At 45.7% G+C, this 144,179-nt stretch overlaps 2 long non-coding RNA genes across 4 annotated transcripts in view; one reads left to right on the forward strand and one right to left on the reverse strand.

Moving 5' to 3' along the window:
- The first annotated feature begins 48,588 nt into the window (after positions 1 to 48,588).
- LOC147121397 (uncharacterized) lies at positions 48,589 to 118,014 on the forward strand. The gene is made up of 3 exons (XR_015075395.1): positions 48,589 to 48,731; positions 105,489 to 105,644; positions 117,837 to 118,014. It is a non-coding gene; the product is annotated as an uncharacterized LOC147121397 (long non-coding RNA).
- Positions 118,015 to 139,233: 21,219 nt separating this feature from the next.
- The window catches only part of LOC147121398 (uncharacterized), a 5,583-nt gene continuing 637 nt past the window's right edge, over positions 139,234 to 144,179 (reverse strand). Inside the window, exons 1-2 of one of the 3 annotated variants that reach the window (XR_015077535.1) lie at positions 143,146 to 144,179; positions 139,234 to 140,300 (exon numbers count right to left, since the gene is read on the reverse strand). The exon at positions 143,146 to 144,179 is cut by the window's right edge and continues 637 nt beyond it. This is a non-coding gene — a long non-coding RNA (uncharacterized LOC147121398). The other 2 variants (XR_015077534.1, XR_015077536.1) reach the window with 2 other exon arrangements.

Below are 144,179 nucleotides of genomic sequence, written 5' to 3' on the forward strand. Positions count from 1 at the left end.
TATTTTCCAATGTGGGCTCAATGCGGCAGTCAAAGCTGAGCACTTGTGAACAAAAACACCAATTGAGCCTGTTATTACAAGGTGGACCCAATCCAGTTGAGGAAGTGTGTTGTTTTTCACTATTACAAAAATGATATAACATCTGTTCTGTGGAGTAGAATTTCTGTGATGTTCACAGAGGTGGCTGGATCAGCGCAATACTCGATTGGTGCAACGTCTGAATTAGGCACACGGCAATGATCCGTACAAAGGGACCTGGGGGTCCTGGTGCACAAAACTCAAAAGGTTAGTATGCAGGTGCAGCAAGTGATTAAGAAGGCCAATGGAATGTTGGCTTTCATTGCTAGGGGGATAGAATATAAAAATAGGGAGGTATTGCTTCAGTTGTACAAGGTATTGGTGAGACCGCACCTGGAATACTGCGTACAGTTTTGGTGTCCATACTTAAGAAAAGACATACTTGCTCTCGAGTCAGTACAAAGAAGGTTCACTCGGTTAATCCCGGGGATGAGGGGATGGACATATGAGGAGAGATTGAGTAGATTGGGACTCTACTCATTGGAGTTCAGAAGAATGAGAGGCGATCTTATTGAAACATATAAGATTGTGAAGGGGTTGGATCGGGTGGATGCGGGGAGGATGTTCCCGATGATGGGTGAAATTAGAACTAGGGGGCATAGTCTTAGAATAAGGGGCTGCTCTTTCAAAGCTGAGATGAGGAGGAACTACTTCACTCAGAGGGTGGTAGGTCCATGGAATATGCTGCCCCAAAAAGCTGTAGAAGCTACATCATTACATAATTTTAAAACAGAAATAGACAGTTTCCTAGAAGTAAAGGGAATTAAGGGTTACGGGGAGCGGGCAGGAATTTGGACATGAGTCTAGGTTCGGATCGGACATGGCCCTGTGAGTAGCGGAGCGGGCCCAGGGGCCATGTAGCCTGATCCTGCTCCTATTTCGTGTGTCTAATTCTGTTAGATTCAGGAGATGGTTCTGTGATAGTAGATTGGCGGTTAGGATCAGATCAGCCATGATCTTATTGAATGGCGGAGCAGGCTCGAGGGGCCAATTGGCCTACTCCTGCTCCTATTTCTTATGTTCTTATGTTCTAACATCCGAGTCACGAATCATTAGCTATTCACTGTAAACTCCCAGAATGAGTTGAGCTAACTGCTGAGAACTTACACAGTCAGAGAAGGCAGGATGTCCAGCAGAGGTGCAGATCCGTACCACGATTTTTACCAGCTGCAGAATTAAAGAGGGTTAAGGCTTAAGCTGCGACGGAGTTGCACCAATCCAAAAGTGCAATTTCTGGAAGCAGAACTGCAGCTGCAATGATGCAAGAGGTTTAAGTCATTTGAAACTTCAGGTAACCCTTTCCCTCACAAGTGAGGAAGGCAAGAGTGTCTGGAAATACATGATAGTCATTGTGAACGCCCACAGCACCACATAACGCAAATGGAAGCAGAGGGGCCAAATATTCTTGGGCATCAAAAATGTGTCAACTTAAGGCTACCCAACATTACCCCTATAATAAGATTATAGGCAAAGTATGCATGCAATAAAGTATTTTCTCTTGACCTATTACATATTGCTTATAGTTGATCAAAAAATATTGAGCTAACCGTATATCTCTATCGTTGTTTAACGTGCATGGCCATACTACGCATGCTTTGCACTTGCAAATTACTGCTGGAAATGTTCTTAATGCACTAACTTCTTTAAAGATATACCCTGTAAAAATTCTTCAAACAAACATGCTGCATGAAAGATACCACACACAAACTGGGATGCATGATGGAGCACTGTATGTACTTCTGAGAGTTCCAGTATCTCAGAACTATCTCTCTGCTTGCATGATGTGGTGAAATAAGTCTTATAAGTATATACCTTATTCTACCTGTGTATAGTTTCCTATTGTAATCTATTGTAACCCTGCTGTTTTCTTGGTTGGCCAGGAATGCTGATGTACTGTATACCACTCTGCTGTGCCATTGATTGTCCTGATACTGTTACTTCGCCCCTGGCTCCGCCTCCTAGTAGTTCTGAGAAGCTGGTCAGTAGGCTAACATGTGTGTTCTGTTCTGTCCAGTTCTAAGCTAATAAAAGCCAACTGTTTGAGTTATAACTACCAGTCTCTGTAGTTATTTAAGGTATATCAATTTTATTAGCTTACTACTTCCAGGGATGGACAGACTCCTGAAGCCGGAGCGTCTAGACAGTGATCCACATTCGGCGGACGCATCGAAGAAATTCGCACACTGGCTCCTGTGTTTCGAACATTTCATTGCATCGCTCGATGATGAGGCCAACAAACTGGGCCTACTGACTAACCTAGTAAGTCATCGGACCTACTCGCTAATCGAGGATGCTCCTACCTACGAGGATGCACTCGCGACTCTCAAGGCCCAATACCTGAAGCCTGTTAACGAGGTGTATGCCAGGCATCTCTTGGCTACCCGCAGGCAACTACCGGAGGAATCGCTGGATGATTTTCTACAGAATCTAAAGGCCCTGGCGAAGGACTGCAACTACAAGGCCGTGACGGCCATTTTGTACCAGGAAGAAGCGGTTCGCGCTTCGTTTATATCGGGCCTTCGATCGAATTACATTCGGCAGAGGTTGCTTGAAAGGGACACTCTGGATCTAAAGACGGCCGTGGCTACAGCTCGATCGCTGGATGTGGCACAGAAGAACTCCGAGACCTATGCATCAGGCCATGCGGCCCTCTCAGCCTCGTGCGCGCCGAGCAAGGAGGCGCCATCCTCTCCGCCTGGGCCTCGGACCAGCCCTACACCACGGGAGTTTCCACCCAGCCCCACCACTGCAGCGATGTCCCGCGGACCAAGATGCTACTTCTGCGGCCAGCTCAAGCACCCCAGACACCGATGTCCTGCGAAAGATGCCACATGTTTCAAGTGCAAGAAACGGGGACATTTCAGCAAGGTATGTAAGGGGAATCCCATACCTGATACAGTCTCCGCGGCCCTACACGTGGTCCCAGAATTTGATACCGTCTCAGCGGCCGCCTACGGATCTACGATAGCCTCAGTCACGGTTGACCAGTCCAGACCGCATCCACTATAAAAGTCTATGATGGACGTTAAGGTAAACGGACACCCGACGAAGTGTTTAATCGATTGCGGGAGTACTGAGAGTTTTATTCACCCTAGCCTCATCAAACCGTACTCACTAAAGGTGTACCCTACCCGGAGCAAAGTCGCGATGGCATCTAAGTCCCTCACTTCGGAGGTAAGCGGTTTCTGTAAAGTAACACTGACTGTTAAGGGCACAGAGTATAAAGATTTTAAACTCCTTGTGTTGCCACAGCTCTGCGTGAAACTAATTCTAGGCCTAGATTTCCAGTGCCACCACGAGAGCGTCACACTTGCATATGGCGGATCTCAGCCCCCGCTCACAGTTTGCGGCCTCTCCACTTTAAAGATAAGCCCGCCATCTCTGTTTGCGAACCTCGCCCCAAACTGTAGACCTATCGCGACCAAAAGTCGACGGTACAGTTCGGAAGATAAAAAATTTATAAAAGAAGAAGTAGGAAGGCTACAGCGGGAGGGTATCATCGAAAATAGTAATAGCCCGTGGCGTGCTCAGGTAGTGGTGGTTAAAACTAACGAAAAGAAACGGCTCGTGGTCGACTACAGCCAGACCATCAACATATATACGCAACTAGACGCTTATCCCTTGCCTCGCATCTCCGAGATGGTGAACCAGATTGCCCAGTATCGTGTGTTTTCCACTATTGACTTAAAGTCTGCCTATCACCAGCTCCCCATAAAAGTAGATGACCGTCCTTATATGGCTTTTGAAGCAAATGGGCGCCTGTACCAATTCCTTAGGGTACCCTTCGGGGTCACAAATGGAGTTTCCGTTTTCCAACGGGAAATGGACCGTATGGTAGATGAGAATGCGTTGGAGGCAACATTTCCGTACCTGGACAATGTTACTATCTGTGGATGCGACCAATAGGAGCATGACCGGGATCTCGCTAAATTTCTAGAGACTGCCCAAAAGCTAAACCTGACCTATAACGAGCACAAATGTACTTTCAACACTACTCGTCTGTGTATTCTCGGCTGTGTGGTAGAGAATGGGGTAATCGGGCCAGACCCTGAACGATTACGCCCGCTTAAAGAACTACCACTGCCACATAACCCTAAGGCCTTAAGAAGGTGTCTGGGATTCTTCTCTTATTATGCTCAGTGGGTGGCCAACTACTCGGACAAAGCCCGAGCCTTTATCAAGTCAACGTCTTTCCCTCTATCAGTAGAAGCGCAGGAGGCATTCACCAACATCATACGGGACGTTGAAAAGGCCGTGGTATGTGCTGTAGATGAGAGGATACCCTTCCAGGTAGAGAGCGATGCTTCTGATTTCGCGTTGGCTGCAACCCTCAACCAGGCCGGGAGACCGGTAGCCTACTTTTCCCATACACTACAGGGTCCTGAAGTCAGGCATTCTTCCGTTGAGAAGGAAGCACAAGCAATTATCGAGGCGGCCAGACATTGGAGACATTATCTCGCTGGCAAACGTTTCACACTCCTCACTGACCAGCGGTCTGTGGCCTTCATGTTTAACACAAAGCAGAGAGGCAAGATAAAAAATGACAAGATCCTAAGATGGCGGATAGAACTGTCCACTTACGACTACGATATTATGTATAGGCCAGGAGCACTCAACGAGCCACCCGATGCCCTATCTTGAGGGGTATGTGCCAGCCTTAGTACTGGCAAGCTCCAAAGTCTCCACGACGCACTCTGCCACCCAGGAATCACCCGATTGAATCACTTCATCAAGTCTCGCAACTTACCCTACTCCATCGAGGAGGTCCAAACGATGACCAGAGCCTGCCGCGTTTGTGCGGAATGCAAACCCCGCTTCTACAGGCCCGAACAAGCTCACCTCATCAAGGCAACTCGGCCATTCGAGCGCCTAAGCCTTGATTTCAAAGGTCCTCTCCCATCGGTTGATCGTAATGTCTATTTCCTCAATGTTATAGACGAATACTCTCATTTCCCCTTTGCCATTCCCTGCCCGGACATGACCAGTGCTACGGTAATCAAAAGCCTCTGCAACTTATTCTGTCTGTTCGGTATGCCCAACTATATCCATAGCGACAGAGGAACGTCGTTTATGAGTGATGAGTTACGCCGGTTCTTACTATCAAAAGGGATTGCTACTAGTAGGACCACTAGCTACAACCCCCAGGGCAATGGGCAGGTTGAGAGGGAGAATGCGACAGTGTGGAAGGCAGTCGTCCTGTCTTTAAAATCGAAAGGCCTACCGACCTCTTGCTGGCAGTAAGTTCTCCCCGATGTTCTGCATTCCATAAGGTCTCTGCTGTGCACCGCAACAAATGCTACTCCTCATGAGAGGATGTTCGGTTTCCCCAGGAAATCTTCCTCAGGTATTTCACTACCCGGGTGGTTGATGTCCCCGGGCACGGTACTGTTACGAAAACATGTGAGAGGTCATAAGACTGATCCCCTAGTGGAGGAAGTACAGCTCCTCCACGCCAATCCTCAGTACGCATATATCCAATACCCTGATGGACGTGAGGATACTGTTTCAATAAAGGACCTGGCTCCAGCAGGAGAAGAGAGAGAGAGCGATGCTGCTAGCGAAGATGCGGGTGTGGAGCACCGTGATGCGCCGCCTGTGGGAGTGGGATGCCCGGAGGTACAAGACGTACAAAACGTCGTTTTGGAAAACACAGCAGACGCCAGGACGGCGGAGGAACCTGAGCAAGTTCCCCAGGAGGTTCCTCGGCCGACGCTACGTCGCTCACTACGAACTGTAAAACCCCCGGTCAGACTTAACTTATAGGAGGGGTGAATGTGGTGAAATAAGTCTTATAAGTATATACCTTATTCTACCTGTGTATAGTTTCCTATTGTAATCTATTGTAACCCTGCTGTTTTCTTGGTTGGCCAGGAATGCTGATGTACTGTATACCACTCTGCTGTGCCATTGATTGTCCTGATACTATTACTTCGCCCCTGGCTCCGCCTCCTAGTAGTTCTGAGAAGCTGGTCAGTAGGCTAACATGTGTGTTCTGTTCTGTCCAGTTCTAAGCTAATAAAAGCCAACTGTTTGAGTTATAACTACCAGTCTCTGTAGTTATTTAAGGTATATCACATGACAAGTTGGTGCACAACCAGAGAGAGAAATGGCGTAAGGGAAAAAAGGACCAGGAGTAGGCCATTCAGCCCCTCAAGTCTGAACAGGAGACCACTCTGGGTTTAATTAGCATGAAGAGCATAGAGGCAGTTGGAGAGGGTGAAATCAAAGGCAGCTCCCCAAACTAGGGCTAGCACCATTCTTCTCATTTTGTCTTCTCCACATACTCACTCAGTCGCTCTCATACAGGCGTACAACAATATGATGCACAGTATATTGATATATAAGCACTGTTTGAGGATAGAGCACTGACTGAACACAAAGCTCGAGCCAAGAGGAACATGTAGTGATGATAGCGGAGGATCCGGAATCTGCTAACCAGATGGCCAGCTCATGTCCTTATTACAGAGCACAGGGATTCAGACCTCACAGGGCACATGGAAAATAATTTTGCTAACTAAACACCATTGTCTTCTGGAATCTTTTGAACTGTGTACAACACCCTGCAAGGTCTGGCAGTGACGTTGGCAGGGTCCACTGGTCGGATCTACGCAGTTATGTACTGCCCATTTATCGTAACTCCAGTCCACCATGGTAACTCCATAGACATTTGCTGCTGAACCTTCAGTGACTGAGGTTCTCCACACAGTGGGAGTTTCCCTCAGGAATGTTCCCACGCTGCTGCCACAGACGCTTTGGGCTAAAATGTACACCTGACTCCTTTTTCTACCCTCAGTACACTTGGGGAACTAGCAATCATTGTTGAACAAGCGGTCTGCTCCCATGAAAATCGTTGGGCGTACTGAGGGAGCATCCAACAGCAAGGGCACGGTTGGAGTTGGAATGGATGTTGTAATTGATAAAATTGCTATCTCTCAGGTCGGCGTCACATTCAGGCCATCTTGCCCCCATCTCAAATGACAGAATATGTACCAGAAAGCAAAAGGGATCAGGCAAACCACTGCACCTCCAAGGGTCACCTCATAACTCAGTACAAGATGCCAGCTACAGTGTCACCTCAATCCCAAGAGACTCCCATGGACTTTAATGGATTGAAAAAAACACCTCCTCCCAGGTCTGTCACCTCATGGGTGATTATATGGGGATTGAGGTATTTCTGGTCATGTTCTCCTCCATCACTTCCATTTTAATCATTTGCCATTCCTGTGGGGTTTTTTTTAATCAAGTAGTGTGGCGGAGACCACATAGGGACAATAACACAATGTATAGCCAATGCTGTTATATGTACCTAAACACAATTCACTTTGTGTAGCAATGTTGTGATATGTACATGCTGGGTTGGGTTATTGGTGCAGGGTCCCTTTAAGAGCGTCGGTAACGTGATGACATCATGACGTCGGTTGCGTGATGATGTCATAGCCTCTGCACAGGGCTGAGCCTTCAGACCTCGTGGAGAGTGATTAAAGTAAGACACGTTTTGTTTCTGCTCAAAGAAAAGTCTCAACCTGTTGATTTCTGTCGACCCCAACATTGGTGACCCCGCTGCTCTTCTGGACGATTCCAAAGACCTCATCTGAAATGGCGACGAACGCCGTTTCCGTCAAATTACCCGAGTTTTGGGAAGAACAGGCTGCCGCTTGGTTCGCCCAGGCCGAGGCTCAATTTGCAGTCCGGGACATCACCGCGGACGACACGAGGTACTATTACGTCGTCTCTGCTCTCGGCAGCTCCACCGCGGCCAGAGTCGTGAACCTGCTCTAAAACCCCCCGGAGCTCAACAAATCCGAAACGCTGAAAGCGCACCTCTTACAAACTTTCGGATTCACCGAAGCCGAACGCGCACGCCGGCTTCTCTCTTTACCCGGGCTTGGCGACTCCAAGCCCTCGGAACTGATGGACCACATGCTGGCCCTCCTGGGCATACACAGGCCGTGCTTCCTCTTCAAGGAACTGTTCTTTTAACAGCTGCCAGGTCAGGTACGGTTGGCGTTAGTCAACTCTTCCACTACCGATTTCCACGACCTGGCCAAGGAGGCCGACAAATTTTTCTCCGCCGGGCAACAGTACTGCGCGGCCACGCGGAGCCCTGCCCCCACTGATACAGCCCAACGGCAGCAACCCTCAAGCCTCTGCTTCTACCATAAGCATTTCGGCCCCAAAGCCAGGAAGTGCCGGCCCCCGTGCAGTTTTCCCACGTCGAAGCAAACTAAAGACCACTCGTCGGCTGCTATGGCTGTCGGCCATTCAGGCAGTTTGTTGTTTATTACAGACACCGACTCCAGACGTTATTTCCTTTGCGACACGGGCATCCTGCCCGCTTCAACCATAGACATTCAAGGGGGGAACCACGGCCCCGTCCTCAAAGCCGCCAACGGCAGTTCCATCCGCACCTTTGGGAAACGGGACATGGTGCTTTGTTTTGGCAGGCAACGGTTCACCTGGGACTTTGTCACAGCAAAAGTGTCCACCCCCCTTCTCGGCGCTGACTTCCTCTGCGCCAATGGCCTTTTGGTGGATGTCAAGAACCGACGTCTCATCAATGGGGAAACCTTCAGCTCGCTCCCATGTTCCCTCAGCAGGTCCAGCACGACGCAGTTGTCCAGCGCACTCTCGGCCTCCGACGAGTTTTCCCGCCTCGTCGCCCAGTTCCCGGACCTTATGAAGCCCACGTTCTCGTCCGCCGCCACCAAACATGGGGTAGAACACCACATTTCAACCACTGGTCCGCCCGTCTACGCCCGCGCTCAGCACCTCGACCCGGGGAAGCTCGCCATCGCCAAAGCCATGTTCGACACTATGGAGCGCCTCGGCATCATCCGCCGGTTGAACAGTCCATGGGCTTCGCCCCTCCACATCGCCCCGAAACCAGGCGGCGGGTGGCGCCCGTGCAGGGACTACCGGCGCCTCAACAACGCGATGACCCCCGACCGCTATCTGATTCCACACATCCAGGGCTGGCCAGGAAAGTGGTATTCTCGAAAGTGGACCTCGTCCGGGGTTAACACCAGGTCCCTGTCCGGCCGCAGGACGTCCCGAAAACCGTGGTGATCACCCCGTTCCGGCTATTCGAATTCCTCCGCATGCCATTCGTCCTCAAAAACGCCGCACAGGCTTTTCAACGCCTAATGGACACCGTGTTACGGGACCTGACATTCCTGTTCATATACCTGGACGACATCCTCATCGCCAGCGCCTCCAGGATGGAGCATGTGTCCCACCTCCGGACTCTTTTCAAACGACTCAGCCAACATGGCCTAATCGTCAACCCGGCCAAGTGCCAGTTCGGGCTGTCCTCAATCGACTTTCTTGGGCACCGTATCACGAAGGACGGGGCGGTGTCACACCCATCGAAAGTGGAGGCCGTGATGGACTTCCCGCGACCCCTCACCATTAAGGCCCTGCAGGAGTTTTTGGGCATGGTGAACTTTTACCATCGTTTCGTCCCCCGAGCAGCCCAGCTTATGTGGCCCCTTTACGAGGCCCTCAAAGGTAAGCCTGACAAACTCACCGTCAACTGGTCTGATGAGATGGCCAATTCTTTCACGGACACGAAAAGGGCCCTGGCTAACGCGACCATGCTGACGCATCCGTTGCCTGATGCGCCGATCGCTCTCACCACCGACGCCTCGGACTATGCGGTCGGCGCCGTCCACGAACAGTGGGCCAACGGCGGCTGGCAGCCGCTCGCCTTCTTCAGCTGGCAGCTCCGCCCCAACGAGCGGAAGTACAGCACCTTTGATCGCGAGCTTCTCGGCCTCTACCTCGCCGTCCGACACTTCCGTTTCCTGCTGGAGGCCCGCCCGTTCACGGCATTTGTGGACCACAAGCCATTGACCTTCGCCATGGCCAAAGCCTCCGAGCCGTGGTCGGCCCGTCAGCAACGCCAGTTGGCCTTCATCTCGGAGTTTACAACGGACATCCAGCATGTGGCTGGGAAAGACAACCCCGTCGCCGACTGTCTCTCCCGAGCCGTCGCCAGCACCGTGCACCTCGGCATCGACTACGCCCACATGGCGGCCAACCAGGCCCCCGACCCGGACGTCCAGGCCTACAGGACGGCGGTCACGGGCCTCCAACTAGCAGATGTCGCGTTCGACGCTGCCGGCACCACACTCCTGTGCGACGTCTCCGTTGGGCAGCCACGTCCCATCGTGCCCAAAGGGTGGAGACGGCAAGTTTTCGACGCCGTCCATAATCTTTCCCACCCGGGCAGGAAGCCGTCACAGAAGCTGGTGGCGGCCAAGTTCATCTGGCACGGGCTAAGGAAAGACGTTCGTGACTGGGCCAGCACCTGCGTGGTATGCCAACACTCGAAAGTACATCACCAAACTAAGGCCCCATTGGCGCCTTTCGCGGTGCCCGAGAGGCAGTTCGACCACGTTAACGTGGACCTGGTGGGGCCCCTGCCGCCCTCCCACGGGTTCACCCACCTCCTCACAATGGTCGACAGAACCACCCGATGGCCGGAAGCCGTCCCGCTGTCTTCAATGATGGCCACCGATGTGGCTCGGGCGTTCATCAGCACTTAGGTCGCCCGGTTTGGCGCCCCATCTGACATTTCCTCCGACCGGGGGCCCCAGTTCACGTCGGAGCTCTGGAACGCTGTCGCCCGAGGCCTCAGGTTGAGACTCCACCGCACCACAGCTTACCACCCTCAGGCTAACGGGCTGTGCGAACGGTTTCATCGCTCCATGAAGGCCGCACTCCGAGCCAGCCTCCGGGATGACGGCTGGATCGACAGACACCCGTGGGTCATGCTGGGACTCAGGACTGCTCCCAAGGAGGACCTCCAGTCCTCGTCCGCCGAGCTCGTCTATGGACAGCCGCTGCGGGTTCCCGGGGATTTCGTCCCCAACACAACGGAACCTTGGTCCGCAGCCCGTCAGCGGTCCGACCTTCTGGACAACACCAAGGTTTTCGCTCCGGTGCCCCCGTCGCAGCACGGCCTCCCGCAGTCCCACGTTCCGCTCGACCTTCGGGCAGCGGAGTACATTTTCGTCCGCCACGACGCCCACCGGGGACCTCTTCAGCCACCCTACAATGGACCATTCCGCGTCCTGGATACCGGGGACAAGACCTTCGTCGTGGATGTCGGCAGTAAGCCGGACTGCATTTCCGTGCACCGTCTTAAGCCGGCCCACCTGGATCTGGACCGACCCGTTGAGCTGGCACAGCCCTCGAGACAGGGCCGACCTCTGGTTTCCACACCCTCAATCCACCACCGAGCGCCTGAGGTCCCTCCGACGAACCCCCCGGTCCCCACCCCGGAATTGAGGAGCCGTTCCGACCGTGTGATCCGGCCCCCCCAACGACTGACATTGCCAGTACTAGTGAATTCTGCGGGGACGTATGTGGCGGAGACCACATAGGGACAATAACACAATGTATAGCCAATGCTGTTATATGTACCTAAACACAATTCACTTTGTATAGCAATGTTGTGATATGTACATGCTGGGTTGGGTTATTGGTGCAGGGTCCCTTTAAGAGTGTCGGTAGCGTCATGACGTCATGACGTCGGTTGCATGATGACGTCATAGCCCCTGCATGGGGCTGAGCCTTCAGACCTCGTGGAGGGTGATTAAAGTAAGATACGTTTTGTTTGTGCTCAAAGAAAAGTCTCGGCCTGTTGATTTCTGTCGACCCCAACAGTAGACTATTTTCTGATCGACTATCCTATTGGTATCACTGGACAATTAGGTATTTAAAGATCAAGGGCCTCATATCTATCTGCTAAAGGGGCTTACTTGTGATTATGTCTGCCCTTCATAACTGAATGCCTCAACTAATCTCCATCAGAAATTGAATAATTCAATGAATGTGAAAACAGAGTGAATTGGCTGGGTGGTAACTGTAATGGGTTTACTGCAAATCAATCTAGCGTTGTAGAGTTGTCTGCTCCTGGGAGTGGGGCCAAGGAAAATCACTAAATAGGTTTTCACTGTGAGTCCGAATCCACGGTTTCAGATGGAACAGTCACTCTACACCTGCATCACTGATCACAAGTCTGAAATTCCTCTGACTCAAGCTAATGGTTACTTCATGACAGCTTCTAAGAACCAACCAGGGAATTCTAAAATTCCTGGCATTTAGATCACAGTTACAAGTGAGAAGCAACTAACATCCCCAAATGAAAGAATTTTCCTACGTTAACTAAATGACAATAACAGTGAAATGGAGAAGGAAAACATGAGACCAAAGAGCTCCAAAGGGCTAAAGAAATTCTTGGAAAGAAATACATCAAATCCAGACGAAAGGACTGAGTAAGGTGTAAATCCTCTCAATCCATCCTTAGTATTACAGCTGGTGGCTATCGAGGAGGCACAAATGAAGTGCGAATGGCCCATATGACACAGGCAGTGGCTCAGGTTCTGAATCTAAAGAGAACAGCTCAGCCAAACTACCACGTAACTGGTAGTAAAAATTTGGTGAAGAAGTTGGAATTAGTAACATACAGAATCGATCTATTATAAAAGGGGCCATTTTTGACTTTACGCTTCAACAAAAACTTGCATTTATATAGTGCCTTTAACATGGTAAAGCATCCCAAGGTGCTTCACAGGAGCGATTATCAAACAACATTTGATACCGAGCCACATAAGGAGATATTGGGCCGTATATTCCAACGCCTACGGGTATGTACGAGCTGTGTACACACCCGTAGGGACATCGGAAATGCCGGTTTCAGGCATGCCAAGCACATGCGCTGAAAACTGGCATTTCCAATCTGTCAAGGATGCTTTTGACACATCAGACACCTGCCCTGGTGAAGGGCCTCTGCGGGCGGATAGTTACGCTTTCTGCAGAACCTCCGCCCGCAGAAAACCCTTAGAAATCTTACGCCCGGTAAAAGCAGATGTGAGGCCTGCTTTTGCCAGCATAAGTTGAAAAAAGTTTTTTTTTAAATTTCACTCATTTATCATTTAAAAATACTTTTAAAAAAGATAAGTTTATTTTTAGCCCCATAAAAAACTTTAATTATTTTTTTCAAAAAATTTAAAATTTTGTTTCAAATATTTTATTTAATTTGGCCCAGAAATTCGGGTCTCCACGGGTGAGTACGCACGGGGTACTCACCCGTAGGCCCAATGGAAGTGTCGGTTTCCTGCATGCGCTGCGCATGTGTGGGAAACTGGCACTTCCGTTCCTCTGAACGAAGAGGTTCAGAGGTTGAACACGTGTGCAGGGGAGGCTGCGCGTGCGCATCGAACTTCGTTTTTTTTTACAGGTTTTCCCAGGAGGGTAAGCCTGAAGAATTTAGAAATATAAAAAGCAGGCGTAAGGCTTGCTTTTTACAAGGTAAGTGTTGAATTAATTAAAATTAAAACATTTTTTCCACAGGTTTATTATTTTTAAATACTTTAAAGCAAGGTAAGTTTATTTTTAGCCCCGTTAGAAAATAAAATTATTTTTTTCAAAAATTTAAATTATTGTTTAAAATAATTATTTCATGTAATTTATAGTTTATTTAAAAAATGTGATGTTTTTTTTAATTTATTTGAAGATTTAGTGCTATTTTGGGGCCGTAGTATTTAGAAGTCTTGACAGCACTTCCTGTCAGACTTATGAATGGAGCATTCCCTGCTCCGATTGGCTGCCCATGGCCCACATGATCCCAGGGGACGCATCGAACTAACTGCGCCCCTGGGATACGTAAGCACTGCGCGCCGGCAGCTGGACCAGGCCCCGGATCGCAATTCCACGCGAGCCCACAGCTCAACGGCCGGCGCACAAGGTAAGTGCAGATCAGGGGCTTGCACCCCCGGGAAGCCACCAACCCGAATTTCTGGGCCATAGTAATTTCAACTCATTTTAAAAATGTGATTTAAAAAAAAAATTATTTAATGTTTTACTGTGTTTTTGGGGTGATCTCCATTCATATATTCGACAGGTCTATCTGTCAAGTGTATGAAGGGAGATTCCCTTCTCCTATTGGCTCCCCATGGCCCACATGATCCCAGGAACACTTGCGAACCACATGCGCCTCTGGGATACGTGGGCCCTGCGCATTTTGAGTTTGGAGAGGCCCAGGAGCGGAAGTATACGCACCTCGAGAGCCCTCAGGTAAGTCCGTAGATTTTTTCCAGATCGGAGGCCTCTGCACGCAGGAAGCCTCCAATTGGAAAATACGGGCCATTAAGACAGGTAACCAAAAGCTTGGTCAAAGAGGTAGGTTTAATGAGCATCTTAAAGGAGGAAAGAGAGGTAGAGAGACGGAGAGGGGTAAGAAAGAAATCCCAGAGCTTAGGGCTGAGGCAGCTGAAGGCACGGCCACCAATGGTGGAGCAATGAAAATTGGGAATGCGCAAGAGGCCATAATTTGCTTCTTGCAATGTTATTCTCAATCTCTGATCTCTCTCCCTGATCGATCTTACTCACTATACCGGGCCGACAGAAGTGATTGCCTGTTCATCCGGTTCAGTGAGATTTTCGGAATTAACCTCCTGCCCTCGCAAGAGGCCGTGATTGCCAACAGCATGTAGTGGAAATTTGGACAGTAGCTGCGCGTGAGTTTCCAATTGTTATTTCAACTATTCGAAAAATTGTTCACAAATGCAACCCAACTTTCGAAACATGGTCATAGTGAAAGAGGAGGTAGTGGAGATACTGGATGAGATAAAAATTAATAAAGAGGAGGTACTAGAAAGGCTGGCTATACTTAAAGCAGATAAGTCTCCAGGAGTGGATGGGATGCATCCTAGGATGCTGAGGGAGGTTAAGGTGGAAATTGCAGAGGTACTGACCATAATCTTCCAATCCTCCTTAGAAAGGGGCTGGTGCCAGAGGACTGGAGAATTGCAAATATTACACCCTTGTTCAAGAAAGGGTGTAAGGATAAACCCAGCAACTACAGGCTAGTCAGTTTAACCTCGGTAGTGGGGAAGCTTTTAGAAACGATAATCAGGGACAAAATTAACAATCACTTGGTCAAGTGTGGATTAATTAAGGAAAGCAGGCATGAATTTGTTAAAGGCAAATCGTGTTTAACTAACTTGATTGAGTTTTTTTAATGAAGTAACAGAGAGGGCTGATGAGGGCAATGTGGTTGACGTGGGGTATATGGACTTCCCAAAGACGTTTGATAAAGTGCCACATAATAGGCTTGCCAGCAAAGTTGAAGCCCATGGAATAAAAGGGACAGTGGCAGAATGGATATGAAATTGGCTAAGTGACAGGAAACAGAGAGTAGTGGTGAATGGTTGTTTTTCGGACTGGAGGAAGATATACAGAGGTATTCCCCAGGGGTCGGCACTAGGACCACTGCTTTTCTTGATACGTATATATTACTGACTTGGACTTGGGTGTACAGGGCACAATTTCAAAATTTGCTGTTGACACAAAACTTGGAAATATAGTGAACGGCGAGGAGGATAGTGATAGACTTCAAGAAGACATAGACAGGCTAGTGAAATGGGCGGACACGTGGCAATGAAATTTAACACAGAAAAGTGCAAAGTGATACATTTTTGTGGGAAGAACGAGGAGAGGCAATATAAACTAAAGGGTGCTATCATAAAGGGGGTGCATGAACAGAGAGACATGGGGTATATGTGCACAAATTGATGAAGGTGGCAGGGCAGGTTGAGAAAGCGGTTTAAAAAGCATTCGGGATCTGGGCTTCATTAATAGAGGCAAAGAGTACAAAAGCAAGGAAATTATGATGAACCTGTATAAAACACTGGTTTGGCCCCAACTGGAGTATTGTGTCCAATTCTGGGCACCGCACTTTAGGAAAGATGTGAAGGCCTTAGAGTGAGTGCAGAAAAGATTTACGAGAATGATTCCAGGGATGAGGGACTTCAGTTACGTCGATAGATTAGAGAAGCTGGAGTTGTTCCCATTAGAGCAGAGAAGGTTGAGAGGAGATTTGATAGAGGTATTCAAAATCATGAGGGGTCTAGACAGATTAGATAGAGAGAAACTGTTCCCATTGGTGGAAGGATCAAGAACCAGAAGACACAGATTCAAGGTGATTGGCAGAAGAATCAAAGGCGACATGAGGAAAAACTTTTTTATGCTGCGAGTGGTTAGGATCTGGAATGCAGTGCCTGAAAGGGTGGTGGAAGCAGACTCAATTGTGGCTTTCAAAAGGGAATTGGATAAGTACCCGAAAGAAAAAAAATTGCAGGGCTACGGGGAAAGGGCGGGGGAGTGGGACTAGCTGAAATGCTCTTGCAGAGAGCCGGCACAGGTTCAATGGGCTGAATGGCCTCCTTCTGTGCTGTAACCATTCTAACCATTCTATGCACAGCCAGTGGGGGAGTTACCCACAGCAGGTCATCTCTAGAACAAAGATGGCGATCTGTAGCCCCCACATTGTCTGGGTGGATACTCACTGCCCGATATTCAAATAGCAACCGGATTTCTGGAGTAGCTTGGACCCCACCAGACACATCCCCAAAAGTGATGTCAATACGGTGAGTTGGGGGTGACAGATGGAAAGAGCACCTCACCCGTTCCCCCTTCTGTCGGAAGTTCCAGGTCCAGGCAATTAAGATGTAAGCATTTAGAAGAGCATGCTAGGAGCAGCACCAGGTGTACCTAACAATGAGCTGCCAACCTGGTGAAGCTACAACACAGGACTACATGCATGCTAAACAGCAGAAGCAGCATGCTATAGACAGAGCTAAGCGATCCCACAACCAACAGATAACATCAAAGCTCTGCAGTCCTACCACATCTAGTTCTGCATGGTGGTGGACCATTAAATAACTAACAGGAGGAGGAGGCTCCATGAATATCCCCATCCTCAATGGTGGTGGAGCCCAGCACGTGAGTGCAAAAGACAAAGCTGAAGCGTTTCCAACAATCTTCAGCGAGAAGTGCCGAGTGGATGATCCATCTCGGCTTCCTCCTGAGGTCTCCACCTCCACAGAAGCCAGCCTTCAGCCAATTCGATTCACTCCACGTGATATCAAGAAACAGCAACAGCTATGTGCCCCGATAACATCCCAGCTGTCGTGGTGAAGACTTGTGCTCCAGAACTAGCCACACCTCTAGCCAAGCTGTTCCAGTACAGCCAAAACACTGGCATGGAAAATTGCCCAGGTATGTCCTGTTCACAGAAAGCAGGATAAATCCAATCCGGCCAATTACCATCCCATCAGTCTGCTCTCAATCATCAGCAAAGTGATGGAAGGTGTCATCGACAGTGCTATCAAGCAGCAATTAATCACCAATAACCTGCTCACTGATGCTCAGTTTGAGCTCTGCCAGGACCACTCGGCTCCATATGTCATTACAGTGTAAGGGGTGGTGTGTGTGGTCAGCTTTGCCTCTGACTCCCTGAGCGGTTCGAATTGCTCCCATTCCCTTGGTTGAAGACTTTGGACTTATTTGGGGGTTGTAATGAAATTGCAACAGACAACTGAGTTGGTCAAAAGAATTGAGATTTTATTTTGAGACAGGAAAATATACAATACTCTAAATACAATACAATCTTATACTCTAAAAGGGGGAACACTTCGGAATATGCGAGGGAAAATGACAGTAGGCAAAATACCTTACCCCTCCCAATCCCACTATACTAACTAGGTTGAATTCCAGAGGACCAGGAAATGCTCACCAAATGACTTTCTTGACAGTTGTAGAGGTTCGCGATTTCGGGGTTCTCTCTAGCTGTGGCGGTTGGGGCCTGCCGTACCCCGGATATGGTGGAAGACTGCACCTGCATTGTGTTTTCAGTCTTCGCGAGTCCCCTGATGCGGTCGGGTGCGTATTTGGATTTATCGGGTAAGTACCCAATTTCCTTTGGTTAGGTAGAGTTTTTAGAGTCTTTTGTGTTAAATCTTACCCAGGGGTAAGTCAGGCTAGCTTGTAGAGTGGAAACAAGTTTGCGAATCTTTGGTTTTTCCCAGGTTGGTTTCCTGATGGTCGCGGTAGCCCAGTATTACCTAGTTGGTGGTAATATTGTTAGTTGCTGATTTCTTGGGGCCTTTGGTTGCCGCGATTCCTTCCATTCTCCTCCTGGTGTCCTTTTGTTGATTGGTCGTCCCGAGGCTGATGTCTTTCGAATGAGATGTGCCTCTTTCTGTGTCTGTCCGACCTGTACTGTACTGTCTTGAACACTCTCTTCTGTGAACTGAACTGAACTGCACTTCTGTGTCAAAGCAGGCCTCAATTATACTGTTTTGAGGCCTGGCTTATCTGACCGCCAAATCTCCTCTGATCCATTGTTAATTTTGGTGGGCTCGTTAATTTTAATAGTTTTAAAATTCTTATCGAGTTTCAGGGCTGGTCCCATCTATTTTTAATTGGCTTTTAACTGGTTTCGGGATTGCTCCGAAATCAGTTTAAGTGTGCAAAGCGGTTTTGGATGTCTCTCTGAGTGGTTTTAAACTGTTGTTCGATTGTCTTCTCCTGCTGGGGCCAGGGTCTCTTTTGTTGATTAGTGGCATGTATTGTATTATTCATGTTCTTGATGGCCCTGTAGGTTTCGGCAGGAACTGTCCTTCCATGGGCCTATTGTCTTTATGTAGAATGACTGGGACAGTCCAGAACATTCTCAGATAATCTGGCCTTTTCCAATACTCAAACTGTCTGTCCCACAGTGCCCAACCTAGTTCCTTTGGTTAGCTTTTCCACAGGCCTGGACATGTCTTTTAAAATAGCCAAATCTTCCTGGGGTTTTGACTTTAAGTCCCTTTTGGCCAAATATTCTTTTAAACAGTCCAAAATCTCTCTTTTTCTTGGTTTGGGGGAATCTGTAGAATTTTGCGAGCCTTACAAGAGCCTTGGTCCAAACATGGACAAAAGAGCTGAATTCCAGAGGTGAGGTGAGAGTGACTGCCCTTGACATCAAGGCAGCATTTAACTGAGTGTGGCATCAAGGAGCCCTAGTAAAATTAAAGTCAATGGAAATCAGGGGGAAAACTCTCCATTGGCTGGAGTCATACCTAGCACAAAGGAAGATGGTTGTGGTTGTTGGAGGCCAATCATCTCAGCAACAGGACATCGCTGCAGGAGTTCCTCAGGGCAGTGTCCTGGGCCCAACAATATTCAGCTGCTTCATCAATGACCTTCCCTCCATCATAAGGTCAGAAGTGGGGATGCTTCCTGATGTCTGCTCAGATAATGAAGCAGTCCGTGAAAGAAGAAAGAAAGAAAGACTTGCATTTATATAGCACCTTTCATGACCACCGGACATCTCAAAGTGCTTTACAGCCAATGAAGTGCTTTTTGAAGTGTAGTCACTGTTGTAATGTAGGAAACACAGCAGCCAATTTGCGCTCAGCAAGGTCCCACAAACAGCAATGTGATAATGACAAGATAATCTGTTTTTGTTATGTTGGTTGAGGGATAAATGTTGGCCAGGACACCGGGGATAACTCATCTGCTCTTCTTTGAAATAGTGCCTTGGGATCTTTTACATCCAGCTCAGAGAGCAGACGGGGCCTCGGTTTAACATCTCATCTGAAAGACAGCACCTCCGACAGTGCAGCACTCCCTCAGCACTGCACTGGAGTGTCAGTCTAGCTTTCTGTGCTCAAGTCTCTGGAGTGGGATTTGAACCGACAACCTTCTGACTCAGAGACAAATGTGCTACCCACTGAGCCACAGCTGACACTGGCCAGATGCAGCAAGACATGGACAACATTCAGACTTGGGATCATATGTGGCAAGCAACATTCGCGTCCCAAGTGCCAGGCAATGACTATCTCCAACAAGGGAGAGTCTAACCACCTCCCCTTGACATTCAATGGCTTTACCATTGTTGAATCCACCACCATCAACATTGTGAGGGTCACTATTGACCAGAAACTTAACTGGACCAGCCAAATAAATACTGTGGCTACAAGAGCAGGTCAGAGGCTGGGTATTCTGGGGTGAGTGTTTCACCTCCTGACTCCCCAGAACCCTTCCACCATCTACAAGGCACAAGTCAAGAGTGTGATGGAATACTCTCCACTTGCCTGGATGAGTGCAGCTCCAACAGCACTCAAGAAGCTTGACACCATCCAGGACAAAGCAGCCCGCTTGATTGGCACCCCATCCAGCACCTTAAACATTCACTCCTTCCACCACTGGGGCACTGTGTCTGCAGTTTGTACCATCTACAAGATGCACTGCAGCAACTCGTCAAGGCTTCTTCGACTGCACCTCCCAAACCCGTGATCTCTACCACCTAGAAGGACAAGGGCAGCAGGCGCATGGGAACACCACTACCTCCAAGTTTCCCTTCAAGTCACACACCATCCTGACTTGGAAATATATCACTGTTCCTTCATTGTCGCTGGGTCAAAATCCAGGAACTCCCTCCCTAACCGCACTGTGGGAGTATCTTCACCACACGGACGGCAGCAGTTCAAGGAGACGGCTCACCACCACCTTCTCAAGGTCAATTAAAGCTGGGCAATAAAGGCTGGCCTTGCCAGTGATGCCCACATCCCATCAATGAATAAACAAAAAGTAGTAACCTTGCAGAAACAAGTTCTGCCCCATTTTATTTTGCTTTGCTGCAAGTCTGATTAATGAACACAATTTCTATACTGTTGTTGTTTTTTGAATTGCCTTTTCAATAGTTTCGTCAACTAATATTTTCCCTTTTATCAGTGCTACATTAAAGGAAGTATTTATCTTTTTACTGTAATTGCAGCAGATAGTTTTTCATTTTTTTAAATGTGCATGCAATATGCCCGCCTGACAGGATTACAGTGACAACTCTGCAGTGGTTCCAGTAGAGAGTTATATTCATCAATCTCATCAATTGGCAAACAAAACACTTGCATTTCAAGGTCAAGTGTTCAACAATAATTCCCCCACTAAATTGATCCCATTAAAAGCATAATAACTGTTATGTTAAGGAGAATATATTAATTGGGGAATCTGAAACAACTGCATAAAATCATGCATTATGTGGCTTATCAATGTGTAGTATTGAGGGGGACTGTGGGGATTAGAAATATCCGAAGTTCTTCTTGGCTATGGATGAATTTGCAGGCTTCCCTGTGTATTTTAATCAAATAGGGGAGCCATGGATGGCCACACTACGGCAGTTTAATCCGACACTGCAGACTGGTGTTCTCAGTCAATTATCTTCAACCTCCTCCACTACTTGCTTAATATAATGGACATGAAGTCAATGCAAAAGAAAATTGGCAGAGGTGTAAAATGAGCTGCCAATTCAATAGCACTTGTAAAATTACCCCCATATAGTACAATGAGTTTATTCTGAGTTTTTCCATAAGGTACTTAGAAAAATATGTCCGAAGCCACAATGAAGTGTGTGAGGATTTTATTCTCTCACATAGTCATAGAGTCATAACGGCACAGAAGGAGGGCATTTGGCCCATCGAGTCCGTGCCAGTTCTCTGTAGAGCAATCCAGTCAGTCCTATTCCCCTTATAGAGTAAATGCATATCGTCGCTTTTTTTTAAGTTACTTTTGAACGATTCTTCATTGAAAATAGCTCTACCAAGGCACAAAGTCTCAACGTTCCAATCAAGAATGATTACCTAGTCAGGATTTTCTGTACTGGGACAAGAACTGGTAATTCTGTGTGTAAATCTCACCATCTGTTGGCAATTCCACCCTGCTCTTGCCACCAAAAATGCCCTCGCAAAAGTCACACATTATGTCCTCTCTCACTCAGTCAAATTGCCATCTATCCCCAATTTTAGGTGGACTTCCCTCCATCCAGTTAACCAGAGCTCCCATTATAAACAGGTGGAAGCTCATACATCTGAGCAAATTGAGGGTAGATGATGAAATTAAGTCCCCAACGCTATTTTCTGAACTCTGCCTGCCCAAATACCACCTGTCCCTACTCCTATGTACAGTACAAGTCGGGAGGTGGCCAACTCCAGTGATAATAAAAAGGGTTTCTCAGCTGCAGTCAGGAAAAGCTGGATGGAGTTTGGGTGACATTTTTATGGTATTCGTTTGTGGGTTTTCAGGCATAAAGACTTCCACATTTAATGCATTTGCTGCTGTCGGTTCTACACACAAAGTGCTTGCTGTTCTTGAGGTGTTTCTTGTTTGTATTCCCAATGCATATAACCCTCCCTTTTAAGGTGCTGCCATCAGCTCTTCATAAAAAACATAACATAAGGAGTAGGATTAGGCCATACAGCCCCTCAAGCCTGCTCCATTCAATAAGATCATGGCTGATCTTTGACCGCAACTCCACTTTCCCACCCGATCCCCATATCCCTTGATTCCCCTAGAGTCCAAAAATCTATCTATCACAGCCTTGAACATACTCAACGACTGAGCATCCACAGCCCTCTGAGGTAGAGAATTCCAAAGATTCACAACCCTCTGAGTGAAGAAATTTCTCCTCATCTCAGTTCTAAATGGCCGACCCCTTATCCTTAGACAATACCCCCTAGTTCTAGACTCTCTAGCCAGGGAAACAGCCTCTCCTGATTGGAGAACTGCCTATCAGGGGAAATGTACTTCACTGTGGCAGCTCATCAACCACATTATAATAAGGCCCCAGGACCATAATGGATCGGGTCCCATGCTGACTCCTCTGGGCAGCCCTGCACACTGCCCACCTGAACAGCACTCAAAATGAAACTCACCCCTTCAGTGTGTTTAGCCCCTACCTTGTATTGCGCTCCCTTGTCTCTGGCTCCAACCCCCACCCCAGCCAATTGTCAGGCTTAAACAGTTCAGGTGAAACTCTAAATCCTGTTCGACCCAGAGCTAATGTTCAAACCCTACCATCACAAAGACTGCTTATTTCCACTTTGGCTATGTTGCCCGCCTCCATGTGTGCCTCATTAGCGTTACCATTGAACCCTCATGCTTACTTCTGTCATCTCTGGATTTGATTTCCCCAATGTCCCCAGACACGATGGGCCAAATGGCTTCCTTATGTGCTGTATCAGTCTATGATTCTATGAAGTTGTTTTTGTTGACAATGCTCTGATTGCAGGTTGATAATGTAGCCAGGTTGTAAAGTACGGGGCTCATCATAGCAAAAAGATGGATTTTTAAAACATTCCATGCATATTTCAATTCCGAAGTTTTCTTAAACCCTACCACCTAACTTTGAAGAGACTATTAAAGGGCATCTGTTGACAGGAATTGCTTTCTTGTAGTAAACACTACCTGTTTCTGAATAGTGTTCATGAGAGAGCTTTCTTTGTTTGTGCTTGAGATGTGCTCTACACTGGCATTGCTGCCCCACCATTGGAACTATGTGCTGACATGGTACAGAAACAGCGATGTGGACTGGTTGGGTCAAATGGTCTGTTTCCATGTTGTAACTTCTCTGTATTTCTGAGAAGCTGGTGGGGGACCTTCTTCTTCAACCTCTACAGTCCATCAAAGATTACAGTAGAAATGAAACCATATGAATGGTCCTGGAACTCAAGAAGAGAGGAAGGTAGGCAAGAGAAAAACTACTGTGGCTTTGATTTGGGGCAGTGCATCAGATTTACTCAATTAGATAACACACCCTTAGACAGTAGCTACATCTTATAAGGTGGTCCTGTAGTATATAAATGATAGATATCATGCCAGCCAGAATACTTTTCAAACTCAGTGCGATATCACATTATAATTTAAATGACCCACTCATTTGAACAAGAAGGGTTTAAGTTCAGATTTAACCAACTGGATGCTTCCCTTATACAACTTACATAGGGTTTGAGGAATTCTGATCAGAAACACTGAAAACTTGGCTTGTTATAGTTACCAAAACTGTAGTGTATGTGCCTTTAAGAGCCCCCTGTGTACTGTAATGCCGGTAATGGCCACTCGGGCTATATAAGCCTGTATATTGTGTTGTATCAGTTAGTTCCCCTCCAGACTTTGTTCAGTAAACACCTGTGAAACCAACTCCTGTCTTCAGTGTCTCTATTAACACACGGACACAACAGTGGCGAGGAATTGGAAACGGACTTACCTGCAATTCGGCAGCACCTCAAGGACATCGATTCCTCTGGCGTCCAAAGTTGAAGAAAATCAAGAAAAAGAAAAAGCTGTGGTTTCACCAGCTAGCCAAGCTGGTGGCAGGTACTGCAATAATCCTTCCTGGGCGTCGGACTGGGGCTCCAGCGGCTGCCTCTGCAGCTAGGCCAAGCAGCGAAGGCGGAGGCAAGCAGTAACAGACGGGGAGGGAGCACTCGGGAGACGGCCGGCGCTGCAAGCAGGTCGGCGTTCAGACCTAGAGAGAGAGTCCGGCGGGAACGAGTCTCCAACTGTAAATAAATAAATAAAAAGAAGGGAAACCCGCGGGAAACAGCGTTGTCATCGGCAGCAGCGGCGGGGAAGTGCGGGAAGCGCCATATCTTTTCTGCAGAAAAGAAAGAAAAGCGCGGGAAGTGCCATTTTTTTTCTAGGATGCCTAAGTCTGGCAATATTGATGCTTTTGATAACGAGATAGAGGATTGGACCACATATGTGGAAAGAGTGGAGGTATATTGCACCGCAAATGGAATAGAAAATGAAAAAAAAGCATCAGTACTTCTAAATCTAATGGGCGCAAAGACATACGGGCTGTTACGAAACTTAATCACTCCAGCCAAACCAAAGGACAAGAATTTTAAAGAAATTGTTGATACCCTACAGGAGCACTTAAACCCAACACCGCTGCTGATAGCGGAACGATTCAAATTCTTCAAGAGGAATCAACACAAGAATGAAAGTAACGCTGATTACCTCACCGAATTAAGAAAGCTATCAAAGCACTGCCAATTCGGGGCAGGACTATCAGGTTATCTTCGAGACAAATTCGTCTGCGGTCTCCTAAGTGAAGGAACACAGAAAAGGCTGCTTTCTGAAAAAGATTTAACACTGGACAAGGCTTTCAGTGTGGCTGTATCATACGAAGCAGCCGCAAGAGGAGCTGCAGAGATACAACAAAAGACACAGGACTTCGGCACCCATGAAATGACACAGGGTTTCGAGAGATGTTATCGCTGCGGCAGATCCACCCATGACCAGAGGGACTGCTGGTTCAAGGACAAAGCATGCAGGCGATGCAGAAAGATTGGACACATTGCACGGGTATGCCGATCTGGACAAAAAAAATCCACGGACAGGAAAAAAAAAATCAATAAAGAAAAGTACAGAAAGGTACAAATGATGACGGACAGTAGCTCCGAAGACCAGAAGAGCGATAGCGACTCCGAAAACAAGAGACTAAGCTGTCTCAAATTACATAATGTAATTGCCAAAGAAGCTTACCAGACCATTTGGGTTACCCTCACGATAGCGGGGTCCCCAGTTAAAATGGAGCTAGATACAGGATCAGCTCTGACCGTCATAAATCGACGGGATTACGAACGGCTATTTCCGCATATACCTTTAAAAGACACATCCATTATCTTGAAAACATATACGGGGCAGAAAGTATACCCCAAAGGAAAAATAAGGGTGCCTGTTTTATACAACGGCAAGGAAATACAAAAGTTGTATTTATACGTTCTACAAGATGGTGGTCCACCGCTGTTGGGACGTGAATGGATCAGGAAAATACGTTTAGACTGGCACTCCATTCAGGCACTGACGGTGACCAGTAAGGGAAAAAATGACGATGACGTCATACCTGAACGATTAAAAGACATCTTGGCCAACGCCAAAGAAGTGTTTCAAGAGAAACTAGGAACCTTGAAAGGCATCACCGCCTCAATAAAAGTGGAAGATGCGGCAACTCCCAAGTTTTTTAAGGCCATACGCAATTCGTCCAGCAGTCGAGGCAGAGCTGGAGAATTTGGAAAAGGCAGGCGTATTATCCAAAATAGATTGGAGCAAGTGGGCAACACCCATCGTCCCAGTCATGAAGAAAGCGTTGAATAAGGATAAATCTGAAGAACAGAGAAAAATTTGCATCTGTGGAGACTTCAAGGTGACTGTAAACCCAATCCTTCACACGGTACAGTATCCTCTTCCGAGGATAGAAGATATTTTCGCCTCACTATCCAGAGGGAAACGTTTCACCAAAATTGACTTGGCACAGGCATATCTACAGATGGAGGTTGAAGAGGCCTCTAAAAGGTATCTCACGATAAATACACACAAAGGTCTGTGCCAGTACAATCGACTGGTTTTCGGAGTAGCATCAGCTCCAGCTATCTGGCAAAGAGCTATGGAGCAAGTCCTCCAAGGGATTCCGGGGACTCAATGCTACCTAGACGACATCCTTGTAACAGGAGAAAACGACAACGAGCACCTTGCCAATTTGGAGCAGGTGCTCACTAGGCTGAGAGAATGGTGCCTACGAGCAAATCGCCCCAAGTGCGAATTTTTCCAGAATCAAATATCATATTGTGGCCACATAATTAATAAGGAAGGGTTGCATAAGTCACCTGAAAAAATTGAAGCGGTCATAAAAGCCCCAGCACCTGAAAATGTTTCACAATTAAGGTCGTTCCTGGGATTAATAAATTATTAGCATAAATTTTTACCGAACTTATCAACTCTTCTGCACCCTCTTAATGAACTGCTACAAACAGGAGTAATTTGGAAATGGAGCGAAGACTGTAAACGTGCCTTCCATAAATGCAAAGACTTAATCACATCCAAAGAAGTTTTGGCTCATAACAACCCATCACTGCCAATCAGACTGGCATGCGATGCATCCCCTTACGGCGTAGGAGCAGTATTATCGCATAAATTCCCTGATGGCTCGGAACGGCCGATAGCTTTTGCGTCACGCTCATTGAACTCAGCTGAGCGTAACTATGCCCAAATCGACAGGGAAGCACTCAGCCTGGTATGGGGAGTGAAGAAATTCAACCATTACCTACACGGACAAAAATTTACCTTGTTGACTGACCATCAACCCCTCATCTCCATATTCAACCCTAAAAAGGGTGTTCCCATTATGACAGCACAAAGGCTACAGAGGTGGTCCCTTTTTCTAGGGGCACACCAATATAACATAGAATACAAAGGATCGAAACAGCATGGGAATGCTGACGGGTTATCGCGCCTACCGTTGCCAACGGTAGAAGAAGCACCTACCGTAGACCCAGTGGAGATTTTCCACTCTGCCATAGTCGAATGTCTGCCAGTAACAAATTCTGCCATTGAAAGGGAAACTAGAAATGACCCGACTCTCTCATGAGTCTACGATTTAACAGTGAAGGAATGGCCAGCACATGGCGAACCACTGTTGCCAGCATTCTCGCAAAGAAGAGAACAGCAGTCAGTGTGCCGAGGAACCTTGATGTGTGGATCCAGATTGGTGATTCCCCCCAAACTCCAGGATAAAGTTCTAAAGGAGCTTCACGAGGGGCATCTGGGTGGAGTGAAAATGAAGAACCTAGCCAGGGCGTTTGTATGGTGGCCAGGTATCGATGGAGACAGCGAAGAAATGACCAAGAGCTGCCTAGGATGCCAGAAGGTCCAAAACGCTCCACCACAAGCCCCTCTACATCCATGGGAGTGGCCCTCATCTCCATGGCAAAGGGTACACATCGACTTTGCTGGTCCATTTATGGACTCAATGTTCTTAATCGCGGTTGATGCACACTCCAAGTGGCCGGAGGTAATAAAGATGTCCTCCACCACCACGGAAAAAACCATCACAGTATTAAGGACCATATTTGCCAGGAATGGGCTGCCTGAACAGATCTGTTCTGATAATGGACCGTAATTTGTGTCCGAAGAATTCAGGAAGTTCTTAAAAAACAATGGGGTTAAGCACTACACGTCCGCCCCATACCATCCCGCCACTAATGGATTGGCTGAAAGGTTTGTCCAGACCTTCAAGAAGGCCATAAAGGCCATGGGTAATGAAGACATAAAACTTCAGCACAAGGTGGATAACTTCTTGTTTGCATACAGGAAGGCAACACATATGGTTACAAACCAAACTCCCACCATGATGTTCTTCAATAGAAGTCTAAGATGCTGGCTGGATTTGATCAAGCCAAACATCAGAAGGGACGTGGAGAACCGGCAATTTCAAGGCATGAATGAAAGGCCAACTAGAACCTTCCAGATAGGTCAACAAGTTTTGGCCCCGGACTACCGCACCGAGAAATGGCAGCCTGGAACTATCTGCACACGACTAGGGCCGCTGATGTATACCGTGGACATCGGAGAAAGCATAATAAGGCGCCATGCTGACCAAATCATAGAGTCATCCGAAAAGGGACAACCTACACCACAACTCTATACGCCTAATGATGAAGTAGAGATACCCATATCTACCTCCGATCCGGTGATACTGGAACCCGATGAACCCGACACTGGCATTCAAGCCGAATCAGCCTTGCCAAAAGAACCTACTACACCACCAGAAACTACTATACCACCGAGGCGTTATCCGGACCGAGTCAGGAAGCCTCCAGAGAGACTGACTTATAATTAATTAACTGCAGCAATGTGTAGATTATTTTTCTTGTAACATGTAATTAATGATTACTTAAAATATTATGCACTGGTTGGCTAAAAGGGGAGGAATTGTAGTGTATGTGCCTTTAAGAGCCCCCTGTGTACTATAATGCCGGTAATGGCCACTCGGGCTATATAAGCCTGTATATTGTGTTGTATCAGTTAGTTCCCCTCCAGACTTTGTTCAGTAAAAACCTGTGAAACCAACTCCTGTCTTCAGTGTCTCTATTAACACACGGACACAACAAAAACTATAGCTGAAAAAATGTTCATTGCAAAATAGGGAAGTGTATCGACCTCCCAACACAAATTATTCACCAGATGGCCTTTGGCTTGTTCCAATATGGTAATTTGCCCATTATAGTCTGCATGAAGGCAAATAAGGGATTGAAATGTAGTCTAGGTTCAGGAAAAAAGCATTGGAAGCCTTTTTGGGAATCATGCTCTTGGTAGATGCTTACTGGCTGGTTAACCCCAAGACTATACACATTGACCTCATTTGACTGTACATTTTGACACTAGGGCTGTTCTGTCAAAATATGCCCCATGTGGACTAATTTGATATTGAACTCAAAGGTTATTGAAGATTGACTGAGTCTGTCTTGTGAGAGGCTTTGGTCACCCAGAATCTGACAATTTGGCGTGAACTATTTCCAGGCAAAGGACACTTTGCTAGTGACCTTCTGGGTTACAGCAAAGAATCATAATTGGTCTTGCCTAAGAATAAAAGAATAACCAGGGTTATCAATTTCATAGAACATTCCCTCATAATGAAACTACCCCCCTTCTACAAACACACAAGCGCACGTACACACACACACACACATGCACACGCATGTGCACACGTATGTGGACACACACACACATGCACACATGTGTACACATGCACACATGTACACATGCACACACCCACATACACGTACACAAGCACACATGTGTACACACGTACAGAAACAATGGTCACTGTGGAAGGAAAAAAGGTTTGCGTTCAATCTCACAATCAAAAATGAAATTGTTTCAGGTTAAATGATGGACGCAAGCCTGGTTATCAGCATGTCAATCAGCTGACTAAGGAGGCAAGTTAAGTGGATATATGATATCCATCTGAGGTCATTACAAGGAAGCAGATGGAAATTAATTCAGCCTTTTTGAGATCTTTATGAACAACTGAATATGTCACAAGGTATTAGAAGGCAGTAAGAGGTTTAAAAACCTTTTGCCCTCTCAAAGTTATCACAGACATGAAAAGACTCCCTGAATAAGCTAATAACTTATTATAAGGTAGATGCCGAAATTGTCGATTTACTTCCACAGGCGGCCCCTCAGGCAGACAGCTACTGCACTGGATTTTGTACAATTTTTTAAGGCGTGCCTTACTTCTGCTGACTCAAGTATTTAATGAGGTGACTAAGTGTTTCCTCCCAGACTCCTTTCATCTAGCAGCCATTCCCATCCACCCTTAACCAGCGACTATGTAATAGTTACAGACCCATCTCTCTCATTAGCATGGACTACAACCCTAGTGGTACACTGGAGCCAAGAACAATCTTCCCAGAATCACAGTCACTTACTTCTCTATATTGGGCCCAAAAAAAGGCATTGGAGGAGACATAGGAGCAGATCACCAGCTGGTAGGATGTGTGTGGCACATGAAGACTGAAGGGGACCAAAAACCTGGACTGTAAGGTTTCTAAAGTCTTAACCAGAAAACTTACCATGATCATAAAATGATTAAAGGATTTGATAGGGTAGATAGGGAGAAACTATTTCCTCTGATGGGGAGTCCAGAACAAATTAGAGCTAGGCCGGTTCAGGGTTGATATCAGGAAGCACTTCTTCACACAAAGGGTAGTGGAAATCTGGAACATTCCCCCTCAAAAAACTGTTGAGGCTGGGGCATCAATTGAAAATGTAAAAACTGAGATAGATTTTTCATAGCAAAGGTATTAATGTTTATGGAACCAAGGCGGGTAAATGGAATGAAGCTACAAATCAGCCTTGATCTAACTGAATAGCGGAAAAGGTTCGAGGGGCAGAATGGCCTCTTCCTGTTCCTATGTTCATTGTGTTTAGTTGGACATAATCAGGTGGGCTTCATAAAAGGGAGTATCGCGTAGGATGACATGCAATACCTTGACATCCATTGGCAAGCAAGAGTCCGTGGAGCAGGTGGCTGTGGTCAGGTTTGCTGCAGAAAAATGATTTGATGGGATACCTGTCCAATACATTGAAGGAATTGAGCTTCAGTGAGAGCTATATTGATGCTTCAATCAGTCTACGAAATCCCACCAGACAAATCGTTCCAGTCACCTTTTGCTTAGCCTGCAATCAGGATGATTGCTTTAACCCCTGCTTTTCATTATAACTTTAGTGTTTTTAGCTTTCCTAGCTCAGCGACCTTCTTCAGCCTTCTGTGTTTGCATGCCCCCTTTGTTCCTCTGACACCAGGCTTGCCCTTCCATCCACTCCCTCTGCTTTCCCATTAGTGGCTTCTCATTCACCCATTATGTTGCTGTCCTCTGGAATGCCCTCCCTAGATTTCTCCACCTTGTAACCCTCTTCCTTGCATTCAAGAACCTTCTCCAAACTCTTCTCTTTGACTGTGCTTTTGGCTCTTTCCTCTAAACTTCTCCGTCTTCCCCTTTATTCCTGCAACTCAGCACGCATTGTGTGCACTCCTCTCCATAAAACTCTTTGAGACATCTTCCTGTACGTGAGAAGCACTAGGAAAATGTAAGAGGTTGTTGCTTTGCACTATCTGCTCACATTTGTTGAAGGACTCTGCACTGGGACCCTTCTCCATGCAATTTTCCTGCGTACTCATTTTTCTGAATGACCTTATGCCTGTCTGGAAGTGATAAATTTGGTCCTGCAATTTTGGATGCAAAATTAATATGTATTGCCCATCTTCCAGAATTATTTCCAAGATATGTATATGGTTCCCTCTTTTCAGGTACTGTCCCTCTCTCTTTCAAAACTGCTGACACCACCCACTCTGCGTAATACCTACCCTCAACTCCTCTGTCCGTGCAAACTACTGCCCATCTCCAACCTTCCCTTCAAGGTGCTGTTGCCTCCCAAATCTGTGCCCACCTTTCCCGCAACTCCATGTTTGAATTGCTCCAGAGTTCCTGCCTTGCCACAATGCCAAAATAGCCCTAACCATTTCCCTATAGAATCATGGTGACACACTTGTTATCGTCTGCAATTTTTAAATTAATTCTCGGGGTGTGGGTGTCGCTGGCAAGGCCGGCATTTATTGCCCATCTCTAGTTGCCCTGAGAAAGTGGCAGTGGACCTTCTTCTTGAACTGCACTTTGTAACGGTTTGATAGAAGTGAGTGGCTTGCTAGGCCAAATCCATAAAGAAATAAGAATCAAAGCAAACAGGAAAAAGGAAGACAAACTTAAAAGGCCCCAAAATAATAACATTCTCTTAAAGATTATAATAGCAAAAGTACCTTTATTTATGTTGCTCTCTGGTTCTCCCATACACATGCACTTAGACACACATAGACACACAAATCAATGCTTTGTCTTTATGCTTATTATGGTTTAATGGTGAAATTAATTTTAACACGATCATCTGTTATAGCAGTAACAGTTTCCAAGATTGTATATTGTTAACTATTGAACCCAAATGGTATTGCTTCATACAACCATCTGTTGGAGATTGCTATTGTTTACACATATTCAGATTGTTAACTAGTTATCTTTGAGAATTCCCTTGATAACTAACTTGCTAACAGAAACAGGCAACCTGCACTTCCTAACATTGTTCTTTTAACAACAGAAACAACAACTTGTTTATATAGCAACTTTAACTTGGTAAAACATCCCAAGGAGCTTCACAGGAGTGTGGTCAAACTGAGCCACAGAAGGAGATATTAGGGCAGATGACCAAAAGCTTGGTTAAAGAGGTAGGTTTCAAGGAGGGTCTTTAAGGAGGAAAGAGAGGTAGAGAGGTGGAGAGGATTAGGCAGGGAATTCCAGAGCTTAGGGCCTAGGCAGCTGAAGGCACAGCCACCAATGGTGGAGCAATTAAAATCGGGGATGCTCAAGAGGCCAGAATTGGAAGAGCGCAGATATCTCGGAGGGTTGTGGGGCTGGAGGAGATTAGAGATAGGGAGGGACGAGGCCATGGAGGGATTTGAGAACAAGGATGAGAATTTTAAAATCAAGGCGTTGCTTAACCAGGAGCCAATGTAGGTCAGCGAGCACAGCGGTGATGGGTGAACGGGACTTGGTGTGAGTTAGGACACGGGTAGCAGAGTTTTGGATGGCCTCAAGTTTACAGAGGGTAGAATATAGGAGGCCAGCCAGGAGTGCATTGGAATAGTCAAGTCTGGAGGTAATGAATGCATGGGCGAGGATTCTTTTAAGGATTTTGCCTTTGTCTTGTTGCTATAAGAAGTAAGTCCTCAATGACTTGCTCGATAAACTAAGATAAAAATGCAGAGGGTTACCTTCTTAAATGATTGGTTTTTTTTCATTTTCTAGCTGTCACCAAAGAGTCTCCCGTTATTCAAAACCGAAGGACAGCAGCTGACGCAGGCTGTGGTCAGTATAGCCACAAGAAAGAATAAAAGCCGCAGAACACCTGGAGGTAAAAGGCAGCTGCTTCATTCTTTTTCCTTCCACACCCACAGGAGTTGATTTTCTGACAACACGACAGACCTCATTAAATCAAATCCCACTGGCTGGGTGAAGGAATGTAAATTAGCCCTTCTTACTGAAGTACATGTACACTCCACAAATTCACAAGTAGGCTCACTGTATGTGGCTTTAAAGCTGGGTGGTAAATGTATTTGTGACCTTAAGGAGCAGGGCTGTTAAATTGACCTTGGTTACTTAACTGAAATTGTATACGTGTAAATTCAGTGTAAATCCCTTCCCTTTTACAACTTCTCTCCCACTGGAATTCAGATCACAGGAAGGTTTACAAGAAGCCATGATTCATTTTTGGATAAAGAGCCCTGACACCAGAAACATATTTCTATTTGAAATTTTGGTAACTTAAGCTTGAAAAAATATGCTTGAAGCGACTTAATGAGGGTGATGTAATCAACATGAACAAACTATGGATAACATCTCAGAGTGACCCAATGCAAGGGTCTAATAACAAAATGTAAATGCTTTACTTTGATGGTTGAGTTCTCGATAACTGTGTTCTGAACTTTTGTGGAATGATATATTAAACAAATATTTGTTGTTTTAAATATGACCACTTCTATTTTACTAAAACATCTATTTATTAAATTAGTATACTAGGCACTCATCTACTTGCTTATTGTTTCTGTTGCAAAGCTCCAAAAAATGTGATAAAGATATAGATGGACTATCAAATTATACAATGTTACAGCATTGTTAAAACGTGACATGTTGTTGTTAATGTTCCCTCTTTAGATTTGAAGCTTCTCTACATGTGATACTTTGCAAGAAAAGTGAGCCATGCTAAGCTTCTTTATTTTCTCCTTTAGATTATTTCTCCACTCTTCCCCCTCCCTCCCCCAGCCTCATTCTGCACACCATTCGATGAAGAGGACTGTTCCCGTTTTCAACCTCTGGTCTGTAGGACCTTTGATGTTGGTCTTCCTTTACGTCAGATGGGAGCTTGGTGTCAGCTGTGGCTCATTCTCACCTCTGAGTCAGAAGGTTGAAGTCCCACTCCAGAGACTTGAGCACAAAAATCTAAGCTGACACTCCCAGTGCTGAGGGAGTGCTGCACTGTCAAAGGTGCTGTCTTTCGGATGAGACATTAAACCAAGGCCTTGTCTGCTCTCTCAGGTGGACGTAAAAGATCCCATAGCACTATTTCAAAAAGCGGTGGAGTTATCCCTGGAGTCCTGGCCAATATTTATCCCTCAATCAACACAACAAAAACAGATTATCTGGTCATTATCACATTGCTGTTTGTGGGAGCGTGCTGTGCGTAAATTGGCTGCCATGTTTCCAACATTAGAACAGTGACTACAATTTTAAAAATGTACTTCATTGGCTGTAAAGCTCTTTGGGACATCCTGAGGTTGTGAAAGGCACTTTATAAATGTTCTTTCTTTCTTTCTTTCTTTCTTTCTTTCTGTTCGTTACCAGTGCTTACACTGTTAGATTTGGTTCCTGTATAACTGGTGAGCAATTTTCAAATTGAGTTTTACCTGGGTCAAGATATCTGCTGCCAGTTTGCAGAAACTGGATTCCACAGCATGAATGGCAGGAACTAATTCACACGCATCAGGATCCTAAACTCTAACCTAAAATGAAGACCAATATAAAAACAGCTGACCATGTTTCAGGCTTGATGGACCAGCTGGTCTTTTCCTACCTGTTAATTTTGTATGATATATTTACCAGAATGAGACCTGGACTCCAAGGGTTAAATTACAAGGCGAGATTACACAAACTAGAGTTGTATTCCCTGGATTTAGAAGGTTAAGGGGTGATTTGATTAAAGTTTTCACAATATTAAGGGAAACCGATAGAGTAAATAGAGAGAAAGTATTTCCATTGGTTGGGGAATCTAGGACTAGGGGACATAGCCTAAAAATTAGAGCCAGGCCTTTCAGGAGTGAAGTTAGGAAACACTTCTACACACAAAGGGTGGTAGAAGTTTGGAACTCTGTTCTGCAAATGATACGAGATCAATTGTTAACTTTAAATCTGAGATTGATAGATTTTTGTTAACCAAAGGTATTAAGGGATATGGGGCAAAGGCTATGGAGTTAGGTCTTCATAACTAATAATAAGAAATTTAATTAATTACACAGATATGGGTGAATGGGTGATGTGTCACTGTTGTGAAATGTGGGAGCTGGTGGACCCCATTGAGGCGCACGGTGATTACATTTGCGATAAGTGTTTGCTGCTAGAAGAACTCAAGCTCCATGTTAAAGAGCTTGAGACTGAGCTTCAGACACTGCGACACATCAGGGAGGGGGAGAAGTTCCTGGATTCTATGTTTCAGGAGGTGGTCACACCTATGAAATTAATTACTGCAGATGTAGTCCGTGGTCAGGGACAGGACGGTGTGACTACGAGTGAGGAAGGTACAGGGATCCAGGATGTATTGTTGAAGGAGCCGCAGCCCTTGCTCTTGTCAAGCAGGATCGAGGTTCTTACTCCCTGTGAGGGCGGGAGCGGGGACTGCAGGGAGGATGAGCAACCTGGCCACAGCACCGTGGTACAGGGGGCCATTCAAGTGGAGGGAGTAAAAAGAAATGTTGTAGTGGTAGGGGATAGATAGGGTTCTCTGCAGTCAAGAGCGGGAGTCCCGAAGGCTGTGTTACCTGCCCGGTGCCAGGGTTAAGGACATGTCTTCTGGGCTGGAAAGAAACTTGGAGTGGGAGGGGGAGGATCCAGTTGTCGTGGTCCATGTTGGTACAAACGACGTAGATAGGACAAGGAAGAAGGTTCTGTTAAAGGAGTATGAGCAGCTAGGGGTCAAATTAAAAAACAGAACCTCAAGGGTAATAATCTCAGGATTACTACCTGAGCCACGAGCGAATTCGGTTTGGATAAATAAAATTAAAGAGTTAAATGCATGGCTCAAAGACTGGTGTGGGAGAAATGGGTTTTGCTTCTTGGGACACTGGCACCAGTACTGGGACAGGAGGGAGCTGTTCCGTTGGGACGGACTCCACTTGGCCAGTGCTGGGACTAGAGTCCTGGCGAATCATATAACTAGGGCTGTAGAGAGGGCTTTAAACCAATTAGTGGGGGGGAGGTTTCTAGAGAGCAAATAACAGAAATGACAACGGAGAAGGTCATAGACTTAGGTAGCAGTGGGGAAATTAAAAAACAGAACGTGTCAGGAAGGGACAGAAGGTATGGAGTAAAAGGTAAAGTAGTAAAAGGGGAAAAAACAGGAACTAAGTGTCACAAAACATATTTGAAAGTTCTTTATCTGAATGCACGTAGCATTTGTAACAAAATGAATGAGTTAACGGCACAAATAACTACATATGGGTATGATCTTGTGGCCATTACAGAAACATGGCTGCAGGGTGACTATGACTGGGAATTAAACATACCAGGTTATTTAACAATCAGGAAGGACAGGCAGGAAGGCAGGGGAGGTGGGGTGGCTATATTAATAAAGGAAGGAATCACTATAATACAGAGAAATGATATTGGGTCAAAGGAGCAGGATAGTGAAACAGTTTGGGTAGAGATAAGGAATAATAAGGGGAAAAAACACTGGTGGGCGTAGTCTATAGGCCTCTGAAAAGTTACAACTCTGTTGGACGGAGAATTAATCAGGAAATAGTTGAGGCTTGTAATAAGGGAACAGCTATCATTATGGGGGATTTTAACTATCATATTAACTGGGCAAATCAAATTGGGCAGAGCAGCCTTGAGGATGAGTTCATTGAGTGTATTCGGGATGGGTTTCTTGAGCAGTATGTAACTGAACCAACCAGGGGGCAAGCAACCTTAGATTTGGTCCTGTGTAATGAGACAGGATTAATTAAAAATGTCCTAGTAAAGGATCCCCTTGGAATGAGTGACCATAACATGGTCGAATTCCATATTCAAGCAGAGGGTGAGAAGGTTGGATCTCAAGCAAGCATGCTAAGCTTGAATAAAGGAGACTATGAAGGTATGAGAGCAGAGTTGATTAGAGTGGACTGAGAAAATAGATTAAAGGGTAAGACGGTACATGATCAGTGGTGTACATTTAAGGAGTTATTTTACAACTTCCAAAAAATATATATTCCACTGAGGAAAAAAGGGTGTTAAAGAAAAGATAGCCATCCGTGGCTAAGTAAAGTAATTAAGGATAGTATCCAACTAAAAACAAGGGCATATAAGGTAGCCAAATCTAGTGGGAGGATAGAAGATAGGGAAGTCTTTAAAAGACAGCAAAAAATAACTGAAAGATTGATTAAGAAAGGGAAGATAGATTATGAAAGTAAATTAGCGAAAAATATAAAAACAGATAGCAAAAGTTTCTATAGTTATATAAAAAGAAAAAGGGTGGCTAAAGTAAATGTTGGTCCCTTGGAGGATGAGACCGGGAAATTAATGGTGGGAAACATGGAGATGGCAAAAACGCTGAACAAATATTTTGTATCAGTCTTTACGGTAGAGGACACTAAGAATATCCCAACACTGGACAAACAGGGGGCTCTAATGGGGGAGGAGCTAAATACGATTAAAATCACTAAGGAAGTGGTACTTGGTAAAATAATGGGACTTAAGCCGGATAAATCCCCAGGACCTGATGGCTTACATCCTAGGGTCTTGAGGGAAGTGGTGGTAGGGATTGTGGATGCATTGGTAATAATTTTCCAAAACTCCCTGGACTCAGCAAAGGTCCTGGCAGATTGGAAAACTGCTAATGTAACACCCTTATTTAAAAAGGGTAGTAGGCAGAAGGCTGGAAACTATAGACCTGTTAGCCTAACATCTGTGGTTGGTAAAATGTTAGAGTCCATTATTAAGGAGACAGTAACGGGACATTTGGATAAACATAATTTAATAGGACAAACTCAGCATGGTTTCATGAAGGGGAAGTCATGTTTGACAAATTTGCTTGAGTTCTTTGAGGAAGTAACATACAGGGTGGATAAAGGAGAACCAGTGGACATAGTGTATTTAGACTTCCAAAAGGCATTTGACAAGGTGCCACACAAAAGATTATTGCTCAAGATAAAAAATCACGGGATTGGGGGTAATATTCTGGCGTGGGTGCAGGATTGGCTCTCTAACAGAAAGCAGAGAGTTGGGATAAATGGTTCATTCTCAAAATGGGTAACTAGTGGTGTTCCGCAGGGGTCAGTGCTGGGTCCCCAACTCTTTACAATCTATATTAACGATTTGGAGGAGGGGACCGAGTGTAACATATCAAAGTTTGCAGATGATACAAAGATGGGACGGAAAGTAGTGAGTGAGGAGGACATAAAAAACCTGCAAAGTGACATAGACAGGCTAAGTAAGTGGGCAGAGATTTGGCAGATGGAATACAGTACTGGAAAGTGTGAGGTTATGCACTTTGGCAGGAAAAATCATAGAGCAAGTTATTATCTTAATGGCAAGAAACTGGAAAGTACTGTAGCACAAAGGGATCTGGGGGTCCTGGTGCACGAAACTCAAAAAGTTAGTATGCAGGTGCAGCAAGTGATCAAGAAGGCCAATGGAATGTTGGCTTTTATAGCTAGGGGGATAGAATATAAAAACAGGGAGGTATTGCTGCAGTTATACAAGGTATTGGTGAGACCGCACCTGGAATACTGCATACAGTTTTGGTGTCCATACTTAAGAAAAGACATACTTGCTCTCGAGTCAGTACAAAGAAGGTTCACTCGGTTAATCCCGGGGATGAGGGGGTGGTCATATGAGGAGAGGTTGATTAGATTGGGACTCTACTCATTGGAGTTCAGAAGAATGAGAGGCGATCTTATTGAAACATATAAGATTGTGAAGGGGCTTGATCGGGTGGATGCGGTGAGGATGTTCCCAATGATGGGTGAAACTAGAACTACGGGGCATAATCTTAAAATAAGGGGCTGCTCTTTCAAAACTGAGATGAGGAGAAAGTTCTTCACTCAGAGGGTGGTAGGTTTGTGGAATTTGCTGCCCCAGAAAGCTGTGGAAGCTACATCATTAAATAAATTTAAAACAGAAATATATAGTTTCCTAGAAGTAAAGGGAATTAAGGGTTACGGGGAGCAGGCAGGAAATTGGACATGAGTCTAGGTTCAGAATGGTCATGGCCCTGTGGGTAGTGGAGCGGGCCCATGGGCCGTGTAGCCTGGTTCTGTTCCTACTTCTTGTGTTCTAATTCTGTGTTAGATTTCAGGAGATGATTTATTCCTGTTCCTGGCTGGGGTGGAGATCGCCTTTACAGAAGGTAAGTACTGTAGAAAATATAGGGACAGTGATCTCCTGGACGAGTTTCGATCGCCTAGATGGGTCGGAGAGGAATTTCCCAGATTTTTTCTCCCAAATTGGCCATTGGGTTTTTTATCTGGTTTTTCGCCTCTCCCGGGAGATCACATGGGTTCGGGTGGGATGGAGAGTGATAGAAGATTTGAGGTTAGGATCAGATCAGCCATGATCTTATTGAATGGTGGAGCAGGCTCGAGGGGCCGATTGGCCTACTCCTGCTCTTATTTCTTATGTTCTTATGTAGAGCACAGATCAGCCATGATCTTATTGAATGACGGAACTGGCTCAAGGAGCTAAGTAGACTACTCCTGTTCCTATGTTCATTGTTACTATGGAATAGGCCACTAAGAATTTCGATGAGAATAGCGTCAAGTTATTTGTTTAAAATAAATAACTTGCATTTATATAGCATTCCATCATGTCTCAAAAACATCCAAAAGTATACAATGAATTACTTTGAACACAGCCACTGTTCTGCCTTAGGTGCCTGCAGCAGTCATTTTGCACACAGCAAGGTCCCACTAAAATAAATGTATTTTTTTGGTGACTTTGGTTTAGGGAGGAATGCTGGCCAGGACAGCTGGAGAACTCCCTGCTTTTCTTTGAATACCACCGCATGATCTTGAATGTCCACCTGAACCACTGGAACTGACCAATGATGTTTGCCTCTCATCTGAAGGACAGCACCTTCTACAATGCAGGAGTCCCTCAGTACTGCATTAAAGTGTCAAGCCTACATTGCAGGGCCTATAACATAAAATAGGACCTCAAAGGTAGTAATCTCAGGATTGCTACCAGTGCCACGTGCTAGTCAGAGTAGAAATAGAAGAATATTTTAGATGAATACGTTGCTAGAGGAATGGTGCCAGGGGGAGGGATTCAAATTCCTGGGACATTGGAACCGGTTCTGGGGGAGGTGGGACCAGTTCAAATCAGACGGTTTGCACCTGGGCAGGGCCGGGACTGATGTCCTAGGGGGAGAGTTTGCTAGTGCTGTGGGGGAGGGTTTAAACTAAAATGGCAGGGGGTTGGGAACCTGAGCAGGGGGACAGAGCAAAGGGAAACGAGGATAAAAGCAAAAGATAGGAAGGAGAAAAACAAAAGTGGCAGTCAGAGAAATCAACGGTTTAAATCAAACATGGCCACAGTAAATAATAAGTCTAATAGGTCTAAGAGCGTTAAAAAAACAAGCCTGAAGGCTTTGGCCTAGAAATTCACTGGGGTGCCAGTCTCGCCAGGGCGCCGGAAGTACTGCCCCGGAAGGAGTCACGGCCGCCCGCCGCAAATTCACTTTCAGCGCCCCAGACGGAAGCGCGGCGCTACTCGAGGTGCCCCGCATCCCTCTTGGGGCGCTGCAACTGAAAATCGCAGCGCAACTTGCCGCAGCGGCACGGCGCGCTGCGGTACTGCAGGCCTTCCTCCCCTTCTTAAAGGGGAGGGGCCTGCTGCAGCGTGCTCGAAGAGCGCGAGTGCCGGCAAAAGAGCCCGGCACCGAGGAGAAGTGCCGGGCTCTTGGGACACAGCCGGCACTCCACAAGGGGGGTGCTCAGGAGGCCAGGGACGGCAGCGCGGTGAGGTGCTGGCGTTAAAGCAGGGGGCGCTACTAAATTTCGCGTTCAGGGCGGTAGCGGGGTGCTGTGCACACCGATGACGTCATCGGTAGCGGCGCAGCGCTAACGGCTAGTGCCGCCATTAGCCTCCCGCTAAATTTAGCGGGAGGCATGACCAGTGGCATAAAACCCACTAAGTGCCCTCTTAGGGCACTAACGGGTGGCGCAGCCCACTGAATTTCTAGGCCTTTGTGTCTTAATGCGAGGAGCATTCATAATAAGGTGGATGAATTAGCTGCGCAAATAGAGGTAAACAAATATGATTTGATTGGGATTACGGAAACATGGCTCCAGGGTGGCCAAGGCTGGGAACTCAACATCCAGGGGTATTCAATATTCAGGAAAGATAGGCAAAAAGGAAAGGGAGGTGGGGTAGCATTACTGGTTAAAGAAGGGATTAACACAATTGTAAGGAAGGATATTACCTCTGATGATGTGGAATCTGTATGGGTAGAATTGAGAAAGACCAAGGGGCAGAAAACGTTAGTGGGATTGGTATATAGACCTCCAAACAGTAATGCGGAGGTTGGGGATGGCATTAAAAGGGAAATTAAAGAAGCGTGCAAAAAGGGCACAGCAGTCATCATGGGTGACTTTAATCTACATATAGATTGGGCTAACCAAATTAGTAACAATACTGTGGAGGAGGAATTCCTGGAGTGTTTACGGGATGGTTTCCTGGACCAATATGTCAAGGAACCAACCAGAGATCAGATCATCTTAGACTGGGTAATATGTAACAAGAAAGGATTAATTAGCAATTTTGTTGTACGAGACCCCTTGGGTCGGAGCGATCATAATATGATTCAATTCTTCATTAAGATGGAGAATGAAGTACTTGACTCAGAGACTAGGGTCCTGAATTTAAATAAAGGAAACTACGATGGTCTGAGGCGCGAATTAGGTAGGATTGATTGGGGAATGTCACTCAAAGGGTTAATGGTGGATAGGCAATGGCAAACATTCAAAGACCGCATGGATGAACTACAGAATTTGTTCATCCCAGTTTGGCACAAAAATAAAACAAAAAAGGTGGCTCAACTGTGGCTAATGAGGGAAATTAGGGATAGCATAAGATCCAAGGAGAGGACATATAAATTGGCCAGAAAAAGCAGTAATCCAGAGGATTGGGAGCAGGTTAGGATTCAACAAAGGAGGACAAAGGGATTAATTAAGAAAGGGAAAATAGAATATGAGAGTAAGCTTGCAGGGAATATAAAAACTGACTGTAAAAGCTTTTATAGATATGTGAAGAGAAAAAGATTGGTGAATTCAAGCGTAGGTCCCTTGCAGTCAGAATCAGGGGAATTTATAATGGGGAACAAAGAAATGGCAGACCAATTAAATACATATTTTGGTTCTGTCTTCACAAAGGAGGACACAAATAACCTCCCAGAAATGTCGGGGAACATAGGGTCTGATGAAAGGGAGGAACTGAAAGAAATCAGTATTTGTAGGGAAATGGTGTTAGAGAAATTGATGGGATTAATGGCCGATAAATCCCCAGGGCCTGATAATCTACATCCTAGGGTACTTAAGGAAGTGGCCCTAGAAATAGTAGGTGTATTGCTGACCATCTTCCAACATTCGATGGAATCTGGAACAGTACCCATGGATTGGAGGGTAGCTAATGTTACCCCACTATTCAAAAAAGGTGGTAGAGAGAAAACGGGGAATTACAGACCGGTAAGCCTGACATCGGTAGTGGGGAAAATGCTAGAGTCCATAAAAGATGTAATAGCAGATCACTTGGAAAACAGTGACCGGATCAGACAAAGTCAACATGGATTTAAAAAAGGTAAATCGTGCTTGACTAATCTACTGGAATTTTTTGAGGATGTAACTAGTAAAATAGATAAGGGAGAACCAGTGGATGTGGTGTATTTGGACTTTCAGAAGGCTTTTGATAAGGTCACACATAAGAGATTAGCGTGTAAAGTTAAGGCACATGGGATTGGGGGCAAAGTATTGACTTGGATAGTGAACTGGTTGGCAGATAGAAAGCAAAGAGTTGGAATAAACGGGTCTTTTTCCGAGTGGCAGGCAGTGACTAGTGGGGTACCGCAGGGATTGGTCCTTGGACCCCAGCTATTCACAATATATATTAATGATCTAGACAAGGGAACTAGATGTAATATCTCCAAATTTGCAGACGACACAAAGCTGGGAGGACGTGTGTGCTGTGAGGAGGATGCCAAGAAAATACAGGTTGATTTGGACAGGTTGGGTGATTGTGCAGAAGCATGGCAGATACAATATAACGTGGATAAATGTGAGGTTATCCGCTTTAGTGTCAAAAACAGGAAGGCAGATTATTATCTGAATGGCAATAGATTGGGAGAAGGGGAAGTGCAATGAGACCTGGGTGTCCTTGTGCACCAGTCGCTGAAGGTAAGCATGCAGGTGCAGCAGGCGGTTAAGAAGGCAAATGGTATGTTGGCCTTCATAGCGAGAGGGTTTGAGTACAGGAACAAGGATGTCTTGCTACAGTTGTACAGGGCCTTGGTGAGACCACATCTTGAGTATTGTGTGCAGTTTTTGTCGCCTTATCTGAGGAAGGATATTCTTGCCATGGAAGGAGTTCAGCGAAGATTCACCAGGCTGATACCTGGGATGGCAGGAATGACGTATGAGGAGAGATTGGGTCGATTGGGCTTGTACTCGCTGGAGTTTAGAAGAATGAGAGGGGATTGTAAGGGGTTTTCGATCGCCGAGGTCTCTCTCTCTCGCTCTAGAGGCCTCGCTCTCTTGCACAGTAATACACCGAGTGGTTCGACCCACTCACCCCTTAGGTCCTATACACTGGACTTTGAGGCAGGAACTACAATGCAGAGAATACTCTATAGACCAAAGTTTAATGAAACAAAATGAAATTTTATTGCACAAAGGAAAAATTGAATATCAGCCAATAAGGTACATGGGAGGGAAAAACAAATCATTATACAGTACTAACCAACATATCTACAGGCATATTATGTTTTACAAGGTTCATCCTGAAATAGGGAAACACATGGAACATCGAGGGACAACAACTCATTGTTAAGTTATACCCAAAATGCCCACCCCCTAAGCCTAGCTAGATTAGATTATGAGGGGCCAGAAACATGCTCACCAATCCCAGTTAGAAACATAGAGGTTTTGAAGTCTGCAGTTTGGTCCTCTCAGGCGTCCTGTCTCCACGTGGTCAGTGGACTGTAGGTGCAGCGGGCTGTCCAGGCTGACGACATCTCGGCCACCTTAAGTCAGCAGGACTCGCCATCCATCGTTTCGCCCACCGGCTGTCTTCTCGGTGCTCCTGTAGACGACGATGGTGGTCACAGCCTTGATTTTTCCGTGCTCCTGCGCTCAACGCTGGCTACCCGATCGTTAGGGCGTTTCGTCTCCTCTTCTTCTCGTCAACGGCCCGGGGTTTTTGTCGGTGATCTCCCGATGACTACCCCGGGTCTCGTCTTCTTCTTCTTCGAACCACCTTCTCCAATGTCAAGCCTTCCCAAGGCTAAGAAGCGTACCGAAAACTGCGAATGCTGCCAAAGCGCTCCACCAAGCTCCAAAAGCTGCAAAAAGCTCCCAAAAGGCTACCGATGGCTACCCCGGGACTCCAGTTATACTTCTCAAAGAGGCCCTTATCTCCCGCCAAATCAAGGTTAGTCTTTGTTTAACTTTTGGCGGGCTTGTAGCACAGCGGGGTAGTCTTTGTTTTTAAAGTATCTTCGGGATGGTCGGTAACTGCCATCTCTGGTCTGGAACGACCCTGTATTGTCTTTAATGTCCCTCTTTGAACTTGAATCTGTTCCCCTTTGTCTGGGTAAACATTTAGATGGCCTTTATCTACAGGCCGATCTGATCGGATCTGCATCCAATCTATATGTATGGGGCTCTGTCTGGTTTCGTTTTCCCTGAAACTGCCTTCCAGAACCTACTGTGGGCTGAATCCACAAAAGCTGTCTGGGGACTGCAGGAACCATTTTAAAGTGTCCCAAAAGCTGGTCACGGGGTCTGGTGGCCATTTTGTGTTCCCCTTTTTCTGGGCTTCTTTTTTAAAACAGTCTTTAAAAGTTAAGGCCTTTTCTGCCAATAGACCCTTATAGGACAATGTTCAATTTTGCGAATTCTACAGGATCACATTGAAACTTATAAAATTCTGGCAGGACTGGACAGACTAGATGCAGGGAGGATGTTCCTGATGGTCGGGGAATCCAGAGCCAGGGGTCACAGTCTAAGGATAAGGGGTAGGCCTTTTAGGACAGAAATGAGGAGGAATTTCTTCACCCAGAGAGTGGTGAACCTGTGGAATTCTCTACCACAGAAGGCAGTAGAGGCCAATTCATTAAATATATTCAAGAAGGAGTTGGATATATTTCTTAAGGCTAAAGAGATCAAGGGGTATGGGGAGAAAGCAGGTACCGGGTACTGAACTTGGATGATCAGCCATGATCGCATTGAATGGCGGAGCAGGCTCGAGGCGCCGAATGGCCTACTCCTGCTCCGATCTTCTATGTTTCTATGTTTCTATGTTCCCTGCACATGGAGCTGCCAGCACCTAGCAGGCATTGCAACGTGCCTGCATGCAATTGGCTGACTTTGGTGGTTAAAGTGAAGTTAACTCTGTAAGATTCGCAAAATTCCCACATTCCCCCAAGGTTATTAATAAAAGGGACCCTGCATGGACATTTTAAAAAGGGTACCCAAAAGATGGCGTCCGTACCTCTTGACCAAAAGCCTGCAAGATTTTTAAAAGCTTGGACTCTGTGGCAGCACAAGCAGCTTTTGGGGAAATCGAAACCTAAAATGCAGTTTCTGTGAAAAAGGACTTTGTATTTTGGAAAGCAGACAGCAAACATTGAATATGCATTAAGCCAGATCGTAGACAGATCAGAACTAGTTAGGCCTAGACTTGAGGCCATCAAGTTGTCTGCATAAATAATCAGAAACAGCTTATGGGAGCCGTCAAGGCTGGACAGGCCAATTAGAATGCACTAATAATACAGCTCGGACATCAGGCCATTAGGTGCGATAAATGGCCATCTAAAATCAGTTAGTTTAGATTGCTATAATCATTTAAACCAGCCCGCCAAAATTGGAACAATGAACTAACCTGATTTGCCGCGCAGATAAGGGGGGCTTCAAAAGGAATATAACTGCAGGCCCCGGGTAGCAATCTCGTGCTTGCTCTCTTGCTCTTGCCCTTGTTCCTGCTCTCGTGGCTCTGGCCTCTTGGGCTGCCGCCGCTCATGCTCGTGCCCTGGCCTCATGGCAGGTTCTCTCCTCGCTCCCTGTGGCAGAGTTTTCAGCAACCAATTACACCATACTAATCGCGGGGAAGGGGAATGAGACCCGAGTCCCTAGCCATCCGGGACGCCCAGGCCGAAAGAGGGGGTGAGACGAAGTTGAGCAGGTAGCCCAGGACTTGCATTGTAGTCCAAAGAGGTGAGACGAATCGAGAAGAAGAGTAAGGTAGCCCCAACGAAGAGCAGAGAAGGGCAGCAGAAGACATATTAATTAAGACCGAGCGCCGAGTTATAAGCTGATGCTCGGGGAAGAAAGTACTTGAGGACGGTGAGGCAAGACATCTTGTTGAACACTGCAATAATGCAGGTGTCTACGCCACAATGAATATACTGGCGTTTGATGCATGGGTAGTAAAATCTAAATGGTAAAGACTGCTAACTGTCCGATAAACATAACATTGCCGCCGACAACCGCCCGAGGGAGAAGAAGAGGAGAACCCATCGAGATGAGACGACGATGGTAGCTGAAGAGAAGAAGGTGTGTCGCAGTAGCAGCTCCAGCACTGCGCCCTGAGACCACGTGGCAACGGGGTACCTAGAAGGACCAAAGACCAAACCTCAAAACCTGCATTTGTCAAACAGTTGGCTTTATTTTGAATTGGGGAGCATGAATTCTGGCCCCTCATAGCTTAATCTAGTTAGGTATAGAGGGTGGGATAAGGATAAGGGGATTGTTAATATAGTTTGTTTTCCCTCGATGTGCCGTGTGTTCCCCATTCCCTGTATAAGTATATATAGTTATTTTGTATTTGCCTGTATTTTTATACTAGTAACTTCTCGTAAGACTGTTTTAATTTCTGTCTTAATAAAATCTTGGTTTCCTTACATCCAAACCACCTGTCTACTGTATTGTACGAGTTTTCTGTATTGCCACCTGTACCTAAGTCCGGTGTCTAGAACCCAGGGGCATGGGAGCAATTCGAAACGCTCACAAACAGTCAGGGGCATAACTGACTGGGCGCACGCGCCACACCCACCACCCCCTACAACTCATCTGCAGAATGTTCCGGTGCCCCAGGCACATTTCTCGTGACCAGGGTTGCAATTTTTGTGTGCTGCGCAATTTTCCAGCAGAGAGCAGAAACACCCAGATGTGGCGGGGGGTGGGGGTGGGGTGTGGGTTGCGGGACGCGGGGGTGTGAGGGGGCAAGTAGCAGGGGGAAGGAGGACTTGGGAACACCAGGTAAGAGTACATGAGGGCGAGGAATAACGGGGGCATTGGACAGTGGTGGCTGGGAATTAAAAATCTAAAACAATGCAGTATCCCCCTTAGCACCCGGTCTAAACTGGGGCCGTGCTCAGGCGCTCCAACCACGTTATGGAATGACCACCTCATTTATACCAAAGTTGGGGGCCTAATGAGCCTAACACACAACTTGTGCACCCACTGCACGCAATTGGGTGCCCTGGGATGTTTCTCACTCACAAGAACATAAGAAATAGGAGCTGGAGTAGGCCATTCGCCCCTTCGAGCCTGCTCCACCATTCAACAAGATCATGGCTGATCATCTACCTCAACTCCACCTTCCTACACTACCCATATCCCTTAATTCCCTTAGTATCTCTGTCTTGAATATACTCAACGACTGAGTATCCACAGCCCTCTGGGATAGAGAATTCTAAAGATTTGCAACCCTCTGTGTGGAGAAATTTCTCCTCATCTCAGTCCTAAGTGGCCGGCCCCTTATTCTGAGACTGTGACCCACTAGTTCTAGACTCCCCAGCCAGGGAAAACATCCTCCCAGCATCTACCCTGTCAAGCCCCTTAAGCATTTTATATGTTTCAATGAGATCATCTCTCATTCTTCTAAACTCCAGGGAATATAAGCCTAGTCTAATCAATCTCTCCTCACAGGACAATCCCCTCATCCAGGAAATCAGTCTAGTGAACCTTTGTTGCGCTCCCACTCATTGTAGCCCCTGGGCCTCCCCATCATATCTACCCATATTGTGTTCAAATCCTGGAGTACATAATATTTGGTGATTTTTTTTCCTCCTTCTGTAGTCTAAGTGGAACCAGCAAGATTACGAACTAAACAAATTCATAAAACAACATCCTACTACACTGCCATAGTCTGTTGGAGAGCCTATGCACCAGACTACGATGGCACTATCCTATCTTCAATTTCAATGTAGCAATAGCGCAAACATGACAAACATATCAACCTCCACTTGGTCAATGTATGTGGAGTGGAACAGCATTGATAAGCACGTGTTATCTCACATTGGTGGAATACCAAATTTATTCCACGAACTTGGGATAACAGTGCGACCAGCGTCACTTCCTTGTGAGCCAGTAACAGTTTAAAAATAAAACACAAGAGTTTTGTCTCATCAACACCGAGCTGTAACCATGACAACTCCCTCATTATGACTAACCCCAAACATTCTGGAGTGTCAGCAATACAAACTTCTGCTACGCAGTTGACCCATTAAACAACACTTCTACAAATCTACAACAAACACCACCTATTTAAAAGTAGAACCAAGAAAAATCTTTCTATTACAGCCATGAACGAAATGACCAGATTTTAACTGAGGCCAGTTTTCAGTGGGTGAGTTTCACATAGAATTAGGCCAATCGGCTCAACAGGTCCATGTCGGTGTTTATACTCCACATAAGCCTCCTCCCACCTTTACTTCATCTCACCTCATCAATGTATCCTTCTATTCCTTTCTCCCTCTTGTGCTTATCTAACTTCCCCTTAAATGTATCTATGTTATTCGCCTCAAATACTCCGTATGGTAGCGAATTCCACATTCTCACCACTCTTTGGGTAAAGAAGTTTCTCCTGAATTCCTTATTGGATTCATTAGGACTACCTTATATTGATGGCCTCTAGTTTTGGTCCTCCCCACAAGTGGAAACATTTTCTCTACATCTACCCTATCAAACCACTTCATAATTTTGAAGACCTCTATCGTGTCACCTCTCAGCCTTCTCTTCTCTAGAGAAAAGAGCCCCAGCCTTTCCTGATAGCTATAACCTCTTATTTCTGGTATCAGTTTTTTTTGTATTTGATGTCAGTTCAGAACTCACACTCGCTGAGAAAAGAGAGAACTTGGGTGTTTTAACTCCCAGACCTCATTTACATGTAAATGGTTCAGGCTGGAAACAGTACACATCCGCACAGCCCCGAAGCCACTCCCTGAGCAGGTAAGTCTGTGGGATGAGGTGCCGGGCCATCCCGCGGGGTTCTCTGTGATCGGGGGGAGGGGGGTGGGGCGGGGCACGGGGTAGAGATTACAACAGGGTAGGCCTCAGATTTGCTTGTGGATCCTGAGGAATACTCCTGCTCCTGCTCCACCTGTGGTCCGTAAAGCAAATTTAAAAGAAAAAAAACATTTGAAACTCACCATTATGGGCCTCTACTGGCCCTGATCCAGTCCTGTGGGTCTTTCGGATGAGACATTAAACCAAGGCCCCGTCTGCTGTCTCAGCTGGGCGTAATAAATCCCATGGCTGCAATTTTAAAATTCTCATCCTTGTTTTCAAATCCCTCCATGGCCTACCCCCTCCCTATCTCTGTAACCTCCTCCGGTCCTACAACCCTCTGAAATCTCTACACTCCTCCAATTCTGGCCTCTTGCGCATCTCTGATTTTAATCGCTCCACCGTTGGTGGCCGTGCCTTCAGCTGCCAAGGCCCTAAACTCTGGAATTCCCTCCCTAAACCTCTCCGCCTCTCTACCTCTCTCTCCTTAAAGATGTTCCTTAAAACCTACCTCTTTGACCAAGCTTTTGGACATCTGTCCTAATGTCTCATTATGTGGCTCGGTATCAAATTTTGGTTGATAATCGCTCCTGTGAAGCACCTTGGGATGTTTGACTACATTAAAGGGGCTATATAAATACAAGTTGCTGTTGTTGTTGTTGTTGTGGCAGTGTTTGAAGAAGAGCAGTGGAGTTCTCCCTACTGTTCTGGGCCAATATTTATCCCTCAACCGATATCACTAGATTATCTACAAAAGCAATATACTGCAGACGCTGGAAATCTGAAATAAAAACAGAAAATGCTGGAAATGCTCAGCAGGTCAAGCAGCATCTGTGGAGAAAGAAACAGTTAACAGGAGGAATTTTCCCAGAGGTCAGAGGGTGCAATCGGTAGCGGGTCGGGTGGGAAAGTGTTTTTTTTTGACAGCTGGTCAGGACCCCCCTGTCAGCCCGTCACCATAAGCCTTTACCAAATGTCAGATCTATCAGCGCTGAGCAGACCCGACACGCAACAGCAGGGGTTGCAAATTCATATAATTATGACCTTGTTAACAGAGGATTAACAACAATTTTGAGCTCACCTTTAGAATTTACCAGCTTGCCAACGGGGTCCACACTGGTCAGGGATCATGTCTGTTAAGCTGGGTGGGAGTTGTATGACCATGGAATCATTTCATTACTTGACAGCTTGAAATGTGCTATAAAAGGTCCCATCTCACAGCTGTTCACTTGCCAAGCTCAGAAGCTGTTGCTTACTGCATTTGGAAGACAGATTGAGCTTTATGCAGGTTGCAAGTGCTTGGAGCAAACTCTCTATCCAGTGTCACCTCATTGGAACAACTTCTCTCACCATTGACAGATCGCTTCTATCATCTCAACTTCACCTGCCATCTATTCCATCAGCATGGGTATGGTTTATACTCTCTCACCTTGGTCCTCAGAATCTGACCACGATCAGCTGCAACACCAGCAGCACCAACAACCACACCAACCTTCTCCGCTATCGCCTGATGCTGCACAGGACAGAGGGCATCAGCGCCCGATCACGTTACTGCCCGGGATGCCAGGGATGGGTCACCATGGCCAGATATACTTCACTTGACGCTGTACACCCTGGCTGCCACATGATGCACCAGGGTGGCACCACCCCACACCAACAACATAAAGAATCCCTACAATGGGTGGAGGTGCAAGGTAAGTTGGTGTGAGTAAGGATGTGCAGGATTAGGGTAGGAAAGGCAGAGTGGTGGGGATGTGATGAGTGGCACATCACGATGAGGTTGAGTGTGGCTTTGCAGTAATGTTTCGTGATGTACTGAGATCATTGAAATGTTTGTGCCATGGCAGCCTGGTCCTCCTGACAAAATCCTTGCTTGTGCCCTCCTGTGCAATGTGCAACCAGGTTGCGTTGGTCTCCTGGGAAGGTCTCTTCCGCCCATGGGAAGGGAAGAGAACCTCCCTGCTTGCTGTGATTCCCTCCATAAGCATATGGAGGGAGTCATGGGAGAACCTGGGTGCAGCTGTGCACCTCTGTGCAGTGCTTGTCAGTGTTTGCAGCACCTCAATGCTGTAGAACACTGACAGATCAAATGTCAAAGTAAATTTGCACATGGTCCCTTTAAGGAATCTGACTGATGACACGTCATCAAATGATGTCACCAGACCCGCTTTCTTCAATTGGCCGGGAAACACGCTAGGCGGGCTTACCAAGACCAATCAGGGGAAAGTTATGTCGGAGGCCGGGATGGAGCTAGCAGCGAGGCCGCTGTGGTGTATGTGACCGTTCCACCTTTAAGAGAACTATTTTAAGAGATGCACTACTTTATCTTGGCTGCTGTATACTGCAATACCGGTGGTGACCACACCGGTATATAAGTGCTGTGTAATGATTTATTGGGCAGTTCAGCCTGACCTTCGACTAGTAAAGACCTGTTGAATTTATTCTTGTGGTCTGTGTGCAGTGATTCTTATTAACAATAACTAGAACACACAGACTTAACAGTGGCGACGAGGACGATCTTACCCTGCGGCAGAGATATATCCAAGGCAGTTTAACGGGCGTCGAGAAGAGGCATCCGCCCTCATCATCCTGCTGAGAAAAGACTCGGGTCTGAAGAGCAAGGAAGAATCCTGACACGAAGCCTTCCATCAGCAACAGGCAGTGATCATCCCTTCTACCACGGTGGTGGGTAAGCCGATCAGTGACGAGCAGCAAGGCGGCCACGTTGGCTGTGAAGTAGGGGAGGGAAAAACGGAGGATATAAGGGCGGAGAACTCGACCACGGCCGGGGAAAAGAGCCGGACAGAAGTCGGGGCCAGAGGCGCTGAGACTGGGGCAGCGTAAGGCACGGGAGCCGCGGTGAATGCAAACACAGCCGGTGTAAAAGACCGGGCTGCAAGCGGGCTGGGAGACGCAACAGCGTCGAGAGAGAGCTCGACCGCGACCAGGGGAAAAGGCCGGGCAGCTACCGAGGCCGCGAGGCGCGGGAGAAAATAATAAAAAAAATAATTAAAAATGCGGAGAACTCAGCCGCAGCTGGGGGAAAGGACCGGACTGCAAGAGGGGCTGGGAGGCACGATTTGAGAACCGCTGGGGAGGGCGAACGCAGTAATACGGCAATCGCCATTACAGCCAGCGGGGGAGAAAGGCAAACGCGGGAAGCCACCATTTTCGTAGGCGGGGGAAGAAGACAAGCGCGGGAAACCGCCATTTTGAAAAAAAAAAAGAAAATAAAAATTTCTTTTTGTTTCTCAAGAAGATTGCGAGGATGCCTAAGCGTGGTAACATCAACGATTTCGATGTCGATGTTGAAGATTGGGCCACGTATGTAGAACGCATAGAGATTTATTGTAAGGCAAATAAAATATCAGATGAAGATAAAGCACTAACCTTACTAAACTCAATGGGTGCGAAGACATACGGGCTATTGAAGCATCTTCTATCACCAGCTAAACCGGCGGATCAGGCTTTCGCTAATATTGTTGCTGTCCTGAGAAATCATTTGAACCCCACACCGCTGATGTTAGCGGAACAATTTAAATTTTATGCGAGAACGCAACTGAAAGAGGAAAGCAACGCAGAGTATTTAATTGAACTGCGTAAGCTAGCGAAATACTGTCAGTTTGGGGAAAGACTGACAGAGGCACTGAGAGACAAATTCATGTGTGGATTGTCGAAAGAAGGAACACAAAAGCGGCTGCTTGAAGAGAATGATCTTACACTTGATAAGGCTGTCACTATTGCAGCATCGCACGAAGCCGCAGCGAGAGGCACTGCGGAAATGCAGCTGAAGGCAGCGGTACTCAGCGTAGATCAAATGGCTTTGGGTACAGCGAAATGTTATCGTTGTGGAAAGACAACACACGATCAGAACCAATGCTGGTTTAAAAATCAGGAATGTAGAAAATGTGGCAAGCTTGGTCACATAGCTAAAGTATGCCGGTAAGGAAAGAAGACCAGCAACAAAAAGTCACCGCAGGAAAAGTGCAGAAAGGTACATAAGGTGGCTGAGAAGAGTTCGGATGAACAGAATTCAGATTCAGACTCCAACAGCAAGGAACTGGGTAGTCTGAGAATTCACAATGTGAGTAAGGAAGCTGACCTACAAACTATCTGGGTCACACTTCAGATAGCAGGAGTCCAAGTGAAGATGGAATTGGACACCGGATCGGCATTGATGGTCATGAATAAGCAAGATTACAAAAGGTTATTCACACATATTCCCCTACGGGATACGGAGATAGTATTGCAGACATACACGGGGCAAAGAGTATACCCCATCGGAAAGATAAAAGTCAAGGTGGTACACAAGGGCAAAGAACACCAAGGAATGGACATATATGTACTACCTGAGGGAGGTCCACCACTTCTGGGACGGGAGTGGATCAGGAAAATAAATATGGACTGGCACTCCCTAAAAGCAATAACGGTAGATTCCGGAAAAAAAGATGTCAAACCTGAACGATTGTCCAGAATATTGGATGAGGCTAAAGAGGTGTTCCAACAGGGACTGGGAACACTAAGAGGAATTACGGCAAAAATCAAGATTGCAGAACATGCAAACCCAAAATTTTTCAAAGCCAGACCGGTACCTTATGCAATACGACCTGCTGTGGAAGCTGAGCTGGAAGGGCTAGAACGTTCAGGAGTACTAAGGTGGACTGGAGTGAGTGGGCCACGCCCATTGTTCCCGTCATGAAGCGTTCATCGAGTAACAAGCCAGGGGAACCGGGGAAGGTCCGCATCTGTGGAGACTTCAAGATCACGGTTAATCCGGTGCTTCACACGGTGCAATATCCGCTTCCACGGATTGAGGATATCTTTGCTTCATTGTCTGGCGGGAAACACTTCACCAAGATAGACCTGGCGCAAGCGTACTTACAGATGGAAGTTGAGGAAGAGTCGCGCCAGTATCTCACAATCAACACGCACCGAGGCTTGTATCGATATAATAGACTGGTTTTTGGAGTGGCTTTGGCTCCAGCAATTTGGCAGAGGGCCATGGAGCAGGTATTACAGGGAATTCCAAGCACTCAATGTTACTTGGACGATATCCTGATTACAGGAGATGACGATGAGGAACACCTTGCAAATTTGAAACTGGTGCTCACCAGATTGAAGGAATATGGCCTTCGAGTTAATCACCAGAAATGTGAGTTCTTTCAGAAACGGATCTCGTACTGTGGTCATGTCATTGACCAGGAGGGGCTGCACAAGTCACCTGACAAGATCGAAGCTGTTGTGAAGGCTCCCGCTCCGGAAAATGTATCCCAGTTGAGGTCGTTCCTAGGGTTGATTAACTATTACCATAAGTTTCTGCCAAATCTATCCACGGTGCTGCACCCGCTGAACGCTCTTTTGCAGAAAGAAGTACCATGGAAGTGGAGCGAGGACTGTAAGAAGGCCTTTCGCAAAAGCAAGGCATTGATCACCTCAGAGGAAGTGTTGGCTCACTTCAACCCAATGCTACCTATTCGTTTAGCTTGTGATGCTTCTCCTTATGGTATTGGAGCAGTACTCTCACACAAGTTGCCAAATGGCTTGGAAAGGCCAGTCGCATTTGCATCCAGATCATTGACCTCCGCTGAGCGCAACTATGCTCAGATAGATAGGGAGGCTCTCAGCCTTGTGTGGGGAGTAAAGAAGTTTAATCATTACCTGCAGGGCCAGAAGTTTACACTGCTGACAGACCACCAGCCGTTGGTATCCATTTTTAACCCTAAGAAGGGTGTTTCGGTGATGACAGCACAGAGGCTCCAGAGATGGTCCCTTTTCCTAGGGGCACATCAATATCAGATAGAATTCAAAGGTACAAAGCAGCATGGTAATGCTGATGGGCTGTCGCACCTGCCACTACCTACTGAAGAGGAGGCACCGACGGTTGACCCGGTGGAGTTATTTCACTCGACCATCATCGAATGTTTACCTGTCACCAATGCAAATATTGAAAGGGAGACTAGGAATGACCCGACACTGTCCCGGGTCTACGAATTGACAGTAAAGGGATGGCCAGCCCATGGTGATCCACTGTTACCGGCATTCTCAGCAAGACGAGAACAGCTGTCCATCTGTCAGGGAACATTGATGTATGGAACAAGGGTGATTATCCCTCCTAAATTAAGAGAGAGAGTTCTAAAAGAACTACATGAAGGTCATCTGGGGGGAGTCAAGATGAAAAGCCTTGCTAGGGCTTATGTGTGGTGGCCGGGTATCGACCAACAGATAGAGGATCTGACGAAAAGCTGCTCAGGGTGCCAAAAAGTCCAAAATGCACCTCCAATTGCACCGCTGCATCCATGGGAATGGCCTTCAACCCCATGGCAACGTGTACATATTGACTTTGCTGGTCCATTCATGGACTCCATGTTTTTAATTGCGGTGGACGCACATTCTAAATGGCCAGAAGTGATTAAAATGACTACCACTACCTCGGAGAAGACGATCGCGGTGCTAAGAACGATATTTGCAAGAAATGGATTGCCAGAGCAAATATGTTCAGACAACGGACCACAGTTCGTGTCAGAGGAATTCCAGAAATTCCTGAAGAAGAATGGGGTGAAACATTATACCTCTGCCCCATATCATCCAGCTATGAATGGGCTGGCCGAGAGGTTTGTACAGACGTTCAAAAAGGCAATAAAGGCCATGAGCGAAGATCAGATTCCACTGCAACACAAGGTGGACAATTTCCTACTGGCATATCGAAACGCCACCCATGCAACAACAAACCAAAGTCCTGCCATGATGTTCTATAACAGGAGGTTGCGGTCCAGGTTGGACTTGTTAAAACCAAATGTGCGGAGGGAAGTCAAAAACAAACAGTTCCAGCATATCAATAACAAGCCCACTCGGAGTTTTGAAATAGGACAACCGGTGTTAGCCAGGGACTATAAAAACGAGAAATGGCAATCTGGAACAATTCAGGCCAGACAAGGACCCCTGATGTACATGGTAGATGTTGGTGAAAACGTAATGCGACGTCATGCTGACCAACTGGTGGGATCGAGAACAAGGGTCGAGCCCATGGTTACGACAGAGACAACCATGGAGGAAGTTAGTGAACCTGAAGCATCTACCTCAGAAGTGAATATACCTGATGATGATGTCCTATCCATAGGGGATCAACTAGATGAGTCACCCCAGCAACGAGAACCAGAGACCCCTGAAAGGCGTTATCCGTCTCGGATCAGGAGGCCTCCTCAGAGACTGAATCTGTGAACTGTTTTTACATGAAGTTGTGTATATATGTTATTATGTTATGTTAAATGGGGAATATATACTGTTAAGCTAAAAAGGGAGGATTGTGGTGTATGTAACCGTTCCACCTTTAAGAGAACTATTTTAAGAGATGCACTACTTTATCTTGGCTGCTGTATACTGTAATACCGGTGGTGACCACACCGGTATATAAGTGCTGTGTAATGATTTATTGGGCAGTTCAGCCTGACCTTCGACTAGTAAAGACCTGTTGAATTTATTCTTGTGGTCTGTGTGCAGTGATTCTTATTAACAATAACTAGAACACACAGACTTAACAGCCGCGACCCCACACTGATGTCGCCCGCCTTGGACCCGCCGAGGTAAGGAAAATCGCAGCCAACATGTCAGGTCAATGACTACAGTTCTGATGAAAGGGCACCGGCCTGAAACATTAACTCTGTTTCTCTCTCCACAGATGCTGCCTGACCTTTTGAGCATTTCCAGCATTTTCTGTTTTTATCACTAGATTATCTAGTCATTTATCTCATTGCTGTTTGTGTGAGCTTGCTGTGCGCAAATTGGCTGCCACATTTCTTACATTTCAACAGTGACTATACTTCCAAAAAAAGCACTTTGGGAGGTGCTGAGGTTGTGAAAGGCGCTATATAAATGCAAGTCTTTCTTTGCTTACGTTGGCCTGGTGACACGCTGACTGTCCTTTCTGACTCAGGCCTCCTTGTAAGTATTGCAGTCAGGTCCCGATGAAGCAGGTAAATAATCATGGCTCATCAGCTCCCAGCAGCTCCAGGGCGAGTAAGTAACCTGCGGGAATGAGCTGCCCATCCACCCAGTTTCTGCCCAGTCCACTGGGCAGGCACGGTTAAAATCACCTCCAAATATCAGTTGGTGACGGCAGGAACATCGAGTCATGACTACCTGGAATCATCCTTACTGCTCCTACTTATTACTGGGAACAATGCAACAAAAGAATTGTGTTATGTGACTAAAACTTCACTTAAAACAGACTGGCACGGAATTTGCGGTCGGGATGATGGCGAACTGGCAGCGTTCGTTGTCATTCCGCCTTTGAAACAGTACGGTGGCATAGTGGTTAGCACTGTTGCCTCACAGCGCCAGGGACCCGGGTTCAAATCTGGCCTCGGGTGACTGTCTGTGTGGAGTTTGCACATTCTCCCCGTGTTTGCGTGGGTTTCCTCCGGGTGCTCCGGTTTCCTCCCACAGTCCAAAGATGTGCGGGTTAGGTTGATTGGCCATGATAAAAAAATTGGCCCTTAGTGTTAGGGGGGATTAAATACGTGGGGTTACGGGGTTACGGGGATAGGGCTTGAGTGGGATGGCTGTCGGTGTAGGGACCGGGTGCTAGGGTTTGGATGATCAGCCATGATCTCGTTGAATGGCGGAGCAGGCTCGAAGGGCCGAATGGCCTACTCCTGCTCCTATCTTCTATGTTTCTATGACCGCAACTTCGGGATTTGGCGCACACGCAGGCACATACGGAAATCCCGAAGTTGCGGTCTGTCAATGACAGCTCCGAAACTGGCTGCACTGTGCCCTGTCACCTCCCCCCGACCCCCCACTCGTTCCAACAGAGACGGCAATCAGTGAAATCTTGTAAATCATTGAAACTGATGAGAACTTCAGCTCTTCTGCAGTAATTACGCTGTTAAATTCCCCACTAAAAGTTAGACCTAAAGGGATTAGGTGCAACTGACTGTTAAACAAATGTTAAGGGCCTGGAAAACTAATTTAAATTTTGTGCAGTGTGAAATTTGTGCATTTTAATAAAAAAATTAAAAATTAAATTTTTTTTTTCAAAAACATGAAAAAATAAATGTTAAGCTCGTCCGTCTTTATTTCAGGTTTGCCTTTTCGCCATGTGAGAGCCCCAATCTTTGTTTTTCTCTCTCTAACATTTTTAAAAGTCAGAATTTTAAGGGCTTACTCACTTCCTTGTTCACTGTCTCTGAGAATTCTGCCTTTTGTAAGGCTGCTTAGACAGCCTGTTGATGTCACAGCAGTTCGCACAAGGGAATCCCCATTAAGTGACGTTGATTTGAATTGAATGTCGGAAAACCCGAAGTCCTCGACACAGGGATTGCAAGATTCTTGTGCGAAGTGTACTTTGGGGCCAACAACGCATACCTTCGCTTCATTGCTGACCGCAAATTCCAGGCCAATATTCTAATTGATTTTAACTATGTTACATAAATCACGCAAATTTATACAGATTGGCCATATTAATTGAACATTAGGCATGAAACTGTTGAAACTGTTTAATCCAATTTGCAGGGACACTAAAGTTGCAGTGTAAATGCACCCACATTTTAATTTATATTGAATAAACACGGATAGAAAGCTACAAAATAAAGACCTAATTTTTGCAAATGCTCAGTGATGGAAAGTGAGCATATTTTGCAATCCGGAAAGGACATCCGATGCTCAAAGCGTTAACAGATAATCAGTTCCTACATGCTCCGGGTTGGTTGCTATGCCCTTCGCAACAACACAATACAACAAGGACTAGACATGGGCTGGCAGGAGGAGGTGGGCACAATGCTGTCCAGCCTCTTGTGTGTGCACCTGCCTTGTATACGTATACCTGCAATTAACTAGACCCAAATGAACACAACATGAGTGGGACATCAATACACGTATCAAGTACTCTGGGGGAGATAATCTCTACTTTGTATTCTTGCTTGAGGCTTTTAACTTTGTACTCATGCCCTCTAGTTCTGTCCCACCACTCTGTGTTAAATAACATACTTACATCCATGTTATCCCTGCCTCACAGCATTCTAAAGACTTTCATCATGTCCCCTCACCATCTTCTTGTCTCCAATGAAAGCCAGTTCAGTTCCCTCAGCCTCATTTTGTTGGTACTGTTTCCCTCCAGAAACTGCACTGGCAGTTAAAATCCACCCCTTCCCCCCATCACCCCGCCCATATTCTGGCTTTAACTTTGAAGAACTGGATGTTTATAAAAATAATTGTTGCACTCCTGGGTTGTGTGTTTACATGACTAGATATTGGGCAGTAAAGGAAATTTGACTGTAGAAAGAAAGACTTGCATTTCTATAGCCTCTTTCATAACCTCAGGACATCCCAAAGTGCTTTACAGCCAATGAAGTACTTTTTGAAGTGCAGACCATGTTGTAATGTAGGAAACGCGACAGCCAATTTGTGCACAGGAAGCTCCCACAGACAGCAATGCGATAATGTCTAGATAACCTGTTTTAGTGATGCTAGTTGAGGGACAGATATTGACCAGGACACCGGGGATAACTCCTCTTCAAAATAGTCCCATGGGATCGCTTACATCCACCTAAGAGAGCAGGCTCAGTTTAACATTTCATCCGAAAGATGCCACCTTTGACAGTGCAGCACTCCTTCAGTACTGCACTGGAGTATTAGCCTAAATTTTTGTGCTTAATTTGCTGGAGTGGGACATGAACCCACAACCTTCTGACTCAAAAAACAAGATTGTTACCCACTGAGCAGGTAACATTCGCACCACAGAAGTGCCAGGCAATGACTATCTCCAACAAGCAAGAGTCTAATCATCGCCCCTTGACATTCCATGGCATTACCATCGGCGAATCCCCCACCACCAACATCCTGGGTAGTCACCATTGAGCAGAAATTTAACTGGACCAGCCACATAAATACTGTGGCAACAAGAGCAGGTCAGAGGCTAGGTATTCTGTGGCAAGTGTCTCACCTCCTGACTCCCCAAAGCCTTTCTACCATCTACAAGGTACAAGTAAGGAGTGTGATGGAATACTCCACACTTGCCTGGATGAGTGCAGCTCCAACAACACTCAAGAAACTCAACACCATCCAAGACAAAGCAGCCCGCTTGATTGGCACCCCATCCACCACCTTAAACATTCATTCCCTCCACCACTGGCGTACCGTGGCTGCAGTGTGCACCATCTACAAGATGCTCTGCAGCAACTTGCCAAGGCTTCTTCGGCAGCACCTCCCAAACCTGCAACCTCTTCCACCTCGAAGGACAAGGGCAGCACACCATCCTGACTTGGAAGTATATCGCCGATCCTTCATCGTCACTGGGCCAAAATCCTGGAACTCCCTACCTAACAGCACTATGGGAGTACCTTCACCACACGGACTGCAGTGGTTCAAGAAGGTGGCTCACCACCACCTTCTTAAAGGCAATAAGGGATGGGCAATAAATGCTTACCCGAAATCTGTAACACCCACTAAGAGCACATATTGGAAATTCATGGTGAATTTCTGATATACAGTGGGTAAGGAATCCAAGACGGAGAATTCGTCCTTGTAAGTTCTGCTGATTTTCATAGGTGAAGCAGCTGATATCCACTTACACAGAGGTAAATTTGAATAATTTCAACTAATATTCTTATCTAACTGCAGGGGTGGGTTAAGGTGCAGTGAAGTTCAGCATTAATGGCTTGATAGTAAATTATGCACTTACAAAAATCCTGTCGGCGATGTGTTTATGCCCGGTGCTCTGAATGCCTGCCCCTTTATGACACGACCAAAGCAAGAATTAGAATTAATGATCTGATTGATAGAAGGGTATTACAAGGTTTTGCTTTTAGTGTGAGGCCAAGTTGTTCAGTCCATTACACAGTACATTTTTATCACATTTTATTACATTTCACACTTTTTTATTAAGCATTTTGCATAGTTTTCACTTACTTTATTAGCCAGAGTCCCATCTGCAATTCTAATCATAGTATTTATAATTTTGGATATGAAATTTTAATGAACAACTAAACAAAAAGGTAAAGAAAAGTACAAATGCTGGAATTCTGAAACAAAAACAGAGTGTTAGATTCACACAGCAATCAGTCAGCATCTGAAAAGAGAAATAGACAGGTTAATGTTTTTCAGTGAGGTTATTCACTTGGTAGGAAGAATAGAAAAAGAGAATCATTTTTAAATGGTGAGGAACTATTAAATGTTGGTGTTCAGAGAGATTTAGGTGTCCTCGTACAGGAAACACAGAAAGTTAGCATGCAGATACAGCAAGCAATTGGGAAGGCAAATGGCATGTTGGCCTTTACTGCAAAGGTTTTGGAGTATAAGAGTAGTCTTACTGCAATTGTACAGGGCTTTGGTGAGACCACACCTGGAGTAATGTGCACAGTTTTGGTCTCCATATCTAAGGAAGGATATACTTGCCATAGAGGCGGTGCAACTAAGGTTCACTAGATTGATCCCTGGGATGAGAGGGTTGTCCTATGAGGAGAGATTGTGCAGAATGGGCCTATACTCTCTGGAGTTTAGAAGAATGAGAGGTGAGCTCATTGAAACATATAAGATACTGAGGGGGATTGAAAGGGTAGATGCTGATTGTTTCCCCTGGCTGGAGAGTCTAGAACTAAGGGGCACAGTCTCAGGATAAGGGGTCGGCCATTTAAGACTGAGATGAGGAGGAATTTCTTCACTCAGAGGGTTGTGAATCTTTGGATTTCTCTACCCGAAAGAGCTGTGGATGCTGAGTCATTGAGTATTCAAGGCTGAAATAAGTTTTTGGACTCTAGGGGAATCAACGGATATGGAGATCGAGCGGGAAAGTGGAGTTGAGGTCGAAGATCAGCCATGATCTTACTGAATGGCGGAGCAGGCTCGAGGGGCCAAATGGCCTACTCCTGCTCCTAATTCTTACGTTCTTATGTTCTTATAACCCTTCCTCAGGACAGAAGCTATGGTATTTGTCAATGTAAAAAGCCAACAGAGCTTTTCATTCAAGGGTACAAATGAGCAGGTTAAGATCATAACCCGCAGGATCGGTACGGGTAAGCTGCACTGCCCATTTTAACTGCCCGACCGCCTGGTTTGTGACCTAAAATGATCAAATAAATGCAGTGGTTTTGTCAACACTCCCTCAGGTGCAAATGCCCAGCCTATTTCCACATTATCAAACTTTTTGACTTAATGCGATAGCTTTCTGGATAACACTTTCAGTCTGTGTTAAGCGATTTCTACTTGATTTAAAATAAAACGTTTTGCATAAGAATAGTGCGTTTGAAGTGACATTTGTGAATACCAGATTGTAATATGTATCTTTCTCCAGCTTGGGGAAAGCAAGCTAGCAGCAACTAAATTCAAAGTGACCACTTATATCCCATAGCTAGATATTAAAAATATAGAATGGGGTAACCTTTCATCCTGGCTACATGCTGGAAAATCAGCAGCATACTGCACTTGATTTCCTGTGCAGTCATTTTAACAGACAGAAAAACGGTGCACCGTTTGCATCCAGTTTTCCAACATGTGTTCTCACCACATGAAGCTCTGTGAGAAGGATAAAGATGAAAATTTACCCCAATATTTCTTACGATTTGAAAGGAGAGAGTTCCTCCAATTGGCACACATCCGACATGAGGACTTACGGCTACAGAGGTTGCTGTGCTACCCGGGGGAGCAACAGGACGAGCGATCATTTGAGATCTAATAGGATAAGGCCATTAAAGTTGGATACTAAGCAGTTACGGCGGAAATTGGTGGATGAATCAATATCATCACAGTTGGTAGGCCAGAGAAGGTGTAGATTGGAATTTGTAGGGGAGTTAGTGAGAATGTCCGGAGGTAGATTTCTTTTGCCATGGAGGGGGCGGGGGGAGGGCGTCAAAAGACAACATGTAGCAAAAGGCAGATAAGAAAGTAGCCTGAGAGAGTTCTATTAGTGACAGAGATCTCTGAGGTGTCAAGGTCCATGTGAGAACTTTTGATGATATCAAGAACTGGAGGGTTGCTTTGCAGCTCATCATATCCCACCCAAAAGGGAAGAGAAGGAAGCAGAAGAGGAGCAAAAAGAGAAACAAAAAGAACAGTTAAAAAGAGAGACGAGAGAGAGAGAGAGGCAGAAGAGGAGAGAATCAGCAAAACAAAGCTATCAAAAATTGATAAGAGAGTGATCATGTTCTAAGACTTATTGTCAAACACCATGGGAGATCACCAAATGCATGTGCACTTTGGTAGCCTTGGCACTCATGTGAATTTTAAATAGGGAATCATGCATCTAACTTCTGATAGTCAAGAGAGTACTCATGTTCTTGATGGGAAATGTACACTTGCTTGTAAGCTTGTGGTATGGCATCATATTCGTGAGTAGCTGAATTTCTGTTCCTGAACTGAGGCGTACCTGCCTATGCTTATGCTTTACTATGTTCTCCATGCCAACCTAACTGCATGCTAGGTTTTACCTGATTACCTACCTCAGTGTTGGGCCTTCCACACATGGTCATCTCATTGTTTGCCCCTTCATTCCAAATGCTGCCCAAAGTTCATCTGACAAAAAAGGCATGCATATTTATAATCTAATAAGAATGAAACATATTATTTCTCCCTGAGCAAGGCAGAGTTACTCATCTAGGCATTGAATTCAGTCAACTAACTGAGGAAAAATTAAACAGTCATGAAATATTTGGATATGAACATCTGCCATTACTCATATTTGAGATGGCAGCAGTGTGAAGCAAGTTCTATGCTTCCTGAGTAGTCAGAACTCCCAGATCAGATACTAAAAGAAAAGAAAGACTTGCATTTCTATAGCACCTTTCATGCCTCAGGATGTCCCAAATCGCTTTACAGCCAATGAAGTACTTTTTGAAGTGTAGCCAGTGTTATAATGCAGGAAACACGGCAGCCAATTTATGCACAGCAAGCTCCCACAAACAGCAATGTGATAATGACCAGATAATCTGTTTTTGAGGTGTTGGTTGAGGGATAAATATTGGCCAGGACACCAGGGATAACTCCCCTGCTCTTCTTCAAATAGTGCCATGGGATCTTTTATGTCCGCCTGAGAGAGCAGACCGGGCCTTGGTTTAACATCTCATCCGAAAGCTTAATAACAGTAATATATTTATTTTGTGTAATTCATCTAGCAAGATTTAAATGGATTTTATATGGTGCGATAAGAATTATTAGTGGAACAAAATTTGCAATCGAAATAGACTTATTTGGAAATAATCAGGTGTCCCTTTCAGCACATTTTATTTGTTTTTGTCTGGTGTATCTGATTTCCGGGGTGGTCTCGTGACAATGCTTCTGCAACATTTATTTCCTTAGTGATCGAGTTGACTATCACACCCGCTGAGACCATTTCCCTTCTGCTATAGAAGGGTGTCCATCTGTCTAAGCTTTGTGTTTCCCAGGTTATTTGGGGAGCACACACCCCTGTTGATCCCACATGCACTGTCATTTTTCAAAATGAATTTTGGTGCAATTCAAATGTGAAGCCTGAATTAATCTGTTCATCTCTACTGTCCCCACCCCTTTAAGTGCTTAGAAGCATTCTTAGGATGCAAACTGACAAAGTGGTCAGTACGACTGCAGATTCAGAAATAAATACTTGGTCTGAAATGTCAAAGTTAAAGATTATTTCTGGCATTGGAATTCAATGGTGATAGGTCACGAGAAAGTCTAAAATATTGAATAAGGAAATAAAAGTCAAAAACTGTCGAATCCCCTGTTGTTTCCGACATGGATCAGTAGCATCTACAAGTGATACCTTAGAGGCTCGGCTTGACAATGATGTATTACAAAATACAATCTTGAATGTTTTCCTGGTATGGTGATTGGAACAGTCTTGACTTTGTAAAGAATCTTGGACATTGTACGTTGAATGAGCTTGTCTGCGATACGGCGATTGTTACAACACAGCTTGCGTACCTCTCCGAGACCTGGATTCATTACTTGTGCATATTTCTTCTTCAGCAGAGCTGTGCTTTGAGCTGAAGACTGTGCATGACTTTACTGCCCCGCTGGCAGTGCAAAATGTGCCAATCCCATTCTCCAGCCACGGTTCCTGTCTCAGGATCAAATGTTAGGATTTAAAAAAGCTAAAGTTTGATGTGGCTGAACAACTGCCTATAAAACACTTTAATCCCTAACCCTGTAATGTATTTAATTTCACACTGACTGATGGTATTGCCCCTGAAAGGATTACAGCAGGGGGCTGCCATTTTCGCACTTATACTAGAAAGAGTAGGAGATACTTGGAGCATCACGACTAAGTAGGAAGCAGCGACTGAAATATCTATACCATTGAAGAGGAGGAAAAAATAAAATTGCCTCGGATTTCTAAGGCTTTTTATAAATTCATCACTTTTGCTTTTTAATCTGTCTGAAAGCATGAACCTTTATTTCATGATTGTTTTGTCAAACTTTCCCAAAAGAAGCCTCTGCCTTGATTTTCTCTATGCAGTGATTTGATCAATGCCTCTCTACCTGTGAGCTCCTTTCGATTTATTTGCTTTTCCGTTTCTCCTAGAGATAAGTACAATAACTTACAGCACTTACTCCACTAAAAAGCAAACATGTTTCCCAAGCATGCAGTAAGTCTGAAGGTTGATTGACCTGGGGTGCCCGCAGAGATCATCTCACACACTGGCTAACAGATCCTCTTACCAGTTTGTGCTTGCTAATAAGGTAAATATTAGCATGATTTTTTTCTTTCTGAAGGGTAAAAAAAGTCAACCCATTTAGCTTGGCTTGAGGTTCCTAAGCACATTATGGAAATTTTTGGAATAGGGTCACATTACTGAAGGGCTGTTCCTGCACACTGCTTCACTCTCTGATGCAATGCTAACTTGGTCACAAATCAGTCAGTACCTCATATTACAGCTTCAGTGGAGCACTGCCAGTCACAGTAAATGAACCATAGTTTGTTTTGTTTTGACTCACAATACATTGTGGTATCCTGTCATTTTCTAAAAAGCATAAGCAGCTCTTCTTTCTGTTTTTGACGCAAAATGTGGTTCACAAGCTTTCCTTGTTGAACTTTATATCCCTAGCAGATAATTCAGGGAAAATAATGTTGTTGAGATAATAAAGGGGAGCAAGGATTTCATGCTTTTTTTTAGAAAATGGGAGATAGTTTAGTCTTTGGACTTTCATTTCAGAAAGAGCCGAGAATGTTAGAAGTCATCAAAGATGTGGCTGGGATAGACAGTGTTAATTCTTCCATATCTAAGCCTCTTTGCAGTAACTCCCTTTGTCTCCTGCCTCTAGTCATTAAACACTAATCCTATCACCCTTCCTAATCCTCAGCAGTGGAGACAGAGTTTAGTTTCCTAAACTGTCTTTGTTCCTTTCCTAATAGACAGGCCGACATTTCTGTCAGAAGAGTCACATTCACTGCACTCTATTTCAGCTTCCTAATGAAGTGCCATTAATGAATCTTTTCCTCCCTTCACACGGGGTGAACGGATTTCAATCGGTTTAGTGCTAAGAAGGGAGATGCATTGTAATTTTATTGGTCTTTGCAAAGAATTGTCAAGACCACAGCAACAAGACCAATGCGGCCTGTAGTCATTAAGATACTCTTAGGTTTTAATTACAGAGAGTTTACAACAGAAAAGACCCTGTTCAAATCGACAGAGCCCACAAACTAAGGAGAGATCTGAAGAATTCTTCTTAGAAGAAATATGAGTGAATCTTTTAACAGCTTGTATTAAACTTGTTTCTCTCAGTCTGAATTTTGGGGTTTTTAAACTATAGGATGTGTTTCAGTTTTAATTCAAGTGCACCTTTAACAGTTGAAAACTTTATTAAATTATAACTTAATTCATTGTGTTTCTGAAGTCTCCATGAAACTTCCAGTGGATAAAGAGGGTAATCAGTTATCTGATAGTTTGCCAAACAGTTGCTTCCTGTGACTATGCTAATAAAGCTTGATGGTATAGAAATTAAAATCATATTCCCATATTTCTGATAGCAACATCATGACTAAGGCATGCATCGTTTCAATATCTATCTTCCCTCTTCAAAACTGACATTTGGCAACTGCTGCTACCATCTTTCCTAAAAGTTACTGCTGCCCTCCAAAGGCTGCTATATCCCTCCCTGAAGACTGCACCCTTCCTCCTGATGACTACTGCTGCCTATCGCACAAGTGCCACTCCCATCTCCAAGAGTCACAACCCACTTTCCCAAAAGCTATCTTGAAAGCTGCCATTCCACTTCCTAACCCTCCACCCTCCAAATGCTCCACTCCCCAAGTACAATTCCTAAGACCTCCGAATCCTTCTCAGGCCCCATTTCCGCTCTTGCCCCAAAAAAACCTGAATCTCTCCCGACACTCGGTCATTATATGCACCATGTACTTGTAGCACAAAGCCATACACAGCAGCAAGATCTCAGGCTCTATTGCTTGGTTGGTCGCTTTGGAATTCAGGCAGCTCGGAGCAGGATATTTGGCCTTAATGTTCTTGGGCTAGTGAGGGGGAAATAAACAAATGGAGTTCCTGACTGCTACTCAGCAGCCCTGCTGGATGTGTGAGAGATGAGTGAGTTTGGGGTCGGGTTGAATAGTCTGCTGCCACTCAGTGAAGTATAGACACTTGGAGAAAGTGCTGCTCGCCACCTTTGGAACAGCATGAGTCACTGCTTTCATGAGCGATGGAGCTTAGGGAAGAAAATTAGTGTGAAAATTGGAAAATAGATAAAAATAAAAGTCTGACCTTACAATTACTGCTCAAACATGACAGTGTACCGAATTGCGGAATAAAATCCATTCTAACTTACTTTTATTAAAACCGTACACAAATCAATAACAACATAAATTGGTAATGGCTTCCGTCTAGATGTCACACAGACAGCAATTGTTCTAGTGTGTATATCACCCAGATGATTAGGTCACTGAATCATCTTCCTAGATGGGTCCAGTTCTGGCAAAGTTGTAAGGAGGAATTTTAACTCCCGAGCAGGAAGCCAGCAGGAAACAGGGGTTGCCGGCACCAAAAGTGGGAGACGCAGTCCATTTTAATGTCCGGGCCTCATTAACATTCCACCGGCCAGCTACTCACTGGAGCAGATGAGAAATCACCTGTAGTGAGCAACCTGCTCAGTAGGCATTTGCCCAATCACCCCTGTACTCGTTGACCTACATTTACCTTTTAGACCTTCGAATATTAGGTGATGCTTGTAATGTATATACCTTTATAAGGGGAGAACTATCTTTTACAGCTCATGTATACTGCAGTACCGGCAGTGACCACACCTGTATATAGCACTGAATAGTAATCTGTACAGATCAGTTCCCATGTGAGCCACGTTGAGTAAACACCTGTTGTACTGTTCTCCTGCAGTCTGTGTCTTATTATACACGGACACAACATTGGCGACAAGGCAAGTTCGAACCTACCTGCAACTCTGCATCACCTCCCGGGGATTCGTTCCTGGAGATCAGTGGATTGGAGGTCAAGGCCAGAGACTCAGGTGTCGACCACAGGCAACCACCCAGTCATCCAGCAGAGACTTGAGAATTGCGGGGGAGGCTGTCGAGAGCCAGGCTTGGCTTTCCAGTCGAGGTGGTCCAGCGAAACGGGCTGGCAACAGATAGTGCGCAGACCCTTCCCGGACAGCGGCGGGCTAGAGCCCGACCGAGCGGCACAGCAAAGGGCCGAGCAGCGTCGACGGGGGAGAGAGAGCGAGGGCAGAGCACACAGGGTGCAGCCGGTGTTCAGGGGCCGAGCAGCGTCGAAGAGAGGGAGAGAGAGATGCACAGAAACCCGCGAGGCGCCGCCATTGCCACGAGGACTGCCGAGAGCGGCGTTGGCAGCAGCGCAGGAGAAGCGCGCGAAACCTACAGGGTGCCGCCATTGCCACGAGAATCGCCGGGAGCGGCGTTGGCAGCAGCGGGGGAGGAAGGAAAGTGCGGGAGATGCCATTTTAAGCCATTGGGAGATGCCATTTTAAACCACACCCAAAATGCCGAAGAGTGGCAGTATCACCACATTTGACAATGAAGTCGAAGATTGGACTACATATGTCGAAAGAATAGAGGTATACTGCAAGGCAAATGAGGTGTCAGATGACAAGAAAGCATCGGTATTGTTAAATTTAATGGGTGCAAAGACGTATGGTTTATTACGAAATCTAGTAACCCCAACGAAGCCAATGGAAAAGAGTTTTGAAGACATAGTAATGATACTACAGGAACATTTAAACCCCACACCGTTGCTGATAGTGTTAAATCTGTGAGTTGTTCAAGTAATTAATACTCAGACTTAATCAGTAACAATAAAACAGGTCTTTACTGGTTGGAGGTAGGGACTATACGTAGGTCTTTACTTCATGCCCACAGGCGGGAACTGAGGGGAGATCAGTACCCACAGTACTATTTATACCCCTATGGCCAGGAGTGGTACTGCGTATCACTACGCCCAACAAGTAGTGCAGTCCTGTCCATAGGTTCAAAGTAGCACACATATTACATACACAACATTCCTCCCTTCCTAGCTTTACAGTCATCTCCCCATTTAACATAACGTAATAACATATATACATATATAACTTCAGGTTTACATAACAGAATAACATAGATACATAGATAACTTCATGTCAAAACAGATCACAGATTCAGTCTCTGCGGAAAACAGTTCACAGATTCAATCTCTGTGGTGGAGTCGGTTCACGTTGCTGGAGTGACTCATTCAATAGTCCTTCCATGGATTTAACAGTTTGAACTTCCGAACTGAATTGGCTCCGTTCGGAGGGACCACGTGTGTGATCTGGTAGAGGTGATAATGGTTCAGATGGGTCATCTTCTGTTTTTACTTTTCCTTTTCTGCTTCTTGGAGACTCTCTGGGCTCCATTGTCAGCTGCCACAGCTGCCAGCTGCATGCGCAGTTCCTCCTTCTCTTCCTCCTGTTTCCGTCGTAGAGCCAGCTTCTCCCGATGTTCCGTAGACTTTTGGTGCTCCTCCATGATTTCTGCACTTTGGGAGTCGAAGTTACAAGCTGGGCAGGACAGGACATCGTAATATTCGGTGTCGTCCACCAGGTCATAGTAATATTCGGTGTCGTCCTGAGCTAGACCAGTGAGAGGGTCGTCTATTTCCTCCATACCCAGCTGGACGTTAGCCAGCTCTTGTTCCAAATCCAGACATCTTTCCTGAAGAGACTTCTTCATGTGTACCTCTGCATCCAGCTTTTTCTGGGCTTTCAGCAAGTCGTTTACTAGTGACCTCGTTTGTGATTTTAATACTTCAACTTCCTTTGGAGATTGATTGATCGGACTATGCAATCCCTCTACCGGAGCAGCTGTTTCAGCGGTCTGTTGTTCTACGTTGACGTGAGTCAGCGTACTTTTGGCATCCAAGGGCTGCTCTGTTGCAGTCATCTCAGTCTGTGTTGCCACCTCAGCTCTTCCAATAACCTTTGAGAGCTCCGAAACCCTTTCGTTTGAATATTGAAGTTCGTGTTCAAGTTTTTCCCATTTCAGAGTCCTGTCCTTCAGCATATGCAGGAGTTGGCTGACCGTTAACTCCTCTGACATCAGACGTTTTGTGTGCTCCTGTTCCATTTTCTCCATCAGCTGCTTCTGTTGTCTTTCCAGATTCTCCAACTCTATATCAAAGAACTCTTTCGTTGCATTCAACTCTTGCTCACAACGGCGAAGCATTTGTTCTAATTGCTGTTGTAGTTTGAAATGGAGTTGAGTTCGAGCCCGGTGTCCCTCAGAAATGGGCACATCAGTAGACTTGCCAGACTCAGAATCCACAGTTAAACTATGTTGTTGTTGCTCAGTGGAATTCTGTGCTGAAACTTTGTCTTTTGCACCTGAGTTGGGCTTACCATCATCCGTTCCAGAGTCTGGGCCGACTATCTTCCCCGAGTTCTCACTCGTTATTGTTTGTAGGAAATGCCAGTCCATATTCATTTTCCTAATCCACTCCCATCCTAGTAGTGGAGGACCTCCTTCAGATATCACATATAAGTCCATTATTTGACTGTCTTCGCCCTTGTGGACCACTGCAACCTCTATTTTCCCGATGGGGTACACTCTTTGCCCCGTGTATGTTTTCAATATAATCCCCGTATCCTGTAGGGGAATATGTTGGAATAACTTTCCGTAATCTTTCTTATTTATGACCGTCAATGCCGATCCAGTGTCCAATTCCAGTTTTACTTGGACTCCTTCTATCTGAAGAGTGACCCAAATTGTCTGGAGGTCTGCACCCTTACCAGCGTTGAGTACTCTTAAGCTAGCCAGTTCATTACTGCTAGCGTCTGAATCGGACTCCTGTTCGGTCACCTTGTGTACCTTTGCGTATTTTCCTTGCGGTGACTTCTTGTTGCTGGTCTTCTTCCCTGACCTGCATACTCTAGCTATATGTCCAAGCCTACCACAAGTTCTACATTCTTGGTTTTTAAACCAACACTGGTTCTGATCATGCGTTGTCTTTCCACAACGATAACATTTGCCAGAACTCACACCCAATTTGTGTGCACTGAGCTCCGGTGACCGTAGCTGCATTACTGCCGTGCCTCTCGCTGCGGCTTTGTGTGCTGCTGCCATAGTGACCGCCTTCTCAAGCGTCAGCTCATTCTCCTCGAGCAGTCGCTTTTGTGTATCCTGTTTAAATAAACCACACACAAATTTGTCTCGAAGTGCCTCTGTCAGTCCCGTTCCAAACTGGCAATATTTCGCTAATTTACGCAATTCCAGCAAATAATCAGCATTGCTTTCATGCTGTAGCTGCCTTCTGTCGTAAAATTTAAATCGTTCCGCTAGCATCAGCGGCGTGGGGTTTAGATGATCTTTCAGGACAGTAACAATCTCATCGAACGTCTTATCCGCCGGTTCATCTGGTGATAACAGGTGTTTCAATTGCCCGTATGTCTTCGCACCCATTAAATTTAATAATGTTAGAGCTTTATCTTGGTCACGAATTTTATTGGCCTTACAATAATTTTTTACTCTTTCAACATATATGGCCCAATCTTCGAGGTCACTATCAAAGGTGCTAATATTCCCGTGTTTAGGCATTGTAGATTTGCAATTTCTCAGACTCTTTTTTTTTTTTACTGCTATCCAAGATGGCGGCTTCCCGCTCTTGCCGTCGTCCTCCGCCCACAAAATGGCGGTTTTCCCGCGCTTGACGGTCTTCACCCGTCCCCCAACGCCGTCTCCCTTCAGCCCCCGAGTGCGGCCCTTATCTTCGCCGCGATCGCCCGAGTGCGGCCCTTCTCAGCGGATGCGATCGCTGGATCGCGAAGCGGCTCTTGGCTCTTATCAGGAGATGCGATCGCTCCGTTGAAACGCCTCCCGCTCGAAGCGGCTCTCGCGCCCTATTCCTCCAGCTCCCCCAGCCCCGTTCGTGCGGCCAACGCGGTCGACTGCCTGTCGCGTCGCTGCCCGGCTCAGACAACGGCTTACCCACCACCAAGCTGGAGAAGAAGCTGACGGTCGCCGATGGAGGCTCCGAGGTCAGGATGTCTTCCAGTGGGGTGGAGAGGGTGGAAACCTCTCTGCAATGTCCTGGCTGTGGACGAAGCTGCCGTGGAGTGACTGCCGCAGGGTCCGAATCAGACTCGTCGCCAGTGTTAAATCTGTGAGTTGTTCAAGTAATTAATACACAGACTTAATCAGTAACAATAAAACAGGTCTTTACTGGTTGGAGGTAGGGACTATACATAGGTCTTTACTTCATGCCCACAGGCGGGAACTGAGGGGAGATCAGTACCCACAGTACTATTTATACCCCTATGGCCAGGAGTGGTACTGCGTATCACTACGCCCAACAAGTAGTGCAGTCCTGTCCATAGGTTCAAAGTAGCACACATATTACATACACAACAGATAGCAGAAAGATTCAAGTTTCACAAACGGAACCAGCAATGCTGATTATTTAACAGAACTGCGCAAACTATCGAAACACTGCCAGTTTGGAGCGGGACTGGCAGATACCTGAAGGGACAAGTTTGTGTGTGGGCTTCAAAGTGAAGGAACCCAGAAACGGCTTTTATCTGAAAAGGACCTTACGCTGGAAAAGGCTTTCAGCATTGCGGTATCATATGAAGCAGCAGCACGGGGCGCTGCAGAGATACAACAGAGACCGCAAGAATATGGCACAAACGAAATGTCATATGGAACAGAGAAGTGCTATCGCTGCGGCAGAACAACACACGACCAGAATGATTGCTGGTTCAAAGACAAAGTGTGCAGACAGTGTGGAAAAGTAGGACACATAGCACGAGTCTGCAGGTCGGGAAAGAAAACCAGCAATAAGAAACCTACCAAAGAAAAGTACAAGAAGGTACATAAGATGACAGAGAATAGTTCAGACGAACAAAAGAGTGATAACGACTCCGAAAGCAGGGAACTGAGTTGTCTGAAACTACATAATGTGATCACAACGGAGGATCACCAAACCATTTGGGTCACTCTCAAGATAGCAGGAGTCCAGGTAAAGATGGAATTGGACACAGGATCAGCCCTAACAGTCATAAACCGATGGGACTACGAGCGGCTAATCTCACACATACCCTTGAGAGACACAAAAATTATTTTGAAGACGTACACGGGGCAAAAAGTCTACCCCAAAGGAAAAATAAGGGTGACCGTTATATATAACGGTAAGGAAACACCAAAACTAGACCTGTATGTATTGCAAGATGGAGGACCACCATTACTGGGATGTGAATGGATCCGGAAAATACAACTGGATTGGCATTCCATACAGGCACTGACTGTGGCTGACAAAAAGGATGACGACGTCACACCTGGGCGACTGTCAAAGATCCTAACTGACGCGAAAGAAGTGTTCCAGCAAGGACTCGGAACACTAAAAGGCATGACAGCGATGATTAAAATTGAAGAAAATGCAAGCCCAAAATTTTTTAAGGCCAGACCGGTAGCTTATGCGATCCGCCCAGCCGTCGAAGCAGAGCTGGAGAGTCTGGAACGTTCAGGTGTACTGTCCAAGGTAGACTGGAGTGAGTGGGCTATACCCATCGTCCCTGTGATGAAAAAGTCGTTGAGCAGCACGCCTGGGGAACCAAGGAAGGTTCGCATCTGTGGGGACTTTAAGGTAACAGTGAACCCGGTCCTTCACACCGTACAATATCCACTTCCGCGGATTGAAGATATTTTCGCCTCGCTATCTGGAGGGAAACGCTTCACTAAGATTGATCTGGCCCAGGCGTATCTGCAAATGGAGGTAGAACAAGCATCAAATAAATACCTCACAATCAACACCCATAAAGGTCTCTACCAATACAACCGGCTGGTATTCGGGGTAGCATCAGCTCCGGCTATTTGGCAGAGGGCAATGGAACAAGTCCTGCAAGGGATCCCAGGGACCCAGTGTTATTTGGACGACATCCTGGTCACGGGCGAAAATGACAGTGATCACCTTGCCAACCTGGAGCAGGTGCTCACTAGATTGCAGGAATATGGGCTCCGAGCTAACTGCCCCAAATGCGAGTTTTTTAGAAAACAGATCTCGTATTGTGGCCACGTTATCGATAAAGAGGGGTTACATAAGTCCCCAGAGAAGATTGAGGCAGTAGTCAAGGCTCCAGCACCGGAAAATGTGTCACAACTGAGGTCATTCCTCGGGCTGGTAAACTACTACCATAAGTTCTTGCCAAATTTGTCTACAATACTACACCCACTGAACACCCTACTGCAAACTGGGGTGCCATGGAAGCGGAGTGACGAATGTAGACGAGCTTTCCAGAAAAGCAAAGCACTAATCACATCGAAAGAGGTATTGGCCCATTACAACCCAGCATTACCAATTCGGTTGGCATGTGATGCGTCACCCTACGGCATTGGAGCGGTGCTGTCGCACAAATTCTCGGACGGCTCAGAGAGGCCAATAGCCTTTGCGTCACGATCACTAACCTCAGCCGAGCGTAACTACGCCCAGATTGACAGGGAGGCCCTCAGCCTAGTGTGGGGAGTGAAAAAGTTCAATCACTATCTGCACGGGCAGAAATTCACCTTGCTGACTGATCACCAGCCTCTTGTCTCCATTTTTAATCTGAAGAAGGGCGTTCTGGTGATGACTGCGCAACGACTACAAAGATGGTCACTTTTTCTAGGGGCGCACCACTATGAGATTGAATATAAGGGCACGAAACAGCATGGAAATGCTGATGGGCTATCACGCCTGCCACTGCCTACTGCGGAGGAAGCACCAGCAGTGGATCCTGTTGAAATATTCCATTCGACTATAGTTGAATACCTACCGGTAACTAACGCTTGTATCGAAAAGGAAACCCAAAATGACCCGACACTGTCTTGGGTATATGAATTGACGGTGAAGGGATGGCCAGCACATGGCGACTCACTGTTGCCAGCATTCTCGACAAGGAGAGAACAGCTGTCAGTGTGCCGGGGGACCTTGATGTGTGGATCCCGAGTGGTAATTCCACCCAAGTTAAGGGATAGAGTGCTCAATGAGCTTCATGAGGGTCATCTGGGAGGGGTAAAAATTAAAAGCCTAGCCAGGGCTTATGTGTGGTGGCCGGGAATCGATAAACAAATCGAGGACCTGACCAAGAGCTGCTCAGGATGCCAGAAAGTCCAAAATGCACCACCACAGGCCCCTCTACACCCATGGCAGTGGCCCTCATCTCCATGGCAACGGGTGCATATTGATTTTGCTGGTCCATTCATGGACTCAATGTTTTTAATAGCCGTGGATGCGCACTCGAAATGGCCTGAGGTCATCAAAATGTCCTCCACCACCACGGAGAAAACTATTGCAGTCCTACGGACCATTTTTGCCAGGAATGGCTTGCCAGAACAGATTTGCTCCGACAACGGACCACAGTTTGTGTCCGAAGAGTTCCGGAGTGATGCGCTATCAATAACTCAAAAGACTGAGATTAAGCGAGTAATTAACAGGCTTTTATTAACAAGAGAATGAAGGTGTGCCTCGAGTGGTCGACTGGTCCAGAATACAAAGGGGCTGTGGAGCAGTCACCTTTATACCTGGATTCGTGCGAGGAGTCAGCCGAGGCATGTACAGGCATGCACACAGTGGAATACAAACAGTGGTTTACCACATTCACCCCTTGTTTAAAATTGAGTCCTGCGGGGTGAAGTGTATTAAAAGTTAGTGTATTGGAGTCTCTCTGGAGGTCTTGTCTGCCGCTGTGATCGATGTGGCGACGGCAGGGGTAGTGAAGCTTCCGGCGTCGAGTCCCGCGTAGGCTGGGGCACTGGTGTGTAGTCCTCATAGATGTCGAGCGGGTCGCGGGGCCCAGGCCTGCCGTCTGCTGGGGCTGGATATCGGATCGTGGGGGGGGGGTGGTAGTGGGTAGTGGGTTACTGCGGCCCCCGAGGGTGCGAGGTCTCTTATGGAGACTGTGTCCTCCCGCCCGTCCGGGTATGCAATGTAAGCATACTGGGGGTTGGCGTGGAGGAGGTCGACCCTCTCAACCAGGGGGTCCGTTTTATGGGTCCTCACGTGTCTTCTCAGTAGGACCGGCCCTGGGGACGTCAGCCATGGCGGTAGCGATGTCCCCGATGTGGACTTCCTTGGGAAGACAAACATTTTCTCATGAGGGGTGGCGTTAGTGGCAGTGCAGAGCAGTGACCGAATAGAGTGGAGCACATCGGGGAGCACATCCTGCCAGCGGGAGGTCGGAAGGCCCCTAGACTTTAAGGCTAGCAGGGCGGCCTTCCAAACTGTCGCATTCTCTCTTTCCACCTGTCCGTTCCCCCGGGGGTTGTAACTGGTGGTCCTACTTGTGGCAATACCCCTAGCTAGCAGGTACTGACGGAGTTCATCGCTCATAAACGATGAGCCCCGGTCGCTATGGATATAGCTGGGGAAACCGAACAGGGTGAAGAGGTCGTTCAGACATTTAATGACCGTGGCACTGGTCATGTCCGGGCAGGGGATGGCGAACGGGAAATGGGAGTACTCATCAATAATATTGAGGAAGTACACATTGCGGTCGGAGGAGGGGAGAGGCCCTTTAAAATCAACGCTCAGGCGCTCGAAGGGGCGAGTGGCTTTTATCAGGTGAGCCCTGTCTGGTCTATAAAAGTGCGGTTTGCACTCAGCACAGACTTGGCAGTTCCTGGTCATGGTCCTGACCTCCTCAATGGAGTAAGGCAGGTTGCGGGCCTTGATGAAGTGGAAGAACCTGGTGACCCCCGGGTGGCAGAGGTCATTGTGGAGGGCCCGCAGTCTATCGATCTGCGCGCTGGCGCAGGTGCCACACGATAGAGCATCCGGGGGTTCATTGAGCTTCCCGGGCCGGTACAAGATCTCGTAATTGTAGGTGGAAAGTTCGATTCTCCACCTCAAGATCTTGTCGTTTTTGATTTTGCCCCTCTGCTTGTTGTTAAACATGAAAGCAACTGAACGCTGGTCAGTGAGCAGGGTAAATCGTTTTCCGGCCAGGTAGTGCCTCCAATGACGCACAGCCTCCACAATAGCCTGGGCCTCCTTCTCAACAGTGGAGTGTCTGGTCTCCGGGCCCTGGAGGGTTCGTGAAAAGAAGGCCACGGGTCTCCCCGCCTGATTGAGGGTAGCGGCCAGGGCAAAGTCGGACGCGTCGCTTTCCACCTGGAAAGGGATGGATTCGTCCACTGCATGCATGGTGGCTTTGGCAATGTCTTCCTTGATACGGTGGAAGGCTAAGCGGGCCTCTGCCGTCACGGGAAAAGAGGTGGACTTGATCAGCGGACGGGCCTTGTCCGCATAGTAGGGGACCCACTGGGCGTAATAAGAGAAAAACCCTAGGCACCTCTTCAGGGCCTTGAGGCAGTGGGGCAGTGGGAGTTCCATAAGGGGACGCATCTGGTCGGGGTCGGGGCCGATGACTCCGTGTTCCACAACACAGCCAAGGATGGCGAGGCGGGTTGTGCGGAATATGCACTTCTCCTTGTTATACGTCAGGTTGAGGAGTTTGGCGGTGCAGAGGAATTTTTCGAGGTTTGCGTCATGGTCCTGCAAGTCATGGCCGCAGATGGTCACATTGTCCAGATATGGGAAAGTGGCCTGCAACACATTTTGATCGACCATCCGGTCCATCTCCCTTTGGAAGACGGAGACCCCGTTGATGACGCCAAAGGGAACCCTAAGGAAGTGATAGAGGCGGCCGTTTGCCTCAAAGGCAGTATACTGGCGGTCCTCAGGGCGGATAGGGAGCTGGTGGTACGCTGATTTCAGGTCAATGGTCGAGAAGACGCGGTACTGCGCGATCTGGTTGACCATATCAGCTGTGCGGGGGAGTGGGTAAGCGTCCAGCAGGGTGTAGCGATTTATTGTCTGGCTGTAGTCGATAACCAGGCGCTGCTTCTCGCCGGTCTTAACGACCACAACCTGGGCTCGCCAGGGGCTGGTGCTGCCCTCAATAATCCCTTCCTTCAGGAGCCGCTCCACTTCGGTTTTAATGAAAACCCTGTCCCCGGCACTGTATCGCCTGCTCTTTGTGGCGATGGGCTTACAGTCGGGGGTGAGGGTGACTCTGAGTGTGGAGAGGTTGCACCTGGTGCGCGGCGGGCAATTTGGAAGCTGCTGGCTGCGAACTGTGAGTGGGGGGAGGGGTCCACCGTACGCCATCGTAACACTTTTAAGGTGGCACTGAAAATCTAACCCCAGTAGAACGGCAGCGCAGAGGTCGGGCAGGACCAGAAGTTTAAAATTATCGCACACAGTCCCGTCTACTACGAGTGTCACCACGCAGTAGCCGCCAATGTCCGCTGACTGGGACTCGGAGGCCATAGAAATCCGCTGGTGCGCAGGCAGGACTGGGAGAGAGCAACGCCGCACCGTGTCGGGGTGGATGAAGCTCTCCGTGCTCCCCGAGTCAAAAAGGCAGATTGTTTCGTGACCATTTACCTTAATGTCCATTGTGGAACTGGCCAGCTGGTGCGGTCTCGCTTGGTCCAGTGTAACGGAGGCCAGCGTAGGGGTCGGTGTGTCGCTGCAGGTATCAGATGAGGTGGTGTTGGGGGCCTGCTGCGTCCCGGCTGTCGTCCAAGATGGCGGCGTCCATGATCCCCATGTGGCTGGAGGCGTCCAAAATGGCTGCTGTTCCGGTGGTTCGCACATGGCTGGGGAGGCCCAAGATGGCGGCCCGCACGGCCCACACGCGGCGCTGCTGGGGTTCGGGGTGGCTTTGGCCCTGCAGACGCTGGCGTAGTGTCCCTTCTTCCCGCAGCCCGAGCAGATCGCATTTTTCGCCGGGCAGCGCGCTCTGGGGTGTTTGGCCTGGCCACAGACGTAGCATTTCTGGCCTTGGGGCACTGCTGTCTGGCCTTGGGACACTGCTGCGGTAGTTGGGCTGTTGCTGGGATGTGGCTGGGGTGGCACGGCGCTATGAGATGGTCCTACCGTGTCCCAGGCTGTCGTTCCCCGCGGCATCCACGGTGCAGAGGAGTAGGCATCCATGCCCCGGTAGGCTGCGTCCAATGATAGTGCGAGTTCAGAGGCCTTGTTGAGGTTGAGGTCACTCTGCTCCAACAGTCGCTGTCGGGTGTAATTGGACCTGTGGCCCACTACAAAAGCGTCCCGGATACGTTCCTCTGTGTACACGGCGGCCTTTACATCCTTACAACCACAGGCCCGGCCAAGCACAGACAGTGCCTGAAGGTATTCCTCGGTCAATTCCCCAGGTTGTTGTTTACGACTCCCCAGAAGGTGCCTGGCGTACACTTCATTCACTGGGCGCGTGTACTGGTCCTTGAGGAGCTTGATAGCATCCGCGTACAAGGTCACGTCTTGGATGACCGAGTACACTTGGTGGTTCACTTTGGAGGTCAGGACATCCAGTTTGTCCTCGTCCGATTTGACCGTTTCAGCGGAGGCGATCAGGAATTTTTCAAAGCACCTCAGCCAGTGAGTAAACTTGGTGGATGCGTCTGCCTCCCGATGGTCTAAGTCTAGGCATGCTGGTGTGAGGATCTTCTCCATTATAAAATCTTGTTAATAAAATTGATGCGCTATCAATAACTCAAAAGACTGAGATTAAGCGAGTAATTAACAGGCTTTTATTAACAAGAGAATGAAGGTGTGCCTCGAATGGTCGACCGGTCCAGAATACAAAGGGGCTGTGGAGCAGTCACCTTTATACCTGGATTCGTGGGAGGAGTCAGCCGAGGCATGTACAGGCATGCACACAGTGGAATACAAACAGTGGTTTACCACACGGAGGTTCTTGAAAAAGAATGGGGTAAGGCATTACACATCCGCCCCGTATCATCCAGCCACAAATGGATTGGCTGAGAGGTTCGTACAAACCTTTAAGAAGGCAATAAAGGCTATGTGCAATGACAACATTCCGCTGCAGCACAAGGTGGACAATTTCCTGTTCGCCTACCGGAATGCGACACATGCAGTCACCAACCAGGCCCCAGCCATGATGTTCTTTAACCGAAGGTTAAGATCTCGCCTGGATTTGCTCAGACCAAACATACGAAGAGATGTTGAGGGTAAGTAATTCCAGCACATCCATGAGAAGCTAACAAGGAGCTTCAATGTAGGGCAACCAGTCTTGGCCCGCGACTACCGAACAGAAAAATGGCAGCCAGGAACAATATACACACGGCAGGGCCCACTAATGTACACAGTGGACGTTGGGGAGAGCATCGTGAGACGCCATGCTGACCAGATCCTAGAGTCACAGGAACAAGTCAACCCCATGCCTCACCCATACGTACCTGGTGATGAACCCGACGTACAGGTCGCATCTACCCCAGAAACAGTAGCATCGGAAGCTGATGACCCAACCGACGACAGGGGGCCAGAATCACCTCCGCACCAAGAGCAAGACACTCGGGAAAGGCGCTATCCAGAAAGGATCAGGAAGCCTCCCCAAAGACTGAATATATAAATAGACTATTTTCTGCTAATGTTGCATGTTAAAAGTGTTAATTGTAATTAGTTTGATATTTAATTGTTGAATGAGCGTTATGGTACTGTTAATCTAAAAGGGGAGGAATTGTAATGTATCTACCTTTAAGGGGGGAACTATCTTTTAAAGCTCATGTATACTGCACTACCGGCAGTGACCACACCTGTATATAGCACTGAGTAGTAATCTGTACAGATCAGTTCCCATGTGAGCCACGTTGAGTAAACACCTGTTGTACCGTTCTCCTGCAGTCTGTGTCTTATTATACACAGACACAACAATGCTGCTATTCCTCCAATTTCTGCCTCCCATCTTTGTTTCTCCAGAAACTATCTCGGCGCTCCTCCATTCCTGGCCTCTTCCGCATCCCCGATTTTCATCGCTCCACCATTGGTGTCCGTGCCTTCAGCTGCCAAGGCCCTAAGCTCTGGAATTCCCTCCCTAAACCTCTCTGCCTCACTACCTCTCTTTCCTTCTTTAAGACGCCCCTTAAAACCTACCTCTTGTCACTTGTCCTAATATTTCCTTATATGGCTCAATGTCAAATTCTGTTTAATAACGCTCCTGTGAAGCACCTTGGGACGTTTTACTATGGTAAAGGCAGCTATATAAATGCAAGTTGTTGTTGTTGACATTAGGTAGTGTGGCTGATTATTTCCCAGGTGCATTTTTAAACCTTGAGGTAAGTTTTAGGTAAGGTTTTGCTAACTTTTGCTAATTAGGTGTCAGCTGTGGTTCAGGGGGTAGCATTCTTGCCTCTGAGTCAAAAGTTCTGGATTCAAGCCCCACTACTGAGATTTGAAAACAAAGTCTAGGCTGACACTTCATTGCAGTACTGAGGGAGCACTATGCTGTCTTTCAGATGAGAAGTTAAACTGAGGTCCTATTTGTGCTTTCAGGTGGACGTAAAAGATTCCATGGCAGGGAAGCTGTAATTTATCCACCCTTGCAGAACCTGATTTTTAATGGTGGTTAATGATCAATAATTAACAGTAACAGCAAGGAAGGCAAATTGTTTTGTAATTTACTATGAGAGCCTAGTATATTTTGAAGAAGGGCTGGGGAGGTGTCCCTCAATCAACATCACTAAAACAGATTATCTGGTTATGTATCTCATTACTGTTTTTGGGACCTTGCTGTGCAAAATTTGGCTGTCGGGAGTACATCTGCAGTTGGATGTGGAATGATTGCCATCTGGGAAAACGAAGAAGAGAAAATACAACTGCTGCTCGAAGGGATTATGGCAAACAGTCTCATCAATCATTTAGTATATGCATTGTCAATTTTGAGATTTCTCATAGTTTAGCGACTGATTCAAATACGAAGAGCCAATTTCTAATTTAAAAATGAATGTGTAGTGCACGTGTTTTTAATTTAAAAATCACTCCTCTGATTTGTCCCCAGCATTTCAGAGGACTCTGTCCCTGATCACTTCTGAGCATACTGGTTCCAGTTGAGAAGTGAGTTATTAGTAGGTGTTCAGTTTGCAGAGGGTGGACAATAGCACTGGCTGATATCTGTGCACCAGAGCAAGAGATATCTTGATTTATCTGTATAGAGGCGTTAGTTTCTCCTTGATATGCTTCCGCAAAAACAATATTGGCAAAGGCAGGTTTATAGCATGAGTGCCACCTTCTTCCCTTAGATGCCCCAAGGTTTCTGTGTTCTGGGAAGCCCCAGAGGCTGGAGGTGAGAGAAGGATCGGCAATCAGATAACCATGCTTTTTCTTGTATTCTGTCTAAGGACGAAAGAGAATTGTTCGAAAAGCCTGCCAAATATGGGAGCAGTATTCAAATCTTGGGTAGCCGCAGGCTTCATAGAAGGTTAAGAATTGTTATGGGGAAAAGAATTGTTTGGCACAGAAGAGGTAACTGAGATTCTTGAAGGCAGTTTTAGCATTGGAAAACATGTGGGAATTCCATTTGGGGTCAGAGGAAATAGTGAGAAGAATGCCAATGGATGAAGATCTTGTTGATGTATTAGTATTCCTTCTTTGAAGGTTTCTCTCATTTCATAGTTATCCACATATTTCTTTTCAAATGCCTTCTGTGTGTATTACCTGTGACCTGTAATGCATCTGTTGAATGTACCTTCTTCAATGGCCAGTACTAATTCCTCTTTGCCACTTTTGTACTCATTTGCAAGGGATATTACCAATGCAATTGCAATGTGATGTTGTATTTGTCCTTAAGTATTAGAGGTTTGGAGGTTCTGTATTAGAAGAACCTAATAAATAGTAGCCAACACAGATTCAGAAAGAGGAGATCCTGCTTGACCAAACCCCTTGACTTCTTTGAGAAAGTAACATCCCCAGTGTACTTTGAAAATCCCTACAACATAATGTACTTAGACTTCCAAAGGCATTTGACAAAAGTCCCTCATGAAAATCTATTAGTCAAACTCAAAATGGTGATATTCATGGTAAACTCTGGGAATGGATTAAAACTGGGTGAACAACAACAACTTGCACTTATACAGCGCCTTTAACACAGTAAAACGTCCCACAGTGCTTCACAGGAGCGTAATATAATGAAATTTGACACCAAGCCGCATTAGGAGATATTAGGACAGGTGAGGTCAAAGAGGTATGTTTTAAGGAGCGTCTTGAGGAGGAGGGAGAGTTAGAGGTTTAGGAAGGGAATTCCAGAGCTTAGGGCCGAGGCAGCTAAAAGCACAACCGCCAATGGTGGAGTGATTATAATTAGGGATGCTCAAGGGGCCAGAATTGGAGGAGCGCTGAGATCTCAGAGGGTTGTAGGGCTGGAGGAGGTTACCGAGATAGGGAAGGGAGAGGCCATGGAGGGATTTGAAAACAAGGATGAGAATTTTAAAATTGAGGCATTGCCAGACCATGTGCCAATGTAGGTCAGCGAGCACAGGGGTGAACGGGACTTGATGCGAGTTAGGATATGGGAAGCAGACTTTTGGATCAGCTCATGTTTATGGAGGGTGGAAGATGGGAGGCCGGCCAGGAGAGCGTTGGAATCGTCAAGTCTAGAGGTAAGAAAGGAACGGATGAGGATTTCATCAGCAGATGAGATGAGGCAGGGCAGAGACGGGCGATATTACGGAGGTGGAAGTAGGGGGCCTTGGTGAACAGTAGAAAGTAACAGGTGGTTTGGAGAAGAATTAGGTTTGGGTGGGGTAATATGATTGAGATGATGGACAAGTGGGAGGAGTCCACTACCTGCCTCTACAATACATTGCAGGAGGTTTCCCTTGACCAGCAGGATACCCAGGAGCCTGTGACTGCCCCACAGTTCTCTCTTCCAGAGGGCTGTGAATGCTGGGGGGCAATTGAAATTTTCAAGACTGAGATTGACAGGTTTTTTTTTTATCAGGTAAGGGTATGAAGAGATATAGATCAAAGGGGGGTAAATGAAGTTGAGTTTCACATCAGCCAAGATCTAATTGAATGGTGTAACAGGCTCGAGGGACTGAATAGCCTACTCCTGTTCCTATGTAAACCCAGGATATTTCTGCAGCCTTAAAGCACCAGGAGCACTTCCAAGGACATTGGTGGCTTGTGCAGTGGCAGCTACCACTGCTTCAATAGATGCCTTGAGGGTCAGCTTGAATACTATACTTTTAGGGAGCTTCCAAGATCTAGTTGGGACTATTCAATCTGTCAGGATACCAAACAGTGGTACCTCTGAAGCTGTTCCCAGCACCAATGGGCTGCAAGGAGTGGCTGCAGATGTTGCTGTTTCTCCAGAGAGTGGCATTGCTCGAGATTCATTAAGGCCCCCTCCAATGCCTCATTGGGAGTTTTAGACATGTGCCCGGCATCACTTGCCACTGTAACAGAAAGGCGGCCAGAAGTCGGTCCCTCTGGGACAGCAGCTTCCCTGAGATGAGGATCAACTCAGGCCTCCCAGCTTCCAGGAGAACCATCCCAGCCTTTCGCCACTCAAGGCCATGTCACTCAGGGAGTACCTCATAGGAACAGTAGATTAGGAGCTCAAGCATGTAGGGTAACTGGCGCAAAGAGTAGATATAGTGGAAAGAAGTTGGAGATTGGGTGATTAGAAATGTTGGCAGTTTTTGGTGACCATTAATCAGTAAAGTAAACACGGCTTGTGTGCTTAGAATTCTGAGTTTGTTTCTGTGTATGCTTTTAACTTTTAACTTTTAACATCTGTCTTCTGAAGGAACTTGGCAAAAGTCTTTGACAGTGAAAGACTTTATGAGGGCATGGGATAGAACAGGCAGGTGTGAAGTGATTTTATTTTAGTGAGTCACCTTGATTTATGGAAAGCTCTAGGCCTAGAAATTCCCTGCCTTATCACATAGAAACATAGAAGATAGGAGCAGGAGTAGGCCATTCGAGCCCTCGAGCCTGCTCCACCATTTAATGAGATCATGGCTGATCATCCTAATTCAGTACCCTGTCCCTGCTTTCTCCCCATATCCCTTGATCCCTTTAACACCTTCTTGAATATATTTAATGAATTGGCCTCAACTGCCTTTTGTGGTAGAGAATTCCACAGGTTCACCACTCTCTGGGTGAAGAAATTCCTCCTCATCTCTGTTCTAAATGGCTTACCCCTTATCTTTAGACAGTGGCCCCTGGTTCTGGACTCCCCCGCCATTGGGAACATTCTTCCTGCATCTAGTCTGTCTAGTCCTGTTAGAATTTTATAAGTTTCAATGAGATCCCCTCTCATACTTCTAAACTCCAGCGAATATAAGCCCAATCGACCCTATCTCTCCTCATGCATCATTCCTGCCATCCCAGGTATCAGTCTGGTGAATCTTCGCTGCACTCCCTCCATGAGAAGAACATTCTTCCTCAGATAAGGCGACGAAAACTGCACACATTACTCAAGGTGTGGTCTCACCAAGGCCCTGTGCAACTGCAGCAAGACATCCTTTCTCCTGTACTCAAATCCTCTCGCTATAAAGGCCAACATACCATTTGCCTTCTTAACTGCCTGCTGCACCTGCATGCTTACCTTCAGCGACTGGTGCACAAGGACACCCAGGTCTCGTTGCACTTCCCCTTCTCCCAATCTATTGGCATTCAGATAATAATCTGCCTTCCTGTTTTTGCCACCAAAGTGGATAACCTCGCATTTATCCACATTATACTGCATCTGTCATGCATCTGCCCAATCACCCAACCTGTCCAAATCATACTGGAGTTTCTCGGCAGCCTCCTCACAGCACACAGGCCCATCCAGCTTTGTGTCATCTGCAAACTTGGAGGTATTACATCAAGTTCCCTCATCTAGATCATTAATATATATTGTGAATAGCTGGGGTCCTAGCACCGATCCCTAAGGTACCCCACTAGTCACTGCCTGCCACTCGGAAAAAGACCCGTTTATTCCAACTCTTTGCTTCCTGTCTGCCAACCAGTTCTCTATCCAAGTCAGTACCTTACCCCCAATCCCATGTGCTTTAACTTTACACGCTAATCTCTTATGCGGGACCTTATCGAAAGCCTTCTGAAAGTCCAAATACACCACATCCACTGGTTCTCCCTTATCCCTTATCTTATCACCACCCGTTAGTGCTGGAATCTTGGCAAAAAATGGCAGCTGTCACTCTAACGCCCATCTCTGGCGTGGGACTCAGCGGCAACCATTTTGGTGAGGGCTTTAACAGCCCTGGAGATGCTAATGGGCAGAGAGTGAGTTGGCATGCAACGCCGACTGAACATTAAGCTCGGCGAACTTCGATCTTAGCGCTGAGTTCAGCACTGGGTCCTATGCTTGCTCTGAAAAGCAATTCTACTTTCAACATTTGTCCCACACCTTACCTTCCCTCTGTTACTGACCATCACAGTGTCCTCTTAGCCACGATGCTGAAATAAAAGCCACCACAAAGCAAACTTTCCAATCCAACTTTATACATCTATCCATTCAATATGACATCAAGAAACCAACTCATCACCCATATGCATTCTCTTAGTGACTGTCTTGTGTGTGCCTTTGCCTATCCTACTGATGTCACGCAGTGCTGCCCCAGTGGCTGCAGCATGGCTGGTGGAAGGCTACTGACTTTCAGTGGGAGACACTGCAAATGGCTTTGCTGGTTGATCTTGAGGAGCTGGTGGCTGGGAGTGTGAAGTCAAGCGACAGTGTTTCTTCTTCTTCTTCTTCACTTTCCTCTCCCTCTTCTTGGTCACCCACTGGCTGGGCAGGCTGCATTTCTTGGGTGTGTGAAATGGGGAAGGCGTAAGGATGGAGTTGTGGTGAGGGGAGGGCAGGAAAGCAAGAGTTGCATGTGAGAAGGAGGATAACATATGAGGATACCAGCATCTTGTATCCTTTCAGCCCCGCAGCTGACCAAGGGCTCAGCCATGCCCCTGCCAAGAATGGCCTCCACCGCCTCGTCCAAGGGGGTGAGGTGAGGCTAGGAATGGGAGGTGTGCCTCGTGTTTGATACAGATTGTTGGCAGGTGAGTGATTGTGGGGGGCCGAGTCATGCATTGAGAAGTGTGTGAGGCTAGTGATGCAGTTGGAAGGAGGCGACTTTTGAAGATGAATTCACTGACCTTGACCACTGGTCTGAGGCCATGAAGCTTCTTTGGGCACTGGAGCCAGATGGTGGGGGCAACACTGCTGGCAGTGACGGCCTCTGTGATCTGGTCCCACATCCTTCTTTCTGGGGGGCTTCCTGGCCCCTGTGGGTAGAGGACCTCTCGTACAGTGTTGACCCCCTACACAAAGCTGGAGTGCTGTGTGCGAGACCCTGGGTGCCCCTTCCCTGGCTTGTTGAGCCATTTGTGTTTGTGCTGAAGCACTTTTAGCATTTTTTTAGGTGCAGAAGAAAATTCAGCTTTAACAGCTGAAGACTCCCATTTGGGAATTCTTTTTAATGTTAATTTTTTTTTCAGAAGGCAGTCGAGCTGTAAGGGATGAAAACTGCCTATTTTTACATGATTTTTATTTATTTCTTTTCAAAAGGTCCCTTTAAGGGATTGAACTGCTTTCTGAAATGACAGCCTTGCTTTAAGAGAGGCGGTTTTTGCTGCAATGACGCTACGGCCACGCTACATTGGGGCTTCCTACTGGGACTAACGCCACCAGAACGGCATTGCATGGTAATTTTAGCACTGAACTGATGTTAATTAGCCACCAGCGCCAATTTACCAGTGCTGCCAGTGCCACCATTTTCGGCAGCCGTTACGGCAGGTTTTTTCCAATGTCCAATTTCTAGGCCTAAGACTCTCAGTTGTGTCCTCCTTACTCTGGCTGCTGGCTGTCCTATCCATGTCCTCCTATTCCTCTGCACTCTCTTCATACTGTGGGGATTGAGGTCCTTCCACACACTTACAAGCATCATCTTCAGGTTTCGAAAGCAGCAAGCTTTTCTTCATTGCAATATAGTATGAAGGCTGCTACAATGATTCTTGAGATTCTCACTGGGCATTATTGCAGGGCTCCACCAGATTTATCCAGGCACCTAAACCAAGGCTTGAGAATGCCTATAGTCTGCTCTATGACACTTCTTGTAGTGGCATAGACCACATTGACCTGGATATTTTCTGGAGCGAGTTACATAGGCGGGGGCGGAGATTCGGGTGGGAAACACGGAAGTCTGCTCCTCCTGGCCCACGAGCCATGCTGTAAAGGCACTTACCTTCTCCCCGAAGCTGTCCTCACCCCGAAGCTGTCCTCACCTAGCTTCAGCTGCTGGGTTTCCCGAGGCCTGGGAAACCCAGCCAGCCACTGTAAAACCTGCAAAGCAGGTTAAATCCAAGGCTGCCAGCGGAATATAGGGAGTTAGGAGGTAAATTAAAAAATAGGACCTCAAAGGAAGTAATCTCAGGATTGCTACCAGTGCCACGTGCTAGTCAGAGTAGAAATAGAAGGATATTTCAGATGAATACGTGGCTAGAAGAATGGTGCAACGGGGAGGGATTCAAGTTCCTGGGACATTGGAACCAGTTCTGGGGGAGGTGGGACCAGTTCAAACCAGACGGTTTGCACCTGGGCAGGGCTGGAACCGATGTCCTAGGGGGAGTGTTTGCAAGTGCTCTGGGGGAGGATTTAAACTAAAATGGCAGGGGGTTGGGAACCTGAGCAGGGAGACAGAGGAAAGGGAAACAAGGATAAAAGTAAAAGATAGGAAGGAGAAAAACAAAAGTGGCAGTCAGAGAAATCAACGGTTTAAATCAAATGTGGCCACACTAAATAATAATTCTAATAGGTCTAAGAGCATTAAAAAAACAAGCCTGAAGGCTTTGTGTCTCAATGCGAGGAGTATTCGAAATAAGGTGGATGAATTGGCTGCGCAAATAGAGGTAAACGAATATGATTTGGTTCGGATTACGGAAATATGGCTCAAGGATGGCGAAGGCTGGGAACTCAACATCCAGGGGTATTCGATATTCAGGAAAGATAGGCAAAAAGGAAAGGGAGGTGGGGTAGCATTACTGGTTAAAGAAGGGATTAACACAATTGTAAGGAAGGATATTACCTCTGATGATGTGGAATCTGTATGGGTAGAATTGAGAAATACTAAGGGGCAGAAAACATTAGTGGGAGTGGTATATAGACCGCCAAACAGTAAGGCGGAGGTTGGGGATGGCATTAAAAGGGAAATTAAAGAAGCGTGCAATAAGGGCAGAGCAGTTATCACGGGTGACTTTAATCTACATATAGATTGGGCTAACCAAATTAGTAACAATACTGTGGAGGAGGAATTCCTGGAGTGTTTATGGGATGGTTTCCTGGACCAATATGTTGAGGAACCAACCAGAGATCAGGCCATCTTAGACTGGGTATTATGTAATGAGAAAGGATTAATTAGCAATCTTGTTGTACGAGGCCCCTTGGGTCAGAGCGATCATAATATGATAGAATTCTTCATTAAGATGGAGAATGAAATAGTTGACTCAGAGACTAGGGTCCTAAATTTAAATAAAGGAAACTACGATGGTCTGAGGAGCGAGTTGGGTAGGATTGATTGGGGAATGTCACTCAAAGGGTTGACGGTGGATAGGCAATGGCAAACATTCAAAGACCGAATGGATGAACTACAGAATTTGTTCATCCCAGTTTGGCATTAAAATAAAACAAAAAAGGTGACTCAACCGTGGCTAACAAGGGAAATTAAGGATCGCATAAGATCCAAGGAGAGGACATACAAATTGGCCAGAAAAAGCAATAATCCTGAGGATTGGGAGCAGTTTAGGATTAAGCAAAGGAGGACAAAGGGATTAATTAAGAAGGGGAAAATAGAATATGAGAGTAAGCTCGCAAGGGAACATAAAAACTGACTGTAAAAGCTTTTATAGATATGTGAAGAGAAAAAGATTGGTGAAGTCAAGCGTAGGTCCCTTGCAGTCAGAATCAGGGGAATTTATAATGGGGAACAAAGAAATGGTGGACCAACTAAATATATTTTTTGGTTCTGTCTTCACAAAGGAGGACACAAATAACCTCCCAGAGATGCCGGGGAACATAGGGTCTGATGAAAGGGTGGAACTGAAAGAAATCAGTATTTGTAGGGAAATGGTGTTAGGAAAATTGATGGGCCTGAAGGCCGACAAATCCCCAGGGCCTGATTATCTACATCCTAGGGTACTTAAGGAAGTGGCCCTCGAAATAGTAGATGCATTGCTGGTCATCTTCCAGAACTCGATAGACTCTGGAACAGTACCCATGGATTGGAGGGTAGCTAATGTTACCCCACTATTCAAAAAAGGTGGTAGAGAAAAAGCAGGGAATTATAGACCGGTAAGCCTGACATCGGTAGTGGGGAAAATGCTAGAGTCCATTATAAAAGATGTAATAGCAGAGCACTTGGAAAGCAGTGACAGGATCGAACAAAGTCAACATGGAGTTACAAAAGGTAAATCGTGCTTGACTAATCTACTGGAATTTTTTGAGGATGTAACTGGTAAAATAGATAAGGGAGAACCGCTGGTTGTGATGTATTTGGACTTTCAGAAGACTTTCGATAAGGTCCCGCATAAGGGATTAGCGTGCAAAATTAAGGCACATGGGATTGGGGGCGAGGTATTGACTTGGATAGAGAACTGGTTGGTGGATAGAAAGCAAAGAGTTGGAACAAACGGGTCATTTTCCGAGTGGCAGGCAGTGACTAGTGGGGTACCGCAAGGATCGGTCCTAGGACCCCAGCTGTTCACAATATATATTAATGATCTGGACGAGGGAATTGGATGTAATATCTCCAAATTTGCAGACGACACAAAGCTGGGTGGGAGGGTATGCTGTGAGGAGGATGTCGTGAAACTCCAGTACGATTTGGACAGGTTGGGTGATTGGGCAGAAACATGGCATGATAAATGTGAGGTTATCCACTTTGGTGGCAAAAACTGGAAGGCAGACTATTATTTGAATGGCAATAGATTGGGAGAAGGGGAAGTGCAAAGAGACCTGGGTGTTCTTGTGCACCAGTCGCTGAAGGTAAGCATGCAGGTGCAGCAGGCGGTTAAGAAGGCAAATTGTAAGTTGGCCTTCGTAACAAGAGGGTTCGAGTACAGGAACAAAGATGTCTTGCTGCAGTTGTACAGGGCCTTGGTGAGACCGCACCTTGAGTGCTGTGTGCAGTTTTGGTCGCCTTATCTGAGGAAGGACTTTCTTGCCATGGAAGGAGTGCAGCGAAGATTCACCAGGCTGATACCTGGGATGGCAGGAATGACGTATGAGGAGAGATTGTGTCGATTGGGCTTATACTCACTGGAGTTTAGAAGATTGAGAGGGGATCTCATCGAAACCTATAAAAATCTGTCAGGCCTGGACAGACTAGATGCAGGAAGGATGTTTCCGATGGCTGGGGAGTCCAGAACCAGGGGTCATAGTCTAAGGATAAGGGGTAAGCCATTTAGGACTGAAATGAGGAGGAATTTCTTCACCCAGAGAGCGGTGAACCTGTGGAATTCTCTGCCACAGAGGGCGAGGGAGGCCAGTTCATTAAATATATTCAAGACCGAGTTGGATATATTTCTTAAAGCTAAAGGGATTAAGGGATATGGGGAGAAGGCAGGGACAGGGTACTGAATTTGGATGATCAGCCATGATCTCATTGAATGGCGGAGCAGGCTCGAGGGGCCGAATGGCCTACTCCTGCTCCTATCTTCTATGTTTCTATGTTTCTATGTAACATATTTTAAATGTTAACCCGCCTCCTGGGAGCAGGTTGGCAGGCCGGCCCTTGTCCCGCCACCATAAAACCCAAAAGACGTGCTCAGAATTTTTCCCGATTTAATGTTCCGCCCGCATGCTGATTGCTTCGAGCTATTGCTCATGACATCTTGCATTTCTGGAGGTTTATTTTGGGTTCCACTGTATATATATTGCTCCCAGAAAGCATTGTTTCCTATGAATGGTTTTTGCAAACATCGTTAAAGAAAAATCAATATGAAAGAAATGATCCCATCTACAATGTAGATGGTAGCCAGAGAAATTGCTAATATAATGACTGAACTATTAAGTACTAATAAAGTCCTGCAATAAAAGGATTGCTCTTAAATTTGACTTTCCCCTCCTGTCTCGAAAAACAAAGAAAAAATGTAACGACCCTCCTGTTCCTTTACTAGGATATCATTTTGAAACCATGCTGGTTCACAGATACCTAGGTCTCTGTGTTCCTCTAATTCTGGCCTCCTCCGCATCCCCAATTTTCATCGCTCTACCATCGGTGGCCGTGCCTTCAGCTGCCTCGGCCCTAAGCTCTGGGATTCCCTCCGTAAACCTCTCTGCCTCTCTACTTCTCTCTTCCTTTAAGGCGCTTCTTAAAACCTACCTCTTTGACCAATGCTTTTGGTCACCTGTCCTAATATCTCCTTATGTAGAGATATTAGGAAATATTAGAAAAATACTTACCGCTATGCCTTTCAATCCTCTGCAGTTTAATCAAACAGTGAATGTTACAGTAATGGTTACTGTGCCAAACTAGGATGATTGCAGAGAAACACACACAGGTTGATCAAAAAAAGACAGGGAAGACTCAGTTACAATGATAGTAAGCAAATCTAAAACATTAAAGACAAATATATTATCCTTCGGGTGTTTGGAGGGCCAGTGTCACTACTAAAATAACCTGGCCGACCTTTTTGACATCATAATTATATCACTGCTAATCAATCTCCCATGGCCTTGCACACAAGCTGTCAGGACCAATTTTAAGAACAAAGTTAGATGGCGGAGGAATAACTGGAACAAGGCGAGGGAGGGGATTCGGGAAGGTGGGGGAGAGGGAGTAATGTTGCGAGGAGGAGGATGTAGCTTGTGGGAGGTTGATGGGGAGGTGGAGTGGGAGGGTGAAATGGGACCAGGGAAGACGAGCGAAGAGGAAGGGTACAAGGAGGAGCAAGTGGCGGAGGAAAGGGCGGATTGGGGACAGGGAGGGGAAGGTGTAATGGGAAAGGGTCCATTTTCATCACAATGGGGCAAGCTGACAGGGATTGAGAAGAGAGGAAGAGGAGAGGAACATGAGTGGAAGAGAGAGGGCAACGGGGCACGGAGAAGAGGTTGGCAGAACTGGATCAGCGTCAATTTTGTTCTCAGTGGGAGGGGAAGTGCAATGGTCCCAGGTCCATTTTTTTTACAATGGTGGGAGGAGATGTAGTGATCTAAGTCCCATTTCCATCTCAGTGAAGGGAGAAGGCATTCTTCTAAGTGGGAGTGAAGGGCAGGTTGTCTCTCAGTTGGGGGAGGGGAGGTGCAGAGAGCAGGTTTACATCTTAACCCAATGTGAGTGGGGCTGGTGGAGAATGGTTGCCAGTTACTTTTCACTGCAGGGAGGAGGAGTTCATTGGCTAGAGGAAGGTTTTCTTCTCAATGGGGAGCCCCAAGTTGTCTTTGGCAGAGGCAAAAGTTGCTTTTCAGTGAGGGGTGAGGGAGGGCAAGTTCTGAGCTGCTTCCAGCTTTGGAGAGAGTTTAGGTTTATCCTCAGTGCTGGGGGTGGGCGGGGGGCAGGGACAAGAAGTCTGAGTTACTAACTGAGAGGGGGAGTGCTTCAAGTCATTTTTCATTAGGGAGAGGGACAAGTGCCCTTTGTTAAATGCTCTATAGTTAGGATACAAACATGGTCTGTGGTTATTTTATAGGATGGACAGGATGTGGGCCTTCGACAGAGATGGGGTTGAGAACCCCCCTTTGCCCTTTGTCAAATTACTATTTCTGTTCTCTACAGTCTATGCTCCCATCTTGTTGATCATAATGTTAAAATCCTTCCTGAGATTTTGTAGAATCGCCAAGATGCAACGTACAGATAGTTTGCTTCTTTCCTTTTTCTTTTTAGATCCATTTTTCAGTACATTAGGCGCAGGATTAGGCCATACGGCCCCTCGAACCCGCTCTGCCATTGTGGTAAACCACTGTTTGTATTCCTGTTTGTCCTGTTTGTATTCCACTGTGTACATGCCTGGACATGCCTCGGCTGACTCCTCCCACAGGTCCTAGTATAAAGGTGACTGCTCCCCAGCCCTTGTATCCTGGACCGGTCGACCACTCGAGGCAGACCTCCATTCTGTTGTTAATAAAAGCCTTTAGTTACTCTTCTAACTCTCAGTCTTTTATGAGTAATTGATAGCGCATCAATTTTATTAACAACATTTTTATAATGGAGAAGATCCTCACACCAGCATGCCTGGACTTAGATCATCGGGAGGCGGACTCATCCACCAAGTTTACTCACTGGCTTAAGTGTTTCGAAAAATTCCTGACCGCCTCCGAAGCAATCAAATCGGACGAGGACAAACTGGATGTCCTGACCTCCAAAGTGAACCACCGAGTGTACTCGGTCATCCAAGACGCGACCTCGTACGCGGATGCTATCAAGCTCCTCAAGGACCAGTACACGTGCCCAGTGAACGAAGTGTACGCCAGGCACCTCCTGGGGAGTCGTAAACAACAACCTGGGGAATCGACCGTGGAATACCTTCAGGCACTGTCTGTGCTTGGCCGGGCCTGTGGTTGTAAGGATGTAAAGGCCGCCGTGTACACAGAGGAACTTATCCGGGACGCTTTTGTAGCGGGCCACAGATCCAATTACACACGACAGCGACTGTTGGAGCAGAGTAACCTCGACCTCAACAAGGCCTCTGAACTCGCACTATCATTGGATGCAGCCTACCAGGGCATGGATGCCTACTCCTCTGCACCGTGGACGCCGCGGGGAATGACAGCCTGGGACACGGTAGGACCGCCTCATAGCGCCGTGCCACCCCAGCCACACCCCAACAACGGCCCAACTACCGCAGCAGTGTCCCAAGGCCAGACAGCAGTGCCCCAAGGCCAGAAGTGCTACTTCTGTGGCCAGGCAAAACACCCCAGAGCGCGCTGCCCGGCGAAAAACGCGATCTGCTCGGGCTGCGGGAAGAAGGGACACTACGCTAGCGTCTGCAGGGCCAAAGCCACCCCGAACCCCAGCAGCGCCGCGTGTGGGCCATGCGGGCCGCCATTTTGGACCTCCCCGGCCGTGTGCGAATCACCGGTACAGCAGCCATTTTGGACGCCTCCAGCCACATGGGGATCATGGACGCCGCCATCTTGGACGACAGCCGGGACGCAGCAGGCCCCCAACACCGCCTCATCTGATACCCGCAGCGACACACCGACCCCTACGCTGGCATCCGTTACACTGGACCAAGCGAGACCGCACCAACTGGCCAGTTCCACAATGGACATTAAGGTAAATGGTCACGATACAATCTGCCTTTTTGACTCTGGGAGCACGGAGAGCTTCATCCACCCCGACACGGTGCGGCGTTGCTCTCTCCCAGTCCTGCCTGCGCAACAGCGGATTTCTATGGCCTCCGAGTCCCAGTCGGCGGACATCGGCGGCTACTGCGTGGTGACACTCGTAGTAGACGGGACCGTGTACGATCATTTTAAACTTCTGGTCCTGCCTGACCTCTGCGCTGCCGTCCTGCTGGGGTTAGATTTTCAGTGCCACCTTAAAAGTGTTACGATGGCGTACGGTGGACCCCTACCCCCACTCACAGTCCGCAGCCAGCAGCTTCCAAATTGCCCGCCGCGCACCAGGTGCAACCTCTCCACACTCAGAGTCACCCCCCCACCACTGTTTGCTAACCTCACCCCCGACTGTAAGCCCATCGCCACAAAGAGCAGGCGATACAGTGCCGGGGACAGGGTTTTCATTAAAACCGAAGTGGAGCGGCTCCTGAAAGAAGGGATTATTGAGGGCAGCACCAGCCCCTGGCGAGCCCAGGTTGTGGTCGTTAAGACCAGCGAGAAGCAGCACCTGGTCATCGACTACAGCCAGACAATAAATCGCTACACCCTGCTGGACGCCTACCCACTCCCCCGTATAGCTGATATGGTCAACCAGATCGCGCAGTACCGCGTCTTCTCGACCATTGACCTGAAATCAGCGTACCACCAGCTCCCCATCCGCCCTGAGGACCGCCAGTACACTGCCTTTGAGGCAAACGGCCGCCTCTATCACTTCCTTAGGGTTCCCTTTGGCGTCACCAACGGGGTCTCCATCTTCCAAAGGGAGATGGACCGGATGGTAGATCAAAATGCGTTGCAGGCCACTTTCCCATATCTGGACAATGTGACCATCTGCGGCCGTGACTTGCAGGACCATGACGCAAACCTCGAAAAATTCCTCCGCACCGCCCAACTCCTAAACCTGACATATAACAAGGAGAAGTGCATATTCCGCACAAACCGCCTCGCCATCCTTGGCTGTGTTGTGGAACACGGAGTCATCGGCCCCGACCCCGACCGGATGCGTCCCCTTATGGAACTTCCACTGCCCCACTGCCTCAAGGCCCTGAAGAGGTGCCTAGGGTTTTTCTCCTATTACGCCCAGTGGGTCCCCTACTATGCGGACAAGGCCCGTCCGCTGATCAAGTCCACCTCTTTTCCCTTGACGGCAGAGGCCCGCTTAGCCTTCCACCGTATCAAGGAGGACATTGCCAAAGCCACCATGCACGCAGTGGACGAATCCATCCCCTTCCAGGTGGAAAGCGACGCGTCCGACTTTGCCCTGGCCGCTACCCTCAATCAGGCGGGGAGACCCGTGGCCTTCTTTTCACGAACCCTCCAAGGCCCGGAGACCAGACACTCCGCTGTTGAGAAGGAGGCCCAGGCGATTGTGGAGGCTGTGCGTCATTGGAGGCACTACCTGGCCGGAAAACGATTTACCCTGCTCACTGACCAGCGTTCAGTTGCTTTTATGTTTAACAACAAGCAGAGGGGCAAAATCAAAAATGACAAGATCTTGAGGTGGAGAATCGAACTTTCCACCTACAACTACGAGATCTTGTACCGGCCCGGGAAGCTAAATGAACCCCCGGATGCGCTATCGCGTGGCACCTGCGCCAGCGCGCAGATCGATAGACTACGGGTCCTCCACAATGACCTCTGCCACCCGGGGGTCACCAGGTTCTTCCACTTCATCAAGGCCCGCAACCTGCCTTACTCCATTGAGGAGGTCAGGACCATGACCAGGAACTGCCAAGTCTGCGCTGAGTGCAAACCGCACTTTTATAGACCAGACAGGGCTCACCTGATAAAAGCCACTCGCCCCTTCGAGCGCCTGAGCGTTGATTTTAAAGGGCCTCTCCCCTCCTCCGACCGCAATGTGTACTTCCTCAACATTATTGATGAGTACTCCCGTTTCCCGTTCGCCATCCCCTGCCCGGACATGACCAGTGCCACGGTCATTAAATGTCTGAACAACCTCTTCACCCTGTTCGGCTTCCCCAGCTATATCCATAGCGACCGGGGCTCATCGTTTATGAGCGACGAACTCCGTCAGTACCTGCTAACTAGGGGTATTGCCACAAGCAGGACCACCAGTTACAACCCCCGGGGGAACGGGCAGGTGGAAAGAGAAAATGCGACAGTTTGGAAGGCCGTCCTGCTAGCCTTAAAGTCTAGGGGCCTTCCAACCTCCCGCTGGCAGGATGTGCTCCCCGATGCGCTCCACTCTATTCGGTCACTGCTCTGTACTGCCACTAACACCACCCCTCATGAGAAAATGTTTGTCTTCCCAAGGAAGTCCACATCAGGGACATCGCTACTGCCATGGCTGACGTCCCCAGGGCCGGTCCTACTGAGAAGACACGTGAGGACCCATAAAACGGACCCCCTGGTCGAGAGGGTCGACCTCCTCCACGCCAACCCCCAGTATGCTTACATCGCATACCCGGACGGGCGGGAGGACACAGTCTCCATAAGAGACCTTGCACCCTCGGGGACCACAGTAACCCACTACCCACTACCACCCCCCCCCACGATCCGATATCCAGCCCCAGCAGACGGCAGGCCTGGGCCCCGCGACCCGCTCGACATCTACGAGGACGACACGCCTGTGCCACAGCCTACGCTGGACTCGACGCCGGAAGCTTCACTACCCCTGCCGTCGCCACGCCGATCACAGCGGCAGACAAGACCTCCGGAGAGACTCCAATACACTAACTTTTAATACACTTCACCCCGCCGGACTCAATTTTAAACAAGGGGTGAATGTGGTAAACCACTGTTTGTATTCCTGTTTGTCCTGTTTGTATTCCACTGTGTACATGCCTGGACATGCCTCGGCTGACTCCTCCCACAGGTCCTAGTATAAAGGTGACTGCTCCCCAGCCCTTGTATCCTGGACCGGTCGACCACTCGAGGCAGACCTCCATTCTGTTGTTAATAAAAGCCTTTAGTTACTCTTCTAACTCTCAGTCTTTTATGAGTAATTGATAGCACATCAGCCATTCACTAAGATCATGGCTGATCTTCGGCCTCAACTCCATTTTCCTGCCTGATTCCCATAACCCTTGATTCCTCTGGAGTCCAAAAATCTATCGATCTCAACCTTGAATATACTCAAAGACTCAGCATCCACAGCACTTTGGGGCAGAGAATTCTAGAGATTCACAACGCTCTGAGTAACTGTAAGCTTGTTCTCATTCACCACCACTACCTTTCCTAAGCTGTTTCTTTTCTCCACCTTTTTTACACCTTCACATTCCCCTTTTCTACTTCAAATCATTTACTGATGAATAAATAAGGTAAGATGAGGAGAATTTTTTTACACAGCGAGTTGTTGTGATTTGGAATGCACTGCCTGAAAGGGTGGTGGAAACCGATTCAATAGGAACTTTCAAAAGGGAATTGGATAAATACTTGAAGGGAAAACATTTACAGGGTTATGGGGAAAGAGCGGGGAAGTGGGATTAATTGGATGGCTCTACCAAAGAGCCAGCACAGGTACGACGGGCCGAATGACCTCCTGTGTTGTATCATTCTATGATTCTATATAAATAATAATCAGCAAATCATTAAGATCTTTGGAAAGCAATAACAATATCTGAACCACTACTGACTCTAGCATCCAACTCCCTCACCAACATAGCAGAGCTGCCAATTGTGTGGCAGCAGTTCTCGCACCCTGACCTGGTGACCATCCCATCATTTCCTCTGCTTCTCAGCCTGCTCACGAAACAGTCGACAAGCCAGCAGACTTTACAATCGGGCTTGTGACAGTACAACTGGCCGTAGACCGAAGAAAATGCACAGTTCGGAAGACAAGCAATCAGATACAATTGCGTATGCGGTGATGGGGGAGTTGAGATAGGACAGTCGCAGTAACATTAGGTGACAGAACATGACCCTCACAGTGCCACCTTAAAGCATGATACCAATAGGCCATTGCAGCCACTGTTTTTGATATATAATAGATAAAACAGTACTATATACAATTGTGTAGACACAATAGATAATGTGATGACAGCAACAATTAGTGAGCATACTGATGCTCAGTGAAAATGTCATCATGTTGGATGTCCAGGAGAGGTTAACAGAGATAAATTTATGATCATCATATCAGGATGTTCACTGATAGTGCCGCATTGCATTAAGCTGCTCTAACCTCACTATTACCTCCTTTCTCTGTCCTTGTTGAACGATAGTTGTTTTCCCTCCCTATCTTCACTCGTAGGTTTTTTGCACTAGTTTATCGTCTGATATTGCATCTTGTAGTAGCTGTGCAAACTTTGATTTACTTTTCTCGATGTTATTTGCTGCATTGGCAAATAATTATAAAGGCAATAAGAAACATTTCCAGTGGAAAGTAAAAGTAAACACTTTAGGTACATATTCAATGTTTTGGACACAGTAAGCTCGCTAATGGCTTAGTTGGTAAAGGCAGAGTGTAGTCAGCCCATACAGACCAGAGGGTATCAGGTTTGATTACCAGTCTGTGCTGAGTCAGCTGATTTCAGTTGGGGTGACAGTGAGGGTGTTAAAGTTGGGGTGACGGTGAGGGTGATAAAGTTGGGGTGACAGTGAGGGTGTTATTGTTGGGGTGACAGTGAGGGTGTTATTGTTGGGGTGACAGTGCGGGTGTTAAAGTTGGGGTGACAGTGAGGGTGTTAAAGTTGGGGTGACAGTGAGGGTGTTATTGTTGTGGTGACAGTGAGGATGTTATTGTTGTGGTGACAGTCAGGGTGATAAAGTTGGGGTGACAGTGAGGGTGTTAAAGTTGGGGTGACAGTGAGGGTGATAAAGTTGGGGTGACAGTGAGGGTGTTATTGTTGGGGTGACAGTCAGGGTGATAAAGTTGGGGAGACAGTGAGGGTGTTGTTGTTGGGGTGACAGTGAGGGTGTTATTGTTGGGGTGACAGTGAGGGTGTTATTGTTGGGGTGACAGTGAGGGTGTTATTGTTGGGGTGACAGTGAGGGTGTTATTGTTGGGGTGACAGTCAGGGTGTTAAAGTTGGGGTGACAGTGAGGGTGTTATTGTTGGGGTGACAGTGAGGGTGTTATTGTTGTGGTGACAGTGAGGGTGTTATTGTTGGGGTGACAGTCAGGGTGATAAAGTTGGGGTGACAGTGAGGGTGTTGTTGTTGGGGTGACAGTGAGGGTGTTATTGTTGGGGTGACAGTGAGGGTGTTATTGTTGGGGTGACAGTGAGGGTGTTAAAGTTGGGGTGACAGTGAGGGTGATAAAGTTGGGGTGACAGTGAGGGTGTTATTGTTGGGGTGACAGTCAGGGTGATAAAGTTGGGGAGACAGTGAGGGTGTTAAAGTTGGGGTGACAGTGAGGGTGATAAAGTTGGGGTGACAGTGAGGGTGTTATTGTTGGGGTGACAGTCAGGGTGATAAAGTTGGGGAGACAGTGAGGGTGTTGTTGTTGGGGTGACAGTGAGGGTGTTATTGTTGGGGTGACAGCGAGGGTGTTATTGTTGGGGTGACAGTCAGGGTGATAAAGTTGGGGTGACAGTGAGGGTGTTGTTGTTGGGGTGACAGTGAGGGTGTTATTGTTGGGGTGACAGTGAGGGTGTTATTGTTGGGGTGACAGTGAGGGTGTTATTGTTGGGGTGACAGTCAGGGTGCTAAAGTTGGGGTGACAGTGAGGGTGTTATTGTTGGGGTGACAGTGAGGGTGTTAAAGTTGGGGTGACAGTGAGGGTGTTAAAGTTGGGGTGACAGTGAGGGTGTTATTGTTGGGGTGACAGTCAGGGTGTTATTGTTGTGGTGACAGTGAGGGTGACAGTCAGGGTGATAAAGTTGGGGTGACAGTGAGGGTGTTGTTGTTGGGGTGACAGTGAGGGTGTTATTGTTGGGGTGACAGTGAGGGTGTTATTGTTGGGGTGACAGTGAGGGTGTTAAAGTTGGGGTGACAGTGAGGGTGTTAAAGTTGGGGTGACAGTGAGGGTGATAAAGTTGGGGTGACAGTGAGGGTGTTATTGTTGGGGTGACGGTGAGGGTGATAAAGTTGGGGTGACAGTGAGGGTGTTATTGTTGGGGTGACAGTGAGGGTGTTATTGTTGGGGTGACAGTGAGGGTGTTAAAGTTGGGGTGACAGTGAGGGTGTTAAAGTTGGGGTGACAGTGAGGGTGTTATTGTTGTGGTGACAGTGAGGGTGTTATTGTTGGGGTGACAGTCAGTGTGATAAAGTTGGGGTGACAGTGAGGGTGTTGTTGTTGGGGTGACAGTGAGGGTGTTATTGTTGGGGTGACAGTGAGGGTGTTATTGTTGGGGTGACAGTGAGGGTGTTAAAGTTGGGGTGACAGTGAGGGTGTTAAAGTTGGGGTGACAGTGAGGGTGATAAAGTTGGGGTGACAGTGAGGGTGTTATTGTTGGGGTGACAGTCAGGGTGATAAAGTTGGGGAGACAGTGAGTGTGTTGTTGTTGGGGTGACAGTGAGGGTGTTATTGTTGGGGTGACAGTGAGGGTGTTATTGTTGGGGTGACAGTGAGGGTGTTATTGTTGGGGTGACAGTGAGGGTATTATTGTTGGGGTGACAGTCAGGGTGTTAAAGTTGGGGTGACAGTGAGGGTGTTATTGTTGGGGTGACAGTGAGGGTGTTATTGTTGTGGTGACAGTGAGGGTGTTATTGTTGGGGTGACAGTCAGGGTGATAAAGTTGGGGTGACAGTGAGGGTGTTATTGTTGTGGTGACAGTGAGGGTGTTATTGTTGGGGTGACAGTCAGGGTGATAAAGTTGGGGTGACAGTGAGGGTGTTATTGTTGGGGTGACAGTGAGGGTGTTATTGTTGGGGTGACAGTGAGGGTGTTAAAGTTGGGGTGACAGTGAGGGTGTTAAAGTTGGGGTGACAGTGAGGGTGATAAAGTTGGGGTGACAGTGAGGGTGTTATTGTTGGGGTGACAGTCAGGGTGATAAAGTTGGGGAGACAGTGAGGGTGTTGTTGTTGGGGTGACAGTGAGGGTGTTATTGTTGGGGTGACAGCGAGGGTGTTATTGTTGGGGTGACAGTCAGGGTGATAAAGTTGGGGTGACAGTGAGGGTGTTGTTGTTGGGGTGACAGTGAGGGTGTTATTGTTGGGGTGACAGTGAGGGTGTTATTGTTGGGGTGACAGTGAGGGTGTTATTGTTGGGGTGACAGTCAGGGTGTTAAAGTTGGGGTGACAGTGAGGGTGTTATTGTTGGGGTGGCAGTGAGGGTGTTAAAGTTGGGGTGACAGTGAGGGTGTTAAGGTTGGGGTGACAGTGAGGGTGTTATTGTTGGGGTGACAGTCAGGGTGTTAAAGTTGGGGTGACAGTGAGGGTGTTATTGTTGGTGTGACAGTGAGAGTGTTATTGTTGGGGTGACAGTGAGGGTGTTATTGTTGGGGTGACAGTGAGGGTGTTATTGTTGAGATGACAGTCATCGCCCGGTGCAGATTCAGGGGGCATGGGACAATTTTGCAGGTGGGGCAAAAACGGGAGGCTGTACACATGATCACCTGCGCAGCAAGCAGAGCGCTGCTAAACTCCCACCAAATTTAGCGAGAGTCATTAGTGGCGCCCAGCTCAGGCGAAAAGTTGTTTGCACCCTGTTAGCACCCCACGGAGGCGCTAACAGTTGGCGCAAATGCACCGAATTTCTAGCCCTTAAAATTTGGGGTGACAGTAAGTGTGTTAAAGTTGGGGTGGCAGTAAGGACGTTTTGTAAGAGATTATGGGCTGGATTTTCATGGTGAAGGAGGGTTGGGGGCGGAAGGGCTTCGAGGTGATCGGGAAATCCGGCAGACTGGGTTTCTCTGCGGCCCTGCTGACTTTTGGCCTCTGTTTCCCACCCACAGCCAGACAGATTGAGTGGCTGGCTGGCTCCGGGCAGGTAGGCCTGCAGCACTAGGCCACACAGAGGAGGGAGGGAGGGATCGCGGCGGGGTAGTGGCGGGGAGCGGCTGCAGGAGAGTGGGGGTGGTGTTCTAAGGATCGGGGAGAGTGGCAGGAGCATCAGGGGGATGCAAGGATCATCGGGGGCCGGGTGGTGGCCGGAGGAGCAGTGGGTGGGTGGGGTGTCTGCCGAGAATCGCGGAGCGATGAAGCGGGTGGTCTGCAGAGGATTGGGGCCAGGAGGAGCACGGTGAAGGCCAAAGACGCAGGGGGGAGGCTTCGTGGAGGGGTGAGGCCTGGGGTGTTGAGCGGGGACCTCGTGGCGGGGTCTCCAATCGCGGGGGCTGTGCTAAGTAGGGACCCTGGATCCAGGATGTAAGTATAAAGGCAATTACCTCCTGGATCCAGCAGTCCTTGCCTTGTTGTAACTGCTGGGTTTTACAAAGTGTGTAAAACCTGACCAGCTACAGTTAAAAACAAAATGGAGGTTAAAGAAGAGGTTTCCAAACTCATTATAAGATCCAAATTGACATCCCACCTCCTGGCAACAAATTGGCTGCCCGCCCCGCCTCCGTTAAAACTGGAAGTGGGCGAGTTGGAGGCAGGTTCAGGTCGGGATTCTGATTTTTAACAATTTAACTACCCCCACACTCCAAACCCACCCTTTCTTTAGGTTAAAATTCTCCCCTATATTCAAGTGACCCCTGCTGCAAAGTGCACATGTGTGAACATTGCATTTGAACAGTTGACCTATATTTACCATCTAGACTCACACATAAAGAATGGCCACTAGGTTGAGATACCAGAGGGCAGCCAGCATCCTTGGAAGCACAGCACAGCAGAAGACCAAAGGAAAGAATAATTTAAAGAGAAAAAAGTGAGGGCCTGGAATTGTGCTGTATGTAGATCACTAAAGTAAAAGTTTGTCTGAAATTCCTCTCTCTACTATTTTAACAAAAAGTGTCACCCCATTTATTTTAAACTGGTTAATGCACCTACTAAAAGAGAGAGAAATTTCAGACAAATATGTTAAATAATCAAATGCCAGTATCTCACGGTGTAAATTCAGGCGAAGGGTGAAAGCTGATAGAGTTTTAAAGTAGGCAGCGTCAGTCTGGGGTATTCTATCCCACATGCAGATAAAGCAACCATCTTACCCTCAGCGTTCTTTTTAAGATCAATATAGTTACATGGAGCCTCGTTGACTACTGGCTTCATTACAATCCTTTTCCTCTTTGATCTTGGAGAAGCTCTATTACAGTTAGAAAGAGAGATTAAACTCATTAATATGAACCCCTAACAGTCTCCAAGACTGTTGCAATAGAATTCAACAGTACTTGTCTCTCTGTCCATCTATCAGTTGCGTAAAATTTGAGCATTTCATTTGAAGTGAAAGTATTGCACACATCTTGTTCTTTGTCCATTAGTTTCTTACTTCTTAGATGCCTAAAGGGAGTTGAAGTACTCAAGAAATACCGTATGAGCACAAGTCATGCGGTCATTGAAAAATTCCAATTGCATTGCCTAATGGCGTTGTTTACCAACAGACTCAAGATTTCTGTACTGTAGAACATGTTAAGTCGGAATCTTTAAAATATCTCACCCCAGACTATTGAAACAATTCAGGTTCTTCAGCAGAAGTATTTAAATTTCATCAGTAAATATGACCTACGTTTATCAGTTTTAACATGCTTGAAGCAAATGAGATGGTGCTGCAAATTAAATTTGTTTATTTTCCCTCAATTATCTCACAGATTCACAGATGTGTGAGCGGAGATGATGCACATTTTTGAAGGTGCTTTATTTTTCAACACACTATTGCATGAACTGCTGCATAAGCGCCATGAGGACTGATCTGTGAATTTCCCTATTTTCGTTTTTTCTTTCAGCCACTAGTTGAAAGGTAACAGGTAAATAAGAAAAGTTTGTTGTGGATGAAAGCATCCATAACATGGTGCCTGTGCCAGTCATTTGCATTTGATTGAGAACTGAGCTGTAAGTGATCATCAATCCCTTTTCTCGTGACATATTGACACCTGTCAATCTTCGAGGTCAGTTGTTAAAATTGCAAAATGAAAGGCCAATCAGTTTGAATGCTTTGGAATGAGCAAACTCTCCCTGTGTGTGTTCCACATCTGTAGTGCTGTGCAAGGTGTGAAAACTAGTAGACAGTTTTAAATTGGTAATGTTGGCCAATAGCTCGCCGTTCCAATTTTCTTCAGTGCCTGACTTGATCTTTAAGAAAAGCCGCACTCACAGGCAGATTGAATGACATGGCTGCAGCACTCTGGAAAGCTAGTGCTGCACTAAGCTTGCAAGTACTAGCTGCCTTGAAAATTGATTCTGGTCTGTAATACTGTACAAAAGTATAACATTAGAGACACAAATTGTGCTAAAAACCCCATTACTATTAGCCGAATAATAATCACTTCTAACTTGGAGAGGTCAACAAGATTTAGGGCTATATATTTGGATGGATTGTTTTTCTTTGCCTGTCCAGTTTCCCCCTCCTCAATAGAAAGCAGCAAATTCATACAAATATGCAGCAGTGGGTTGAACACCCATAGTAACACTAATCATTTTATGAATAATAATAATTTTCTAAATTTCATAAATAAAGTAGGTTACAAACTTCTGAAAATGGTCAACCATCAGATATTCAGTTTTGATTCTTGTGTTGAAATGTATTTGCAAATGTTCAAAGGCTCAGTTGATTCCTTGAATGCTGTTATCTTTCCCAATTAAATCTATAGTTTAGATTTAAAAGGGGGGTGAAAGTACCAAAGAGAGAATTGTGAGATTGGGATTGTTCATCTCACTGATACAGATCGAAAAGGGAATTGTACCTCTTTGTAATCTTACTAACGTCTCTTTAAAATGAACAAGAAAGAAAAGATCAAAAATTACTGTTTGCGACATTGGCGTATTAACCCATAAGGTATTCATATGACACTCCTTCCTCCCCTATTTTATTGGAAAGCATTACATCATCTAAAATAAATGGGCTAATGCCTCCATTAAAAGAGTGGACAGAGGAGTGTTATACCAACAGGTTAAACATTCAAATGCTAATATAAGAAACAGTGATTTCTACTCTCAAATTTTCATATTTTAAAGTTGCAGATAACCAGACATGTTTAAGATCTGTTATAATAAATTCCAAAAGTGGCTACACATGATTGCTGCAGTTTAAAAACTAATCATACAATAATGTTTAAAATGATGTCACTCATGACTATCAGAGTACTATAAATTAATGAAGTGATGAAACAGTTTTAGAGCAGAAAAGATTTATAGAAATGCTTTTAGCTAATGCACAATTTAACATAAGAATATATTATCCTGTTGAGAAATTAATGAAAGATAATCTGTCCCTAGTTAAATGTGACAAGGTTAACATTTTCACTGTCTTTACTGAATGGCACTTGTAAAACAATGTTCCAAGTTTTTTTCTTTTTTTTTGCAAATATTAATAATATATGTAAGGTCAGGAGATTTAAGTTAATTTTATAACTCTTCTGGAAAACTGACTATGTAATATATGTTAAATAATTATGAATTATGTAGTACATTTCAGCAAGTTCAATATGAAGGAAAGATTGTTTGAAGTAATGGTATAAAGATGCAGCGGGAAAGACCCATCTTGATGGCTCAGTGAGAAAATGCACTGCATGATGTGGCACTGTGCCAAACGGAGCTGGTAGGTTCCATATTTGATGCCTGGACTGAGCAAACCAGCCGATCTCAGCCAGTGTGACAGTGGGTGTGTTACAATTGGCCTCAGAAAACCGGAAATAAGGAGGCAAAACAAATTGGCCAAGGCTCATGCACCTAATTACTGCCCAGTGACCTCTGCTGAAAGTTTGAAAGCAAGGATGTTGGATAAGGATTGGACCGGGGCTGTGAAAACCTTGCATTGTTGAATAGCCTGCCAATATTCACTGTGGAGAATCACACATGCAGACGAGCCATTTGGGTTGAGGTATTGGATGGCATTTGCCGTCCCTGGAGCTGTACCCCGACATGAATTACTGCTTTCTGGAGTAGGGTGATAATGGCAGAAGTAAGAGGGGAAAACTGAAGGAGAACAGAAAATAAAGAGACGCGGAGGCAACGTTTAGCGATCTCCATTAAAAAATGATTGTGTGGCTTAATGCAATTTTGCAGTATTACACACATTGCACCAAGCCAGGCGGGTTGCACCTCAACGGGAACGGGACCAATATCCTCACGGGAGGGTTTGCTAGTGCTGTTGGGGAGGGTTTAAACTAGCTTGGCAGGGGGATGGGAACCTAAGTATAGAGTCAATAGGGAGGGAAGAAAAACTGGAATTGGAAAACAAAAACGTAGAAAGTAAATTGGAAGGACAGAGGAATAAAGGGCTAGATAGTAGTCAACAAGGAGGTTTGCCTGTATTAAATGGTACATACTTCAATGCAAGGAGTATAGTGAACAAAGCAGATGAGCTGAGGGCACAGGTAGAAACTTGGGACTATGATATTATAGCTATTATTACAGAGACGTGGCTGAAAGAGGGGCAGGTATGGCAGCTCAACATTCCTCATTATAGGATTTTCAGACGGGATAGAGAGGGAGGTAAAAAGGGAGGGGGGGTGCGATATTGATTAAAGAAACTATTATAGCTGTGAGGAGGGATGATATGTTGGAGGCCATATGGGTCGAATTGAAAAACAAAGAAGGGGCGATCACACTGCTGGGAGTGTGCTACAGACCCCCAAACAGTGAGAGGGAGATAGAAGAACAAATATGTAGACAAATTTCTGAGAAGTGCAAAAACTATAGGGCAGTAATAGTAGGGGATTTCAACTGCCCCAATATTAACTGGAATAAAATTAGTGTGAAGGGTACAGAAGGTGCGGAATTCATAAAATGCCTCCAGGAGAACTTTTTTAGCCAGTATGTAGCAAGCCCAACAAGGGAGGGGGCAATTCTGGACTTAGTTTTAGGGAATGAAGCTGGGCAGGTAGAAGGCGTATCAGTGGGGGAGCATTTTGGTGCTAGTGACCATAATTCTGTTAGATTTAAGGTAGTTATGGAAAAGGACAAGGATAGACCAGGAATAAAAATTCTAAATTGGGAAAAAGCTAATTTTGCTAAGCTCAGAGGGGATTTAGCCATAATGGACTGGAAACAGCTACTTGAAGGTAAATCAGTGTCAGAGCAGTGGGAGGCATTAAAGGAGGAGATCCGGAGGGTGCAGACCAAACATGTGCCGTTTGAAGAAAAAAGGTGGGACTAACAAATCTAGAGCCCCCTGGATGTCTAGAGACATACAGGGTAGGATATTGAAAAAAAGGGAGGCATATGACAGATACCGAGGGCTAAATAATCCAGAATCTTTAGAGGAGTACAGAAAGTGCAGGGGTGCAATTAAAAATGATATTAGGAAAGCAAAGAGTGAGCATGAAAAATTCTTGGCAAGTAAAATCAAGGAAAACCCAAAGATGTTTTATAAATATATTAAGAGTAAGAGGATAACTAAAGAAAGGGTAGGGCCTATTAGAGATCATGAGGGTAATGTGTGTGTGGAGGCGGGAGACGTCAGTAGGGTTCTTAATGAATACTTTGCGTCTGTTTTCACAAAGGAGAGGATCGAAGCAGACATTGCTATCAGGGGGAGGAGTGTGAAATATTAGATGAAATAAACATAGTGAGAGAGGAAGTATTAAGGGGTTTGGCAGCTTTAAAAGTGGATAAATCCCCAGGCCCGGATGAAATGTATCCCAGGCTGTTAAGCAAAGCAAAAGAGGAAATGGCAGAGGCCCTGACCATCATTTTTCAATCCTCTCTGGCTTCAGGTGTGGTGCCGGAGGACTGGAGGACTGCTAATGTGGTACCCTTGTTTAAAAAAGGAGAAAAGGATAGACCGAGTAATTACAGGCCAGTCAGCCTAACCTCGGTGGTGGGAAAATTATTGGAAACAATTCTGAAGGACAGGCTAAATCTTCATTTAGAAAGACATGGATTAATCAAGGATAGTCAGCATGGATTTGGTAAGGGAAGGTCATGTCTGACAAACTTGGTTGAATTTTTTGAGGAGGTAACAAGGAGGGTAGATGAGGGTAGTGCGATTGATGTAGTGTATATGGACTTTAGCAAGGCTTTTGATAAGGTTCCACATGGCAGACTGGTCACGAAGTTAAAAGCCCATGGGATCCAGGGCAAAGTGTCAAGTTGGATTCAAAACTGACTCGGAGACAAGAAGCAGAGGGTAATGGTTGATGGGTGTTTTTGTGACTGGAAGGCTTTTTCCAGTGGGGTTCCGCAGGGCTCAGTACTAGGCCCCTTGCTTTTTGTGGTATATATCAACGGTCTTGACTTGAATATAGGGGTATGATTAAGAAGTTTGCAAATGATACTAAAATCGGCTGTGTGGTTGATACTGAAGAAGGAAGCCATAGACTGCAGGAAGATATCAATAAATTGGTCAGGTGGACAGAACAGTGGCAAATGGAATTCAATCTGGAAAAGTGTGAGATAATGCATTTGGGGAGGGCTAACAAGGAAAGGGAATACACATTAAATGGTAGGACACTGAGTAGTGTAGAGGAACAAAGGGACCTTGGAGTGCATGTCCACAGATCCCTGAAGGTAGCAGGCCAAGTAGATAAGGTGGTTAAGGCATATGGAATTATTAGCCGTGGCATAGAATGCAGGAGCTGGGGGGGTTATGCTTCAACTGTATAAAACATTAGTTAGGCCTCAGCTAGAGTACTGCGTGCAGTTCTGGCCACCACATTACAGAAAAGATGTGATTGCACTAGAGACGGTACAGAGGAGATTTACAAGGATGTTGCTGGGAGTAGAGAATCTTAGCTATGAGGAAAGACTGGATAGGCTGGGTTTGTTTTCCTTGGAACAGAGGAGGCTGAGGGGAGACCTTATTGAGGTGTATAAAATTATGAGGGGCATAGATAAAGTGTATAGAAATGGTCTATTTCCCTTAGCAGAGGGGTCAAAAACCAGGGTGCACAGATTTAAAGTAATTGGGGGAAGGTTTAGAGGGGATTTGAGTGGAAATGTCTTCACCCAGCAGGTTGTGGGGGTCTTGAACTCACTGCCTGAAAGGGTGGTAGAGGCAGGAACCCTAACCACATTTAAAAAGTACTTGGACGTGCACTTGGGATGCTCTAACCTGCAGGGCTATGGACCAAGAGCTGGGAACTGGGATTAGGCTGGATAGCTCTTTGTTGGCCAGCGCGGACACGATGGGCCGAAATGGCCTCCTTCCGTGCTGTAACTTTCTAAGATTCTATGATTCTATATTGTCCTCCCTCCATTACCAGCTCTGTATGTTGTTAGAAACACAATTTTATGGAGGGAATATTAATATGGCACTTTAGATAATATTACACACTTTTAGGGTCTTCATTACACTCTGAGACAGTCATGTAGAATAAATTTTAGTTGTTTTTTTTTCAGGCTTATAAACCCCGAATCCGGGTGCATTATTCTTTCCCAGGGTTTTATTTTGTTATTTATATTTGCCCATTCTGCACCAAATGCAACTGACTTTTTTTATGCTGGGATGCATGGGAGTGACCCTGCCCAGATCTGACATTAAGAATGGTCAATAAAAACAGAAAATGCTGGAAATACTCAGCAGGTCAGGCAGCATCTGTCGGGAGAGAAACACAGTTAAGGTTTCAGTTCGATGACTATTTGTCAGAACTGGAAAAAGTTAGAGATGTGACAGATTTTAAGAAAGTGCAGAGGCAGGGAAAGGGGGAAGGGAGGACAGAACAAAAGGGATAGTTCTGTGATAGGGCGGAGGACAGGAGAGATTAAGGCCACGATTTCCCCTACTGCCGGGGGTCCAGTGCAGCCCAGGTTAATGGCGGGTCCCAGCCTTGCTGCTGGCTCCAGCCCGCTGTCCAAAGTGATTTTACGTTGATTAGGCACGTTTGCCAGCCAATTGAAGGAAGCGGGTCTGGTGACATCAATTGATGACACGCCATCAGCCGGTTTCCTTAATGGAACCATGTGCAAATTTATTTTGACAGTTGTGTTGTCAGTGTTCTACAGCATTGAGGTGCTGCAAACACTGACAAGCACTACGCAGAGGTGTATGGCTGCACCCCGGCTCTCCCACGACTCCCTCCATATGCTTATGGAGGAAGTCACAGCACACAGCGAGGTTCTCTTCCCTTCCAATGGGCGGAAGAGACCTCCCCAGGAGACCAGTGCAGCCTGGTTGCACATTGCACAGGAGGACAGAAACAGGGATGTCACCAGGAAGACCAGGCTGCAGTGGCGCAAACCTTTCAATGATCTGAGTAGATCACGAAACGTTACTGCAAAGCCACACTCAACCTTGTCCTGCTGTGCCACTCATCACATCCCCATCACTCTGCCTTCCATACCCTACTCCTGCACATCCTTACTCGCACCAACTTACATTGCACCTCCACCCATCCCTCTCTATCTACATTATCACTTCCCCATCTCACTAGCCACTCCTCGCACTCACCCTCATCCTAGTCCAATCATACCAACTAACAACACACAAGGGTAGGCACTTGAGAGGTTTAGCCAGTGTTCATGCGAAAATTCTGTTAATGTGCTGTCAAACATTGATATGTTCCTTTTCAACACTTTGCGTTCTTGGATAGATTTGTGTGCACCTTTGGAAGTGGCTTAGTGAGTTGCAGTGAATGGTGAGACATAACGGTAACCCCCCGCAATGGTGATGAGTGTGAAAGGAATGGCTTGGGCATTGTAGGGATGCTTCATGGTGTTGGTTTGGGGTGGTGCCAACCTGGTGCATCATGTGGCAGCCATATGGGTGCACAGTGTCAAGTGAAGTAAATCTGGCCATGGTGAGGCCATCCCTGGCCTCCTGGGCAGCAATGTGGTCAGGTGCTGATATCCTGTGACCTGTGCAGCATCAGTTGAGTGCGGAGAAGTTTGGTGTTGTTGGTGCAGCTGGTGAACCTGGTGCTGCTGGTGTTAGGACTGATCATGGTGGGATTCTGAGGACCAAGGTGAGAGAGTTTCAAGGGCACCGATGCTGATGTAATAAATGGCAGGTGAACTTGAGATGACAGAAATGATCTGTCAATGGTGGGAGAGGTTGTTCCAATGAGGTGACACTGGATAGAGAGTTTACTCCAAACACTTGCAACCTGCATAAAGCTCAATCTGTCTTCCAAATGCAGTAATCAACAGCTTCTGAGCTTGGAAAGTGAACAGATGTGAGATGGGAGCTTTTATAGCACATTTGCAGCTGTTAAGTAATGAGATGATTCCATGGTCATACAACTCCCGACTTCCTTACCTGACGTGATCCCCGAGCAGCGTGGACCCTGTGGGTGACCTCGTAAAATTTAAAGGTGAGTTCAAAATACTTTTTAAGTGGATTTTAACAAGGTCATAATGACCTAAATTGCCTCCCCCACCGCTGCGTGTCAGTTCTGTTCAGCACTGACAGACCCGACATCTGGGAAAGTCCCGTGGTGGTGGGTTGACAGCGGGCTCCCAACCTGCTGGGGAAAAAAACACTTTCCCACCTAAATGACAAAAGATATGATTGTACAAAGCAAAAGGAGATGGTAGTGGGACAAGTAAAGAAACAAAAGATGGCTTTAGAAGAGGTGTAAATGGGTCTGGCAGATTCATCAACAGCTGCCATCTTAAAAAATGAGGGAAGAGGTTATGGTCTGAAATTCTTGAACTCAGTGTTGAGTCCAGAAGGCTGCAAAGTGCATAATCGAAAGATGAGGTGCTGTTCCTCGAACTTATGTTGAGCTTCATTGGCACATTGTAAGAGATTGTGGACAGAGAGGTCAGAGTGGGAGTGGAGTGGAGAATTGAAGTGACAGGCAACGTTTCATCAACCTGAAACGTTGGGCTGGATTTTCCAAGGGGTCAGCGCATGTGATCGGTGGCGGGTCAGGTGGGAAAATGTTTTTTTTCCTCAGCGGGTCGGAACCCCGCTGTGAACCCACCACCACATGCACTTAGCAGACCCGACAGGCGACCCAATTCAGGTAATTAGTGACTTGTTTAGTGCCACTTAAGAATGAATTTCAGCTCAGCTTCTGCATTTGACAGCTCGCCCATGGGATCTACGCTGGCCATGGACCACATCTGTCAAGCTGAGGCAGGGGTTCTGTGGCCAGTAAAATCAGCTGTTGAGTTGACAGCTTCAAATATACAGTAGAAGCTCCCACTTTACAGAGATATCTTCCCTCAGTCACAAACTCTTCCGCACTGCATTTCAGCAACAGATTCACCATGCTGCAAGTCTCCATCCAGTCTGACCTCATTACTTCTCTCACCATTGACAGATTGCTTTTCTCATCTCTACTTCACCTGCCATCTATTCCATCAGCATGGGTGCCTTTTATACTCTCTCATCTTGGTCCTCAGAATCCCACCACGATCAGCCCCAACACCAGCAGCAATAGGCACACCGGCAGCACCAACAACAACACTAACCTTCTCCGCAATCACCTGATGCTGCACAGGACACAGGGCATCAGCACCCGACCACATTGCTGCCTGGGATGCCGGGGATGGCCTCACCATGGTCAGATTTACTTCACTCGACGCTGTACACCCTGGATGCCACATGATGTGCTAGGTTGGCACCACCCCACACCAACACCATAAAGAATCCTTACAATGCCCAAGCCATTCCTTTCACACTCATCGCCATTGTGGGGGTACTGTTATGTCTCACCATTCACTGCAGCTCACTAAGCCACTTCCAAAGGCATACACAAATCTGTTCAAGAACGCAAGGTATTGAAAATAAAAGTTCAATGTTTGACACCACATTAACAGAAACTTTACATGAGCATTACATAAAACACCCAAGAGCCTACCCTTGTGTGTTGTTAGTTGGTATGATTGCGCTAGAATGAGGGTGAGTGCGAGGGGTGGCTAGTGAGATGGGGCAGTGATAATGTAGAGAGAGAGGGATGGGTGGAGGTGCAATGTAAGTTGGTGTGAGTAAGGATGTGCAGGAGTAGGGTAGGGAAGGCAGAGTGATGGGGATGTGATGGGGATGTGATGAGAGGCACAGCAGGATGAGGTTGAGTGTGGCTTTGTACTAATGTTTTGTGATCTACTGTGATCATTGAAAGGTTTGTGGCACTGCACCCAGGTCCTCCTGACTGCATCCCTGCTTGTGCCCTCCTCTGCAATGTGAAACTAGGCTGTGCTGCTCTTCTGGGGAGCTCTCTTCTGCTCATGGGAAGGGAAGAGGACCTCCCTGCGTGCTGTGACTCCCTCCATAAGCATGGAAGAGCCTGGGTGCAGCCCTGTACCTCTGTGCTGTGCTTGTCAGTGTTTGCAGCACCTCAATGCTGCAGAACACTGATGGCACAAATGTCAAAATAAATTTGGACATGGTCCCATTAAGGAACCCTGCTGATCATCAAATGAAGTCACCAGACCCGCTTCCTCTAATTAGCTGGCAAACGTGCTGGGCAGGCTTAACAAGCACAATGAAGGGAGATTCATTTCAGAGGCTGGGATGGAGCCAGCAGCGGGGTCAGGACCCGCCACCGACGTCGCCCGCCACGGACTCGCTGAGGTCAGCAAAATCGCGGCTGCTAACTCTGTTTCTCTCTCCACAGATGCTGCCTGACCTGCTGAGTGTTCCCAGCCTTTTCTGTTTGTATTTCAGATTTCTAGCATCCGCAGTATTTCACCTTTATATTAGGAATGGCCACTTGGGCTAGGTACCAAGGAGCTGTACAACTTAAGATCTGTAGTCCAGCATGTGTCACCACCTTCAGGAGAGTGTGGAGAAAAAAAATAATCAGCTCAGACTGAATGCCTAGGGGGGAAAATTGAGTCGCGCCCCCTTTGGGCGCTAACTTCTCCCCGAAAAAATTAGCGACCCCGTGCCAGAAATTAATCGGTAGCGCCCCAAGAGGGAACCGGGGCTCTACTGGAAGTACCCCGCCTCCCTCTTGGGGCACTGCGAGGGAATATCGCAGTGCTACGTGCCACAGCGTGTTGCGCCGCGGTACTGCAGGCCTTCCTCCCCTTCTTAAAGGGGAGGGGCCTAGTGCAGCGCAACCCGGGGCCCAGCTGGGCCACCAGGGATCGGAGTGCCGGCAAAAGAGCCCGGCACTCAAGAGAAGTTCCGGGCTCATGGGGCGCAGCCGGCACTCCGCGGGGGGGGTGCTGGTCAGGCTGGGGACGGCAACGGGGGCAGGTGCTGGCAGGCAGCCAGCAACAAAAATGGGCGCCCGGCACCTTGCCTTTAATTAGCACTGCCCAGCCGCAGGTAGGCCCCCCATACCCCGTCAGACATAGCGTCTGGCAGTAAGTCAGGGGGCGCTACCGAAGATCGCGAGCAGGGCGCTGCGCACGACGATGACATCATCACCGGCGGCGCAGCATTGCGGGGCGCTAATGGTTACCACTGCCGCTAACCTCCCGCTGAATTTCGCGGGAGGCGTTGGCAGCACTGCGCCCGGGCACTAGTTGCTTTGCGCCCCGTTAGCACCCTCTTAGGCCGCTAATGGGAGGCGCAAAGCCACCAAATTTTTAGGCCCTAGAAAATAATAGAGGTATGCCATAATAATCGAAAGTATTTCATTCTCCAGTGCCGTCAACCCTCTCTTTTACTTTCCAAAGAAGGGAAAGAAAATGAGGAGCTAGCTTAGAAATGACTTGGCATCCAAAAGCTTAATGCACTTTCATGATAAGTACTTTGTCTGCTAAATAAACAGGCTCCTGCCTTCCTTAAAATAATGGACAAAGTAATTTTGCATGAATGGGTTAAGCATAATCATACAAACCATATTGATTTATGTGATTTAAAGATTTATTTTTATTGTATGTTTCTGAGAAGTTCAAACCCAGTAGCAATGCTCCAGATGTGAAACTACCTCTTTGTTGAATGTTGCCAAAGTTACTGTGTAGAATCTAACTGAAGTTATTGAGGTGACCAAATCTTCACCAAAGTCAAACATAAATTCCAAAGCAACATTTCTCCCAATCCACTTTTAATCTATTCATAAAAAAAAACTGTTTCCTACACTTCCAAGTTTTGTGTCATCTGCAAATTTTGAAATTGTGCCCTGTACCCCCAAGTCCAAGTCATTAATGTATATCAAAAATAGGAATGTGCTGCCTGATAGGGTGGTGGATACAGATTCAATAATAGCCTTCAAAAGGAAATTGGATAAATACTTGAAGGAGAAAAAATTGCAGGGATGTGCGAAAGAGCGTGGGAGTGGGACTAGCTAAATTGCTCTTTGAAAGAGTCGGCACAGACTCGCTGGGCCGAATGGCCTCCTTCCTAGCTATACTATTCTATGATTCTATGATAAGATTCTATAGAACGATACATTTATTACAAGGAAATTATAGTCTGGCAAATCACTCAAAGCCAGAAAGAAACTCCCGAGTGCTTTTGAAGTAATACTCCAGTTATACTACACATCTGAGAGCAGTCAGATCGCTCCTAAAAGTGCAGTATGGAATCTCTGGTGCTCTCCAGATCAGGTTCAAATGAGACCACCTTTAAGAGACAGTCTCATGGTAGATTAGAATTTCCTGACTGTGTTACAGTTGCACTCAGTATCTCCTGTCAGCTTTCATGTACTGCAAGACAAGGTTTATTCAAAAGTTGTACAGCACATTTTATTTACATTTTAAGCTGTTAACTATGTAATGCTCTGGGCCCCGCTAGGTAGAATGGGGCAATTTTGACTCTGCGCGTTTGTGTAAAACGGGTGATAGCAAATCGGCAGCCCATCTTACACCTCTCCCAGAATCAGGAAGAGATGTAAAACAGGCTGCCAATTTGTTATCACCCATTTTACACATGTCGCAAAAAGTCAAAATTACCCCCAATTTGTATAAATTGAAATCCTGTGTACATTATATTAAGACTCACGACATAATAAAGTTACAGCTCAAAATGTGAAATATAATGAATGCTGTCTAGTTTTAAATAAAACTGGTCATTTTTAGTCACAGTTAAGGCCTCTAGAAAACAGAAGTCACCAAAATCAGGAGATCATGTGATAAAAAGAAAAAGTGCAACGACTAAGAATCTGAAATCAATCCTGATGAAGGGTCCCACCAGAAACATTCATCTCTTTCTCTTTCAGATGGTGACTTTCCTACCGTGCATTTCCTTTGTTACTGGAGCACACATGTAGATGCCAATGCACCAAACATGTGGAGAAGATCTACCCGTGCTGAACTGTAGCCGTACGTCAAACTGAAAACAGGCATGCTAAGTGACGTAAGAAAACTACTAGGCACTTGGTCTAAGCATTAAACAAAGCTTTAATCAAATGTTTTACAACATGGAGGTCTAGTTGTGTCCTTCACTAGTTCCTGTTAAGAATGTCCTGCGCAAGCTGAGCCCATGCCCGAGTATTTATACTCTCCCTGGACAGTGCCACCCGCAGGCCACTCAGTTGATTCATGTCACTAAGTCTGTTGCTACATTAGTCACGTGATGTTACGTGCTATAGTTTCCATCCACTCCACACATGTCTTGTAACCACTTTGCCTCTTTTCCAGTGTATGAGTGTCAGTGGGAATTATGGCAATTCATGTGCTAGCTCTTCCAATAGCCTCGTAACAAAAGGCACTGCCTAGAGCAGCATTAAGCAGGGCAGACCAAAAGGTCCCCAGTTTGATCCAGCGCTGTTAGCTGGCCTCAACTAGGATAGCAATTGACATCAGGGAGTGGAAAAGGTAGCCAGGATTCTCATCCTGATTACTGTCTAACGCCTCCTGTTCTAAAATGTGCATGAGTGGACGGCGGATGAGAAAAAAGATCAGGTTGGAACAGGATTGAGCTTTGCTGTGCATTCTCTCAATAGTTGAATATCCTAAAAACCACTCGTTATAAAGGTTCCTACATCAAGCCTGACCAGTTGGGGAGGTTTTGGAGGGCTACTGATGTGTGTGGACCCCAATTTGACACAGCAGGGTAGAAATCAGTCTAGGACTGTAGCGCAAAATGTATGCTATTGTATCAGCCTCCCATTATATGCCCCGCTTTTTATTCAGTTCCACTGAGTTCCATAGAACGGAATAAAAAACGGGCGGTGTGTATAATGGGTGTCAAGTACGAAAATGCCCATTTTGCGCAACCACCCAAGACACCAGCACCTTCAGGCAAGGAATGGTGCAAAATTGGAAGAAAAAAAATTGTCATTTCCAGTACTGAATGAGTTAAGCGAGTAGTTAACTCTAGTGGTTAGTTTCACCCTGTCTAAGCTATTATAGTTCTCAGACTGATTCATAGACCAGTGAATAAGAGTAAGGATAGGGAGACAAAGATGCTTAATCAATGCCATATTAATGGAATGAGCTTGTGTCTTCTCCACTGGGATAATTGTCACCAAAAATGCTGAATATTGTAAAAGAAGGTGTTCTGGTGACAGTAAAAGGGCAAAGTAGATTAATTAGAATTAAGAAGGGACCAAAATGAAGAAACTTACATAAATTAAAAAATATTCTTAAAAGGACAATATAGCTTCAATCCATTACCAAGATAACATCCTTAACTTCATTGCATGGCTATATATTTTTTGCGTTTTAAATCAAATACTACAGCATAGTGGTAAGGGACAAGGAGCCATTCCAAATAAGCTAACTGAGTGACTTGATACTTAAGACAAGCTTCAGTGGCTGTATCGCAGTCAATAGTGTAGAACAGTACTGGATGACGTTTGCCACTTAAACACTGAGAGAAATGCACTGAGTAAGCGGGCAAGAGTGGTGCCCTCATCCCACCTTAAACCTAACGGCCCAGATTTTGCAATAAAATTAACAGTGAGGCTATCAGCGCTTACCATTATTAAGGAGTAAATCGGACTACAACTTCCGGCATCCACGCAAGTGTAGTTAAACGCAGAAATCGGGAAGTTGCTGTCCGATTTGCCCTGCTCCTCCACAAGCTTTGCTATAACAGTACCTCGCTGAGAGTCTCAGCATTGAAATACATTAAAGGCCATGAAGTTGCTGTACTTACCCACTAGATACCCACTAAACACGCAAGAAAATGTTACATATGTTACATTCAGGTGTAAATGAATTTTTAATGGTGTGACATCTTAGTGATTGCCAAACAACCTCTCTGGCCCTGAAAATTAACTTCAGCAAGCGTGGATTCTCATTCCTTCAGATTTTAATTATTACTGGAGATTATTAAAAATTGAAAAATTAAAATCATTTGTTTTTAATTTTTCTTTATGTCTCTTTTATCTGTCTCACTCTCTTAATTCCATCTTTCTTTCGCTCTCTTTATTTCACTTTCTGTATATGGTTTGACATTGAATTGAATATTCTAATTGACACTTCCTGGTTCAGACTCTGTGCGCCTCAGTAAAGATTCTTCAATCTGATTGGTAAAAGAGACACACTATTTCCTACCCTGTTCACACAGGTCCCAGATCCCCTGTAGAGGGTGCCATGTTGTTTTGCTCTCTAATCACAGCAAGCTCCATTGCAAAAGCCCACAGAAAGTCTGTGGGCAAGCGTAAGTGTAGTGAATGGTGAGCGCTGTTCATTCACCGCAGACCGCAAAATACGGGCCATTGAAAGACACCAAGGGCTAGATTTTCTTAATTCCACCCTGACCACACCACACCAGTTTCCTGGATCTGGAGTGGATTTTCATTCAGCAGTCGGGAAGGAGGCGGGACTACAACTTTCGGGTTTTAGTCCCGCCTCCATTGACGTCCGGCCATTCGACGCGATTTTCCCTTGATTGACCTTGTTGAGCCCGCCCAGTGGGCTCAGCAGGCCAATTAAGGGCTGCCCGGCAACAGGTGATGTCACAGACTGAAATTTCATCTGTCAAGAGTTTTTGACAGATGAAATATCAGTGTTTCACAGCTGTTTGAAGCTGTCAAACACTGACAGTCTGACTTCTAACCTGAGTCCTTCTCCACAGACTCAGTTAGAACTGTCACCGGCACTGAAAGCTGAAGGCTGTCACTTTTGACAGATCGCAGCCATTTTGCTTTCAATGCCGGCTGAATGATGGACTCCCGAAGCCTAGAGGAAGAAAGGCTGTTAAGGTAAGTACAGGTAATTTAAACTTCTTTACATACTTTAGACACACCAAACACACTTACCTTTGCACTCATGTACCCATCACTCACCTGAACACCGACATCGCGACCCCTCCATGTCCTTCAACCCGACGGCCCGCCTGCTCTAACCTGGCGTGGTTTGGAGCCGTCGGGAATCCCACACGACACCCCTCAAAATAGGGATTAGGCTAAAAACTGCCTGTTAACTACCTGTTAACAGGCAGTTAATTGGCACTAATCCCTTCCCGCCTCGGGTCGGCGGGTCCCAGTGCGGGGCGGGTACCCGCCTCCTCTGAAACTTGCGTGGAGGCGGGTTTTGGGCGGGATGGTGTCGGGACCCCCGAATTTGAGATTTTTGCCCCCCACATGCCTAAAAGCCCGTCTCACGGCACACTGAAAATCTAGGCCAATTATGTATTCCTGGCAGGAATCCTTGCAGCAGCAGCCAGGAAAATGAAGGCAGAGCCGCAGATAGCCAAAGACACCTTAAAGGGGCAGCTGGGCCCAGTAGACTGGTCCAAGTCATCCACCAAAGGCCTTGGCTGAGACTGAGACCTTCAGAAAGTGAGGCATGGTGGAGAATAGGAGGGAGAATCCCAAGATTTTTATAGTAACAAAAATGGAGAAAGTAAACTGCAAAGGAATAATCTGAATGTAATCTAGTTAGGACTAGATGCTGTTTAATATGGAAAATTGTACCTAGAAAAAATCAAATGGGCATTGTACGTATTTTGTAAATGATGTCAGGATAGCAAAGGGTGAACTTGGTAGATATCTATTGGTATTTGCAGATTCTGCATTTTACATGTCCAATCACTGAGAAGCAGCAATCGGCAAAGTAAATAGAATGCAAAAGCAGTACAGACCAAAGCAGAGGAAATCATGCTTGAACTCTACGGTGTTCTGGTCAAACTGCACCTTGACTGCTCTGTCCAGCTCTGGTCACTGAGGCACAAAGCAAACATCCAAGGTTTGGACGCAGTGTAAAGAAAAGCTCTGAGACCGATTGCCTTATGCCAGAAATTTCCTCGGGGGTTCTCCCGGTCGGCAGCTGCAACATCTGCGGAAGATCGGTGGAAAAACTTACGGCAGTCAATTGGGAGAACCCCCAAGGAAATTCCCAGAAGCAGCATCGGAGGGTTGAGTAATGAGGAAGGATGGGGGGCTGGTGTGGAAACTTGGGTTTTGTAGCCTTGAAAGGAGGCGATTGAAAGGAAATTTCAGAGAGGATTATAAAGCTAAACACACCAATCTCGGTTTGGTAGCTGTAGTATTGATTCCAGTCTGGCTGCACCTTGTTTGAATGCAAATTTGACTCTCCCGGCCAGGAGAGAGCTCTTTGTACATGTTCTTACATGTATGCATGAAACTCCACTCCCTGCTGGTAAACTTTTAAATGTATTGCAGCATCTGTACTCTTAAAAATATTTAAATAAGCTACACTTCATGTCATGGTGTGAAAGGGCTTTCTCTGGAGTCAGATTCAGACCTGTCTCTGAAGTTACATATTCAATTGTTGCATTGTTGCAAAGTAGGAACCATTTTTACAGCAATGCCAAAGCAGCAGTAGGACTGCAACCTCAGACAGTAAACAGCGAAGAAAAGAGAAACTCAGAACATTTCCATAAATTCAACCAGAACAGTAGGATGAGGGACTGCAAATTCGAACTGGCAACACCAAAAAAATAGGTCTAATGCCAAGAATATCTCTTTCACATAAAGAATGTTCAACACTTGGAACAAACTTGCCAATCAGTGGTGGGAGTGAGAAACCTTGAATAATTTGAAGCTGTTTTTATATTTCCCTTCTGCTGCTAGCTTCTAACACAGCCCACTGGCAAATGTTCGCTAAACTCACTAGATTAGTTAGTACGGTGAAGTAGGCAGACTTATTTCTCACTGGAGCCTCCCTAAGGACATTGGTCTGTCTGGCCCCACTAAGTTCACTGTTCTGACTGCAGTGGGCATATGGAGTTAAGATACAGATCAGCCATGGTCTAATTGAATGGCAGAACAGGCTGGAGGGGCTGAATGGCTTCCTCCTGTCCCTGTGTGCCTGGCTGGAGGGGCTGAATGGTCTCCTGCTGTTCAAGTGTAACAGGCTGGAGGGGCTGAATGGCCTCCTCCTGATGCTGTGTAACAGACTGGAGGGGCTGAATGACCTCCTCCTGCTCCAGTGTAACAGGCTGGAGGGGCTGAATGACCTCCTCCTGCTCCAGTGTAACAGGCTGGAGGGGCTGAATGACCTCCTCCTGTTCCTGTGTAACAGGCTGCAGGGGCTGAATGGCCTCCTCCTGCTCCAGTGTAACAGGCTGGAGGGGCTGAATGACCTTTTGCTGTTCCTGTGTAACAGGCTGGAGGGGTTGAATGGCCTTTTGCTGTTCCTGTGTAACAGGCTGGAGGGGCTGAATGGCCTTTTGCTGTTCCTGTGTAACAGGCTGGAGGGGCTGAATGGACTTTTGCTGTTCCTGTGTAACAGGCTGGAGGGGCTGAATGGCCTTTTGCTGTTCCTGTGTAACAGGCTGGAGGGGCTGAATGACCTCCTCCTGTTCCAGTGTAACAGGCTGGAGGGGCTGAATGACCTCCTCCTGCTCCAGTGTAACAGGCTGGAGGGGCTGAATGGCATCCTCCTATTCCTATGTTCCTTTGTTGGCGTGCAATTCTCAGTAATGATATCATGACGTTTAGGTGTCATGACATTCCTTCTCTCTGATGTTATGATTTGACATCTGGTGCATTTTCAGGGGGGATCGAGTTCAGAGAACATTCATTTAGCACCCAGAAATCGGGTGTGATTTGGTCCAATTTCTCCCCCGACAGCACAGCAGCTTTATGTGAAGGATTGTAAGATTCGCAAAATTTCTACATTTTCCTGAAGGTTATTAATAAGAAAAGGGACCCTGCATGGACATTTAATGAAAAAGGGTACCCAAAGTGGTGTCCGCGCCTCGTGGCAGAAAGCCTGTGAGATTTTAAAACTTAGACTCTGCAACGAAGGCAGCTTGTGGAGAAATCAAAACCAAAGCTACAGTTTCTGTGAAGAGAGACTTTGTATTTTGAAATCAGGCAGGACTTTGAATTATGTATTAGATCGAATTGGAGACAAATCTAAATTCAGTTAGGCCTAGAGTTAAGGCCATCAAGCAGTTTACATATATAATCAACAACAGATTAAGGAAGCCATCGAGGCTGGACAGGCCCATCAAGGAACATTCATGACAAAACAAGTCAATTATCGGGCCGGTAGATGCGATTACCAGCCATCCAAAAGCAGTTAGTATAGATTGCCACCGTTATTTAAAATAGCCCGCCAAAATTAAGACAAAGAACTAACCTGATTTGGTGCACAGATAAGGGTCATCGAAAGAAGTATAATTGAAGGCAATCGCGCTCTGCTCTGGTGTGCTCTGCTCTCTGCTCGGCTCTTCTGCCCCTCGCCCTCATGGCTGTCGCTCTTTCCCCGTCCCGCGCTTACCCCCTGGCCTTTGCCCGTGCCTTTCCCCACTCCATCTGGAAATCGCCCAGGCACTGCATCGGGCAGACATGGACAATTCAGGCCAGGGGAGGAGGGAAGGCCAACTGAGGAAGACCAACTGAGGAAGACCAACTGAGGAGATGGACTGAGGGGAGGCTTCGAATCATCGGGCCTTCAGCCTCAGCCGACCTGCGACTATCTTCATACAAACTCAAACTGTCGGCCGAAGAAGAAGAATCATCCCTGCAAGGTAAAGTACCCAAGCAGAGACTTTAATTTTGGGGTACGTGTACCTGGACAACGCCCTTGCAGCACTTGGAGACCACGTGATGACAGCAGGCTCCAGAGAGCACCAAGAGCGAACCCCAAACCCCACCGCTGTTTTGAGTTCAGCAGACCCCTTTTATTGGTGAGCATGAAATTCTGACCCCTCGTAGCTTAATCTAGTTAGGTATAGGGGGTTGGATAAGGATAAGGGGATTGTTAAGATAGTTGTTTTCCCTCAATGTGCCGTGTGTTCCCCATCCCCTGTATAAGTATAGTTATTCTTTTGTATTTTGCCTGTAGAAGTGTACACTAGTAATTTTCCATAAGATTGTATTAATTTTCTTCCTCAATAAAATCTTGGTTTTTGTTTACATCCAACCACCTGTCTACTCGAGTCTTCTCTGTACTGCCGCCTTGTACCTAAGTCCGGTGTCTAGAACCCAGGGGCGTGGGAGTGATTCGAACTGCTCATAAACAGTCAGAGGCATAACTGACTGGGCGCATGCACCACCCCACAGGCCACCCCCTACAGGATCACTCCATAATCTATAACCTACCTTTCTAATTTTCAGATGCTGATTGGTGTGCTGGATATTTCCTTCATTTGCTATTTGTTCTGATCTCTTTAACTATATTGTGGCCTATTTTGGAAAATTTTAAAACATGATCCTTGATTCTGTATATTCCTCTAATTTTGATTTAGTCATCACTGGAAAGGGTGAAAAAAAGCAGATTTTGCAGAAGGTAATGTGAAAGCTGGAAAGACTTTCCAGTACACAAAGGGCTAAATGAAAAATCTGTAAATGCAATATGATTTTCAGTCCAGTACAGAAGCATTCTTGCAGCTCTTGGTGAGTTAAATGATGTTATGGGTCAGTCAGGATTTTCAAATGAAACGTGTGCTTTAGTTAATCTGTTGTTACTTTAAAGTGAATCTAAAACTACAATTAATTCAGAAATAATAAATGATTTTGCATATTCAAGAGTGTAAATGCATGACAAAGGGTTAGGACCGCAGTTTGGAATTGGGATCTTACTTTACTCTGATATCCTTATAGACCTCACAACACCATGGTTATAAAGTCACCTTTATAGTTTGGATGTGAATTCCAATTAATAGTGTAAAAGTGTGTTCATTCCTGCAATCTCAGATTGAAATATGAATCCCAACTTCAAGAACTGCATCTAAAACTAGCCCGTGAAATGGAACACTGAAAAGTATGATTAATTTCACAGTGGCCTGGAGTTTCCGCTTGATTGCACTGGTTATTTAGGTGCAATTCGCCCGAAATCAGCATAACCCGTGCAAAAGATCGCGGAATTTTAAGCGCAAATTACATTTAGCGCAAATTGAGTTTCCATGATTTTTTGCACTGGTTTAAAAAGCATCACGCTAAAAGCAAGCCCTGCCCACAAAACTGGCCACGTCCCCAGATCAAATTAATCACCATTGGGAGTCTTTGCTAATTGCCCCGTTTGTGAGCCTTTGAGGAGACTCTAAAAATCAAGCTGGTTCTTTTGGGCGCAAGGACACTAAAAGGCACATTTTAAAAGTTAATGAATGTAATTTTTTTTTAAATTACTAAGAAATTGAATGCTGTTCCCCGATATAACTAGCAAATGGTTCTGTATACTTTTTAAAAGTCGTTTTCAGTAATTTAAGATCGGGTTACTCACAGGTGGTGGATTGACACTGTGATTAGAAATGCTTATTTTTTGTGATAAACCCATGTTCAGCTGTATTAATCAAACAAAATTTAACACCGAGTCACAGAAGAAGATATTAGGACTGCTTGGTCAAAGAGATAGGTTTTAAGGAGCGTCTTAAAGGAGGAGAGTGAGATAAAGAATCGGAGAGGTTTAGGGAGAGAATTCCAGAGCTTAGCTTAACCCAGTGTGTTAACTGAAGACTGAAGTTAATGAGGGTGATTTTTGGCCCCATTTTCAGGTGGGAAGGAAGCATCATGTTCCTGCTCCCAAACCACTCACCGGCATTTTCATTGGGGCCTTCACATGGGCGGCCCAGACAAATGCCTGTTTCAGGTGGGAGCCTGCTTCAAATATGCAAGTCAGGGTCCTACACCAGATGTATGAGCCAGATGCAATTTTGAGGTGGGACATTGGCACTAGGCATTAAGCAGTCTCACCAGCAGCCCTTAAGTGGACCGACCACTGCAGGCTGTTCCTTCTATCCAGATTTTTGTGGGTGAGGAGAAACTTGAATGAATTAAGGCCTGCCCACAGCCACTGCTTCAGGGGAGGGTCTTCCATTTCCATCTCCCTCCATTTAATAATGATCTTCCAACTCGTCTCCTCTGTGGTGCCCCCAGATGTTTCTCCCCCACCTCCCCGATCAGCAAACAGCCTGCAAGCACTGATTCTGGGCTTGTAACTTGCCGGCATCTTGCAGATAAGGCCAGCTCATCAGAATTGCTCAGGACTCACAACAAGGATATCACCCAAGGTGAAAATCGGTCCCACTATAAGATTACTTATGCATCTGAGCACTGCCTTGGTCTACTGCATAAACTTTAGCATCCACTTCTGACCTTCTCGGACTATGAGTGCCACCAAATGACATAGGGTCATTTATTTGCATCAGAATTACCTAACTGGGTCAGGCTATGTATGGAATAACGACAACAACTTGCATTTATAAAGCACCTTTAATGTAGTAAAACATCCCATGATACTTCACAGAAGCAATTATCAAACAAAAATTGACACTGAGCCACATAAGGAGCTATTAGGACAGGTGACCAAAATCTTGGTCAAAGAGGTGGGTTTTAAGGAGCATCTTAAAGGAGGAGAAGCAGGTGGAGAGGTTTAGGGAGGGAATTGCAGAGCTTAGGACCTAGACAGCCAAAGGCACGGCCACCAATGGTGGAGCAAAGAAAATCGAGGATGCACAAGAGGCCAGAATTGGAGGAGCGCAGAGATCTCGGGGGTTTTAGGGCTGAAGGAGGTTATAGAGATAGGGAGGGGCGAGGCCATGGAGGGATTTGAAAACAAGGATGAGAATTTTAAAATCTAATAGGCTTAGTTAGGTTTCCTAACCTTCTTTGTGGAGTCCAATTTAGCGTGCTAACATGATTCCCTTTTAAGCAAGGCCAAATCGCTTTGTTTACTAATTTTGTTATAATTGTACTTGCCCCTGATTTGTTTTCCTGAAAGTGTGTGGTGACTACTGTGTATGTCATCATGCAAATCAGTGACTCTCTTAGGCAGTCCCTCGGAACCGAGGATGACTTGCTTCCACATTAAAAATGAGTTCACAGGTGACTGATGAGTCCAATGCGGGACCTACAGTCTCTATCACAGGTGGGGCAGACGGTGGTTGAAGGGGCGGGTGGGTGAGCTGCTTGGGTTGACATGTGCTCCTTGCGCTGCCTGCGCTTGGCTTCCGCCTGCCCCCGGCGAAGAGAGTCGAGGTGTTCGGCGCCTTCCCGGATGCTTCTCCTCCACTTTGTGCAGTCTTGGGTCAGGGATTCCCAGGTGTCGGTGGGGATGTTACACTTTTTCAAGGAGGCTTTGAGGGTGTCCTTGAAGCGTTTCCTCTGCCCACCTGGGGCTCTCTTGCTGTGCCGGAGCTCCGAAAAGAGCGCTTGTTTCGGGAGTCTCGTATTGGGCATGCAGACAATGTGACCTGTCCATCGGAGCTGATCGAGCGTGGTCAGAACTTTGATGCTGGGGACGTTGGCCTGAGCGAGAAAACTGATATTGGTGCGCCTGTCCTGCCAATGGATTTGCAGGATCTTGCGGAGGCAGCGTTGGTGGTACCTCTCCAGTGCTTTGAGGTGCCTGCTGTACATGGTCCATGTCTCTGAGGTATACAGCAGGGCATAAATCAGTGACAATGCATTGTTCATTCAAGATAATATTGTTTCTTTCCTTATACAGAGAGACGCTTGCTTGTTTCTATCTAACCTTAACTTATGTGGAACAAAGCATTGTTGTCATCACTTTGCTGCACCTTTCTAATTGTCTACACTGTAGTTTATATCTTGCAAACACCAGCAAGCAAATCTGTGTAAAGAAGAAAGACTGGGTGTTAAATAAATCTTTTTTCAAAAATAAATGGTAAAGTACTTACCTATGACATTTCGCCACCAGCGCCTCTTTCAAAAATGATTAACAGTTACAAAACACTTAAGGGAAGATTTCTCTTTGACTATCGTAAATGTAAGTATAAAGAATGTGTTTACAGCTTTGCTAAACTAACAAGCAATGGAAACCTTCCTTCCACAATAGCGCCTTTTTTATGGCTATGTTTTTAATAGCTTGATTTAAACAGTAACTGCTGATAATCACAGCGGGAAATTTGGATGAGTCACTACAAGGGAGGTGAAGTATTTGAAATAAAAGGATCTGCTTCCTTGATGCCTCAGTTGGTAAAAGCGATTTGTGGTTGAACCATACAGACCACGAACTGCCAAGTTCAACTGCTGATCTGTACTCACTTAGCTGAGCTTAGCTCAGGTGATAATGGAGGTGTTAAAATTGAGCTCAGTACTATTGGGTTAAGGAGGAAAACTCAAGCCAGAATTCCTGATTTTGATTCCTACCCAATTATTCTAACTGGAGAGCAGATGCATGTGTGGACATCAGGTAAGGAAAGAATCAATCGTGGCTGTGATGCCCTTTACAGTTCAATGGCTGGCTAACACTGACAATCTGGGCTCCTGCACGACAAATGGTCACTTCAGTAAGAGGGTGCCTAGCACCTGTGGCACTCCCATTCTGGCCTCTTGCGCATCCCCGATTTTAATTGCTCCACCATTGGTGGACGTGCCTACCTCGGACCTAAGCTCTTAAATTCCCTCTCTAAACTTCTCTGACTCTCCACCTCTGTCTCCTCCTTTAAGACACTCCTTAAAACTTACCTCTTTCACCAAGTTGTTGGTCATCTGCCCTAATATCTCCTTATTTGGCTCGGTGTCAAATTTTGTTTGATAATCGCTCCTGTAAAGAGCCTTGGGACAGTTTACTACGTTAAAGGCACTCTATAAATGCAAGTTATTGCTGTTGTTGTTGTCCAGAGGGAGTCAACACCTTTAGCAGAGGGAGAAAGGAGGAAAGTAAACTGGAATATCTGAGTTAAAAGAAATACAATCTTTAGCAAAGAGTCTTTGGCAAATGCTTGCGTGTCAAAAGATATCATTGAATCAAGAAAGAATTATTGTATGGCTTGCCCAAGATGAGATAATGAAAATAATATGTGGATATCTGGCTGCATTACCTCCCTAGGAAAATAGCAGCGCTTCCTTAATGATTGTATCTCTGGCATGATAGTCCCTTCTTCACTCCTCACTAACTTCTCCAAACCAGGTCTGCAATCATATCGCCAACGCTCGCTTTTTGCATCAAAAATATTCAAATCTTCAACAGCAAACTGAAGCTAGCTAAAGAATGCTGAAGTTAATAAGAAATCTTTGTAGCTGATTTTAAAAGGGGTGATATTTAACATATATTTTATTCAAAAGATTAGTTTCATTGGAAATAATTATTTTCCAAATCAATTTTTTTTACAAATTCAGCTACCTTGAAGAATGTGCCACAACTATTAAAGTGAAATTATCCTTAGGGGAGTTAGCACTTAATCAGTTAAATAGGGGTATTAAAGGCCCATTTACACAGCAGCGACTAATTCAGTTTTTGTATCGAGTTTGCAGCTGTTCCTCATTAAAATGCACCGTGTAAATGCCACAAGTTTGTTTACTCTTACCGCAGTAGAAAGGAACACCTCATGCTACCAGTTTTAAAACAGCTGCAAATCACAGGGATCTAAATCAGGCCCATGTAAAGAAACTGATTCATATTCCCTCGCTAGTTTCCTCCCTCCTTGTGCAGTAGAGTATGCACTGGGCAGTAATCTGATATTAGCACTAGTTGTATTCTCCTTGAGGAAGAAGGTGCCTGTGAATAGGGCACAAATTAACTTTCAGTCTGATCAAAGATTCAAACTAAATTTCATCTGGTGTAAGGGAACAATCATAAAGCATGTATGCTGATGAGAAAAAATTTAAAACAGCGTACATAGGTGTACAGGGGTGGATTTATCTAAGTGTACATACACTACTTACAAGTTGCTTTGGGTTTGTATAGCACTGGTGCTGACTCTGAGTGAGCAATTTGAACGTGCCGAGCCTTGTTTCTAAATAAAGAATGGGGCAGCATAAAAGTGGTTACCGGGTCACTTCAACAACAACAACTTGCATTTATATAGCGCCTTTAATGTGGTAAAATGTCCCAAAGATTATCAAACAAAATTTGACACCGAGCCACATAAGCAGATATTAGGACAGATGGGGGTAGATTTTAAGGAGTCTCTTAAAGGAGGAAAGAGAGGTAGAGAGGCGGAAAGGTTTAGGGAGGGAATTCCGGAGCTTAGGGCCCAGGCAGCTGGAGGCACGGACGCCAATGGTGGAACGACTAAAATCAGGGATGCTCAAGAGGCCAGAATTGGAGAAACGCAAAGATCGCGGAGGGTTGTAGGGTTGGAGAAGGTTACAGAGATAGGAAGGGGCGAGGCCATGGAGGGATTCAAAAACAAGGATGAGAATTTTTTAATTCAGGCGTTGCCGGACCGGGAGCCAATGTAGTTCAGCGAGCACAGGGGTGATGGGTGAATGGGACTTGGTGCAAATTAGGACATGGCAACAGAGTTTGGATGACCTCAAGTTTATATAGGGTGGAAGATGGGAGGCCGGCCAGGGGAGTGCACAAATAGTCAAGTCTAGAGGTAACAAAGGCATGAATGAGGGTTTCAACAGCAGATGAGCTGAGGCAGGGGCGGAGTCAGGCGATGTTATAGAGGTGGAAATAGGCTGCATTGGTCATGGTGCGGATATGCATAACTGCTGAGAGAGAAAGCATGTTCAGTCAGTACCTGAGACTAGATATAGGTAAATAAAGCCCTCTTGTATTTGAGGTTGAATTAATTTTTAGTTGGTGAGAAAAGTCAAAAGTGTGCATTCTTTAAAGAAGGTGTTTTGGAAAAGTGAACATTGGCAATGGCGGGGGGTGGGGCGGTGAATGGGACAAAATAAAATTCCTGATTTCCTTTCCATGTACATATTTTTATAGATGGCCTCTCAGAGGCTAATTTAGGAGTTGCGAACCTGCAGATGAAAAATTTGGCTGTGACTCTATTTAACTGCATTGTAAAAAGGAAAGTACAGTGTAGTGTCAAGGGCTGGCATTGTTGCCTGAATCCCCTTCATCTCATCTTGGTAGGCAATACATTTCTTCACACCTACACGCATGCCCCTTTCTCCCACTCTCTCTGCTTCTCAGGTGATGATCAATTAACAGGCTCCCACCGAGGTGTGAGACTTGTCCCTGCACTTCACAATTGGCCTGCATGCGACACTCTCTCCTGCTTCCCAGCAGCGACGATTCCAGCGCATCACAATGGCTATGTTCACTTTTCACCTCTAGGCTACATTCATGTGCTGCAGACAACAGATGCTGCTGGTACCTGAAAGATGGAATCACACTAATCCTTGGATTTTTTCACACTCCTCTAATCCCATTAACACACCTGAAATAATAGCTTCTGTGACAAATGCCCTCTTTATTTTTTCCTCTTCTGTTGTGTTGTTATTCTATTTGAGGGTTGTTAATGCTCTTGATTTCCATATAGATAAGAGAAAATGGTGTCCCAACACACCTGCAAAGCCATGAATTCTCAGCTACAATTGAACTGCATAAACTTCTATGAGCCTTAGGCAGGCAAGTGAGAATTGACATAAAACTATCACATGGTTGTGGAGAAAAGGCTTTTTTTTACCAAATGGATGTCACGTAGGCTTTCACTTAGTGGTTGAATCATTCTGTGTTGGCCTGCACAGGCGCTCAATATCAAAAATAAAATCTGCACATTGTATTTTAAACCACACTAATATCTTTAAGAGGACCTTATACTGTAGTTAAAAACAAAAATCTCTAAAAAGTAGACATTTCCCATGGAGTGCGGAGTCTTTCTTAACAAATGCACTCCAGCCTCTCTGTGAAATAATTGTATTTTAATAAAATCTTGCATTGTATGTGTGTTTCTTTTCAGTTACGTGGGCTAATAGCTACTGTTGATAATTAATGCAAGTTATACTTCATGTACCATTCAGTCAATAAAATGCTCATATCACTGCAGCCTGAATCATAGGATATATTATTACAACAGTGAGTAGTAATGTATTTCCTACATTACAACAGTGACTACACTTCAAAAGTTCTTCATTGGCTGTAAAGCACTTTGGGATGTCCTGGAGTAGTGAAAGCCACGATATAACAACAAAAACATCAACTGGTATTTATATAGCACCTGTAACGTAGTAAAACATCCCAATATGCTTTACAGGAGCATTACAAAAGAAAATTTGACACTGAGCCACATAAGGAGATATTAAGGCAGATGGCCAAAATCTTAGTCAAAGAGGTAGGTTTTAAGGAGTCTTAAAGGAGGAGAGAGAGGTAGAGAGGCAGGGAGGTCGAGGAAGGGAATTCCAGAGCTTAGGGCCTCAGCAGCTGAAGGCACGGCCTCCAATGGTGGAGCGATTAAAATCGGGGATGCTCAAGAGGTCAGAATTAGAGGAGCGCAGATAGCTCGGAGGGTTGTGGGGCTGGAGAAGATTACAAACATAGGGAGGGGTGAGGCCATGGAGGGATTTGAAAACAAGGATGAGAATTTTAAAATCAAGGCGTTGCTCAACCGGGAGCCAATGTAGGTCAGCGAGCACAGGGGTGATGGATGAATGGGATTTGGTGCGAGTTAGGACACGGGCAGCAGAGTTTTGGATGACCTCAAGTTTACGGAGGGTGGAACGTGGGAGGCCAGCCAGGAGTGCGTTGGAATAAATGCAAATTCTTTCTTTTGACATCATTGCAATTTGAGTCATTTGACCTCCATGGGTGTATGTTGTGGTTTTGTTTTTGCATCTGGCAACTTACCACTCTACTATAATTATTTTCTTACAAAGAGGAAAGGTACTTACCTTTTAAACATATAATAATAATTAAGAGTAGCATTTTAATAGTGTATATTCAAAACAGTAATACATATCTAGATTCACTTAACATTGATGAAAATCTTGTGCTTTGTTTTTGTACTTTTGTAACTTTGGAACTTGCCTTGTGTTTATGCCTTTTAACCTACTACTGTGCTTTGTCAGTGTGGGTGTTGTTTTCATAGGAAATGAGGAAAAATCCATTGAAGTCAAACAGTTGTTCCTTTTCAAAATACAGACCACATAATTGAAGCGTGTAGACATTAAATAAATAAAGAAATGCTGTTAACTCTTCTTACCAGCAGCTTTCACCTACAATCATGATAAGTAGCAAATAACTGTTTTGGGAAAGCAAGCACGATTTTACAACACAGAAATTATTCTCACAAAAAGCAGCCTTGAATAACTGGAGTTTATGTTTTTGGATGGTATGAAATCTCTTCAATGTTTTCTTGCTTCTGTGAGGTGAAAGAGTGGGGTGGATTTTGCTCAGCAGAGATCAGACACCTTAGTTATACAGCGGAGATCAGAAATTCAATGTGGTGGTTATTTTTTTTTGTTTTCAGGATGGGGGTGGTTGATGGCAAAGCCATTGTTTATTGCCTAGCCCTAGTTGCCCTGTGAAGGTGCAGGTGGGGCTTTTCCTGGATCTGCTAAATCCCTGTGGTGGGTGATGATGCTCCCACAATGGTGTTAGATGTGCTGATGACACCCGGCTCTACCTCACCACTGCCTCCCTAGCTCCCTCCACTGCCTTTGTGTTGTCATGCTGCTTGTCCAACATCCAGTCCTGGATGAGCCAACATTTCCACCAATTAGATACTGGGAAGGCAGAAGTCATTGCCTTCAGCCCCCGCCGCAAACTCCATTCCCTAGCCAATGATTCACCCCCTTTCACTGACCATTGTCTCAGGCTGAACCAAACTATTCACAATATCGGCGTTCCATTTGACCCTGAATGCAGCTTCCGACCCCATAGCCTCTCCATCACCAACACCGCCTACTTCCACCTCTGTAACATTGCCCCTGCCTCAGCCCATCTACTCCTGAAACCCTCATCCATGCTTTTGTTACCTCCAGATTCGACTATTCCAATGCTCTCCTGACTGGGCTCCCATTTTCCACCCTCCATTAACTTAAACTCATCCAAAGCTCTGTTGCCCGTCTCCTAGCTCGCACAAGGTCCTGTTCACCCATCACCCCTGTGCTCGCTGACCTACATTGGCTTCTGGTCCAGCAACGCCTCCACTTAAAAAATTCTCAACTTCATGTTCAAATCCCTCCATGGCCTCGCCCCTCCCTATCTCTGTAACCTCCTCTGCGTTCCTACAGCTCTGCCTTCTTTTCCATCTCCCACTTCCTTCACCCCAACATTGCGGCCATGCCCTCAGCTGTCTATGCCCTAAACTCTGGAACTCCCTCCCCAAACCTTTCTGCCTCTCCACTGCTCTCTTCTTCTTTAAGACCCTCCTTAAAACCTACCTCTTTGACCAAGCTTTTGGTCACCTGTCTTAATGTTTCCTTCTTTGGTTTGGTGTCAATTTTTTTCCGATTGCACTCCTGTGTCGTGCTTTGGGATGTTATACTATTTTAAAGGCACTATATAAATGATGTAGTAGATAGGGAATTCCAGTGATGATGAAAGAACAGCAATAGATTCAAGTGTGTGCATTGGAGGGGAACTTGGTGTTCCCACAGCATTGCTGGTCTTGTCCTTCTCGATGGTAGAGGTTGCAGGTGAGGGAAGTGCTGTTGGTGAGATTCTGTAGTGAATCCTGTAGCTCATACATACTGTAGCCATGGTCACCGGTGAAGGAGGTGGATATTTGAGTCCAGTGCCAGGAGCACTAATCAAGTGGTCTTCCCTGGTTTGGATGGTGTCAGGCTTCTTGAATGTGGCTGCACCCCAACAAGTGATAAGTAAGCATTCCATCACAGTCCTGACTTGTGCTTTCTGGATGGTGGATAGGCTTTGAAGGGTCAGGAGGTGGACCATTTGTCACAGAGTACCCAGCCTCTGCTCTTCTTTAGTAGCTTTAATGTTGCTACAACTGGTCAACTTAAACTTCTGGTCAAGATGCTGCATTCCGATATTATGTAGAACCATGTGTTAATACTCTAGTGAGCTATTTTTGTTATTTTGACTGCTTTGGACTATTTAAACGGTCTTGGTTAATTAAATATTTTGTTATTTTTTTGTCACTGCAATTCAACAAAAGATTGGTTGTTTCTATAATCCCCTCCCCCCCCCCCCCCAAATAGACATCTGAATGTAAAGTATAAATCACAATTGCTATTGGGCTCATTTAGTTTGTATTGTAATATAAATTTCTGACAAATTTCTGTTATAATATATAATGAATGTAAGGATCCTCTGTAATCAGTTGTAGATTATTTCACTGTAAACCTGCAATAATGACATTACAAATGCATTGATGCTCTTCCCTAAATATCATACTATCGTGAGCTACTTGCAGCTGCTAATTTACTGTAGAAACTCAGTGAGGTTTATTTTAAAGAACTTGATACTTCAAAAGAGTATTCCAATTCCACTGCAGCTTCTGCACAGCTTCCTTTTCTCACTGCTATTGGCAACAGGGAAATATTTGCATCGAGCAGTGGTACAATTGCTAAACATTAACAAAAAAACTGTTACTGACAGCTGCATGCAGCTTCTTTACCTCATGTTCCCTCCAAATATAGGACCTTGGCCCAAAATATCAATATTTACACAATTAGTGATATAAATTAAATGTGCAGCATGAATTATAAATAGTAACATTGATAGAAGGGAGCGATTTCAAAGCTATAGTTCAGTCTTGAGTTTCAGATGACATTCATAAATGACTTGAGCTTCACTCTTACTGTTACATCATCTGTGCCTCCTTGGTTATATTACAGCTTTGATATTATAGCCTGCTATCCATTATTCTGAATAATATGCAAAATGCAATAACTTTTTATATTAACTATACATATCTCAAAACTTCTGTTTCTATCCTTTGGTTGTCACTTTAACTGTTTTTTATGTTCCTTCAGAAGCTCATTTTCATTATAATTTGGTAACGTATGTGATATGTACTTGCCCAATTGCCTTCGAGGCTTCATAGTTGATCATATGCAAACTATTTGTATTATCACATAACAAAGGTATGTTGCAGGAAAATTTACCACAATGTACACTTTTATTCCTACCCCATCACATATAATTCAACAGTATGAAAGGCTAATACTTTACAAGATAGAGATTGAAGTTGAAATCAGATTTTTGGACTATTCATTTCTTTTGATGCAATAACATGAATTTTGTTCCTTGAAATGAAGGGTGTAAGTTTAATCAATTAAATTGTCTTTCTACATACAAGGATAAATTCCATCCAACGTTTTCACATCCTCAAAAATTATCTATTTTTTAAACTGAGGCAAGATTGGGAATTTTTATGTCATGAATTATTTTTAAGATGGCATTATAACTATTTAGATATTTTAAAGCAGCAAAACAAAATAATCCATGGCATGTTTCTAGAGCAGATTTAATTGTTATACAGTATGAAGGTGACTGGGATTGGTGGTGTTTGTGTTTTATTTTGTATTTTGTAAGTCTTGCATTAAATGTAATGTATTTTATTCAGTATTACATTTGATAAAAGTGAATCATCTATTGAACAGCTTTAGTACAAACAAAAACACTTCAACCATTTGTGAAAGCCCTAATTCTTCTTCTAACACAGTACAAAGGAAAAACTTTGAACGCCTGAAATGCACATTACATTTTAATACTTACAAACGTCAGTGGCAGCAGTGTAACACGTTGGTAGATTGACAGCACAATCCACACTTTCAAAGACTGAACTGCATATTTTCAGACTTGAATCACTTGTATGTATCTACCTTAGTATATCCTGATATGCATTTTTAATGTTTTATGTTTGTAAGTGGGCAGATTTGAGTGTAGAAATGTTGGTAAATATATATATCTTTGTTTACAAATGGTTTTGATGACCTTAACCAGAATATTTTAACTTAAAATATCTCAGCATCAGGATTAAATTAAATTGTGATAGTTTTATTGATTTTATGTAGTGAGGGAAAGAGGAATGAATGTATTTAGGAAAGTGAAAGTTAAAATGCAAATGTTGAATGTGTAAATTAATGTATTTAAGTATGTAAATATATTTGTACAATTGTTCATTTGCGAAAAATTATAATTTTGCGCATTTTGAAACCAATTATTTTAACAAAATACAAATAAACTGATGTGTTAAAGCTTGCTGAAGTCATTAGGCATTTAAAAGTTTTATACTGTAAAAATTCACAAATGAGTATAAATTAGACCCAGTATATTTATTGCTGGCCCTGAGTTAAAGATGCCACTGATATCACAATCACTTTGTAAATACTATAAAATGAATTATTAAATATTTAACAGCTTTTCGATGTTCCAGGGCTCTCATTTTCTTTTCATCCAGCAGTTAAAAGACTTAAACAAAAACAATCCCAACAATTTATATTTTGGCCATTGATTTAAATTTATTATTAAAGTTTCACCAGGACTCAAAAAAAAACTTCCAAATATAATGTACATTTCAGGACAAAAGTGATGTTTAGGTTGGTGTAAAATAATTCCCTCGTTAGTGTTTTCTCCAGGATAAAAAGCCATTGAGTATTGTTCTCTTCAATATTTCACACTAATAAATTCATTTGGAGAAACTGACGCTAGAAGCTTTTACAAATGTGAAAAGATTGGGTGATTAGATTACGTTACTGAAATAGATCCTACTCGTAGTACATTCACATGCAAAGATAATTGTTATTGAAGAGAATTACCGAGTCTGTAAAACTTTACTAATGTTGGATAAGGTTTGGATAAGATTTTCAACCTTCGGTGGGAAACGTATTAGTGGGTGTCAAGCAGACAGCCTTCTGTAAATGAGAAAGGTATTGTAGAGTCTTCTTTTGCCTTGCCTGTTGAGGAAATTGTTACTCAATCTTTTCTGATTGTCCTATCCGAACAGCTTTTGAATGTTCAACTAATATCCGACTGCAGTATTTCGACGGAACGTTAGATATCTATGAATAAATGCAGTCAGGGCGTTGTGCAGGACTGCACTCTTCCGTACAGAAGTGACTGTTGGAGGTCAGAAAGTGTGCAGATACAGTTTCGAAACTCGGAAGAATTTTAAAATGGATGTATTGTCTAATTGCAAATGTCCTTTAAAGAACCGAAATCTGTTTTCCTCGGCTAACTAGAACCGTTTATATATCATAAATAAATTAAACACAAGGGGAAACCAAAATTTTACAAAGATCAGTGGTTACATGTAGGATGAAGGACCAGGGAGATAGCCACTTGGAAATATAGAAATTCATTCTTATTATGATCATCGATTTATCTTTCAAACATCGCCAAATATTTGGAAGATAAACGGCATATTAACTTATCTTTGCAAATTACTTTTTGAGTCGTACGAATCTATTTGAGCAACGCAAACTCCAATACTTTTAAACTAACATAAATCAAGGAAATCATTGCTTAATTTAAACTCACAATTATTCTTCCATCTATAATACTTCAGGAAAGCGTCAATTAATTAATTTAAAAGATTACAGATTAATGCGCCACTTATAATGAGTCTCTAGCAGTGACACCTGTACAAAACATTAAGGCGGAGAACTCCGTACACAGGCAAAAACAAGGGTATCCAGCAAATAATGTATTTATTATATATGGAGCAATACTTACAACAACGGAAGTGATCATAGTTAATCAATAATTTATGTAAGGTAGTTTTATGTATGATTAATATTCAAGGATTGGCCACGCATTACAAAAATAATCTGCATTTAATGGCAAATAAATCGCATTAATATCGACACGTGAAAACCAGTTGGTTTTAACAAAAGTAATAAGCGTAAAGCAAATTAAATTTAAACTAGACTGTCAGTGTGTTGAAACAAACATCTGTTTTCTGATTCAATCGTTTGTAGATATTGAATTTCCAAATGCTGCTGCCTGGGTTCGCCTTTCCACCAATAATTGTACACTTTATTTCGCACATTTGAAAGTGGGCGTTCAGTTTCTGCGCAACCTTCGGTGTTTTAATTGAATGGTTGTAACATCGCATCTTTAAATTCTTCATAGTAAGTAGCACAATCCTGCAGTGGGAATTGAAAAGTCATCTTGTGGCAATGAAAGAAGATTTTTTTTTAAGTGACAGGTTACAGTTCTCCAACTCCTCCAGAGCCCAGCCTTCTCCATAAATAAGTATTCTCGGCTCCTGCTTCTATTCATTCAGTGTTGAAGTGAGTTGGAAAACGGGAAGAGAATGTACAATGTAGTCATTTCTAATTGACTGAAAAGTTCATAGCTTCAAGTGGGATTCGGTAAATAAAAGATTTCCGGTTTCAACCCCGGTCATTAATATTAAACTTAACAAAAAGGAGTAAAAGACACTATTATTAAATTCGGTGGCAGACACTGTTCAGTTTTTGAAATTATACCTTTTGTGCGGGTTTGTCGGGATTGCTGCGGTTGTGAAAATGTCCTGTAGACGGCGCAAGAGATTCAGCCTGAGAGAAAAGGAGAGGCGATACAAACCAGTCTCGACCATCACCAGGAGGGAACAAAGTCAAACCAGAGATCGGGACATTTAATGGCAAGCCGCCAATTCTATTGCTGACAATTTAGACCATTTTTTAACAAGCCGTTCTATAGAATTTACCACGGGGACACGTCCTTCGATATTCTTCCAACGCCTTTCCCTTAACCTTAATTAAATAAAATGAAGAAATGACAAGTTATGCTCACTTTACTTTATTATCAGGAATACGATCGAAACCGCAAGTTACTCACGGTTAATGCGAGGCGTAAAATAACACATCTTCCAGAAAAAGGGACAAAACATTTGCTTGTTACCTTTCCTGAAAGCCGTGAGAAATCATTAACACCGCATTGCCTGAGGGAATGTTTCCACAGTGCAAAACATAACACGCGCGTTCGTCTTTACAAATCTTCTTAACCTATTACAAATTAAAATACCACCATATATAGTGATAACTTCTAATATGTTAAGGGGATTTGTAAAGAGGAAAGCGCGTGTTTAATTTTACACATATATATTGCTAATTGATTATCTTGCTTAAACAATTTTCGCTAACAAAACACTTCTCTGCACGGTGGACTTTCGGCTATGTATTCTGACTTTTATCGGTTCTGTTTATTATTATTACTTTGCAAATAAAGTAGGAGTTCAATACTGTTATGACTGTGCGTACGAACATATAATGAACATCCTTCCCGTCTAGATGTTACTTAATTCCAATCATGGGGCGACTTTAGAAGAGTGAATGAATCAGTATCTTGCCTCTCGCTAGCGACTCAGCTTGGGGACACGGATTCCACGCCAGGTTGTAAACTTACAGTTTTTCTTAAAATACCCAAGTTATTTTGTTTTAATTCCTTGATTGTGAAATCTTGATTGCTTTTTTTAAAATGGTGATGTGACCAGCGAGAGAGCGGCGGGTCCAAATGCTGGGTTCTGACCTTTCTTTGGGATGCTGCGGGTCCGGAGAATTTCTTGGGAAGTTCGGTCCCGAATTCCTGAAAGTATTTTGGACTCGGGTTGTGGAAATGTGCTGTCTTGTAACCCAGGCTGACCTCTAGATGACACAAGGAGTGGACAAGGCAATCCTCTGTTTAAAGAGACAACATTTCACCCCCACCGCCCCCTCCCCAACACCGTAACCTCCCTCAAACAGTAAACAAATATAAAGCGTCACCTTCCCAACAATCCCTTAAAACCCTTCCAAATAAAAACCACTGCGGTAAGCAAAAACGACAAGGAGTTTGTTTAAAACCTGCTTCCATACTAAAAGTGAGACTGGTGGACTCGCAAATAAAAATGACAACCGATTTGCGAGCCTATCACTGGCGTGTTATTTTGCTGAACATCTGTAGTGTAGCAAACTTTATGGCGATGTTCAGAGGAGAGTGTTTTTTTGTTGATAACTGTGTCAAGGCAGCTTGTTGGAAAATAGACCTAGGTCTCTGTTTTAACACGACCAGGACCAGAGCAAATCTTTAACAGCATTTGCTCTGGCCAGAGAAAAAAAAACAGGGTGAAATGTCCAGCAATGCTCGGAGCCGTGGCCGGATTGCTCTCTGAACTTATGACCTTGGTCAACTTCACACGCATCTCTCTTCTCTCTTCCTCTTCTCGCTCCTCCCTCCTCTCTCTCTCTCTCTTTCCTTCCGCTTGTCTATTTTACCCTTTCTCTCGATTGCCACCAATATTCGCAGGGAATCTGAGCGAAAACGGCAGCCTCGGGACGAGCGTATCGAGTGGTGTATAAGCGTTTGGCCGCGGGCGGGACTGCGCTCTGCTCCGTGTCCGACAACACCTCCCCCCCCCCCCCCAGTGTGAACACACAGGAACCAAGCTGAGTTTTAATACATCAGATAAATTAATCTCCAATGCACCGAAGATATGAAAACTAATACTCTGCCATACGGCTTGTCGGTTTCAATCGCCAAAAACCAGCAAGTGGCGGCGATTATTAATAAAGATCATAAATAAATCCATGGTTTACATGTCAAAACTGGCCCTTCTTGGATTTGTATTCCAAGTTTTTCATCGATTGGAGGAATAGTTCCAAGAGGATTTTTTTAATGTATGCACCGTGGCATCCCCTGTAAATAATGGGATTTTAAAATGCTACTGTTTCCAATTCCACATGTTAAGAAGAACAAGTCCAGTCTTTACAGTGTACACACACACAGAGATATAAATATATATACCAGTGTGTGTGCAGATAGATAGATAGATAGATAGATAAAATGTAGATGTGATAAAAGCCACTATTACCTGCTAAATGTCGAAATGATTGTTATCTGTTCCAAAAGTACATTAAAATATAAATATGCCACCAGGTATACAAATTAAACGTTATACAACTTAAGAAAACAATCTTCGTATTCTAAAACTGCATTCTATCGAAATGAGATATATTGAACGTTGTTCCTTAATGTCCAGCACGCTTTCCAAATCGCCAATTGTCTTTGAATCTAGTAGGCTATATTCCGCTGTCGCATGTATAAATTAAGTGGTATTTGGAACAACGTGCAGTATTTCCACTCTACTTTACCTGTCGCCCCCTCTCCCCTTTACGCTTTAATGTCCAGGAATAAAATGTCATGTTACGATTAAACTGTCAAAAGTTTGTGGAATGTGAGCCGGTGGATTGTGTGCAATCGTGAGGGAACTTGGTAAACCCGTTGGCACTTTAATCATATATCTTAGTTATAGATTCTTCTATTTCGCCTCTTTAATAGACATTGATGGTTGTACCGTGTAATGATTTTATGGCTAATCCATTGCAACTGTAAAAATCGTATCCAGATGAGGTCTGAGTAAACAAATTCATATCATTTAACGTTACACTGTAAAACTAGATAACTACTAATCTCTCGGGGGCTGGGGGTGGGGTTAGACTGGTTACTATTTGAATGGGATCTGTACTGACTTTTGTTGTTTAAATGTAACGTTTGAGATCACTGATCTCGAATCAATTACGTTATTTTTTTTAAAGAACTGTAAGAAAAATATATTCTTACCTGAGATACTGGATTTCTTTTAATACTTGTGAGAGCCGGGGTTGGATCTGTAATCGTTTTCCGGTCGTGTGCAGGAGTCCATCAGAATTATGTTATCACAGTAATGATATTTGATTAATTTTTCAAGACAAATGGTGAGTGTTTCTGATTTAATGTTCTCAGTCAAAAAGACCATCGCTCGTATCTTTCATTGTCTCATACTGAATAGCTCACTCGCGAGGCATTTAGATTAAATATGTTTTTCACGACAATTTAACCCTTGCAAATGCTGATTTCAGTAGTCTGTCTGCAACTTGTAACAGTGGACCTTTTGGTCTTATGAATGAATATTGTTTTATTTAATGTGACTTTTCTCCCCTTTCTCCAACCAACTGCCCTCGATCTTTTTGACAGGTCTTTTTATCCTACAAACACGTTTAAAAAAAGTAACCATTAGGGAGGCGTTCGCCAGAGTAAACGGCCAGGTGTAGCACTTGCAAAGAATAAAGAAAAGTTCCCTTTAACAGAAGAAAGTTATTCTAATGGATATGGTGAGGAGGGGGGTTGCTCTGTCGAGCTCGAGAGGGTTTTTTTTGGGACAGAACTGAAGCTGGTGGCAGTCAGTCAGTGCTGAAGCGTGGATCCGCCCCCATCCAGCAGTTTAAGCCAATCAACTTGGCGACTGATGCAACCTGTGATAATTGATCACTGACACAGCCAATCATATCGTGGCATTCCCACGGCGCGCTTTGATTGGACGTTGGCTGCAGCTCCAGCGCCCACAGAGCTCCGGGCTAGCTCATTCTCCCTATAAGACAGGGGGTGGGGGGGAGAGCGAGAAATGCAAACCGTGAGTGACCACAACTTTCTGCATCAAGCGTACATCTAGGGAACACCTTTGTAAAGTAATACGTAACGACACGAGAAACGGGATGTACGCGCAATTGTTGATTTTATTCGAAATTAGGCATAACAATTAGGAATGGAAAGTGACAAGAGGGGGAACATGCATTAAGCTAATAGAATTGGGCAAATGAACAGCCAATTTTTAAAGA

The sequence above is a fragment of the Somniosus microcephalus genome, chromosome 3 (assembly GCF_052327205.1).
Source record: "Somniosus microcephalus isolate GS21.2 chromosome 3, FLI_Smic_1.0, whole genome shotgun sequence".
Taxonomy (NCBI): Eukaryota; Metazoa; Chordata; class Chondrichthyes; order Squaliformes; family Somniosidae; genus Somniosus; species Somniosus microcephalus.